This window comes from Leptosomus discolor, chromosome 8, assembly GCF_034619465.1.
Source record: "Leptosomus discolor isolate bLepDis1 chromosome 8, bLepDis1.hap2, whole genome shotgun sequence".
NCBI lineage: Eukaryota > Metazoa > Chordata > Aves > Leptosomiformes > Leptosomidae > Leptosomus > Leptosomus discolor.
In genome coordinates, this window is record NC_141398.1 from 14222196 (window position 1) to 14366374 (window position 144179).

A 144179-nucleotide genomic window follows, 5' to 3' on the forward strand; every position below is an offset into this window, starting at 1 on the left:
GTGTTCATCCAGCACTGAAAGGTCATGCATCTTGCAATGTAGCCTGAAATGCAAAAACATCCTAAAAACTTTATTTCAAGATGAATTACAACAGCATTACTGACTGGTTGGTAACTTCTTCCCAAAGAACGTAAAATTCCACTTGGGTCCGTCATCTGTTCCACCTCTGAAAATACTGCGTTGAGCACAGCACTTTTGCTCTTACCTGAAGAAAACAGTAACAGGAACTACCACAGTACTTTTTGTGACACTCATCATCTTTACTTTTGTAAGACTGTTGAGAATTACCAAGTGGTTGGCTCAATGCATTCCCTGTCATTGCCATTCATTAAAAGCCTTATTTAAGTTGGTATTCAGTAACAGAATCCTGTTTAAAATCCTATTTATTTTGTATTTGCAGATGATACCCTGTGCAAATTGCAAAGTTTTTAATAAATATTATGGAGTTTATACTCTTTCCCTCCTTAGCAATTTTTCCTATCTAGTTCATATATAAAACCAAGCTAGATGGGAAGGCCATTTTTAGCTCGTTGTCATATCTAGAAAATGGGGTTTCCAGGTGTTTCTTTTTCAAGCACAAACATGGACCACAGGTTTAAATATGTTTGTCTTCAGGAACTGTACTCTGAAAAAGGGAATAAAAGGAAATACTGTGCTACATCTAAGATGCTATACTAGAAGCATCCTACTAATACATATTTACATGACAGAACCTGAAGCTCCAAATATATATTGAATGAACTAAAGTAACCTTTATATAAAACATATGCAACTAAGGCATTTGAAAAAAATGGAAACCAAGCATTATTAGGGTTCTACAGAGTGACATTGTTTATTGCTCAAACACTAGTATAAACAGCATGACTAGCAGAATATATAAAACATCTCTTTTTATCAAATGCTCTTTCCCAGCTATTTATTTTCAAATGGCATGTAAAAAAATGTTTAGCAGTTAAGACATTAAACTCTCTTTAACTGTAATCCATAGAATGGCTGAAGGTTACCTTATTCCTTATTTTTGTGTGGCAATTGGAAATGAACAGACCACTGGGTCATTACATTACGCTGAAGCACTGCACGTCCATATGCCATCTCTGTAATTTCCCACTCACAACAGCACTACATTAGTGTTAGTTTGAATTACTAATGGCCAAAGAGAGAGCATAGTATGCAGTATTGCCTTTGTGAAAATACAGACTTTTTTGTTAAAAAAAAACCCACCATATCAAGTACTGTCAACACATGGAACTTCCTACAGTAGGGAGAGCAAACTAACTTGAGAATTACCCGCTGAAATGAATGCAGCTTTTTAAGGCAATAGCGACATAGGTTAAGCAGCACTTTGCCATGTCTATATATTTACCTTCCTGTTGCACATCAGAAACAGAAGGCTCTGGCTGGCAGACCATTTCATCAGAGCATCTATAGGATTGTATCTATAGATTTCATCATAGCATCTATAGGATTGTATCTATAGTTTGAGGGAGAATAATAAAGCTGATGTGGTTTTCACTGAGGTGTTATACACAGTAGAATATTGACTTTCTTCTCCATGCACACATTGATGGATTTTAGCAGATTCTAGAAATGATGCTTTTTGGTCCTCCTGATAGGCATAATTCACTTTAATTCACAAAGTTTGCACACCCTTTAAGGCTTACCGGAGAAAGTAAAGTAAGTGGTTATGAAGGTTTGTCTTTAATTCTGCCTACTATGAACAAAAGCACTTCACTTGGGTGTGTGTGAATGTTCTCTCTCATTCATTGGTCACAGTGAAGTACAGATGCTTTACTACAGGTGCAATCTGTGGAAGAAATCCTGGATTCTGTTAACAGCATTAACCCAGGCTTCCAAATTACTCTTGGTTTATGCTATCTTAACCACGAAAAGAATTCTCATTTGTCAGTGCATACATACTGTATATATACAAATACACATCTCTTGCTAAAATGTTTTAGGTTTACTCTTGTGTATGGTTGGAGCCATAAGAAAGAAATTTCTTTGCGTGTAAAACCATGGAAATCAGTTTTCCTTGTTTATCTATTCCCCCAAATAATTGTATGTTAAATGTGCTTTCATTTCCTCATGTGACATCTGCCATGTGTTTGCTCTTTTTCCGCACTGTGTGTGACCTGATACTTGCATTCCTATTTTCACCATTTTTCATAAATTCACCTGTGCTTCAAGGTAAAATCCACATGCACAGAAGCACTCGGCACACTCCACTTCTGCAGATGGTCCTGCAGTTTGTTCAAAACCCGCAGCCGTGCTCTGTATCCTGCTGCAACAGGAGTGCTCCTTGGTTTAAGTGATGTTTTTCCCTTTTTGCCAAAGAAACACAAAGCAGGCAAACTTCCTGAGTTCTACTAAATTGACAAGATTACTGGCGAATCCAAGTGCCAAATTCAACATTTACAATCGACAGACTATACGTATTCAGCAAGACTAACTGGCTATTCCATTACTAGAGTCTGCGTGTTCTTTTCAACAACAGCTTATGCTGTATATTTCTTAAAAGCAGTGATCTTTCTAAAAGCAGCAGATGGTGCAGTGTTGCAGAAATAGCATTGCTATTAGCTGGTAGCCCCAAATGAATCAACGTGAACAATGTAACAAACATTTCAGTATGTTGATTGTTTTTAAACAACAGCTTTTGTGCTGCTAATTATGTCAGTGTTTTCCTGTTACTGATTAATTAATATTCCAGATCAGTATTTCCACATAGCCTCAACAGGTGAACAACAAAAACTTTTGACTTCTCTGTAACTGGTAACTGATGTACAAGTTTGGAGTTTTCCTTTATTTGTTTTAAAAGGGTATAAAATGAATGAGGTACATATATATAAGCAATAGGAAAAACATACCAGGTTGAGTTTATTTTTTCTCTGCTATGGGAGTTGTTTAAGGTGCCATTTCAAAAGACTGAACATTTACATTTTCAGTGTGGTTGGGCGTAAGTATTTTTTAAGAGGAAAGAGGGTTCCAGGAAGGAGTGGCCATTTTCTCAAAACTGCACAAGTTATAAACTTTCTGAAGTAGCACTTACTTTTATCAAAAAAATGGTGAAAAATTCGAATTCTTGGATAGCCATGAAAATAGTCTGTGATATTTAGTTCAATGCTGTCTCCCCAGTTTGTGTTTTGTTTTTAATGCAGCAGGAATGCAGGGCAGAAGGTGTATTTTCACAGACAGAAAACCCATGGTAACACATGCTGTGAAGAAAATTCATTGCCTTATACAGGGAATAAATGGAGCGTTTAGTTGGATTGCATTAGATTCTTAAATAATGTGTGCCTTTCAAAGCCTCCTACATATTATGGAGCTATCATAGCTTAGGTATTAGAGCTACCATCAAAAGTATCATCAAATTCTTTACAGTCATGACGGTAGAGTTTATATTACACCGTATGAGAACAGAAGAGATTGTTTTCCAAAGTGAGGGAACCTTCATCGTATCTTTTTCTTTCTTATTTGTATTGAAGACTTTAATTCAATGTCATTTAAACCTGGCTTTCAATTTTACACCTCTGTAGATTACCTAGTCCAGTGCCTTGCTGGATGCAGGTTCAGCTACCGCAGGCTGCTCAGGGCTGTGCCCAGTCGGGTTTTCACCATCCTCAAGGACATGCCATGACACCTCTGGGCAACAGCCTCCAGTATTCAGTCACCTTCACTGTGTGATTTTTTTTTTTTCCTTTTTCATCTCCAACTAGAATTTCCTGTATTTCATTTCTCATTTACTTTTCTCATGATATTCTTTGAAAAAATCTCCCTATGAAACAATTGTATGTAGCTACCCATTGTAGCTATGGTTTTATTTTTTTGAACATTTCTATCGTAACGCTCAGCTTCTCTGTCTCATATCTCATATCTTTCCTCTTTTTCCCCTTTTCCCTTTTAAATCTTGCATAAGTATTTAAGCAAATACCAGCACTTCCATTTTTGTGGTTTAAATGAGTAGTATAAAGAATCCTAGTGCACACTAACTGTTTAATTTTGTAATTACATGAAACCATCTAGAATATCATTTCTTCAGGCACCTACTTACTTACACAGGTTTGATGCATGTACAGTGCACTCCTACAAAAATGGATGAGGCAAAACCAAGAATTAATTTGTCTTGATTTCAACCAGGAAACAAGCAGAATCAAGTGAAGTAGAAGCAGAAATCTCATATTCATGCCAATGCAGCTACATCTGAGAAGAATATTCATTATCCAAGCAACAGACCTTCAAATACAAAATTATTCATGAGCTATTAGTCTGTCTGGAAATACAGCTTTTATAGACACAACCCACCTGCAAAGCCGACGAACTCCTCATACGCAGGATGCATAATACTGTTTGCACTGAAGCAAAAACCAGCTGAGTACCTAGGCTTCGGTAGGGAAGCCAATATTCTCTGGAGTCTGGTTCACTGGAGAGGATGCAGATGGCTCTTCTCTTTTTTTTTTTTAAGGTTAAATGTGAACAGGTATATTACGTGACCAATCAGAACATTTAGATAAGTATGTGTGGCCACCACAGCAGTTCTGGTTTTTTTGCTTAGAGGTTATATTAGTTTAAAGGTGAGTGGTTTCCAACTGCATTCCATAATGGCTAATATTTAAATCTTTTGATTTCCACGTTTCCATTTTCCACTCCTATAAAGAGAAAGGAAAGCTTCTGTTTTAAGCCTCTGTCTCTGTGAAGTGACATTATGCAGCAGGCTGCAAATCTCAGCTCCCCAACTCCACTGCCGAAGGCCCGCACGCTGCTCGGTGCAGTCACCCGGCGGAGTTCGGCTCTCGGGGTTTTTGGTGTGTTTGCTTCTGTGCTGCGGCTCCTGATGGCATCACCGTGTGCTGGGTCTGGCTGGGATGGAGTTATGCTTCTTAGCTGATTCATGTATGGTTTACATTTGTGACCAAAGCAGTGCTGGTAAGGCACCAGGATTTTGGCTATTGCCAAATAGTGTGTGAACAGCGTCAAGGTCTTCTGTATCTCACTGGCTCCCAACGAGTAGAGTGGGGACGCACAAGAGCTTGGGAGAGGACACAACGAGGCAGGTGACCTGAACTAACCAAAGAGATATTCCATGCCATATAATGCCCTGCTCAGCAGCAAAATGGAGAGGAATGAGGTTTAGGTAAGGTCAGCTGCTTTTTGCTTGGGAACTGGCCATCCACTGCTCTGCCTGTGGGAGGTGGTGAGTGACTGCCATTGCATCACTTTTGTTTTGTTTTTTTCCTTTTTCTTCCACTTCTCCATTTCTTAAATTACTTTCATCTTGACCCATGCGTTTTCTTTCTTTTTTACTCTCTTTTCCCCTGTCCCACTGGGGGTGGGGGAGTAAGTGAGTGGCTGTGTGGTGCTTAGCCACCTACCAGGGTTAACCCACAACACACTGCAAGTCAACTGTGGTCCCACAACTGGGCGAGGCCGGTGAGATCTGCCCAAGAAGAGTCACTCAGCCCATTTCCCCATCTTGGGGATAACCAGAGAGCTCTCAGGTGGTAACACTACAGGCCAAAGCTGGATGTGGCCAGTGATCTCAGCGTAAAGAAGGTCCTACTTAGTCCTGTAGTGAGGACTTCTATCTCACTATGTTAAAAAAATGAAATTCTCAAAAGACTTGAAGTTTATTTCTCAAAAAGAAAGATAATTATATCTCAAAATACAATTTTAAGAAACCACCCACTGAGCTGGGTGTCAAGATGAATTTCCCCGGAAATTCCATATGAAAAGGAAAGGACCAACCTAATACTACAGTAAAGATGACATAAATATATTGGTACCAGGACTGAAAGATGGAAAAGTATTTTGGAAAAAATGTGCAATAGAAAATATTTATAAAAACTGCACTAGAAACAGACAGTAAAATACCCTTTAACTTTGCACAGACAACTTCAATAAAGACAGAATTTCCCCAAAGAACAGAAATTCAAGCCCTGGGGAACAGTGTAAGGCTTAATCAGAACCTCCAGCGAAGGAGAAGCAAAGGATGGCTAGTCTGAGCTGAGATTTCCAAAAACTTAAACGTCATGGCCACACATTGAAAGACACAAATTCCGAGTCTCATAATTTCACTGAAAACATGTGTGTCTCTTAAAGAGAGGCTAAGCAGCCTATTTGGAAAGGCAATCCCACACCGAGTGCAAGTCCTACTCTGTTCTCACTCGCGTCGCATGCCGCTTCCTACGTGGGTACTTCCACTTGACTCTAGGAGACCTGCATGGAAGACCACTGGCACTCCTGGCACTTTCTCAGAGCTGTACAGATACTTGATTTCAGTAAGCAGAAGCCTATGTAGCCACGACGCATGGGTCCTACTGATTTAGGAGCTAGCTTTCCGTCATATGACTACTGAACCTTATGAAATGGGTAAGTATACTTACCACAGTTTTTAGCCAAATCATACCTCCTTTACTCCCAAATAAGCAGCGTCTCCATGAGAGGTATGCAATGCATGAGGTACCCTTTTCCTAAAATGGCAAAGTCAAGTATTTATGTTTGTATCTGGAAGTGTACTGACGGTCTAGGTACAAATGAGACAGGAAACACTTCTTCCCCTCTTCCAAGAAAAAAGTAATCTGTACTCTGTGTCACCTTCCACTGCCACCAGCAGACTAAGTGACAACCCAAGTACACTATTTCTTGTAGCCCTGCTAGGAATTTCAGCAACTGGAGAACAGCATTTCCAGTGCAATGTTTACATATGTGCATATCCACTTCAGGGAAAGTTATTATTTACTTGATTTTTGTGTGATTTAAGACTATTTAAATGCAATAATCTGTCTTCCTCTTTCTTGTGACTAGACTAATATAACGCATGGCTTTGCCACAGGACTGTCTGTGCAAGAGACAGTTCTTTGATTCCTGATTCTGCCATTCCGCTTCCTCTCCCGTACCATCTCTGGGGAAAATAATGCCCAGTGATAGACAGACACATGCTCAAAACACAGACATGAGGCGATAACTGGGATTCACTGAAGTCACTGGCAAAAGTCCCACGGGCTTCAGAAGTACCCGAAAATTACACTTCATATGTATGCAAACCTGATAACCAGGTTACACCACGGGAGTAAGTAGCAAAGGGTGGGTGGGAATTTAAGCAATAGTCTTCTGGTTTTAGACACTGATTCATTAAGTCTTCCCTCTAGCAAAAGCTTAAAGGTAAGCCCATGTAAGTGTTTCCTTGAGCTGTTGCCTTAACAGATATTCAAAGCAGACATAATGCAGGAGTTGGTGATAAACTAAACTAAAACCAAAATGAATCTACGCAAATGCCGTTGGTAGCTGAAGCAGGGAGATGTGATTCACCTCAGCTGGGGTCAACTTCTGTCCTAGAAATACCTTGATGGATTCAAAAAGGAGCTAGTTCAAAACCTTTCTGCTCAACACAGAGTGTCACAAACCCCGTACAGACTGCCAGAAAGAACCAAAAAGTCGAACCAGCACCAGCAAGGTAACAAAAGCAGGGTGTAGGGAATGGTGCAGCTACTAACCAGCTCTCCTACCTATGGATTAACAATGTGGAGCCACATCAGTGGAGGCTTGTTTGGCTGCTCTAGCCTTTCCAAGCTGCACTTCTCCACATTCTAACAGTTGCTCTTGATGATCTTAGAGGTCTTTTCCAACCTAATGAGTCTATGATTCTATGACACCCGTTATGTGTTACATTAACGATGCCATGTGGTTACTTACCATCATTTCCACCAGCTGGGCGATGCCATAATTGTTTACGTCACAGAGGAATTTGTCCTGCTGAAATGTATTACGTCTGATTACGAATTGATTTTGTCTGATCAAATTTTTTTTACAACAGCTATGAGAAACCAGTTTCGTATTACCCAGTGCTCCAAGTTATCTTGGCTGTGAACTGGTAGATATGCACCAGCGGAACTAAGAGAAGGAGCTGACCCACCTCTACACTACATTTACATTCATAAATAAGTGCATGTTCTCTGAAACCACATTCTACTCCATTTTTTTCAAAAGTGAGAACATCAAAGTTTTGTCATATGCTGGCTCTTTCCTGGCCCAATAAACTAAAAATAAGCAAAAAACCAAACCAGCAAAAAAACCCCCAAGAAAACCCTCATATAATGAAACTGGAAAAGAAATGTAATGTTTTAGCCGTGGTACGTGTATACAATAGGACAGGCAACGATACAGTACTTTAATCTGTATTGTCTATATAAAACATTTATTTTTAAGCTCTATAATGGTATTATAGAAATACATAGAATATTTAATAGAGTGTATTTTAGTGTACTCACTGTGAAAATAACACATTTATTAAGACAGGTATTCTTATGTCCAAACGTTTTAAATATATGCACTTCTTTGCCTTGCAGTATTATGTTACTTTGAAAAACAAAATATCAGTACTTTATTCTTTGCTCCTCATCAGAATCTTCTCATTCAGATTTCCTTGGGTCATCTAGGGTGCTCACTGCTGTGAGATATTTTATAAAAACCACGAAAAGTACTTAGATTTGCAGGTTTCCTATATCTGTTTGCATTCATGTCTAGTGCACATAGCTTGCCGCTCGATTCTCCAAGTGCCTTCTTCGTAAGTACAGTGACATATAGTGCATTCATCAGTTTTCACCTCCCGGCCTGCTGGAATGACAGTGGTTTCTGCAAAGCAGTTCGGGCCTACAAAAAGAAAGAGTTTATTATGCGATACCCACAGCACACTGCAGTCCAGCACAGTTAAGTTTTAGTCTTGAGCACAGAAGAGCCAACACCAAGCGAGTAACGCTGGGCACGCTAAACAAACGTGAGCATCGCGCACAAGGCATAAAAGCAGCAAAGAGAGTAAGGACCCTGCCCTCCCTCCCCTGTGGCTGGATGTTTTCAGTACGGACTGTCCTGCCCTCCGCTGGGGATGGGGCGGTAAAGCTTTTCTGTGAAACATGCAACTGTGACAGAGACCTGGGCACAAACTGACCGCACAGATGAATCCAGATTTAAGCTAGAGAAAAAGCCAGCTATTGAGAATGCAACAGTGCTACTGTGGGCTACTAGAGAGCTGATTGTAAACGTTATCACTTTTTTTTTTTTTTTCTGTTGGAAACAAGCATTGTATTTTGTGTAATAATCAAAGTATCAGTTTATTTTCCATTTCATGAGAAAATAGTCCTTTTCCAGTAAAATGGAATAGCTCCAGCCTCTTCTGAATGAAGACACTTTTTGTGTATAAAATGACATATTCCATTTTATGTAAGTCAGCAAGTCTACAAACACCCCTTTTCACAGTACACCGAAATAACTTAACTTCCAAGGACATGGCAGGAGAACAACCCACCAGCCCAATGTTCACTAGACAAATCCGATTCTTTCAAAAGGTGACATCCTCGCATCTCTCTGCTGCTGAAGGCTGCAGGTGCTGTTCTGCTAAAATAAGAGGTGTATTTCTGTGCTGAAAATCCACACGCACTTGTAAAGCAGCACTAAACCCACCACTCATCCCCTGTCTATACATGTCCTGTCCTCAGGGGAACTCGGCCCCTCTGTTCACTAAGCACACGCAACACCTGCTCAGGCAGAGCCTGGGCACTCACCAGCCCTTTGGTGCCACTGTCCATCAGGGCGCGATGTGCAGTAGGGGCTGGCATCTCCTCATCTGATACAGCTGAAACTCTTGAAAGAATAGGGGTGTGCAAAACGCTTACTGACTGCCAAGTGGTTTTCCACATCAGTAAATAAATCACAGATGAGGCTCGGTCTTCCATTGCCAGGGGTCTGCTCTAAGACCTAAGCCGATCAGTATGGCTGCTTCTTCTAGAGAAATGTATTTACTTTTTAAAGTGCTTCCTCTGAAAACCAAAGGTAGGGGCACGCTGCACATTTTAAAGCACAAACCAAATAGTTCACAAATCCATTTTAACAGCTATCTCTTTGGATCAGGTTGTGTGCTTACACAGCAGCCTGAGAATTAGACGCCAAATGGACAATAACGTAGGCCTTTTCTCACTGAAGAGTTACCCTCTAGAGAGAGACCTGCCAGACTTGCAGAAATTTGCTTCACCAAGTTGTACCATTAATCCTCTGAATATTTAAGCCAGTATTTTATTTTACGACTGACTGTTGACAAGTATCTCTAACATGTGGCTTCTTCCACAGTTTTAGGTGGCTTCTTGCCCCTTCAAGGCTTTGGATGCAGAATGGATAACAAAATACAGCAGATCTCATGTAAAATCACCTGCTGTACTAACCTACTGTCACTGCGATACTTTGGTGTTTGCAGCCCCCTCAGGCTGTCCATGCAAAGTATCACTGGGCTGGAGAACACAGGAAGGAGGACTTTGGTGTGGAAGACATGGTCCTGGGTCCCACCGCATGCTGGAAGATGCCCCAGCTTTCAACTGGGATAAAGCAGCATTATTAACTCCGCTGTCCTTGGTGGAACTTTAAAAGATTTCAACTCTATATCATTCTGTTTCAGTTAAACACAGTATTCTCCTTGCACCTAATAAACTTTCATCCCAAGATGGGTTCACCTGCATATTACACAGAGTTACCTGAATGTTTTGCATGCTGGCCTGTAACAGCCCCATGATTTACAAAGCTATATGATACGAAGAGTTAAGATATTAAAAGCGGAATGTACTGTCCATGGAGAATTTATATGAAATGTGCAAGACCACTTGAAATTTAAACACTATGTAAAAGGCACGAGAGGAAAAAAAGTGATGTCAATCCCCTGTGCAGGATTTATTTCATTTTGGGAAAGTAAATGTTACAGGCTACACTTGGTTATAAAAACCAACCAGAGAATGAAGTGAAAATGGTGCAACGCACGTAACATAATTCACCAGAATTCAGAATGTAAATGCCTCCATTCACAGTTAGCAGCACCTTAATGCCACGTGTGACGAGTCCGTCTTACAGCAGAAAGTTATTAAATGTAAAGATACAGCAATATCCTTAAGTTGTTAAACTATTTAATATGGGGGAAAGTCATTGCTTTGGTAAATCTACAGAAGAGCAGTAACCATCTACTTGAGAAAGCGACCCTACAAAAATAAATGACAGCAACAAGTTTTTTTTTAATATCATGCAACATTTCAATAGAAAATTGCCTATTTTCTGGTTCTGCATTTGCACCCATCATTAGTGTAACTGCAAATCCTATACAGTACTTAGACTGGCAATAGTCAACTGGCAGCCCTGTCTCATCTTTTTCCTTGCAATATTGCGTGCACACAATACTATGGTTAATGTTACAGAAAAGGTCATCGACGAAAAGGCTGAACTGACTGTGTTACTGCAACACCATGCACATAAATGTCAGTACAATACAGTGTCCACACATGGGAAAATAGTTCCATAGCTCTCCTTTTATCATTTCTCCAAACACTCAAGTCTTCTACGGAAAAAACCCCCCTGAGCTTCATCCCAAACTTCATTCAATTTTGAAGCTCTCTCAGCTAGTCCTGGCCCTTGGTGTTCCGTAGCTCCCTTCCCACCAAGCAGGCGACAATCATCCCTTTTCTTTTCCTCTGAGGAGTAGCCACAGAAACCAGACGTACACGGCTGGGCTGGCCAGAACCGACCAGCCTGCAGTGATGGGGGATATGTGGGGTGGCAGCAGTGGAACCCTTGGTGCGGGGCTGCCCCGGGTGCACCGGTGCCTCCAGCAGCCCTTCCCTGGCCCCTGGCATTCGGGTGGACGGTGCTGACGAAGCAGCTCATGATCCGATTCTACAGCTGCCTAGAAGAACATTGGGGAAACTGAGGAATCAAAGATTTTAAGCAGACAGTGGCGCAAGGAGGCCGAGTGGGCACACAAGGGCTCATGTTAGACTCACGAGTGCCATTTCCTCACTCCCTTAGCATAGGGAGGCAGAAGCACCTGTCTCCTCCACGGTCAGAGTGGATAAGCTGCCCTGAAGGCATGGCATTTGCTGAAACTACTGCTTTACTTAAAACTGGGCAGTTTATATTGGCTTAGCAAGATCTTCAGCTTCCCATCACACAGGGTGAGCCATTTTTGAGTTCTTAAAAAGTCTGCAAAATTGCCTGACTTAGCACATGAAAAGCATTTCTAAGTAAACCGACTCCAAAGCAGAGGTGGGCCTTCTGACTAAGTGTTGCTGTTGCAGGAGCAGTCAATCTCTTGTCCTTGGTCTACAAAGCAGGCTGCCTGCTTTCTGAGCTCCCCCTTGGTAACATCACTACTCTGCCCGACTTTAGTGCTCATAGTGGCTTGTTGGAGCCTGACTGATCTATAGTATAAACCTACTGGGCCCCATCCCCAACTGTATACACCTATACAGCTCCAAGGAAGTCAGCGGTGCTGCACACCTTCACAGCAGATCTTGCTGGATCACTCTTAAATCTGGCAGAAAATTCAATATGACATATTGTATCAATTCCAAGAGCAGCCTGAAATCTACCATGACATCATTTGTTTTCCTAAAGTATATACTGGCACTGTCAGACTCCTCTTGAGCCATGCCATGCTAGTGTCAGCAGAGATTTCTTTCCTAGGGCTAAGGCACAGTTGCTGCCATCTCAGTGATGTCTTGAAGCAGCAAGTTCAGTGCAAATCCTCAATTCTCACACTGAGCACCAGACTGGCACGCAGCTCTCAGCTTCCCCACATCGGAACCAGTGAATCCTAGCTTCCAAAAGCAACATTCATACTGGGATCCAAGGAACTAGGAAGGCATATTTGGTGGTTAATTCATTAGGAGTTTATAATGGGATCCTTGCCTCTTAAATACTTAAAAACTAAAAAAGTTTAAAAATATTATTGAGGTAAATGCTGCTATTGTAATTTTTTTCAAAGTCCTTACACGGCCCTGTGAAAAGTTTCCAGTGACTTATGTGTTAAGCTTCAGTGTTGACAAATCCCACAATCTAATTAAAATGCAAATTTTGTTATCTCAGAAGAAAACAGCCGATACCAATTACCAGCAGAGAATGCCCAAGCCACTCACCTACTGAAGCAATAGCACCTGTAACCTGACAGCCTCGCAAGAGGCTCTCTGAAGCTTCTCCTCCTCCTCCTCTCCTTCCACAAAACCACAGGTGTATGCTACAGAGCTGTGCCTGTTTCCTCTGCAGCCTGCCCCTGCTTTTGTAGGGGCACATGTTCCGATCAGTTCACAAATATAAGATACAGCAATTTGGTAAATCATGCTTTAATCAACTGTTTTCATCAGGTGTTAAACCAAATTATGGACAAAGAAATCTGTTCAACTACAAATTAATGTGTTTGCCTGGAGAATAAGTCACGGCAAATTTTTGCCAATTAGAACCACAGTGACAACCTCGGTAAGAGAACGCTCTGATGTAAGACTGCTTTGGGCTCTGGTTTACACTAAACTCCCTAAGAGCTGCCCTTTGAATAGCTCCTTGCAGCAGTCAAACAGGTCACTTGCAAGGTACCTGACAACAGGCCCATTGACCCTGACAGTTTTATGGCATTCATCATTGTAGTATTCGAGCACTTTGTAAATGACATAATCTCAACATTTACCTTACTCCTCTTTTTATTTACTTTTTTTTTCCTTCAGATTTCATGGAGAGATTTCGAATAGTTACAACATGAAAAGACAGACCCTACACTTCATCCTGGAGGTCTTGAGAACCATGACATAACACAAGAAATAGCTGCGCTATATGAGATCGAAGGTCCACCCGCACCCGCAGCAGCCAAAAGGGGATGCATGGGGAAGTGTATGGGGACAGAGCAAGCACACGTACCCAGCTTCCAGCATGTTCTGAATCAGAGACTTTGTAAATGGCTCCTGTGTGCTGAGTTAACGGAGTTAATGAATGGAGTGAATAGATTTCTTTATGATTAACCTCTCCAACATCCTGCTGAACCCATATAAACAGCACTTGGTGGCGAAGAGGTCCATAGCTCTTGTGCACAGGGTAGAACAGTTTTGTGTTCTTGTCTGATGCTTTCCACCCACTACCTAAATTTGGTATCCCCAGATCCTCACAGTGGAAGAGGCAGCGACAACCACTCTCCCTTTGCTGTGCCGTTCATGAGCTTATAGAGCTGTATCGTGCTTCCCTTCCTTCCCATCACCTCACCTGCACCCTGAGAGGCCAGTTCTGCATCCTCACTGTCCCTGCTGACCTCCCTACCTCCTTTTTGGGCTCTGAGGACCAGACTTGCGCACCACACACATGCTGTAGAAACACCATGGACTTGTACAGTAGCACAGTGATATTCCCTGTTTTGTTTCCCATTTCCCTCCTACCTCCTGAGATTTGCCTTTCTGTTGTGACCACTGATGAAAACACTGAGCTGACATTTTCATGACATCATGAATTTTATACCAGATAGAAATCCTATAGAAACAAATGTTTCATTACACTCAAGTCAAATCTGCTACTGCCTTTCTGCATTACAGGAAAGTTTCACCTTCCAGCAATGCTACTTGACAGTCTTCCTTGTACAGCAAGTGTGTTCCTGTTGTTCAGTAATTTCAGCAACATGCCAGGGAAAGTGAAGCCTTCCCTCCCACCTTTCAGATCCTTCTTCCTTCTGACGTTTCGAGACTTCCTCCAGGTTCTACTGCAGATGCCAGAGAGACTAATGAAACGCCGAGCTGGAAGAGGAGATGTAGACAAGCTCCCCACCTGCATTTCAAGCTCCCTGCCTCTGCAGATGTCCTGGGATGCCACAGCACACAACCAAGGACCCTTCTGCACCCAGTTAGTAGTTACACCAGGGAGCTAGGACAGCCAAGGACCAAACCATGGACAAAGGGTGGCTGTACCTGCCTCCCAGCGCACTGGGACACAAAGTCCCTTATGCACCTGCGGAGATATTTGAGACGGGTTTTGAAACGTGCTAATGCAGCACGGCAAGACAGAATAAGGCTGCTCTGCCACGTAGCACCACGGCAGCAAGGTTTTTGAGATGCAGGCACGACCTCCCTCATCCCTCTCAAATCTAATCACTTCCTCCAGAGATGGTATCGGTACCTACTTTGTGCCCTTCCGATCGCTAATCTCTTCTACAGGGTCTGTATCTCCCTGACTTGATTTTGTTTCCCTCTCAGGTGGATATATATATAATACGACTATCTCCTTTGAAACATCAGCTCAGAAGATAAAGCACAAAAAGCATCTAGCAAAAGTAGTCTGTGACTAGGATTACAGCAGACTCTTATTCTCTCACAAAAATAAGTTCATCACCCCTGCTGCTGTCATGATGCTGACTGGTCCCAATCCAGTGCAACCTTTTACTCGCCTCAGTACCTTTGAACGCCACTGAACCAAGTCCAAAAGAGTTTTCAATTACAGAAAAAGGATTCAGGTAGACCCAATTTTAAGAGCAATTTGGGACCCTGAAGAACCATGTACTATTTCCGTGGTTTATAGATGTCCTTAAGATACTGGCAGCCAGAGAACCATGGCAAATACCTAACAGACTTCCAGTAAATGTGTATATATATGACAGGGAGAAGAAAAATAAAGGTATTCATCCATTTTGCGATTTTACCTAGCTGCTATGGGAAGTAACAAAAAGGCAGTGGGTGCAATGTGCTACCTTTCATGAAAGCAGCAATTTGTTCATGCTATAAACAGCCTTGGTGCTTTTAGGAATAATAATCTCCCTCCCTCTGTTAGGGTCACGTTTTGTTAGATGCACAGGGAACTGACAGATTGGAAGAAAATCTGCCAAGGGCAAAACAATTAAAAATAACATTTTGCCACCTAATTTAGAAGGATGGATATAGCAGCATCTGCTGTGAGTGGACAGACAGAAGAAAGCTCAGTGATGTTCTCCTGTAACCAAATGGGGTGATCATGTCCTCAGTGGCACTGCTGTGACAAAGAGGGTACCAAAGCTCTGGCACTTGCTGTAGTCTAAACATGCCTGTTTGTGTGTGTGCACGCATGCGTGCACACGCTTTAATCCGGAAGATAAAACAAGCTATAATCTGACTTAGAGATGGGTTTTAATATCCTGCTTATGAGACTCACAAGCCCTGTTTATGATTTTGTTTCACTTTTCCATTTATCATGTGTGACAGCACTATTGATTAATGTTTTGTTCTGGCCCCAGTCCTAGAAATTGGAGAAGTGCCCAAAAGTCCCACAGAACACAAAACAAAGCCACCACAGCCACTGGACTGACCTTTTCTACCACTGCTTCTTCCCAACTCTGATTCACCATCGCCTTGCACTCTGCAGTGACATTAGCACCCCTGGAATGACAATGCCAAATGCTACCGAAACCAGGGCTGCACAGTTGCTTCTGCACAGATAGAAACTGCTTGTGGAAAGGGAACAGTCCATAATCCTGCCGCTGCTGTCCCCTTGGATTTTCATGTGTATTCAGAGAGTAGAATTTCAGATATCTGCTTTTTGTGTACTGAACAAAAAGAAGCAAAGGAACATCGAACACTAAACAATCCAATACCGCATGAGCCAAACAGAAAGCCTCAGAGCATGAAAGGGCCCAATTAAATAGGAGGCTTGAGTACCATAAAAATAAACTACATCAAACAATTTCCTTTATCAGATAAAATATAGAAAGACTTGAATACTCTACTTCAAATTATTTTCAAAAGTCCTATGACTTGTAAAGGGATATTGTGTTCTACCCAGAAATGGCACCAATTAGACATGAGCTGAACATTTTGTATGTCTTACAGAAAATTACATAAACACTTAGAAGACAGCAAGCCGTGCATCAATTTTGTGCTCAGCTTTCTCACAGCTCAGTCTCCACCCAGATGATTAGGAAATTAGAGACACCAGGCTTGAACGCTCGGGAAAACTCACGTCAGATGACTCAGACAACAGAAACACCTGGGGGCTGGCACTGCTCACCTGCAGCCCAGCTCGCCGCCAGCTCTGCCCGCTGGGACCAGGTTTTCACCCACGTTTCACCCGCAGAAAGCCACCTGCCTGTGCTCTCCCCAAGCTCTCTGCTCCCCCCTGCACCGGCCAGGCCTGACGGTGAACCAGCCTCGGCTAAAGCTGGCCTGAGGAGTGGAGGGTGGTTTTGGTCCAGGACATGTCCTGCAGCGCAGCATCCCGCAGAGATGCTCGTGGTGGAGTGGAGCCCAGCAGTTGCATGGGAGCGCGGGCACGCAGCAAAAGCACCAGCTACTTGCCTGGAAAGAAGCCCAAAGAGGGCGGTCACGTCTAAGAAAACAAACCGATGTATCTCTAAATTTTCCCTCGGTTACAGAAACTGCAGGAGCATTGCCAGGCACGGCAGGGACAGACGGACTGGCAACAGTGGTGGGACGTTGTGTGGGCTGCAGCGGGGTGAGCTGCTGCCTGCCACAGCACTTGTAGCACAGGGGCTTAAAAGCTCTGCTGCTGAGGTTAACGGGGCTAATCCTTCCCTTTCTTAAGCTGTTCATTCATCCTGGGCTCAGCAGGGTTACTGGGGGCCTGGTGAAAGACCTGCTCAGCCCTAAGTCGTCTACTTCGCACTGGGAAACATCAGCTTACTCTTCAGCCTAAGCAAGCCGTGTGAAAAGCCTTTGTTGAAAGAGCCTCAACAATCTATCCCAAAAACTATTATGCAAATGTAAGAAGACTCTGCACTTCCAAAAGCATGCACGACAGGCTGGTAATTTAATGCATCAGAGACCTGCTGCAAACACTGGAACTAAAAGCACATTTTAATTAGCCAAAACACCGCAGCGCTAGTGGGCTCTAGTATCTATCAGGCAGGTTAGTTAGGTCGCTGAGAAGTGTACAGGAACTTGGGCAGTAATGCACAGGATTGTATGTGTCCTGAAACACATACTAAACGCAGGATGCTAATGAAGGAAGAGATTTTGAGAATTATTATGGAAAAATCCTTAAAAGACTTCAACTAAAATGAAAGCTAAAGTAGTACCAAAGTACAGTATAATGCTGCTTTGTCAATAAAAGGGAATCTAAATTGTTTTATTTTTCCAGTCGCTATAAAACACTGGATAGCAAGAATATGGTAGGCAAGGATGGTCAGTGGCTACTTACCACTAAAAGGAATTATTGAATCAAACCAACAAACATTATCAGTGAAGCATCAGCCGTTTTTTCACCCCGTTGTGGTTTAACCCAGCCAGCAACTAAGCAGCAGGCAGCTCCTCCCTCACTCCTTCTGCCTCCCCCGGTGGGATGGGGAGGAGAACTGAAAACAAGTAGGACTTATGTGTTGAGATAAGAACAGTTTAATAATTGAAATAAAAATAAAATATAACCATAATAGTAATAATAGTAATGAAAAGGAAGAAAAGAAAAAGAAGGAAAAATAAAGCCCAAGAAGAGACAAGTGACGCACAATGCAATTGGTCACCACCTGCTGACCAATGCCCGAGCCATGATCCACCCCTCCCGGCCATCTCCCCCAGTTTATATAGTGGGCATGGTGTCATATGGGATGGAATATTCCCTGGGTCAGCTGTCCCAGCTGTGTCCCCTCCCAAATTCTTGTGCCCCTCCAGCCTTCTTGCTGGCAGGGCAAAAGAAGCTGAAAAATCTTTGGCTTAGTGTAAACTCAACTTAGCAACAACTAAAAACATCAGTGTGTTATCAACATTATTCTCATACTAAATCAAAACCACAACACTACACTAGCTACTAGGAAGAAAATTAACTCTCTGCCAGCCAAAACCAGGATAACCCATTTTAGAACAAATACACTGAATACCACTAATTCAGGGGTTACCTTTCTTACTGAGAACAATTCATATCAAAATATTGAATGTAGCATCATTCAATTCCAGAAAGACTGTCACAGCAAATAGTGACAACTCTCCCAATTAAATAGTCCCCTTGCAAAATTAGGTGTTTTATAAGGGCTTGGTTTGGCTTTTTTGTTGTTATTTTGGGTTCTGTCATCATAACCAATACTTTGGGTTTTTTTGTTTTAGTTATGACCTTAGGGCCTTGCCTACACAGACAGACTTCTAGCCCCTTCACCCAAATTCACTAGGGTTGGTTTGCTCTGGTTGCAGCCGCACCTAACGTCTCTCTCTAGGTAATCTGCTGCTAAAGTGACAGGTACTAACCTGGAAAAAGGCATCTCCACTGAAGGAGCAGCAGTTTGGGATCTTCTGGTCCTGTGTCAGTTTCTGGACTGCATCTGCGATGCTGTGCTCATTTTATCCATTTCCTTCGAGTTATATAACAAAAGGTAAGAACCCAGCTGAGACTGGCCCCAGTGCAACCGTTATTTATATGAAAAACAGTTCCACAAAGGACTTTCTTCAATATATACTGAAGACTGAGCACTTCCTCTCCACCTGCTCCCTTTCTTATTTAGAATGTTTCTGAAAATCTGCCTCCTAAAAATAGACAAATAGTACCCTTTATTACAGGGATAGAAGTGACACGGATCTATGCTGACAAATGAATTATAATTGTCGGCATGTCATACATCACCTTAAAATATAATGAATTCCAGCAACATCCTTTGCCATGGATTGTTAGCTTCATAGACTGAAATAAAAAGCTGTACTTCTAAAAAGCAGGTGTAGTGCATGGGAATCAGAATGGAAACCAAAGAACCCGTTTCCTCACCAGTCTTAATGAATTACTACTATCTTTAGGTGTGAAATTTACAAAATAGTGCAGTTGTAACTGCTGGTTGTTTTAACGTGATACTAGTATTATGTGAATATACCTGTAAAGAACAGAGGTGTTAAGTTTTCCTAAGAAAAAAAATCTTTATCAACTTTAAGATGCACCTAAGTTACTCTGAAACTGAGAAAAATCACAGTATTTTTATGAGCAAAAGAGAGGCTATGCTTTGTCCTCCGTGCTGGTCAATCAGTAATTCTACCTTTTTTTCCCCTTTAATGATTTTCCCCTGGTGGTTATGATACGCAGCACTGAAACAGCTTGCTTTGGAAAGACTGTATTTTGTACCTGTTCAGGAAGCCAAAGAGAAAATATCAGAAAAATGTCGCTGTGAGAGCACACCCTTCCCGCCTCCGTACCCTGAGCAGCTCTGCTCCCACAGCCGGCCAGGATGCCACCCGGGGAAAGTCTGGCATTGGTCCCTACCCCAGCGTGCTTCTGCCGCACAGCCACAGCCCTGGGGATAAGTCACTCAGCTCCCAACTTTACCACCCAAACCCGAGGGATCTGGTCCAAGCCAGCCACCTGCAGACCCCAGGTATGGATGGAATGGAAGAAGCACCTCCTTCAGACAGTGGCTGCCATAGCGGGTCACAAGCTTGGTCTACAGGTTGTCCCTTCACCAGCACGCAGACGCCCTCCTCGCATTTCAGCCCCATTTCTGACATGGGCTCGTACCACTTTCTTACCTTATTGAGATCTTGCACAGAAGAAAGACTGAGATGCTAAAACAGCATAGCAATTTGGACCATAGAAATACTGAGGATAGGACAGGGTGCATCAAATAATAGTTTTTATTCTGTTGATCAGAAACTGCGAACAAGTCAGAGCTGCATATTTAAGACCCCATTCCTGAGAAGACCTCACATACTCAACTTAGGACCGTTGTCTAAAATTAGCTGTTTAGAAATGCAACCAGGTACTAAGTAAATCTAAATATATAAAGTTGCAACATGGAAACCCATCACTGGCTATCAGAAGTTAATTTCTTCTCATTTCTGTTTGCATCACCCTTACACAACCCATGAATCAATAACTGTCTAACAGGGATGCACTGGGGTAGGAAGAGTGGGAAACCAGAAGATGGAATTGTGATTCATTGCTGTCCTGGTGTGGCTGGGACAGAATCCCAGCCCAGCCATGCCAGGCAGGCCGTTAGCAGTTTCCAGTCAGTCAGGGCAGCTGACCTGAGTGAGCTACAGGGGTAGCCCATCCCATCATGGCATGGTCATTATGAAGGGGGAAGGTTGGCTGAAGGGGAGAGAGCTCCTGTTTTTTCCTGGTTTTTCTTTTTCCTGCTCCTCTGGTTTCTCCCTGCTCCTAAGGACTGCTCTCCTGTTGACTGTGACCGCTGCATTTTTCATTTGGCTGAGTATAACTGTGTACACCTTTGTTGGTGTTGGTGCTGTTTCATTAAATCTGTTTTCACTTCAACCCACAGGTCTGCTCTCCTTTTCCCAATTCCCCTTCCTGGCTGATGACGGGTTGTTGGGTGATAGAGCAACTGTTACAGTTTAGCCCTGGGTACAGGCTAAACGCAGACAATTGCAAAGGTAAAAGAGGAGGAAGCCACTCATGTTAGAAGAAACCAAATTAGTGGGATTGCAAGCAGGAAGGAAAAAAGACAGGAAAGCAGGCAGGGTGACTGGCAAAATGATTTTAAGGGAACATCTCTTTGTGGAGATGAAAAGACAGGTGATGTGAAGTGAGAGACATGAATTATGAAATATGCGGGAACCGGTTTTGTTAAATGTGAAGATTGTCTCTGCGAGTTATACAAATACTTTCATCTCGGAGAAGTGCAGCAGCACAGAAATTGCATGTCACTCACAGGGGCAGACATAAAAGGATATGCACTACCCAAAAGAAATCTTCCACACAATATCACTCAACTTCTTTATTTCTGGTGTTTGAATCCAGCACTTATTTTCCCATGTGCTTCAAAGTTAAGACCACCATTTGATACTGCAGCACTTTTCTCCTATGATGTTATTAGCACACACCTTTTTTTCCATTACACTGGTGTATGAAACTGGGAAGAGCACAGCAAAGCAGTCAATCCTCTTAGAGCAGTCAGATTCGTATGTACATGGATGTATGGCAGCTGGGTCAGGGTCTAGTGAAACAAATGTGAGGTGATTTTGATAAGCTGAATGTTTCCTTCAGCATTCCCTCTGTAACTTTTTAAGAGGTACAAATGGATCTGGCTTGCATATTTAGCCATCAACCATAATGTCAGAGAGCAGGCTGTTTTGGCTAGGAAGACGCAACAGCTCATCCCAGTCAGACAGCAGGCTACAGAGACACCTTCAAAAGGAATCGGGGCTCGTTTAGAGCCTGCTGGTTTTAGCCAACACAAGTTCACAATCTAAGCAGCTAAAATTCACATAATGGAGGTTGCAAAGATGTCTGCTCCTCTAAGAAGGAAGTGACAAGACATGCCCAGTCAGTGGCTGAACCACTTACAAGTCCTACCACTAAGCCAAAAGCACGTGAGGATGCACACTACCAACATTACTGTTCACAGGAGTAGCCATCAAGCTCCAGCAAAGAAGCTCTGGGAAAATTAATTTAATGTCATTAAATTAACAGTCCAGAAAACTCTGTCCTGACGAAAAAACCCAAATTGGCTTCCAGTCAGTGGCCCCCAAGATGGCCGAGCTGGCACTGGGAGGCTGTGCTGCTTCCTAGGTCTCTTCCCCCGTTCTCCCCAGCCCCCAACACATCAGACCTCTGGAGCACATATAGAGGCATGAAAGCTAGGCTTTGTATTTACAGCAATAGAATTATTGTAAACCTATTCTTAAATATTTCCATATATTATATGCTGCTTCTTGTAAAATTATCTCCAAAGGCAAGTATTATGGAAATAAAAATTCTGGGGGAAAAACAGCTGGTGCTTTTATGTTTATCTGAAAGCTATGTTTGTTTTCTCCTAGGCAAAACCAGAGCCTTAGGAAATTGTAAATGATTCCCGAGACACTTTGAACTGATTTTCATAAAACTCAGATGAGTGCACTAGAAAAAGAATAGTAAATAAAATGAAACCGGCAAAACTAAAAATTATATTTTACTTTTCTAATGAAGTTATTACGCCAACATGTCCTACAAACAAGAATTAAGCGCTTGATTTATGATTACAATGTTAGCTACTTCATTTGTCTTTGGGGTATTCTCTACTCTATGGTGATAAAAATGATCACTGCTCACCTGCCACATACACAGCATAAGCATAAGAAAGACCTGGGAAGCTGGTGTGGAATATAAGTTATTAGCTTACAGAAACCCCTTAGAAGATAAAACTAAATTAAAAGGAGAAGCTCTTAATTATAGAGTGGATCTAAGTGTTCTCAAATATGGGGGATTCGGAGACATGGAAACGGTATGTTTCCTGGAGAAGAATCGATGTCCTAATGAAGGGGGAACATCAGTCTAAGAAGAAGAAACCATGAGCTCCTCTGACTTGTTCCCTTTTGCAAGGTGTGCTTTTTTCCTGTCTTGCTAAGGGGCTTAATTTGCAAATATTCCCTTTGGACTGGATACCAGAAGCTTTAGTAGCACAACATGTAGTTGTAAAGTCTACAACCATTAATGGATCAGCAATTTCTTTCCTTGTTCTTAATTTCAAGTATGTGCCTAATTTATGCATGTGCCAGTGAAATACATGTATTAACATGCATAAAAAATGAGTTTTGTAAGGAATCTTTGCAGAACGAAAGCTTTGGATGGGTTTTCAAGAGAAGATGGAGAAATGGTCAGGCAAGGAGTTTTAAGGGGTCTCATTTCCACTAGAGAATGCAAGAAGACTGGAGGACCGAAGATCCAGTCCACAAACATGAAAAAGCTTAAGAGTCATGCAATATCTACACTGATTTCCTTCCCTTTTTATTTGTACCTTTTCTTGCTTATTGTGTGGTAAACTCTTCAGGGCTGAGGCTGCTTCTTGCAAATTTTTTTTTACATAGGACCTTGCCAGTTAGAGCCCCGATCCTAATTTGGAAATTAATTACAACACTTACGATCAACATTTTTCCTTCTATAGGGCCATTTAGGGCTTTGCCTGACAGTCCAAATACTAAGTATTAATTGTTTGACATTGCTACTAAATTATGAAATAACAAATCTTACTGAACAGTGAGGAAAACTTAAAACATAAATGAATTCTCTCACAGGAGTGTTAAGAGATGAAGGAAACAAAGAATGACCACAGTCAGAAGAGCTTTCAGGGCTCCAATGTTAGTAACACAAACATACCCACGCATGGTAACACTCAAAAATTAATAAGGTGGTTCTGCAGTGACTGACTTGCATTATGTATCTGTATTCACTTAACGCTGAAAAGCCACTTGTTCTAGTGCTGTGACAGCTGGCAAATATTTCAGCTTCTCCACGGACTCTGTGACTCTATCAACCTTGCTCATGTGTCCTGTCCTCTGTTTTCTTTCCAAAAGGAAGAGTGGCAACCTTTTCAGTCTCTGCTCATCAGCCAGCCCCATCCTGGTCAGCGTGCTAGCGGCTCATCTCCGCACCTTCTCTGCATCCACTACAGCCTTCCTCAGGTGCAGAGACCAGCACTGCACACGGGGCTCACACCTGGCTGCATCGGTGGGGAAAAAATGGCACCCTCTATCTTATTCTCATTATCCTGCTTGATTATGGACATTATTTCTGATTACGGGCAATATTTTGTTGGATTTGTTGCCTGCCACTGTAATTGAGCCGGTGATTTCAGAAACTTCTCAATGTCTGCTCCTGAGCTGCAACCACTGCTTCCCAGTCCAGCACAAGGGCACTGTCTACATTATTTATCCTACAGGCATCACTGTACACTGAACCTTGTCTGACATCTTTTTACCCGCTCCACTGATGAAGACATTGATTCCCCCAGGAATCAACACAAGAACGCCTTGACCCCCATGCTCCTTGCATTTTGCTTTATTGGACTTTCTTTCCATAAATGTATCTAACCATTTTTAAAATCCATGCAAACTCTTGACAGCTGGTGAAACTGTGGCAATGACTTCCAGAGTCACTCTGCTGTGTATGAAAAAGCACCTACGTCCCTCTGCTTGCTTTGAGCCTTCCTTCACCTAGTAATTTCATTGAGCTAGACTAGTTCTTTTAATGTGAGAGACAGCAGAGGTGTTATTCAGCGGATGAACAGCTGAAGTTCTCGATAATAGGGATTTTCTCCTTTACAATGCCTTCCAGACAAGGATTTCAAACCATATCTTGGGACTTACATACTATAAGATTAGCCAGAGGTCTATAAATTTGTATTCTGAGGATCTGTTCACTTTCTTAAGCACAAGAATAGCAATGATTTTTAATACATTTTTCCCCTTATATCTTGAAAAAGGGAAAATCACCTAAATTCTTTAGATGAAAATGACAATTTTTCTTAAAATTGCAGTACAGAGACGCTAAGCAATTTCTAACAGCCATTAAATATACTCTTGCTATCTAAACTGCATGTAGAAATAAAGTTTCCAGTATTATTATTTACAGGCTAACAAGGGATCATTTTATTTCTAAATTGCAATCACAAAAAAATCCAGAATAATTTTTAAGGGAAGTCTTGACCATAATGCTGTGAATAAGACCACTTAAATGCTTTAAAATAGACTAAAGCAGTTTGGAATGGAAACTTTTATACAGAATTTGTATCATTCTGGGCAAATTACATCAAGGACTAAAACATATCAATGAGTCTCTCCCCTCAAGCACGACTGTCAGTTGATTTCTACTGTATCAGGAACACTGCTCCAGGTAAAAACATCCCAGCAGCAGTGCAAAATAATCCAGTTGCAAAGATAAGATTCTCTGAGGGAATCATATGCAAACAGAAGCAACAGCTCTTCAAAACGCCAACAATAAAAAAACCCAGTTAAACGCATCTTCATTTTTGGCTAGTGCTGCAAACGCCAGAATTGTCAGAGGATACTGGGACTAAGCAAAATATCCTCTCATCATGGTTAAATAATCAGATTGATAAATTTAGATTTCAGATTTTAAGCCTTCTTGGCATGTTGTGTCATTTTCCCTGGGCACAAAGTCTTAGCAAATAAAACTACTCTACACCTGTAATTACAAGACTCGTATTTTAGCTAATTATGGCATATTTGTTCACATTAAATAAAACTGTGTTGACAAGTAATGATTGAATGCAGATATTGGAGAGTCAGAAAGGGGCAAACTCTTAAAATAGGATAAAATGTCAGATATAATGGAAGGCAGCAAGAAAAACTTTGCTTTTCATCTCTCTGGCATTTCCTCTGCTTAGCCTTCACTTATTTTCAAAGTAGAGCTTTCAAAAGCTGTTTTCAGTCACTTACTTTTCCCAATAACTAATCCATTGCAAGTTCTTCCTGTACATGACATTGCTTTTAAAAGACCATTTCTAATGCAGGTTTCTGGTTAAAAGCCAGGTTCCACTTCCAGGCTGTTAAAAAGTAAGAAAACAATGTCTAAAGGAGAGGGCTAGCCTGCCTAGCCATATTTGACCATATTCGACTCCCATTATGGATAGATGTCCTACGGCTTCATTTCTTATTTGTTTGCTTTCTATGAAAGAAAGATTTTAAGAAAAGCTTCCACCCCTGCCACATTTATTTTTTCGCCTTAAGATGCTCCCCTGTCCTGTGTTCAGACTTCAAATGTGAACTCTGTGAAAAGGCTGCAGGAAGACTGCGCAGGGCAGTCGCCCATACAGACTTAGGAGAACAGAGCACCTTGGCCACACAGCAATAGAGGAGGAATGGGGATGGTAAAAGAAATTGTGGAAAAATAAGAGAGTGAGGAAGTTAAACAAACAAGCAAGCAAGGTTCCCACACAGAAACGTGCATGTCTGCACATTCAGGAAACCAGGCCCAAGGCGTTAGAAAGATTTCAGAACAGCTCAGGTAGTTTAAATCAAACATAAGAACATCCTTTCCTCCTCCAGCTATCAGGGCATGAGCACCTCACGTCTAAACGAGTTATCTCAAATCTACCCCAGTGCCAAGTCCATGTGCATTGTGGTCCCCAGCATCGCCCTCGGCACGTTATTTTTCTTACTACCCAAGTCCCCCACCTTCCACCTACACACAAGAAGTAACACCTCATATGCAATTTTCCTACCTTTTTAATACCTGCGTTCTGTAAAACAAAATCACTGTAATCAAAGAGCTCCAAGTTCTCATTCCATTTATCTTTCTGCCTTCACCTCTAGTCTTTCCATCTCTTCCTACTCCAGTCAGATTTACCTTATTCTCTTTCCCTCCTTTAACCCCTCCTGATTTCTGAGACAGCTGCAGGACCCCATCTGTTGTGCAAAACCACAACTTCATGCTGCCTCTTCAAGCCCAGACAGTAGACCTGACCAGAAAGGTGCACCATATCACATTCTCGCAGACAGGCACCGCAAGTATACTGAGCTGCACATCGATTTCAGGAATGCCACGTCCTGGTGAGGGATTCGCTTTCTCATCGTGGATGCTGCAGTTTTCATTACAGGAGTGCATGTTGCATGAATTCACCTGCACATCTCCCGAACTCCTGCACAACACTGATAAAAAAGCTAGTCCTGACATCTTGGCTGTCCCTAACATACTCAGGTATGTTCAAGGCAGACTGAAAAATACTGCTACTATATAAAATATTTGGTGCTTCCGAACTGCAACATGTAAGTATGCATCTCACAGAGGTGGGTTTTTTTGGTCTTTTTTCCCCCAGCACAAACCAAAGAATCACATTAAGATTCTGATGGAAAACTAGAAAAATGCACAGTATATATTGTCTATTGTTTTTTCAGGAAAGCTTTGGGTTCTTGAAATTTCCGTGTTTCTCATTTGGGCTAGACATTGGCTTCATTTGGTAGCACTGGGGTAATACAGATTTTCTTCATACCATTTATCATTAACATTTTCTTTTAAAGGCTTACCCGATGTGTAGCATATTTAATACCTAAAAAAAGTTTACATTATTTTTCTTCTCTATCCAATATGCTGTGTCACTTCACAGCTGCAGGTGTCCCTCGCTCTTTGACTTTTTGCCCTACGGTTATTACAGTTTTTGAGAGTGCGCTGCTGATTTAGGCACTAAATGTCTGGTGAACATCCACACTTCTGCTCATGTTTTTCCTATCTTTTGACAGACTTTTCTAAACCATCCAAAGCCTAAAGATTCCCCATAGGTTTTAATGAAAGCAGTTGCACATGCAACTTCCAAACAAAACACTGATACCATGTTACTCAAAACGACTACATTCATGTACCTGTTCACACACTTATATACACTAAAATATTAACACCAAAGAAGTTCAGCCAACTGAGGAGGATTCAAGTCTCCTCTCCCAGAAAGAATGACACTGAGGAAACAGAGTGAACAATTATGGGCATTTAGGCATTCCTAATCTATAATTTTCCTATATTATAAATATATTTATTTGGATGTTCCCTAATTCATGCTTCTAGAGTTAATGGTATGTGCAGAAATCATAAACCAAGCAGATTGTAAAGCATCTTTCAGAGCAGTTCTGCATTAATTGCATCTGTGAACTTTCAAGGAGGAGACAAAGATACCTGTAATCTTTTAATAGAAACGTCTCAATCTTCTTTTGGCATAGATTTAATGCATGTAAGAAAGCAAAATGTACGATCAGTCAGAGCACTAAAACCACTGGAGGATGAACTTGAGTAAGGACCAAGTTTACCCATCTAAATTTGGATGAGGAACCATCCTTCTGTCTGAAGGATCTTTCCTAAACGGAGCTGCAGGAAACAGCTGGGCTTGCTCTTTCCTTCCAGTATAACCAGGGGATGGGAAGGTTAATTCTTCTGATAATGGTATTAACTCCCTTTGCCTGTGTCCCAAGCTGCCACGTACCGCAAAGGTATTACAGAACTGTTGCAGAACTATCTAAATGTGTGATAAGGGCTGCTCCCCAGTGCAGGAATACATCACAACATACTTAAGTAGCAAGTTCTTAGGGCTATGGAGAACCTGATTCTTCAAATACATCAGCAGCAAAAGGAAGACTATGGAAAACATGGGCCTGCCGCTCAATGAGGTGAGTGCCCTGGTGACGGAGGATATGGAGAAGGCAGAGTTAGTGAATACCTTCTTTGCCTCTCTGCTTCAATTTTTACTGCAAAGGCTGGTCCTCAGGAATCCAAACCCTGAGGGTAGGGGAGGAAGTCTCGAGAAAGGAAGACTGCCCCTTGGCCAAGGAGGATTGTGTTAGGGATCTTTTAAGCAAACTAGACATCCACAAATCCATGGGCCGCAATGGGATGCACCCACAAGTGCGGAGGGAACTGGCAGATGTTACTGCTAAGCTGCTTTCCACCATCTTTGAAAGGTCATGGAGGACAGGAAAGGTGCCTGAGGACTGGAGGAATGCCAATGTCACTCCAGTCTTCCAAAAGGACAAGAAGGATAACCCAGGAAACTACGTGCCAGTCAGCTTCACCTCCAGCCCTGGAAAGGTGACGGAACAGCTCATTATGGATGTCATTTCTAATCATGTGGAGGAAAAGAAGATTATCTGGAGTAGTCAACACGGATTCACCAAGGGGAAATCATGCTTGACCAATCTGATAGCTGCCTATGACTGAGTCCAGCTGGAGGCCTGTAGCTAGTGGTGTTCCCCAGGGGTCTGTACTGGATCCAGTCTTGTTCAAATGTTCATCAATGACCTGGATGAAGGGACAGAGTGCACCCTCAGCCAGTTTGCTGGTAACAAAACTGGGAGGAGTGGCTGACACACCAGAAGGCTGTGCTGCCATTCAGCGAGACCTGGACAGGCTGGAGAGCTGGGCAGAGAGGAACCTAATGAAGTTCAACAAGGGCAAGTCTAGGGTCATGCACTTGGGGAGGAATAACCCCATGCACCAGTACAGGCTGGGGGTCGACCTGCTGGAGAGCAGCTCTGTGGAGAAGGACCTGGGAATCGTGGTAGACAACAAGTGAACCATGAGCCAGCAATGTGCCTTTGTGGCCAAGAAGGCCAGTGGTGTCCTGGGGTGCATGAAAAAGAGTGTGGCCAGCAGGTCGAGAGAGGTTCTCCTCCCCCTCTGCTCTGTCCTGGCAAGGCCACATCTGGAGTGCTGTGTCCAGTTCTGGGCCCCCCAGTTCAAGAGACAGGGAATTACTGGAGAGAGTCCAGTGGAGGGCTACAAAGATGATTAGGGGGCTGGAGCATCTCTCCTATGAGGAAAGGCTGAGAGACCTGGGGCTCTTTAGCCTGGAGAAGAGAAGATTGAGAGGGGACCTTATCAACACTTACAAGTATCTAAAGGGGAGGTGTCAAGAGGATGGGCCCAGGCTCTTTTCAGTGGTGCCCAGTGACAGGACAAGGGGCAACGGGGACAAACTGGAGCACAGGAAGTTCTGCCTCAACGTAAGGAAAATCTTCTTTACTCTGACGGTGTCAGAGCTCTGGAACAGGCTGCCCAGGGAGGTTGTGGAGCCTCCTTCCCTGCAGATATTCAAAACCTGCCTGGATGCAGTCCTGTGCAACCTGCTCTGGGTGAGCCTGCTTTAGCAGGGGGGTTGGACCAGATCATGTGCAGAGGTCCCTTCCAACCCCTGCCATTCTGTGATTCTGTGTTTTCTTTTTGAAGGGAAGCTTAAGCTTTCAGCATATAACTAGCACCTTTGCAAATGGAAAAGAAGTGAAAGCTAACTGTGTCCAGCCTGAGGGAGAGAAACCTGCTAGGTGCAATGATGCCTAACTGGTACAGCGGTCTGTATTTCTGAACTGTCACAGACACACAGCCTGACGCAGCGGGAAATGCCCAGTGCAGAGATACTTGTTTTGTGTTATGACATAATTTGAGGAAAACAATTGGAGCAGGTTTTGAAATGCGTCAGGGTGAGACACATGGTGGCCAGGTCTGTGGTTAAAAACACTTCTGGAACATCTTCCAAAATCGACTCAAACATGAGTCTGCACCAGACCCAGCTGCAAGGTCTTCAGGGACCCACATGCACCAAGGACATCCTCCAGTCCTTCCCAGTGACCAGTGCCTCTGAAACAGAAGAGCCAGAGAGGGGCTTACGGTAGGCACCTTTCAAGGCACAGTTGGAGGAATATGAACTAGAAAATGAAAATGTGCAGAGACCCCAGAGAGCTCTCCCAGGGCAAAGGGGTAGCTGATGACACAAAGGCCACACACAGACCAGTTTCTGCATGTCTCTCATCTTTCTGTACAGCCCGGAACAGCACAGGACCAACATTGAGTACCAGAAGCCTGCAAAGCCATCCTAGTCTCAGGGTGAAGCTTTCAGACACTTTGCACCATCTGCAGAAACAAGAGCAGCTTGCAGGCTGACTAACCTCAGCTCTGCCCATACCAGCTGCAAACAGGATTTGCAAAGAATTCTTATAGCATCTGCAGCTGACAACTTTTATCATGTATGTATCTGGGATGTTTGCCTATATATTTCAAGACAGTAAACCTCGGAGGCCCTGATTTTATTATTAGAACGATTTTCTGCAAAAACATATACTTTTTTTTCTTTTAAAGAAACTCCCTAAAAAAAAAAAGTCTCTCCCCATCACCCTATGAGAGCTTCACACTGCCTACAGAAATTGCATTAATTAGCACTAGCTTCTAAGAAGACGGACGGGACTTTAGGGGAAAAGTAGTAATCACTCAGGATCTCATCTCTGGACATGTTGGACTAGACCTGCATTTGTTTCTCAGTTACTGCTCTCTCAGTAGGTGATGCAAATAGGCACAGATGCCAAATTGTTCTAGCAGCTGACTATAAACAATATGAGAATATGTTTTTTGAAGGATTAAAAGAGAAAGACTCTTTGAAGGATTAGAAGAGAAACAAGAGCAAGTCTGAAATAGTGTCACATCCTTTAAGCTGCCTAAGTCCAGGTACGAGCCAGGGACTTTTAAAACTTGAGTAAAGCTTTTCCCAGCTAGAGATGTAATTAAACATGGCTGGAGAGTGCACTTAAAAAGCACAAGGACTTCCTTGGCCATACGCGTTTTGTCCGTCTTGCTCAAAAGATGGAACTTGTCCAAGCATTCAGGAAAACACAACCGGTGATCAGACTGCTCCTCACGCCCAGCTGGGACTCGCGGGGCTCCTCCTTAACATGCCAACTTGTAACTTCCCGAATCACCGTTCTGTGCTGGATCATGCTCTCACAACAGAATTACACACAGTGGAGTTCCCTGCAGTGGAAAAAAAACTTGCACTGAAAGCCCACGTCCCTCGGCCTCATGCTCTTCTACTGATACCCGGTACTTGGTCCTGCTACCGCTGCACAGGCTGATGAGAAACCACAGAAAGGAAGAACGTGCTTCTGTCTAGGGCAGGAGACTTTTATTTAAGAGATTTTCAGAGCGCAACAGATTCTTGTAACAAAAGCACACAAAAGATATCTGATGTGAGAATGGAGTCCACCAGTGAGACACCCCGTTCTCTCTTTTACTGGAGAACAGGTCACTCTACGTGGATACTTTACCTTTGCAAAATCAGATATTACTGGTTCACCCATTATGGGGCAATTCTGAATTCAATACTAGGAGCAAATTCCAAACAAGTTAAAAAATGACAGCAATAGAAGACAGATTTTGGTTCTGAACCACCGAAATCATTGAGATCTATGACCAACCCACAGTCACAGTGGCGACAGTATTTAAAAAATAGTAACAGGAGTATGGAAATCAACCACAAACCTTTCGTGCAATATGATGACAACCCCACTTTTTCTCCCACTTAGTAGCACTAACTCTGTGGGATAGCCACACGCTTGTTCCATGTCCCCATCTCTCAGTCATGGTGGAGAGAGGAACTGGTGTGATCTAAGCTGGAAAATCTAAATTAGGCAAGTTTCAGTTGTACAGCAGAATTTTCTTTCTATACAGCATTGACTTGCCACAAGGGTACCTTTTCAAGATGAAAGCTGCATGCTGTAGTGTCAATTTTCTTTGTCAATTTTGTTTGTACTTCAGTTAGTACCAGCCCACAGGGTGTCAGAAAGTTTTTGTGCCATTTAAAAAACCCCACAGACCTGCTTGAAGTGCATCACATATTTGTTCTGCAGCTACATTCTCACCAAATTTTTCCAAATGCGCAGGACAGTACAAGGCACACTACTGAAGATGCAAGTTTCAGCTTGTGTCACCACAGGACATATCTTCATGGAATATTCTTCTGTAACTAGCCCAGATCTGCATGCAAAGTGCAATTCCAGATCCTGTCAAAACCTTGCATTAAGGCGAAATACTAGTGAATAAGGGTGCTGGTATCGTCTTGGGAATTTACACAGATATATCACAGTTTTTTGGCTATCAAAACAGTTGTCAAAGACTGCTGAGGGACATGTTGTAACTGAACAATCCCAAAGGACAGATGCAAGTTGGGCAGATATTTAGTATCTGAAAATAGCAGATACTGAGGCCTTTTTCTTGAAGTTCTTAAGCACTTTGGAAAAAATCCAACAAAGGCTGCTAGAGCAGGTCCTCTTCGTCTATTGACACATCAGTTAACTCTACCAGATGTTGCTCGTGATAAACTGACTACATAAAGTAGAAAAGCAAACATTCAATAACTTCACTAAGAATCTCCTTAAAAGCCATTTTCCTTCACTTCAATGTTCTGACCAGGTGTTCCAATAGAAAATACATTTTCAGACCCAACAGAAAGAGATCTGCAAAGATCTCAAGAAATTCAGTCCTGTTTATAATACTCAAAACAGAAAAAGTTGGACATAAAGTCTCTGACACACTTGCCTTGGACCCTTTCCTACTGTGCTGCTAACAGTAGATGGGACTCTATGAAAAACCAAATTGGTAATTTTATTTAGAAGAAAAGTACACCACAAGAACTACTGAAAACCTTCCAAGGCCATCTATCTAAATTATTGATAAATTGATCGTGATCCAAAGAATTGATGGTGTTAACAAAACATCTATAAAGTTTCTGCAACGTGTCCAATATCAGCTCTACACGAAGGTACAAAAAAAAATATTTGAACTTAGATCATGCTTTATTGTAAAAGGAGATTTCCTAGAATGTTCTAACATAAAACACAGGATGGAGCAAAACCACTCATTTGGAGCAAAAGGCTGCAGGTTACAATAACTTGTGAGTCAATGAAAGCAAGCCCAAGCTATCTAACAGACAGCAGCTGCAGAACAAGTTTCTCCATGTCTGTGATGAGTTCTTCTTCCAGCTAATCAAAGACCTCCACAAGAAAATTCTTCTTCTCAAATCACCTCGATACCACAAGTGTCTTCACTTGTGCTTCATTCTACACACAACAGACCCAAGTAAGCCCTAATACTAGAGCTACATACGTACACACATAGAGACTCCTGTATACCAGCAATTTAGAACTTGCAACACAATTTAACCAAATATTAATCACGTTGCTAACATACGGGCTCAAAATCTGCAAAGATCTGACAGATCAAAATACCTTTTTGCTGTGATAATCGATTAGCGCACGTGCAGGCAAAGAAAACTGGGAAAGCTACATATTTGGACAAATGTTTGTTAGGGAATATACTCCTTTTCATGTGTGTGAATGCACACAGCACTTTCACTGTTCTCTTGCAGAAACTTCAGGAATTCATATGCCGCCTCCACATCCCTAAAAGCACAATGACTGTTATCAGTTAACACTGCTACAAACTCACCCTTGCCAAAACAAAACCTGATTCACTCTCTACTCATCCAGCATACAGGAGAAGGGAAGTATTAGTTGGAGACAGCTCCTGCAATGCAAACACCTCCCACCCGGACCAACAAGTTACGGATGGATAGCCAATATTAAAAGGAAGACTGGAAATTCAGTGGATCCCAAAGTAGTCCAGAGCTTTCAAAATTAAGTTTGTCCTTTCATGCCAAATCAGTCATAGAATTATTTAGTTCCCCTCTGGTATTTCAAAGTTGTCATTCATGGATACTTATATTAAACATTTTTTTTTGTTATATTAAGAATGCATTCATCACTCCTAGGCTACCATCAAGGCCAAACCAGAACCTTCAAAGAGGCACAACCCAAGAAACAGAGGAGAAACAAGAGACAGAGCAATTAAAGCAATTATAGAGTATGTACCAGGGAACATTTCTAAGAGGACTAAGCTGTGATCCTGCCATTAGCTTGTTGTAAGTAGATCATTTTATACACAACTTAGACCTTGTCCTTGTCAATGAGGTATTGGGTTTTTTGCCAAATTATGCCAGAACTCACTGCAGAAGCAGGCTTTTCAAAATTAAGAATATGTGTACGCACACATATACTTTTGTGTGTGCGTATATACACACACACAAACATATATATAACTGTATGCTGTGTGTATTATATAGTCCATTATTATAGAACCTATTGTACATATAATTATTATATATCACACTGTATGTCTCCATTGCATAAAGTATAAAAAGAAAGATCATATTCTACTTCATATTCTAAATCAGAGAAAAAATTACGTGTATGGTTAAAATATTAAAATACAGTAGCAAACAGACAACTGTCAATGACAGTAATTTCTTCTTTTACATACTTGCCAAGTTCTGACAAGTTTGCTGTACTATGCTCCTTTAGAAACAACTGAAACTAAAGCAGTGTAGAAGTTGCAGGGACATACACATGCTCCAGCTTCCACTAACCAGCCTGAGAAGAGGAACAGCAAACTCCGTGGGAAGGGTGTGCAGGCCACCAGCTCTGCATGGCTCACTTTAAAGCTGTTACAGCAAGAGAGCTCAGCTCTGTCAGCGTTCACCTGTCCATGGTGCAAGCTGAATACTTCAACCTGAAAGTAAACAGCTTTGGTTCATCTGGCCTGAAAACTCAGCGCAAACCAAAGCAGAAAGAGACTGACAAAGTCTTGTTCTCCAAGACGAAATTTAAAGTTATAGGCTTAACGATGACTTGTTGGGGTTTTTTGTTTGTTCGTTTTGTTTTTTAGAAAACACCAAACGAGCTTAACCTCCCTTACAAAATAAAGAAAATGAGCGTGCAAGAGCAGACTTCTTTTTCCACGTAGCTGGCACAGCCCTCTCTCTCGCACACCGTGTCGGGGACCTTGTTTTTGACAGCGTTGTACTGGAGCAAAAGCAACTGCGCAGAAGAGAACAGGAGGACAGTTTAGATTAACTTGTTCTTAGCTCTTTAGCCACTTCTCTTGAACAATTTTCCTAAGAGAGAAACTGCAGCTGGAGCCTTCATCAACCTGGTCTAGTGGGCGGTGTCCCTGCCATGGCCGATCTTTGAGGTCCCTTCCAACGCAAACCATTCTGTGATTCTATGATTCTGTAAGTCCAAGTGGGTCAAAAGAATATTGTAGGGGTGGAGTCTGATCTCTGCAATGTATAGAGCTGCTTGCTCCTCAAAACTCAAAAAAAGGGATAAACTACTTCAGAGCATTATTATTACTGGGCACATGCTTATGGGCAATTATTACAGAGGAGATGATATCTATAGTGTCACCTGTCCAGAATCACTATCATCCCCAAAAGACTATTAGCAGAGTCTGTGGTCATCTCATACTAATTTTAAGATACCCATTTTAATTCCCTCCTCCCCTTTTAAGGAAGTAATCAGAAACTCTAATATCAAATTAAAGAAAATAAAGAATAGTGACAGCATCCTGTATAGGAAAACACCAGTTTGTGGTTCCTCACCTCTGAAAGACTGAAAACTATTCAGTGATGTTTAAACCATCTTAACCACGACCTTCATGCAGGATTTGAACATAAAAATGCCATTTAAAGAAAACTGCAAGGAAAGAAACAATTACTCATGGGCTTCCAATTTTAATTAAAGCTTCCTGTTGTAACAAGAATAGAGTATGATTAAAGGGTGCCTGGCCAATGGAATTTCATATGGCATGTTTATTTCTTACAGCAGCTTTTACCACACTGTAAAACTGAAATAATTAATTTAAACCCTTAAAATATCGACATGATATGTTTACTACCAAGTCTTAAAAATAATTGGGTCATTATCATTAAAAGCTCCTTAACTTACTGGAACTTGAAAGTGCTTGCAATGATGGAGATATGATGTATAAAATGAACATGTTTTTAATCCCATTTTAATGCTATGTGATCTAAACAACCAAGACATCAAAGACTACTGCACACTTTCTAACAGAGGGTTTTTCAGTTTAATGACATCCAGTCTTCCATTGCACTTTCCTCTTTGTCCCATGCCCTTCTACCTTCCTCTTTATTTTAAATTACATTAAACCTGCAGCAAAGACAGACATGTAATCCCTAAACTTATGGCTGGGTGCATGACTGCCGCAGTGAAGACCCCCTGTTCAGAGCAGCCAGCGCTGCCTCACTCAGAGGTCACTTTATTTCTTTTTCAAATAATCATCTTCAAAGCACAGCCAAACAGTCAAAATATCCTCTAATAATCAGTAATCCAAAGATGACTTCCAGAGAAAAGAAATGACAACTCTCTGCTGCAAGTTTTGTCCTGATTTCCACTTCAGCTTAACAAAGTTGTCACCGACCGGTCTGAGGGCACATCTGACCACAACACTGCCGCACACTAACACAGATATCCTTTAAACCACAAGGCGATTGGTAAGTGATTCGCTTCTAGCCCGCACTGCGTGACAGCCGCTCACTGGTGCCGCGGCTGCTCCTCAGCAAGCGCTGCCGGCTGGCTCAGCTCCCCCCAGCACTGCAGCGGCTCACGCCTTCAGCTCCAGCCCTAAGTGCAAACACCCTCAGTCCCATTAGATGTCTCTTGGGCATTGGTTTCTCCATTGCCAGTTGTTTCACGCTACACAAGCTCTGGGACTAAGTTTAACCCTGTTTTGCTAACCGGGACACCTGGAAGCCAGAAGAGGGGGTAGCAGCAATCCACGTGTGAAGAGCTGAAGGGAAAGGGGTTCCTGCCTCAAAACCCTCTGCATCTTTGTGGGTGAGCAGGAGCTTGAAAAGTGCAGAAAACTGCAGGCCAAAGATAGGAAGCGGAGAGGCCTGAATGCCTTGGAGAAGACTGGGCTGCACTGCAGGGAACCTGAAGCTTTGCTTGAAGGAAAGGTGCAGCGACCTCTCCCCCCACTTAAACCTTTCCAAGCCACCCATGCCTCAGCTTGGGAGACACAGAAAGACACTGCTCTCTCCTATGGTGGGACATACTCCATGCCAGCTGTTGACATGTAGGAGAACAGCTCAATAGAGTTCAACTCACAGCTTGCAGAGGTAAAAAAGAGATCTTCCGTGTAGTTCAATACCTTGAACACCTTCAGCACTCAGAAGTACTGAGTTACAGAGCACCTGTACAAGACGGTGTGTGCGCAAACTCAGTGTCACCTCTTCCTTCTCCCATTCTCCTTATGCTTGTACAATTATTTATTTAAGATGCGAGTTGTTCAGAGCAGGGACTGTCTGCTTTCTCACCTCACAACTGCCTTTCCGTTATCAATAAACACAAAACAATACAACTCTGTCTTTACTGGAAAGGAGATGTAATATAGCTATGCGGGTAATTTCTTTTTTTTTTTTTTTTTTTTTTTCTGTGGCAAAATGCAACTGTTGATGTTTATTATGGGTAGCAACAGAAGACTTAGTCCTAGATCAGGATCCTGCTGCAGTGCTGTTGTCCTGTCTTGGTGTCTTCTTCTTTGGTTTTGGTGTTTTGGTTGGTTTTTTCCTTTTTCTCCAAAGATAAGTTTAGAAAATAGTCTATTCTAACTTCAATCTGTTAGGACTGCATGACCGCAAGCGGTGTAACACAGCCAAATCAGACTTGGTAACTCAAAGATCTATCATTGCATCTCCATGTCTATATACAGGACAAGGAACTCCTTCCTTGAAGTTGTGGTAAATAAAATCTGTCAAATTCTTACAATGGCAATCTGAATTCTCCCATTCTGCACATCTGCACATAGCAGAAGCCCACAGGAAACATTTATAAGCGTACACACAACTCAACACCTGCACTGTCTATTTTGAAAACACTATAAATAGGCAATGACCCAAATGTAACCTGGCTACAGTCCAAACCAGTCAGTCAGAAGCCTGGCAATTAAAATTATACTAAACAAGAAAACAATCCGACAGACACTTCACCTTCATTTGGATGTAAATCCTTACCTAAGAATACCTCTTACTCTTTTTTTTTTTTTTTTCCACAAATAAACTGGGCAGCAAGGCAATATTGATGGCACTAACAAATGCCTGAGTATGCACATTCTCAATTCTTGGACAAACAAGTGGTAAGTTCCTCATTTACTTAAACATTTACACCTTTTTGGTGGCTTAATGAAAGCAATTGAAGAAATGGAAGTCAGGGTCAAACAAGCAAGATTATTAAACTAGAATAAGTATGTTAATGAGTAATAATTACTTTTAAAGGTGTCCTGAAGGTTCCATGCTTCATTCACTGGCCAAGCTTCCAGAATAACGATTGAAGCCATTCTCTAGTTTTTCAATACCTTCAAACTTCACGTTAGCACAGGATTACCAATATGCTGTTCTGAATTGTCCCATTCATGAATAACAATAATGGTCAGATTTTTTCCCTCCATACATGATACACACCCTTCAGCACTAGCTAAATCCCCTACGTTTGGTGGCTATAAAAGGTGATGTGTCAGGGTGAGAAAACCACTGTGTGTACAGGATAGGCAACTGATAGTTTAGGAATTGATAGTTTGGGAACTGTGGTATCAGGAATTGTATTTATGAAAATAACAACATACTCCTCATGACAAATATGCATTTATACTGTAAACTTGTTAAAGTAGGGATTTACTTCTTATTCTTCACTTACATAATACTAATAAATCTAGTCCTGGATTCAGAGTCTTTAGCACTATTGCCAACATAAACAAGTCCATCACAAACATAGTGAAAGCTGCCATGAGATTGGAAGTCTCTCTAAGCAAGAGACTTTTTTGACCATGTGGTTTGAAGAAGGAGGCATTGAGATGCCATGATATGTTGCTTGATCTGGTCAAGAAACCTATGCTACAAATCCTTTTTGAGTTACTTATGCAAGAAAACATAAACCCACGCAAAGGCAGCTGGGAGGGAGTAATTTTATCCAAGCAATTAATCCATTATCACTGCCAAAAACTTCACATGAGCTACAGGTGTCACCAGACACATCAGAAATGCTCGTTTCAGCACTTCCCACTTGAAATGGATATCATCTCCTTAAAATGAAAGAAGAAGAAAAAGCAAATCATTCCATAAACTTTTTTTTTTCTAGCTGACACCATCTTTGATGGTGACAAACAGAACTAGTTGGGCATCACGATCTTCCCTCAAACAACAGCACATAGGGAAGTCATGGATTCATACTGGGTAAGACACCGTTGGGTCCCTGTTCCCCGAGTTTCTCACGCTCAGGGTCCTTGCTCTAGACATTGAAATTCTGGGGGTCCATAAAGTATATCACACAGAATTTGCGATACTTTACATGTAGGGCTGCATCTTACAGCTTCTCCTCTTTCCTCCACGCTCCTAAAAAACCCAAACCAATTTCCCTGTAATTTTTGTGCTTGCGAAAGACAAAATGGTATCTTGACAACCTCGAATACTGAAACTTTTTGCCAACAACAAAAACCATCATGTCTGTTTACCCAGGAAAAACAACTCTGAAGTGAAATCATTCAATCTTTCCTTAAGTTCCTCTGCTGCTCACAATGAGTTCCAAGGTCATCAAAAATCTATTAGGACTAAAGGCAATAATTAATTAAAAAAACAACCAAACAAAAAACCCCTATGAACGTTCAGTTAACAGCTTTATTTCTTGAATCCCCCAGTGCCCCTACTGACTACAGATCTCTACCACCAACTTCCCTTTTTTTTTAATAAACATTTAACTGTGCCAAGCCCCCTCTTTGTTTCACACCTTTTAGATAAAATTCTCCTGCCAAAGCAAGAGAACCGCGCTGTGATGAAAGCCACTGTGAGACGCATATAAAATCTCAATAAGCTCATCAATAAAATGGCTGCTTAGCTCCTATCCTAGGAGGAAAGTTTTAAGACGCTGATGGATGACTTTGCTGAGGATGATTAAAACAATGAAATAAATCTGGTGCTCGCAGGAGTGCAGGACGGATTCAGGGGAGACAGAGACACATGCCCCATGCAGTTTCCTCCTGTCTGCCTTGCAGGGTTACAGCCAGCCAAGCAATGCAGGGTCTGTGCAGAATATACAGCTACCACAGCTTTGCCTTCCATGCCTCACACTCCCTAATTCTTCACTTGCAAACATTTGGACCTGATCCTGTGGCCTGGTGTATTCTTCTTCCCCAAACACAAATAACAAGGACATACATCAGATGGCAAGTAAGAGCACCTCTTGCCTACCTTATTATGGGTACACAACCCTTTTCTTCAGCATGCCATAGCCTATTTCTCCCTCTCCCATCTTCCTTGACTCCACCATCCTTTCTTCCCCTTCATTCTTCTCTCATTTTTTCCTCATTCTCATACTTTCCATCTCCTTTCCTTAAATCACTTAAGCACTATTCAAACTAAGATTTTGGTAGAATTGAAGATCAGCGTAGATGATTGAGAAACATGTGCAATTATAATTGCTTCGAGCAATTATAATTGCTTACTGGACCAGTGTACCAAATCAATTTTACTAGGAAAGGAAACAGTATTACTTTGTTCCATATAGCCAAGGTATCCCAGACTTTTTCTGAGTTATCTTCCAAACAAAGGAATGCTAATCTTTTTGTTGAAACATTTCACATTTCAATGATTGTTCTGGAAAAAGCACCCTCATTTTTATTGCAGCATCAGAAGAGATGGGCGTACTCTATAAGTCTGCACGTTTACAAACACAGACATAACAGTGGCTAGCACACTCTGTGGTACTCATTTATGAAATTATTCTAGACAGAGGTGTGGAAAAGACGAAAAAGCAAGCTTCTCCTTTGAGCTTTCCTTCCTTTATTACAGTTTTTCAAAACCTCTATATATCAGCATGTTCCTGGGATACAATAATATTTTGTTTTATTTTATCGTTCTAGTGCATATAATCTTTACCACAGATTGGTACAGCTTTGCTCTGTGCCTCCGCTAATAGGTATAGTTCATACTAGTGGGAAAACAGCCAGTGACAGAATTCAGGCTGCAAACCTGATAGCTACAGACCTATCTCAATCCCGTTAGCAGTCTCAAAGCTTATAGAGAAAATACAGACTGCACACCTGTTTCTAGTTAAACAAAGAAAATTGGATTTTTATCAGTTTGACTGTCAGCTTTTACATAGCACTGTTTTGTCAAGAGCCACTAATGAAAGAGCTTAGCAGCAGATAAATGACATACAGGTTCGACTGAATTCATAGATTTATCTAAAACATTTTCCAGCAAGAATTACATTACATTCTTTTCAGAGCTGAAATAGGATTACAAAGCATGGAAATGAATGTCTTAAAATATATATCTATATTATTGCGTATGACTGAGCAGCTTCATTAATAATGATGTCTCTGAAGATTTCAGTTTTGCACATAGTCTTGGTGAAAGTTTAAATATACTGACTGTCTGTAATCCAAATTAATTTTGGCTGGAATTTTGAATGGATGCCCTAGGAAAGAACAGAGGGTTTCAGCAGTTTGTATGCTAATATATAACCCAAGAGTTAACATGTTCATTTCCTTTTTCAGTCTTGTGCATGCATGACTTTGGACATGGTACTTGCTCCACCAGTGTTCTTCTCCAACTCTACTTCTATGTGTTACAGAGGCACCATGTGGTTAAACTGTGTTGGAGATGATTTGGCTGACTACATACTATGCTCATGGAGGTCTGTATAAAGACTTAAAATACACAATGCTAGCTGTATGATGCTGCTGCTTGAAGACCTGGACGACTTTCTCAAAAGTCCACCCAGCATTTCAGCAGTACCAGAAGAATGAAAGAAACTTCTGAAAAATTGAAAAGAAGTTCTGAATCAACACAGCTTTTAACTGTCCTCTGAGACTATTAAAAAGAATGAGTTAAAAAAAAAACAGGATGAAAATGAGAGTCCCAATAGCAGAGCAGTAGAGGAAGCTCTCCCCCTAAAGCTGGAGATGCAAACTCAAGTCCTTTCCCAGAGCCACATCTAAGGCTACCCTGGGCAATGCAGCTGCCAGCAGACACCCTTCCGTTCAGCTGAGGAGTCAGAGCTGAATAAATAACATGCTAACCACATAATTTCTTTGTGCACATGTACTGCAGTAAACTTGTGTGCCTCAAGCACACTTGCCAGATGGGATAATTATGCTCAGACAGATCACTGACCTTCCTAATAAAAATACCCCAGAAATGGAGGCTGACTAAATAAATCCGTGTCATGTTATCAAACTCCCAAACAATCCATGGAAACCCATCTGTACTGACTAATCCAGCAGTCCTGGTATTCACAGAATCACAGGGGTTAGGGGTTGGAAGGGACCTCGAAAGATCATCTAGTCCAACCCCCCCTGCAAGAGCAGGACCACCTAGAGCAGGTCACACAGGAACATCTCATGAGGGCTGAAATCACTGGGGTTTGGGTACTCGTAAGTATTTCTTGATATTTTTTTTTATAGAGAACAAGCACTGAGAGTTCACTGCTGGGAACTACTCAGCTGTCTTTCTATGAAAATGATGAAAACACATATATATGCATTTATGCTAAGCTATTCTCTCTTTAATTATCATTGAGGTTGGTTTGTCACACTAAAACACTTGGGGAAGTCAAGGCTTTGAGACAGAACAAAATGCAAATTTCATTTCACCTTCCATAAATGGAAGGCATGATACCCATCTAAATAACACTATTTTATCTGGGATTATAAAGGTAAATATAATAAAATAATATTATATTTTAAAATAAGCTCATTATTTTAGAGTTACAAAGGCCACATGAGACACCACACTCTTCCTGAAATCAGGGAGGTTTCTTTCCTTTCCCCATCAAGTCTATTTTTCCTTCCTTGATGTGACCACAATATCCAAGCCCATATTGATGAATAATCACATTCACACAAGGCTACTCAGTTATTTCCCAGGCACTGTCGTGTCATATAATTATTTTCCATGCCAATATGCCCTAAACCAGAAAGGATTAGACACAGCGCCAATTATTGCTCAGCATAATCTGCTATGAGCAAAGCACATACCGCAACCCCAAAGACAAGCAACTCTGGAAGTTCACAGGCAGAAGATAACAGCAACTTGTCAAGTGTCCCACCACTCCCATGGAGCTTAGGGCTGGTTCAGCAAGCCGCAGCAACTGGCAGCATCTTTTCCTCTACCACCATGGCCTGTCATTCTCAGGAAGCCAAAAATTTAGGTTATCCAGAAGCTTTCTATGAGCATAGCCTAAAACACATTACATACCCCAACACAGGCATGCAGTTCCATTTGGCCATGCACTGGACGTTCTTCCATGAACAGATCCATCATGCTATTTGAGACTTACATCTATATACATTACTTCCACAAGGAAAAATTTGGCATCAAAAGCTAGTCCTTATTTTAACAAAACAAACATATTCCAAAAAACCAAAATAACTAAATACTCAAATTCAACTTGCAGCAAGATCTGCCTTTTATATAGTTCTTCTTTAGCTGGGATATTCAGGGGTGATTGAAGGGACCTACACCAAAGTTACAGGCAGGGCTTTGCTGACGATGTTTTATGTCTGACTCCACACAAGATGCACTCATACACATGGACATCAACTCCTATATATCCAGATGCCAATGTGCAAAACCCAGCAAATCACAACAGAATCATAACAGTATCAGTGTATCTAACTTCTACTCCCAATCCCTGGCTGAAAATGATTTTAACAGCTATTCAATTGGAACTCTGCTAATGAACTAACCCACAGCTTTAAAAAGGAACACAGATTTTTAATTATAAAGCAGGCAAGTAAGCAGTGAGGGAAAACAAAAGATAATAGATCAAATCATCTTGTCATTGATCTGGAGGTAAATCAGCAGTCACTCCATCACAACAAGAAGGATTACAAGAATGTATGAAATTACCCAACCCAACTATTTAAGGTCAGTATTTTACTCATTTCATGCAAGTCCCACCTGTGCCACAACCATCCACAGCCTGAATTTATGGACAATCCACTACACGACAAGTAGAGATGTGACCTTAAAACTACTTCAACGCTGACCTCTAGTGATAATAGGTGGGAATTTACCAGTTGGGAAGGCATCTTTGGGCCACTCTAATTACAGAGCTTGCTCTTGCATCTCCATTCCATAGCTACCGCCACCGCAAGGAGCATGCAGCCAAGGAGGGACCTCCAACTCATGTCTACTACCTACAGTCACACGTGACATATCAGTGATGCACCATGGTCTGTAGAAATTTTACAATTAAATCCAACCCTCTGTTTTCACTTACTAAAACCAGGAAAAGACAACAAAAAGGAAATATAAACAGTAGACTTTAAGACTCATAACTGTAACAAATGTATCACAGCATAAGCTAGGCACAACTAATGACATGACAACTGCCCACATCTTCAGGCAGCCAGCCAAAATGTCATCTTTCATCTCAGGGATTATAATACCAAGGCAACCTCTTCTCCTCTAATGCTCTGTAGCAAAAGTAGCCTTGCAGGTCTTTGTACACTGCTCTTGCAGCTTTCTCTGCAAAACAAGGGTGTGATGGTCTGTGTGCCCATGGGAGCAGGTATTTCGCCCACGCATCCCTTTCAATATAGTCCAGATGGAAGGATGAGCACATTACAGCAAGTTGTCAACCACCTTGTCTCAAGAAAGCAGTGAGGAAGCTACAGCTGCCACTCCAGTACACAGCCCACATTAATGTATTTGCATGTAGAATCATAGAATGGTTTGGATTAAAAGGGATCTTAAAGGCCATCTAGTCCAACCCCTCTGCAGTGAGCACAGACAACTAAATCAGGTTGCTCAGAGCCCCGTCCAACCTGACCTTGAACACTTCCAGTGATGTGGCATCCACAACTTCTATAGGAAACCTGTTCCAGTGTTTCAACACCCTCACTGTAAAGAGTTTTTCCTTATATCTAGCCTTAATCTACCCTCTTTTCGTTTAAAATCATTACCCCTTGTCCTATCGCGACAGGCTCTACTAAAAAGTTCGTCCCCAATGTCTAGGAGGTGAAGTAAGAGAGGGATGGTCATGGCTCACTGCAGTGAAGCATTTTGAGAGGGAGTTTCAAAAGTGGGAAGTGCTTTCACTAAGCACAGTGTCTGATGATCCCTGTAGCATATGTGTATGCACACACATGTACAAAAAACATACTTTGTCAGGAAGCTAGAAATCTCCCAGCTGGACCTCAAAGGGTGAGAACCACCTTTGGAGATGATCCCAGCTTGAGGTAAATATGAGCGGGTCTTATGTCACCTGAATCTATAAAGTTCCCTTTTGCATTGTCCAGATGTTGTAATCCATGTATTTCATTTACAGAAATAAGTGTATGTCGTGTCAGGGGAGATCCTCACTTTCTGTCAACCATCCACCCCAAATATTTGTCTCTGGTAGCAGTCCTCAAAACCAGAGTCCAGAAGACTTCTCCTGCTCTCCTCAAAACTTGCTTCATGGACTGTAAAGTTTTCCAGACTACTCCTCCACTTAGCTGATACCACAGAGATTTTCATGGAAGCATCTTCTGGTGCACACAGCCACAGCAAGGTGACTGCACAGCCAGGGGGAGAGCACCAGGGCCCTGAGGGAGCGTGCAACTCAACAGACCTCACAGCCAAAGCCAAATCAGTCACACCTAGGCACAAACAGAAACCCATGTATATCAAGATAATTAACTTGACTCTCCAGTAATTTTGACTGGAAAGAATCAGCTGTCAGAACAAACTTAACTAAGGAGACTGAAGACTAAACATGCAACTGATGTGAAATTAAGAAGTCCTCTCATATTGACAAATAAATCACCTGCTCATAATGAAAACTGCGCAACGGATGAAACGTCTCCACTGAATGAGTTGCCAGCAAGAAAAATCAAGGAAGTGGTTATTTTTCTGCACCATGGCTATACAGAGCACTTGACAAACGCCTGCTTGCTAGCAAGCCAGGCAGCCTTTGGCAACACACCTGGACCTCGCTTCCCCCAACATTTGGACTTGATGATTCTGCCATGTTTTAGCAGCTTACCCAATCACAGAAAAACACAACAGCCACAGGAGAAGGAAAACATACCTTATTTAAACACACTGACATCAAAACCCAACCTGCAGATTTGATGTTTCAGCTACAACTAGGTATTCCTTCCTCACGTATTCCAGCTGTATGTACGAGTGCTTAGGGATGTACATGTACAATCACATTTAAGTACCTATGGAAAAAGAGAGTGGGAGATATACACTAAATAATGAATGCAGAATTGCCTCTAGGTTGTCATAATCATTACCTGGCTTGGACCTCAGCATCAGCATGAACTGGTCTTAAAAACAATCATTCACTCATGTCAGTGGCTGCCAAACCTCCATCTAACCCATTCATTAGCAATGTATCAGGTTAGCAAGCTGCCACGGCAGGAAAATAATTAGCTTTCCGTTGTGGGGTGGCACATTCTCTATCACATTGACATAACAAATAACTCCATAAACTGCTATAATTTATTTGCTTCTGAGCCTTTTTTTTTCTTAATTACCCCTTCAGTTGGCTGTATTAAACACACACGAACTGTAACTACAGAGAGTCCTTTGACCAATCTCAGAAGTCAGACAGTATGAATAGCTATTATTATAAGCAATTTATGGCTGATCTACCTTTGGGTCATTTAAATAAAGCTTGATAGAATAGCTGAAAGCAGACCATGCTACAAGGCATCCTCATTACGTCTCTTCTCCATCATCTGCATGTACTGAGGAACATACTATTGTGCCCCAGCACACACCACAATGATTGTGCAATGGCAGTGTGGGAAAAGGACTGCTGCTGTTTTAAAGATCTCTTAATTAGGTCTGTCTTCTTGCCTCAACAAGAAAGTACACGTACTTCCACAATGGGTTTGCCAGGGCTAAAGTCAAGAAAGCCTAACCAGTTTTCTGCAAAGTGTTTTAGAAAGAGGCAGTTCAAAAAAGGAAATTCTAAGACATGGACAGTAGGAAGCAATAATATCACATTTCTGCTCATGTGAAAATGAATTCCTATAAGCATGTTTCTACTAGGCTCTACAGTGTGGCACCCCAAGCAGTTTCACCATGGCTAGGTTGAGGTACTTTATTCCTTCTATCAAAGACACGATCTTTATTTTAATCCTAGGAAACTGTGTATCAGCACTATCTTCTGCAGTGTGTTCATGGGTTAATTACATGGTGCATTAAAGACCTTACGTACAATGCCTTTTGATTTTCTCGCTTCTCCCTTGACCTTATATTGCGAGCACAGTGAAGACTTTCATTGGTACTTTCCCTCTCACCCAGTGCCACACTTTATCACGTGATTTTTAATTCTTGTGTTATCACTACTAGAGACCTCACCTGTTTTCACAGGGGAATATTCAGCTTTCTTGCTGCTCTTCTCTGTACTTCTGCAAATTCTTCTTGCTGAGTGCTCAGCAAACACAGAAGATCACACAAATCAGGTGGGAGGAACCAGTCTTTATATAATAGCACACTTTAACAAACACAAGACTTTCTTAATGAAGCCTGACAGACGTTTACATACAGCATTTCACATTGATATTTAACTAAAAACACTTAGCAGAAATCTTAATAAAAGGTCATCAAAATATTCAAGCAATTTCTTTCACTACATGATGAATGGTTTTGCTAAATTTCATTTACCATTGTGCTGCCTTGTTACTTGGCTTCATAGGATATCATTAACAGCCACTACTCCTTCCTTCTCTTCTGTCTTTAACAGGACTCATGAACTGCCTATCTCCCTCAAAATTCCCCAGCTTAACCAGTGATCTCCCTTTTGAACTCAAAATGTTTGAGAGGGTTTGAGATCATACTATCAAGAAAGGAATAGGAACTATTTTGGAGCACAAGAAGCAATACTTTTACTTTTTCTGGGAAAAGCAATTAACACCACACTCTTTGAAACTACCTTTGAGAAAGGAGATAACATTGCGAGCAAGTATTTCAAACACAAGAGGCTCAAAAGCAATTGCTTGGATATAGATCTTCTTTATTCAATGCTATTCACAAATAGTATTTTGAGACCTGTTACAATGCACTTTGTTCTTTTCTTGTCATTGCTCGATCTGATCAACTCCATTGGAAAAGAAAAAAAAAAAAAAAGAATCACATGTTGGATAAGCATGGAGTGAATATAGAGTCATCTCTTCTGCGGGTGATAAACAGTATGTGACTTGCTGCTTGCAAGTACTTCAAAGAACGATGGTCAGTAACCAGCACACAACAGCAATGTGTTGCAATGTGAGAAGAACTGATGCAGGAGAAAAACACTCATCTTCTACAGGACTGTAAGGCAAGATGGATTTATGTGTGCAATTTTTTAATAAGCCCCCCATCCAAAGGCTACTGTCCCAGAAACAAGCAAACAGAACCGAAGACTCAGCAAAACGGGCATTTAGAAGAAAGCAATGTTTTCCAGTAGGAAGTCATTCCTCTAATGAAAATTTCACTAGCACCAGTGTAAGCAGGAAAAAAAACCCAACAAACAACAAAAACATTACAGGGTTTTCCTACAGGAAAATAGCTATCAAAGTTTTTGGCCATCTATCAGCTTTGGAATGCTAATCATTAAGGTAACTGTGCTGGTGAAAGTGAGGAATTACTTAAAAACTGTTATTTTCTTTTTTTTTTTTTTTTTTTTTTAATCACTGCTGTACAGTTGAACATGCTCAAAGAATCAAAACTGCATGGATAATTACCCCCATGGAAGCAATCCAAAGGTTCACAAAGTAAAAGCTGCTTCCAACTTAAAAGATCAAGGTTTTAAATTAGGAAAGCACTTGAGTCTCCAGCAGATAAAGATGTTTGACCTGCTGGGCAAAGGTAATCGTCAGGGACTTAATTCAGGACTCTCACAGCACACAGCGTAGGGGAGCTTCCCAGGGCAGTAGTTTGAAACAGTAAGATGCTATTCAGAGCAACAAGAAAAACAAGCACTGCAATTTTACAAATATTAATAAAAAATATGAGAGGCTTTTAGCCTCTCCCCTAAGAACCCGTCGCTCCTCTTCCTTCAGAACCCTTTTCCAAACACAGGCAGAGGTGTACAAGTCAGCCCCTGGTCAAACTGATGTCAGGGGAGGAAACAGGTTTTCCTGATCTGTACTTCATTTACAAATACAGTTCAAACAGGACTGGAAGAAAAGTTCCGAGATTGCTGTCATGCTCATTCAAGACCTAAGACATATTCCAGAGAACGAGGAGTTACGATGCGTTCAGGTAGCCCTTGCATTAGCAACCTGCACTGAGTGGGACAGCCATCGTGGTTGCAAAGCACAAGCCACAGAAGAGCAAAGTGTTATGAAATGAAGTTTAACAAAATCAGCCAATTCCCTGCTTCCACCAATCAGTACGTCACCTGGATCAATTCACATCTTCCTTAATGCCTAAACCCTAACTTCCTGTGAAAAATAAGCAGATAATTACACTGCACTTAGAAGTAAAAGGAGATTTTTAATATATCATTTATCATCAGAGGGATGCACTGCTAATATACCAACACGCCACAACACTTCAATATAAGCCTCCACCTGCCCTCAAAGCCAAGCAAACTCTTGGATGCCTCATTGAACATAATGAAATAGTAATGAAAAAACCCAAAAGAATATAAAGCAAAACACACTACGTATACATCTTTCTTCATCGCTCCTTTTAATCACACTGCAAAATACTAATCAGCCATGTAGTCCTATTACCGTATTGCTGTAGCACCTAGCTAGTAAACAGTTTCCATTTATAAACAGGATTATCTGCAAAGAATAAAACACAGAGCTCACGAGGACAGTGACAGTGGCCTAGGTAACATCAGGTAATATATTAAGCTATGGGAACTCAATCTGGAGCAAGACAGGGTTTCAGAATCTAAGAGCTCATAATTTAATCAAATAATATAGTGTTCTACTGATGGGGAATATTATTCCAAGGATACAGCACATAGCGAGATGCACACAAGTATTTCAGACTCTGGAATCGTACACGCCCCTCAAATCTTTGCCACAGTTTTAATTAGTGACGCATACGAAATAAAAATAGACATCAAATAGCAGAATGGGGGGAGCAAAATTAACACTGGGAATACTCTCTCTAATGAACAGCATAAAGAACAAGACTAGCCGTAGGAAAAAGTTCAACTCCCTTAATGTTAGTTTTCTGAACTTTCTTGGAACAGCAAAGAACAAATGCTGGGGGGCAGTGTGTGGAGGAGGAAGGGGACACAATGTGAGCTCCAGGACTTCTTTTTTGTTGGTGTTACCTCTTATCTATCTCCATGTATGTGTGCAAATAAAACTGCAATACAAACTCAGAACATTCTTATATGAAACTTAAAAAACCAAACCAACCAACCAAAAACCCAAAGCAACTGATTGCTTCATTTTGAGGAGCACAGATTAACTGTTTCACTAGAAAACAAGCAAATCCCCAAATGCATCTGTATGTAAAATAAAAGCTGTCAGGGAAGACAAATCGCACTAGCACACTGTTTAGTCCAATACCCTGGTGGATATTAGCATGAAGGCACTTTCCTGTCTGAACCAGAATCAGCACCCAGGACTACACAGGACAGCAGATACATGAAACTGCCATGGTGAGCAGTGCAAGGTACTTTAGAGCTCTCTCTCATCTGTTTTTTGTTTTGTTTTTTTCTTTTCTTTTTTAAAATACATGAAAGTTGCCAGAAAAGTTATTCTTCCTCCATCTAAGGATTTCAGTGTTTCTTTTTTTTTTTTATCAGCACAGAGAGCATTTTCATCTTTCTGCTCCTGGAGCTGAAGCAAAACATCTTTTAAGAACCCAGGAGCCACGACATACTGAAGTTCTGACTCCACCACAAGGAGCTGGCAGCTTGTTTCCCACGCTCACCTGGGACCGTCACTGCTAAACAACTGTTTGGGGCACATCATCATGAACTTTTGCTTCAACCCACAGTGAAGTGACACTCCCTGCAAGCAGTTGCCATGGAAGTAACTGATACAGCAGAATTCAACTGTGATATACAAGTTATACCTATAGCAAGAGAAGAAAAACTGACTGCCTAAGAAATGCTTCTCAGGCTCACTGTAGCAGCCTGTAATGCAAAAATACTGCAAAGCACGTTCTGGAAAGCTTAGAGGATACACTGCTTTTATATTCTAACAGGCTTTCTACATTCTCCTACTTAGGTATAAATATTGAACACTAGTATAACTTCTGATTGTCTCCATGCGTCTGAGTAAAATGACAGGATGGACGCTTACTGCTGCCTTTTGGCAGCGCAGAACTCCCAACTGAAAGCATTTTGGCTTCTTGATGAAAAAAGAAATAAATGCACACAATATGTATATGCAATAAAAACAATACACTATATAAATAAATTTGTCAGGTAACTGATCTAGGCTCCGTATAAATGGATACTTTAGCCATGTCTTTGGACAGATCCTTCTCAACCTCTGACAGCGTTCTATCACCAGAAAAAAAAATCATATACCCTGGCAGTCAATGTAATTTGTACACTAAATAAATACCCTTAGAGGAAGTAACACCACCTACCACTACTTAGCCAGCTCAACACGTAAATACCAAGTCAACACTGGATCCCACACACGTGTGCTCAGGTATGTGAGCTGGAAATGACAAGGCCTATGTGGTTTTGGCGCAAGTTTTTGCTCAGCCCAGTTTGCAATTGTAATCCATGAACATTTAAACAGGTTCTGATTTAAGTGGAAAAAACGGTACAAGAAGAAAATTCTGTGATTTCTGCACAGGAAGCACACGTAGCTTGTGTAGCCACCAACTTTCCCAGAGTAGAGAGAGAAAATGGGACATGTGAGCAGAGAGATGAAACGGGGTTAAAGGAATTCCTTGAATTCAGACAACACAGACTGAACTTCCTCTCAACTTCACCAACAGCAGAAACCAACAACAAAACCTACTGCAGCTAGTTTACCAACTTCACCTACCAGATTTAGAAGCCAGTTCAAATGCCCAATGCAACCAAAAAGAAGCAAGTGTGGTACTTGTTTTCAATAAATAGCTGCCAAAGTATCTGCTACAGTTTTTCAACCTACCTGCGTATTCACTAGGCAATTTTAATCACATACAGCTCTTCATGCAACTTTAATGGTGTTTTTCCCCCCAAACACTAATTCCCCCTGAAACATTACTATTTCCTGGTTAACAGTCCCTTATTATAACTCTTTTTTGTGAAATACAGACTATCAAAGCGGGAAGTTTATGCAGATGTTTTTGCTAAGCAACATGCACAGAGGAACACAGAACAAACACTACACTGCATACACAGGCATTCAAATGCCTGAACTAAACACATCAGAAGGGAACAAATCACTTTGGCGCATACAGTACGGGTGGAACTCAGATTAGTTTGAAATTATTTCTGTTCATTAGGTTATTATTTTTAATGTAATTTCCTTTTTCAATAAATCAAATACTGTTTCAATCTTACAGACTAGACTTTACAATTTTATGGTTCCTGTATTTTCGATCTAGAAGAGACCATCATGACCACCTGATTCAATCCCTTACTCAATGTAGACTGAAGAACCACTCTCAGACCTTAAAGCTTCTGGGTCTTCTTTGCTATATATAAATTAGCTGCCAAAGCATGACTGAAAGAGGTATTTAAAATGAATATAGAAAGAGGAAAAGAGGACAATCAGAGGCACTATTTAAATTTCACAGCAACAAAATTCCTGATGTTTGCAATAGTCCTGCCTTGACCCCTACCTAAACAGCATTATGATACTTTCTTCATTGCTGAGATCAAGCCATATACGGTTGAGGGCATATCATATTTTATTTAAACACACTGCAGAAGGACATTAAATTTTACAGGTCAGATTCTCCATGGTGCTTGAGCAAAGCTGGAGCTGCAGGGAAGAGCAGCCAGCTCACGTGAGAGCTGCCAGGGTGCAGCTTCCCTTTATCCACCCAGAATAAAGACTCTCAGCCTTGTTACGGCCAGACAGTTCCCTCAGCCCCACATACCCTCTCTCCACCTGGATTTTAGAGGGAATACAGCTCACAGGGGCTACAGTACTGCCTCAACCAGCACCATTTTTTAACAGATTTGAGTCGCATGGTGAGACAAAGCCCTGTTGTACAGTCACAAAAGGGGACGGCAGCTCTGCCAGCTTTTACCAGGTTTTTGCCCCCCTTGAGAGCTCCTTCACACGGACGGAGGTCCCCACTTCCCATTCAGAGACACTCTCTAGTCACCTCATGCCTAAACATTGTAATTGTACATAACTGTACTACAGCAAGTTTCAGCGAGTCAGCCTGACAATACAGGTACACAAAACCGTGACCATTTACTCTCTTTGGCCACATCACATTAGACCTGCACCTTACTAGCTGCAACCATTTCAACCACATGACGCATATATTTCAACTATAACTATGAACCCAAATATGAAATGAGGTCCTGACTCATCCCACCTAAGGAACCCAAGATGACTGCATCCAATCTCCCTATTGCACAGCCAGGGAGAACAGACAAGGCATCTCCTGCGGATGTTACGGCCCTGAGAACACACGTGATCCCCTGGGCACCAAGCACTCGTATTTTCGACTGCGCAGCTACGAGCCTTCGCTGATAGAAGCTTAGCTCTCCCTGGTGCAGACAGAGAAACAACACTGACGCACAAATAGATAAATGCCAGGAAGGCACCGGGATCAGCTTCATCTTATCTGGGGCAATCTTTCAGCCATATAATGAAAAAAAAGAAAATTCTCTTGGGGAACTTAGAACAAAATGGATTTTGGTTTAGCAACCACACCTCCCCCTCCAGGCTCCATATGGGCTGAGGGTTTAATCTCATCGTCCTGCAAAGACACCGGCAGCAGCAGGGCCACCCTTAACTCCATCGACTGCTCCGTGGCTGCACGCTTCAGGCAAAGCAGCATTCAGCTGTGTACGCCTATTAGGGCTCTAATACTGGAAGTGGAAGTGGAACAGACAACCAAGGTAATTTAATCCAACAAGATAATTCACTTGCAGTATTACCCCCCATCCCCTCCCACTGCCCCAAACGAATCGGTGACAAGTGCCCAGCCTTTTCCTAATGGAAGAGGAATTGTATGCCTATTATCTTTACCCTTCACTCCGTACAAGCTGTAGAAATGTCTGTACCAGATTCTGAGCTTATTGAGTGAACTAGGATGTCTTCCGAAGCAACTACGTTGCCAGTATTTTAAAGCAGGACGGAGATCTGAATTGGGCACCTGTTACTCAACACAACTCTCTGAAGTCAGATTTAACTCTCTGGATGTTTTTTTCTTGTTGCTGCTGCTGTTGGTTACTGCAAGCATGAAGCTCAACATGCCAGCCCACACAAGAAGAAAGACTCTCCTCCATTCCTCTGTCCCTACCCTGCTTCCTTGCAGGGCATGTACACAAGATAAACACAAACCAGCTCCCTTAGCTGTAGTGACTTGAGACATAAAAAGCAGGAAAATTCCCCTCACCCCAAGATTTTCTCAGCTAGGTGACACCTTTTATCCCTTCTATAGAGTACTCTTCAGAGCAGACACTTCTTTGAGGTTCTGCCCTGTCTTTGCCCACAATGAAGAAATTAACATCTTCAGCTATGGAAGTACCTAGGCTCCTTCTTGAAAGTTGGGATGTGACATAGAAGATTATTAAATCCTACACATAAGACTGTTCTTCGCTCCGCAAGTTTTCCACTCTCTACTTACTTTCAAAGTGAATCTGTACCTACACATGCACGCAGTTGTGTAAGCCCCATGTGCAGTTACTCACCCGTCCCTCATCTGAAGGGCTGCCAGCACTTGTGGAATCAGGTTGGAGGAGTCAACTACACCCCCTCCTTCCCATGAGGGGTAACACACAGTGCCTCACGCCTGCCAAGCGACCGATTTCATTCATTTCTAATAACAGCAGGCTTTCACTAGATCTCCTCCATAACTCTTAACCAGGCATTTGTATGTGGTCTTACCACTGACAGACATAGCCGCTTCACTCTCACTCTGCTGGTTCGCTGCCAGCAATCCACAGGTCAAACAAATTGGGAAAGTATTATACGTTAGGAAGAGCCAGGAAAGGGAGGGAAATCAGAGTTGGATTGTGTCCATTGTTAAAACACAAATGTTAGTAAATGTAGAGAACTCAAATCTCACCTCTCACCCCTTCTGGCTCTACCAAGGGCGGGATGCAGATCACGACAGCAGTCACCCCACTCTTTTCCATGGCTCCACCTTTCCGACCACTCCATTTATGCAGCAGAGCATCCTGTACATCTACTCAAGCTCTTTTGGGTCACTAACACGATGTTGTTGATGTCATCGCTGCAACGATCAACCCTGAAGCACAACGAGATGATTGTTTCCCTGACTCACATTCACAGCGCATTTGTTCCAGCAGGCTTGAAAATGAGGGGATGAGGCAGGCTAGGTTTTCCTGCTCAGTAGGTTTTTCCTTCGATCTAATTAAAAACATATAGCAATTCACTGAAGTTCCTTGCAAACTGTACGTGCCCCATGCTTTAAAATAAACTCTGAAAGCAAAGGTCTTGGTATTTTTTTCTTTAAATGCACTCCCCAGGTGGACAGGATTCCTCAGGAATGTCTTTTCTATAAGGAAGCTGCTGAACCAGAAAAGTTAAGCTGCTTCTGTACTATCTTGGTTTTGTTGTTATTGTTAATGGCTTTTTTCCTTGTCTAAAAGCTAACAAGGAAAGCCACTCTTGGTTCTCTGACATGCAGAGAAGTGACAGTACAGCCCACTGGAAACAGGCAGCTCTGGTCACCTTGGTCTGAAACTGGGTCAGGGATGCCAGCTTGTGGTTATAGCCAAGGAATATGCAAGTAATGCTGGGGATTCAGATGCTGAGGATAAGACAACCCTTTTCTTGCAGGCGGAACTCAGGTAATTCAGCTTTAGCACTCTGAGAGAAGGCAGAGTCCTCACAACTAAGGCATGGTTTCATTACAATTTTTTAAAAAGGCCCCATTTCTGGGAGATGTGTCCAGGGATCTATGCAAACAGCCAAGCCAAGAGCCACCCTGCCATACCACCTTAATCCAAAGGCAAGCCACCACTGGGAGATGCATTATGTTGGTGCTTGTGGAGAAGATGAACCAATAGAAAGTCAATCCAGCTCCAAACGGTGTTAAGAGCGCTGGAGAAATTCAGTGGGAAAGACTACATAGACTTGACACGTTATGCTTGTAACTCCATCCCCAACACTGAAAACAGACCTTTTCCCTGCCAAGAGTCACTCCGACCTGGGAGCTGCAGCAGAGCGCAGTGCACACAAAAAGCCTGTGAGCACATCAGGAAGGCTCTTGTCATCAAACAAGTGCTAGAAGAAACTCTGGACCGGCTAGCTACCACACCACCAGCTCCCAAATTCAGCCTTTCTCAGGAACTGTCCCTAAATGCCTCAAAAAATGCCTGTCCTCATCTCCAAATGCAGAGTGCCCTTAAGCTGTACAGAGAACAAATTCCTTCAGGGCTGTAACAACCAATTAAGGGATGTGAAGCAATTACTTTTATACCCATACAAATGAAACTCCTCCAATGCAATTAACTATCCCTTATCATCTACTGTTGAATTTGCAGAAAGCATATGCTGTACACTGTCTCCTCCCCTAGCTTTTCCACAACTTTAATCAGTTTGTTTTAGCTAATGTAATGGAACCTACCTATTCTAGAGAAATAACATATGGCTGCAAATTATCTGAATATTTTTAAATGTCTTTTTTCATTTTAAATATAATTTCATTTGAGATTTTGCAGCTTTCATTTCTATTAATAAATTATCATTTCTTCTTTATAAGTGATGAGCTAGTGTGTCATGTAATTTTTTCCTCTAAATAGACCAAGACTTTGATCTAATGCAAGCCCTTGCTGGGAGTAGAGAGACTTTCTGTCTAATTTAGTTATGAAAAATATTCAATTAAACTTGGGAGTTTAATTCATTTAGTTATGAAAATTAAATGAGCTCAATAAGGTACATTTGATTTGCCTCAGGAAAAAAAAAAAAAAAAAAGAGAGAAGAATCTCTGAAAGTGGAACAAATAAGAAGGCAGAACAAAAGTAACTTTTCCTGGCTATGTTGAAAGGTGGGTAACATGAAGAGCCTGAGTTCCGTTTTGTGTGCCTGTATAAAACATATCCACAATATGAGTTCATGCAAAATTTACATCCAGAAGGCACACGAATATCTGATGTTAACACCCTAATTGTCTCCTGGGGAACAAAAATCCCTGTAGGTCATAATCAAGGCCACCCCAGTCAAGGGAAGATCAGGCTCCTCACACCAGGAAGACACCATCCACACACAACTCTTCTCCATTTAGCGAAAAAGGAAAATATTTGAATTGTTTTTCAAAACCAGAACAGAGCAACACAGGTCTCTCCAACAGAAGCCTCCTCCTAGTTTTGCAGCTGCCACTTACCATTTTTGCAGATAGGACAGCACTGATCAGGCTCATACACCGGATCCACGCACTCGGTCTGAGGACAAGCTGAGACAGTGCACAGCACTTCACCATTGGCTTCACAGCGACACTTCTCACATGGAGAAACCTGAAACACAAATCCAGTCACCTTTTAACTCTTTCACTTAATGTCCTCCTGAAGTGTGCAACGCCTGCCTTCCCATCTACATTGTTCTTTCCTTCACCTCTTCCCCCTGCCGCCCTCCCGCCCCCCCTCCTTTGAAACAAATGCTTTTTGTGGTCTGAATAATGCCGAGAGCAAGGCTGGGCTCCTGTGAAGTGACAGAACCACAGCAGAAAGAAACCACACATTCTGCTCTGAACATGTGCACCAAATGGGAAAGTCAAAGGGATCCTGGGAACAAATAAAGCAAAAATTTCCCTGCCACATTTCTAATGAACTTTCAACAAATTAAGTTCATAATTTAGATGAAATCTGGCTTAATTCCATTAGAGGTTCAAAAAGTAATTTAGCAAAAAATACTGTATTTGAAAAATAAAAATTTTGCTAAATAAAATACAAAACTTCTTTTAACGGAAAATCTTATTGCAATTTTTCCAGGTTTTTGGTAGTAAGAAGTCGCATTTTATTGAAAATCATAACTTTCAAAGACAAGTAAGGAAAAAACCCCATCCTTTGAATTCAGGTATTTCCCATAGCTTGAATGTATTTGGACCACTCTTGTAATACTCGTAACTTTCTGAAAAGTAATTGCAATTCAAACAAAAAGGTGAAGCAAAATACAGGTTATCTTTTACCTACTGAAATGTCACTGGTTTTGAAGAACTCTACAGAATAGAAGCACCCTAAGTTCTTGCATGAGCTTCTTCAATGAAATTACTTTCAAACAAAATAGCATCAAGGCCCTATTTAGGAAAAAATGGACTTTCAACTGTCTGCCTTTGCCACATGTACAATTCCAGCTGTCCTCTTCAGTGCTCCCGACCAGGCACTGCACATTGCATCGCTGACATCCTTGTACCACACAAGGAGCTGGAGGTAGAGGAAAGCAAGGGTGCTAAAGAGCAATAAATGGTATACTGTAAACCTCCTTGCTGCACTCCAAAAAACCACACTGGCATCCATGCTCAGAGTGCAGGATGAAAATGCACCTGAATGTTATTATTAGTGATTCTCTAAACCTATAATCTGTGCATATTCTTGGTTTGCTTAAGGATGAGGCCATTTTTTAACAGACCCTTTTTCATTCCAGATTCCAGTTGATGTGAACAACCACCCATCACGTTTCTTCAATAAAAGCAGAGTAATCTCAAATCTAATAAATAAATAAATAAATAATTCTTCCCTGTGAATAATCATCCAGATGTGTAACTTGCAGATGATCTGTTTCTTCTCCCTATTTCTTTGGCAGACCATCACATTTTTTCGTCAAATCCAGTCTCCACTTGTTTGCCTCTTTCTTATTCTTCTCACTTCCAAAGTTCAAACACGTTGATGCTTGTGCAGCACCATCTCAAACTAAATGCTCATCCATGCTTCGCCACTTCTCTTCCCACCTGCCAGGGCTGTTATTCGCTTATGCACTCACATATCTTTCACACTGTCCCCTCTGCTTAGAGAGCCTAAACAGAGTCTCTCGCTGTGTTGCTTTCTGCTTTTATTACTATTATTTATTTCAGGCTTTCTTTGCTTTACACTCTACCAAGGATAGCACCACACCTTACATTTATAAAATGCTACAAGGAGGCTGACAGCCCAGTACTGCAGATTTTTATTGCAGGCTTTAGGACAAGAACTTTGTTCTGTAACTGTCTATGAACTGCCATATTCATTTGCAGAGCTGGAGTGTCAGTGGATGACCCAGTGTTCAGAATCAAGAGACTCAAGTATTCCAGGTAAGCACTTGAACCGCACATGAAGTTTTGAGTGTCAGCAAACCTGAGCTCCTAAGTATCGGCAAGTCAATAGTAAGAACTCTTCCCTCTAGAGTTATATCCAGGAATAATACTAAATTACAACAACGTGCTTTTTGAGGACGGCTGATATATTTATATTATTTGTAAGGAATCCTGCTTGATCAAAGCTACCAGAACTCAAGTCCAAGGATCAGGCTTAACAAGGCAAACCTATAGCTTTCAATTGGTTTTAACGTTTTTTACCATGACTTGAAAGAGATGCAAATTTGCCAGTCATCACAGTTCAACCAGACCAGTAACTACAATAGATATTCCCTCCCCCAGGACACCACTTAGCAGCTATGCCATTCAATATTAGAAGTGATGTAAAAACTAGAGTATCTGATGATAATCAGGAAACAAGACAGCACACAGATGTTATTCCTAAAATCTCTCATCTGTAAAATTTAAACGTATTCTAATTATGTAGGTTGTTTACTAGAATTCCAAATTTGACAGAAGCCTAAAATTCTTAGAAGAAGCCACCATTTAATGAAGCACTGAAAATACTATTGAATTAGGAATAAAATTGATCTAATCTTTATCCAATAATGATGATTCGGAATAATGCACTTCCATCCTATACAGCACATACACTCAAAGGCTAAATCTTCTGTGAACAGAGTAAACTGTTAACGTGATACTGCAGTCATGAATACCCTTCCTGTTTAACAGATCATGGGATTTCAGGGGAATACACATAGGATACCTTTAATAAGTACTGTCATCCGTACAACCCACCAATGTGAGTAATGGCAGCAGAATTAAGGAAGGTCTTATTTCTACAAAGCTCTTTTCAGGCATGTAAGTGAACTACAGTGGCTGCTAAAACGGTATTAGTGTCAACATTTATCTGTTCCATCTTTGGACTAAACAGCAGTGCATTGCTTTCTACATATCATCAGGATGCAGCAAGAACTACAGAAAACCCCCACTTGTTTTCACATCTTAATGGCAGCTTAATATTAGGAGACATAATCATCACTAGAGAGAGAGAGACAATAAGAAAGTATGTATATGTAACAACAGCTAAATAAATCAGAATGAAAAACTACATTTGGTCCTTCATTTCGTCTCTTCTACTCTTACATTCCCTGCAGTGCAGTTCCTAGTGGCAGCCAATGCAACCAACATCCCATTTGTTCATTTGGGAAACAACCAGCCCGGCAGCACTCGCGCTTAGCACATCTGACATAACCAGGCTGAACTGGAAATAACACCACCTATCAACCTCTCTCTGAAGACTAAGGATACCACATCTCTGTGGTCTACAGATGAAGCTATTAACTCCACAGCAGCAGTAGTTCTGCCTATGCAAAAACTGTGGGAAGACGAGAGGCACAGAAGTCTTACGTATTCACCAGGCAGCCATAAAACCTGTAGAAAATCAAGTACAGATGGCAAAAAAAATTCTTCAGAATTGTTTAAAGGGAAGTTTGTAAGCAGATGTATACATGGAGCTGCAGATGTACAAAAGCAAACATGCCATTGTGTAAATATAGATTTTCCACTAGTGGGATGTGAAGGAAACTGTAAGGGTAAGTAAGGGTAGTAGGTTTATCCAGCAACTTAGTGTAAATTGACACAAGTGACAAATCATTTGCACTCATTTAAGTTCCGGTCCAAAGTAATTTCAGCTTTCTCCTCCCTCTTTCCACATGTCAAACTTTAATTAAAACAACAAAACAAACCAAAACCGAACCAAAAACAAACCCATAAAAAGTCTGAATTAAAAAACACATATAATCTACATTTGGTTCCTTCAGCCCAAGGTCTAAGTTAAAAAAAAATAATAAATCAGTCATAATCTCAAACTTATTTGCTATTGTGCTGGAATTTTTCTTACTATTTCCTTGCCACTTACACAACTCAGGAGAATGTGAATGGGTTTAGGCTGACAAGAATAAATATACAAGCCTTATTTTTACTTCTCTGTGTCTTCAAAATACACAAATGTTTCAAAATGCATTTGGGTTTGTTGACTTCCAGATTTCCAAGTAACTTATTGCCCTGGTTTGAGCTAAACCAGAATTTATTCTGTTCAGTGATTTTCATTTTCATTTAAATCTCTTCTAAGTAACTGCACTTTCTGAAATCAACAGCATGTTTTTCCAGACAGTGACTGCTTCTCGTAGTGGTAACGCCTGATGTTTATAGTTAATACCAAGGAATGGTATATAGAAAGGCCCTTGCTTATACTTGCTCCTTTAGCAACCAAGGTCACTGCTAAATCTTGTACCCCACGTTGAAGTGCCCTAAGTGCAAAGGTTCGCACATACATAATAAGGTCTCACCTGCAGGGAGGAGCGAGCCAGGCAGGTGACCCAAAACTGACCAACGAAGTATTCCATCCCATAGACATCATATTCAGTACAAAGCTGAGGGATCACGAGGGCCAAGCTCTCTTCTTTGATGGCCAACATCCGAGGAGGACTCTGTCTATTATTCTGTCTGTGATCCTGATCAGTGCATTACTGAATCCAGCTCCTGCACCCAGTTCCCATCTGCTGCTGAGTCCACTGGGACTGCCCCAGCGCCAGCCCTGCAGTGTCAGTGGTGACCTATTGTCATCGAGGGAGGGGGTGGGGAGCGGGCAGCTTGGGATTGGTTTGAGGTTGTGGAGTCTCCTTCTCTGGAGACATTCAAAACCCGCCTGGATGTGTTCCTGTGTGACCTACTCTAGGTGGTCCTGCTCTGGCAGGGGTGTTGGACTAGATGATCTTTTGAGGTCCCTTCCAACCCCTGTCATTCTGTGATATATTTGTATATATTTCATTATTTCCTTATTTTTATTATTATCTTTTCTTTTATTGTTATTGTTTGATTAAAGCTGTCTTAGCTTTATCTTCCAACCCAAGTCTCTCTCTCTCATTCTCTGTCCCTTTCCCTGCAGAGAGGGGAGAGGGGTTAATAGAGAGCATCTGGCACTCATCAGCGGCCAGCCCAGCCTCAATCCTTGACACTTACATACAAATAAATACAATTTTTGGTAGCAGAGAAATTTTGAAAAAAAAAAAACCACAAAGCAACAACTTTCAAAAACGTAGACCTCTGCCAAACATTAAACTTCTGAATATAATTTATCGTCCTTGTAAGACTATGACTTTATAAGTCAGCCTGCATTTTCAAACCTTACTGTAAGACTGAAAAACATGTAGTGGAGCATGTGCTCAGCAATTTCCAGCTCCAGCGCAGAATTTTATCCTCACTGCATTTCACCAACTAAGGCTTTTCCCCAGTTCCACTCGTATGGATGCTGTGATCCCTCTGCCATCCTGCCTCATGGCACCCACACGGGAGTGGAGTGGTGCTGATGGAGACAGCTTTGTAAGACCTCATCCTTCCCCCACACCTGTGCTATGTTTTGTGTCGACATCCATGTCCTTTTTGAAAACAGAAAAACACGTGCATACACACACACAAGCAAAGCCTGCAGGAAGGACTGTCAATCATAGAACTGCATCAACCCTCTCATTCCCTGGCACACTCAGCTTCTGACTTAGCACTGGCTCTGGTCAGGGCAATTTTTTGCCATGCCAAGCCATATATGAATTTTATATCAGCAAACTCCCAAACCCACATGCATATTTACACATCTATACATAACTGCTTGTGCAGGTAATGTTACTTTAAAGTTAGGAAGTCACCTTTTTCTTCCTTCAGTGATGTCTGGTACTCTTTGTGACAAATAGTAGGTGCAGACACAGAGAAAAATCAGATAGCTATCCATTTATAACTCCTTCCCTGACCTTAATCAAGAGATAGTGTATTAGTAATCTCTAAGAGCATCAATTTTAAACCTGTAAAATGACCTTTGAAACCGTGTGCAATTACTTGCATTTGCAGTTGCTTCCAACGAGCAGCAGCAATCTGACTACATCCGTACCTCACCTTGCCAGACATTGCCACTGATTGCTGTGGCATGGGCAAACAGCTGCATCTACAGTTTTGTGCTCACAATATTGGAATCAACGTTGAAGCTCAACTAAAAACCAAGGTCCTCACAGGTCAAAATAGACAGGCTGCAGTTCCACTGCCTAACTGCGTCGGCAGCTTTCCTTGCACACCTCGAGCGGGCATTTCTTCTCACCTGTGTTTCCAAAGCTGGCTAACACAAAGTGATAAGGGAACCTATGTTTCATTACAGGGAGGTATCAACACAAGGGCTGAAGGCTGAATGGCGTTAAAAAGAAAACTGAAAGCCAAAGTCTATTCAGAACATTTCTGTAAATGTCACTGTTCAGCACCCCCTTTTTACCAAGGCTGCCAGCCATGTTCAAATGTAATATGGACCCTAAGGTTTTCTTCTCTCACTACACACTTAACACAGTAAGGTACTTCAAGGCTTGCTTTACAGCCATTAATACAATACCGCTATATAAAAAGACAAAGAAATGCAACTCACTAGAAGAGCATAAATGAAGCGGGGGGGAGGAGCCTTTAAAACTTCGACCTACAGGGAACATGTGCAGAAGCATCACTGTTTTGGTCACCCCTCAGAATCAACTTCGGTGGAAAAGGAAGGATCTCACAATCCATCTCTGAAAAGGTCACACCAACTAGCCACTGTCAAAAGTACCTTCTCCCTCTTAAAGCAGAAAACTGCCACCCCGAAGCTGAATCCATTCCTTGAGGATGACATGGGAAAAGGCAGGATGAAACAATGCTTTCTGCCAGGCTTTGAAATGCATCAGTGCTCTACACATTACTGCCTAAAGAGAGCAAGGGGAAACATTGCTATTTAGTCCAAAGAGAGTAATTCTGCTCCTTTATTTATTTATTTTTCAGTAAGTTGAAGAACATGGAAAGACATTATGAATCGAAGTTAAGCTTCCAAGAACACGTAAATACCACAGAGAGAAGATGTGGCAACTTATTTATGTGCAGCCTTCACAAACACATTTTTTTCCTCTCCATCCTGAGAGGGGCTCAAGTTCCCAGAACCCTGAACTGGATTTTGTATTCCCCTCAACATGTTCAGCTCAAAATTCTCTGCTGTGTTCAGAAACGGGTTTTGGACCAGCCCTGTATATAACAGCTGTTCGCAAGCAAATACTTAGAGCCTGCTCGCAGATCTTGGCCACAATAAAATACCAAAGTGAAGAGGGCAAGGGGAGCAACCAGAAAATTGTCCCCAACTCCAAAACTTTTCAGCGTACTATAATAAGTCGCATTTATAAGTCGCATTTTCAAGGACAATGGCCTTGCACAATAATGCTAAAAAGGCCCTAGTCTAAAAGGATTTCCCTAAACTTAAAGCTTTTCAAGTCCTTTGTTTAGGTACCACCGTTATCCAGATTGCAAACCACGCTCATATTAAAAAGGCGGCCCACAGTAATTCTCAGAAAACAAACATTATGCATCCTTGGCAGCACTGTTTAAATGGCTGAAAAGGAAAAGGGACATAACTGTTACAAAAAAGGTATCATCACAGACTGACTACTAGGAATACAAGTCAGCCCACAAAACCCTGCTCAATCCCTGCAAGGCAGAAGTTTCATAGGTATCAGTTAAAGAAGGACACAAATGCATTGCTGAAAATTTTCATAAAATCCACATCACCACTGAGTAGCATCCTTCCAAGTAGCATTTTTTACTGTAAATACCAAAGATCAGCCCCCTCATTTAAAAATGTTATAGTATCACAGAGCAATAAAGGTCATGTTTAAGGAGAGTATTTTATAGCACCACAGAAGCAGTATTAACACAGAAATGAAAAGGGGAGGGGGAGACCCAGAACGCCCTCTGAGAAAGCACTTGAAGGACACAACGCCACTTTAAGGACCCACAAAATGACTTCTGGCTTTAGCCCTTACTTACCATGAACTCCTCCAGCGTCTGGTAGGTTTTCCCTCGAAACTCGCAGTAGTTCTTCCTCTCCTTGCACTGCGGGCAGCACTGCGTGGTGTCCACATGGACGCACCGAGGGTGGAGCCTGGGGCACTCGGGCTGGATGCACAGCGGGCCCTCTTCTGTGCAGAGGCAGGGGCAGGCAGAGGGGCCTGGCGCAAACTTCTCCCCGATGGCATAGACGAAGCCGCTCTCGTCCACGCAGCCTTTCCCACGGTAGTCCGGATAGGCATACTCCTCCGGAGGCTCGGGAGTGACACTCGCAACAGCTTCTGGGAGAGATGAATCTTCAGCCACCTGAAGTTCCTCAGGAGCAGCGTCCCTTTGCTCTTGCACTTGAATGCTCCCGGATTTACTGCTCGTCCCCTGGCTGTTCCAAGCCTGCTTTTGCTTAGTCCAAGACTCCTTGTTCGAGTAGTTCCTGTTTCCTTTGCTCTTCCAGTCCCTGCTACCTTCCTCCCTCCCACTCCTGCCAATCTCATTCATTTTCCCCGGGCCTGTCTGGCTGTCCCTTGTAGATGTATGATCCCTCTTTTCCTGGCTCGCCTTTATCTCCTGTTTGTCTTGAGCCTTGGCCAGTTTTTGTACAGGTATGGTGGAGCTACAGAGGGCAACCATGAGGCAGCAGGTTACGAGAAGAGAACTAGAGAGAGCTCCAATTGCCATTGCAGTAGAGCTGGGCATCACCTACTGCATCCCACAGGGGACACTGCATTCACATCGGAGGGAAGCGCTTCACAGATCCACAGTCCCTAGGAAGAGAAGGATTAGGAACACTTCAGCTTCTGCACTTCTTCCCCCACCCCCCACCGCCTCCACCGATGCAACATTTCAAAAAATATGCAACCTGTCTCGGTAGTTTATGCAAAACGCAAACAACAGCCTGGTGCTGCATCCCTCCTCCTCCTCCCCCGCTCTGCCAAGTCTTATAAATAGCAGGGCTCTGGACACGGACCGGGCATCTTCGGCTCCGTGACAGCCCCACACAGAACTCCGGGGAGTTAGCGTTTGCAGAGGCAGGTGCGTGCAAAAACCAGAACATTTGGGGGCTGTTTTTCCCTTCGAATGACAACACGTGAAAGAGGACGGACGCATGCAGAATTAAATGGAGCTCCCTAAAACACAGCGGAGTCCAGAACACAAATCACCCAATTGAGTCCTATCTGCTGACTGCATGCACGATGATTTTCATCAGCCTCTTATTCAGTCTGAGGTAGGCTGATGTTTTGGGTTTTCGTTTTTGTTTGTTTTTTTTTTTTTTTAAATACCTGCCAGCGGGCACATTTCTGTTAAAGACAACTACACCCAAGCACATTAAACCGAGCAGAGCCGAACTACGTCTCCTCCGAACTACCTAAACAAGCACACACCACCCCTCTCTCCCCGTGTTTTAGAGGCAAAGCACAGCCGCGAAGAGTTTCCGCAGCAGAGGCTCATTTAACCCACATCCTCCGGGAGTTCAGCAACGCTCCCGGCTCCTGTCCTTAGCACACCACAGCGGGAAACACCAAACCGACATACGTACACTGCTCCGGCCGCGGTAAGCAAAGGCGCTCCAGCCTCCCGGCACGGCCCCACCTCCGCGGTACCGCTCCTCGAAGCCATTTAAAAGCCTCCCCCCCTGCCCGCCCGCCCGCCCGCCTCCCCCGGCCCTCACCGGCGGGGCACCGCGCTCCGCCCGCCAGGCGCTGCCCGGCCGCCGCAGGGGAGCCGGGGCGCCCCGCCGCCTGCCCAAACTTTCCGGCGGGCCGGGCAGCGCCGCCCGCCCCCCTCCCGGTGCTGTGGTGTGGGGGAGCCGCGGCCAGCGCCTTCCCCAGCCGGGCAGCCTGCCCCTTTGCCCGGCCCGGCGCCTCCCTACCTGCGCTGGAGCCAGGCTCAGCCCCGCCAGCGGCTCGGGGCGGCGAGCCTCGCCCCCCGCCCGGCTCCCATGGCTGTGCCGCGGGCGGGCGGCCAGCGTCGGCTTGTTGCTGCCCGCCCGCCGCCTCCGCCGACCTGCAAAGCCTGCAGCGCAGCGCGGCGCGGCGGCCAGCCGATCCGGCCCCGCCGCCCCGGGGGCGGGCTCCGCCGCGGCCCCCGTTGCTCTCACATGGCGGCCGTGCGCCTCCGTCCCCGGGGGTGGCAGCAGCGGGGTAGGACGGGGCGCCCCCTCGCTCCCTCCCTCCGCCACCGGGCACGGCACAGGGCGCGGCGCGGGGAGGGGACTCGCCGGGGGGCGGCAGCGCCTGGCGCGGCCGCGGAGCGCCCCTGCCCGCCCGTCCCCGCCCCGCCGGCCGTGAGGGTGGGGGGCGAACCCGCTCGTCCCGCAGGGCCCCTCGGCGGGCACGCTCCTGTACCGGGCTGGGGGGCGGGGGCTGTCGGGAGGGACACGGAGGGCAAGGCGGGCTCCTTTGGGGTCAGCCCCGGTGTGAAACTTGTGCCGGGGTGAGAGCGTCGCGCCCCGCTCCGCGCCCCGCCCGCGCAAAGCCCGCGGCTCGGTGCGGCGGGGACGGGCGCGCTCCCCGTTGTGCCAGGCGCCCGGCCGCTGCCCCGCCGCCGAGGCTGGCTCCTGCGGGGGGAGGGCGGGAGCCCGGCGGACACAGCCGCACCGGCCTGCGGGGCGACCCGCGCTATAGCCGGGCCGCGGGCGGTTCAGCAGCGCTTCTTCGGGGCAGCGCCGGCTGTGCGCGTCTCTGGCTGCCCACACTGCAGCAGCGGACGGCGCTGCCTTAACTCGCTCCTGCTAGGCTGTTCTAGCAAGGAAGTGGCAGATGATTTACTAGTTGAAATGTTTGCTTACGCTTTTGAATGGCCGATGGACACCTTTGTGCTTGAATATAATTGCATTTTGCTGCTTTATACTTTTTGATACAGCAAAAGGGACAGAACGGCCCGTTATAAAGATGATGGCTGAAACACAGACAGTCAGACTGTTGGGCCAGAAACTCAAAAGGTAGAGGTGCTTTTGTTCTGGAGCTGAGAAGGGTTTGGAACGCCAAAGGTTATCTATTTATGTATTTATTTATCTTTAAGCCGCATTAGATTACATACCAGCGTAATCTTCTTGTATGAGTTTAGCTTTACAGATGTTGCAGAGCAGTCCCAGCTGCACTAACCCTTCTGCTGCAGTAGCTCTTTAGCAGCCCGCTGTTCCCTCCTCATGGCTGGGGCTGGATTTCCCAAAGCACTTGGCACTATAACTGAAATTTTTAGGCTAGGCAAAATTTTTGGACTTTTTTTTCATTAAAATGGTAGCACTGAAATACCAGTACTCAGGAGAGCAATGAAAATATGCTGGATACTAATGTTTCCCTGTTAAGTACCTTCATGAGCGCCTGTTATTTGTGAAAACCCAGACACTTAAACTCCTCCGCAGGAGGATGCAGGTGCTAAACTCCTTTGGCTGCTGGGTTCTCGCTGTAAACACCCGTGAGTCCTGTCTAGTTTACAAAATTGCTTCTGTTGACACCATCTCCTATCTCTCGGTCAGATATTCAGCAGCTAAATAATGGTTTAATCGTGTGCAACTTTAAGACTAAAGTTTTGAAGGATATGAAGAAGTCAAATGTTTCCATAGGTTGCACTAGTGAAATGGAAATCCACATTGCTATGGGGTTTCTACACAAAGTCTTACAGAGTGAAGCTAGATCTTTCTCATTACCTGACTAATAATCATTAAGAAGTATATGCCTTCAAATTATCAGCTCATTACCTCTGAATAAAGAATTGAATCTTTGCCTTTTCTAAACCCAGTAATTTTATGCCTTACATAGCTTAAACCCTGCCATCGGGTGAGCAACCAGGACACCGCGTCACTAAGTCTGGAAGAATGACTTGAATGACCGTCCTTGCCTTGCATTCACGAGCCTGTAAGCTTCGCTGTCAAGCAGCAGCTAGTTGCGGCTAGCGCACGACAGAAGGAAATATGGGACTGGGGAAGGCGATGCTACATCTGTGATAAAGAGGAGAGAGAAGCCAATTTATGGTTCTGACATTTTCTGGGATGTTCAGCACCCAGGACTGTCTTTGTAGGAGCTCAGCCTCTGCCAGACCTAGTTATACAGCACACAGGTGAGCTGGGGCTGAAGGTTCAAGATAGCGCTGTGTAACAAGAAGGGCAAAGCCTCAGAGCACTTTCCTAGCAACAAACGGCAGCTCATCCTAGCCTTCTTGGCAAAGTGAGAGGTAAATACCCTCATTTCTTTTTCTAAAAGGTTTCTCATTGGACTTCAGCCTCTGTTTATTCAGATTCATAGTGTATTAGGTGATGGATTGTAGCTGACATTAGGGCCCTTGCAGAACTGACACCTGACTGCTTCATTAGTGTCGTAGTATCAAATTGCAATATATTATAGTCCAAATGGTCAAACAGCAGATATGTGAGAAATGTTTGCTGTTTTCTTCAGTGTGAATTCTGAACTAGAAGAAGAGAGAAACATGAAAATCTGTTATTTGAAGGCTGCTTTTAACAATGTCTTTAACGTAAGTTTTATGCTTCTGATGTAACATATAAGACCCTGGAGACTGAAGTTCTTCTGTTTATTCACAGGGTAAATGCAGCATAAAAACACAGGTCCAAGTGTCCCCACCCTACTCTCCCTCTAGGCAACAGTAGGAAGGACAACTCTGTCTCTGGACGAAAATCAAATTCTGCATCCCATTCAAGATACGTTCCCTTCTGCTGGGTCTTGTCTGCATGACGAGAACTTTGCGTTAGCTAAATCAGAGCTGTCGTGCACAAAATGATCTGTGCTGGTTTTAGCTTAATTTTAGTAGGAATTAGCTTAATTTTACTAGGAAGCAGTTGAATGGGAAACAAAAAGGAACTCAGCAGCTAAATAAATAAATAAATCAAAATGGTGCTGGTGAGGAATGACTTTAGTTAAACTGGTGTGATGACCATCCATTAGACCAGGCTCAAGACAGTGAGAGTGGACATCCATGCTGAAGATTGCTGGCTATTAGTCAGAAAAACTTGATTAAAAATCTACTCCACGAGACTAGGGGGACTGAAATTTTTAAAAATGTCTTTTAAGAGTGGCCCTGGTGTGAATGAGAAGAACCCAAATGCAGGATGTATCTTTACCAAGTTAAAAATGCTTGTCTGCCTGGTTAATAACAATTTACAAACAAAACCTCACAGCTATGCAGACAAGTCATCTGGGCATCTAAAAGCACTGAATACAACCACTTTTAGCCTAATACATGGATACAGTGAGGCCCAGGATATGCACGAACTCACCCCAGCGCAGGCATGCAGCCCCCGTGCACCAGGGGGTCCCCTAACGCGTGCATCCCTTCACATGATCTTATGCAGGGTGTGTGCCCCATCTTTCCTATTTTAATAAAAGAAGCATCCCTTAGTGTCCCATGTCTTCAGTGAGAAGACAGATGGAGGAAGAAGAGGAGGAAGCTCCATGAGAGCCTGCAGAGCTGGGCAGGGCAGGGCAGAAGAGGAGCCCCAGTGCAATTGGGGAGCAGAGGATGGGGGGATGTAGTTAGAAAACCCCACAGAACAGCGAGATTGGCTTCAGTGGCAGGGTGTCATCTGGGCCCTTGGAGGGGCCAGGGCATGCTAGGGGGAGCAGTGCAGCAGGAGGTGTGTGCTGCCTGTGCCCGTCTCAGCTCAGCAGCTCTGAAACTCCACAAGTGGAGAGGGGAGAAAACATCCCCAAAGCGTGACTCCTCTGGCGAAACGAATGGTCATGCCTTTTTATTTTGCTTTGTTTCATTATTCCTCCTGAAAGGAAGAGAGTTGTTATATGAAAGGTATTTTTTATTGTGGTGCTAAAGTGGCAGTTATTCAGGCAGGTTCCCATCACAGTCTTCGAAAGGTAGCAATTTGTGCAATGGTATTAGTCCAGCCATATAAAATAAGGGCTCCAAATAGCAGGCAGTCTGGAGACAGGAGAGAGGCAAAGCCAAGGTACATATTACTCTAACAAATCATGTGTATTTGAAAGGCTCAATTATAAATAAGCAGTTTAAACAACTCTTTAAAAAAAGAAAAGGAAAGCTTCCATAACTATTTTTAAACTAGGTTAGCTTTCATCTTTTCACTTTTGTTTCTTCTATTTTCTTTATACCACTTGTCAAAGGACCCTGAAAATATACTGCTTCAGTTCTCTTTTTTCACTAGACTGATAAGTAGTTGACTGATAAGTAGTTATTGAAGAAGTATTGCGCAAGCTGTAGTTACAATCATGTTGTCATTAATTGTTTCTAAATTATTCAGTTTTTCACAGCTAATGTTATGTTACAACATTTTTTCTGCTTTGTATGAGTGAAAACAAAACTTAAAAAAAGCCTCTGTCATTTAGAGTTTAGGATCTTCAGTACAAGGACTCTTACACTTCTGTAAATCGCAATTTGCATGCTGGGAAATAAATAATGATTTTTTTATTTTAAATTTTGTTTATTACTTGTAATACAAAAAAACAGTCTCTAGACCAGTGGGAGATTTAAATTTTAGAAGTCATAAGTTTATGAAGCATCTTTTAAAGGAGATTTTTGCTGCTACTGGTTGATGTTCTAATAACTCCCCCTTTAGCTTATGATTTCTCTTTGTTATTAAGCAAAATGTAAATACAATAGTGTGCTTGTTTTGTCTGGAGGAGAGTTAATTTTCTTCACAGTAGCTGGTATGGGGCTATGTTTTGGATTTGTGCTGGGAACAGTGTTGGTACTTCAGGGATGTTTTGGTTATTGCTGAGCAGGGCTCACACAGAGCCAGGGCCTTTTCTGCTCCTCACACCACCCACCAGTGAGCAGGCTGGGGGTGCACAAGGAGCTGGGAGGGGACACAGCTGGGACAGCTGACCCCAGCTGGCCAAAGGGATAGTCCATACCACATGGCGTCATGCTCAGCATATAAAGCTGGGGAAGAAGGAAGGGGGAAACATTCGGAGTGATGGCGTTTGTCTTCCCAAGTCCCTGTTACGCGTGACGGAGCCCTGCTTTGCTGGAGATGGCTGAGCACCTGCCTGCCGATGGGAAGCGCTGAATGAATTCCTTCTTTTGCGCTGCTTGTGTGTGCGGCTTTTGCTTTCCCTGTTAAACTGCCTTTATCTCAACCCACAAGTTTTCTCACTTTTGCCTTTCCAATTCTCTCCCCCGTCCCACCAGGGAGGAGTGAGTGAGCTGCTGGGTGGTGCTTAGCTGCCATCTGGGTTTAAACCATGACAAAGGGAAATAAACCACTTTTTTTTTTTTTGTTTTATCCTAACTAAAAGTGCTCATAGCAAGGCTTGTTCCAAAACGTGGGAAAGACTGGTTTTGTTTAAAAGGACTCAGAAAAGCCCTCTTTTTGTGACAAGATCAATTTCTCTGCCCTATAAGCTCTGAGGAGACCTTAATGCACATATTCCACCTCAGCAACAGTCCCCTTCTAGGTCCATGAAACAGAGGGAAATACATGCTGCCTTTTTGTATACAAGATGTCTACAAGTTCTACCGCTTTAAATCACTTTTCTTTTCTTACATGCCTGTTGCACCTCTAATGGAGGTTTTGGCAATATAAACTTCAGAAAAGCATTAATAGCATCTCAACCACAAGAGTTGAATAATATTAAAAATTGCATAGTGAAATCTTTGGAGAGCGAGGAGGATTCAATTCAGGACCTGTGCTTAAGGGCTTGTTCTGAGGAAAAAATAATTGTCTATTCAAAGCGCAGTATTTTGTGCTTGTAATTACAGGACACAAGAGTGATTATAAATGGATTTTGATGCACCTTTATTCACAATCTCTGTAGCCTGGGGGAAACTGGATGTTAATCATGGCCCACAATGTTATTTGGTATTTGTGCCTTTTTGCTTAAAAAAAGGAAACAAAACGTTTTTGCATGTACATACACAAGAATATGCACAAAATAACACGAACATTTAAATACACAATCTTTTGTATAAACAAGTCTTAGTACTACACCTTGTTCTTACCTGTTGCAAAGCTGAAGGCTGCACTACCAATGTTTTTAGTTTTTATGTTGTCATTATGTTGGAAAACTGAATAAAATATTTCTTAAACTTGTGTTTAGCTCTCTTCAGACAGAATGTGAAAATCAGTTCAAAGTGCAGATCAGTATTACTTTTCCTTTTTTTATAATTACATCCTTGTTTTATTTATTTATAATATTTACGTTTCTCTAGATACATTTACAGTAAATTTCTCCAATAAAGATGACATAAACTATCACAAAGGGAAAAAAAAAATCTGTTCCTGTGTTGTTCTATATTTTAAGTTGATAGATCTCATCCTTTCACTGCTCTTTAGTATCACTGGAGAAAAAACACCCTCCCCTAAAACAAAACCCCAGCTTTGCTCTCTAGTTCTCACTGCAGTTCTTGACTTTTATTGTATTAAACATTGAACTGAACTTAATGAATAAATGGAATCGAAGAAAATTTCTTACGTATCTTACAGGAAGACAGGGAAAAATAAAAGCTTGAGTTACCACTATAACTCACACCAATATTTACTTCTATTCTCCAGATTTCTTTAAAACTTCCATAACAGGAATGGTACTGTTTTTCTTTATTTGAAAAACAGCATAGGTTGTTTTCTGAATAATATATGTGTATTAAGTAAAAATGTTTTAAAAGACATTGTTCTTATTCAAATACTCTGTTAATATTATTAATGTAGAGTAAAAACATTTATTGTATGGTTGGTAATTATAAACTCTTATCTCCCACAAAGACAAGCCCTTAAAAATAATTTTAAAATATCTTCTACGTTTTTTCCTTCATCAAACATGTAAAATGCTTTATATCACAACTGAACCTTTTTTTTTTTTTTAATTTTTGTTGGAGAAGCTGATGAAATATCTGTTGAAATTAATTTTGCCAAGTCAAAAATTCAAAAGTTAAGGAATTCACAGTATATGTGCAAAAGCCTGAGTTGTTTCCATGGTTTATAGAATCAAAGTATAACCACCAGACATCTGATCCTGTAACGTAACTGTTTACAGACTCAGAGAACTGTCATGCCTCTTAGGGGATATTCTCCAAAACTTACTTGGCACAAAGCCCTAGACATGAAGGCTTCAGGGATACACTTTCCAGAACACAACTTCAAAATTTTCCTATTCTTTGCCCTCCTTTTCTCTCATTGTTACTATTCAGTTTGTAAAAATTGAAGCTTTTGCAATGATACTTCATGCATAATGCATACACATCTTATCCTGCTGCCCTCCTTATTCTTTGAACCTGCTGGCTATGTTCAACAAAACTTGACGAAGGAACTGAATTCTTAAAGCTTCTCGAAAAGAAGAGGTGGATTGGTAGCGAAGAGCAACCTTATACTGGTTGTCACCAAAGATGTGCTGTGACCTCATGTCTTGTTACACACCGGTGACTCCACATGAGACAGCACCCATACAAATGCCCAGGCTATGCTACACATGTAGAACTTAGACCCTCTTGGATGCTGGAGTTAACTGATTTAAAGACGTCAATCTGTTATAAAATTCTGCTAATTCTGGTGTTCAAATCCTTCTGCTTTCGTGTCATTACCCTTCCCTACATTACTGTAGAAGTCCCTGTGTCCCTTAGCAAGTGCCTCTGATACAGTACCAGGTAAGCAGTGGATGATTTTGTTGCTCTTTTAAAATTAAAGCCCCAGTGGGGCATTTCAATTAATTCATATATATTTGATAATGTCATCATTTTAAAAATGGGCAAATTATGATTTGTAACATATTGAAAGTTTCATGAATTGCAGATTCCCAAGTGTTCTGTCTTTAGATCTAATTACTGGAGATGATTACGTTCAAGACCTTCTGCAATCACAGAGGCTGGTGATACAGTTTTCTCTTTAATCCAAAAAGTTACATGGCTCAGAAATCATGATTTAGGCTATGAACTGTCAGAGCAGAGCAAAAAATGTCAGGTTAAACAATCATTGGGCTAGAACTTGAGTTCGGAAACAGACAAACGGATGAATTATTTTTGCACACAGGAGCTAGGCACCTCAGATGCAGCTGGGTCCCCCATGCGTAGGCACTGCACAAACACTTTACAAACTGGCTGGTGTCCCTAGAATTGTACGTCCCCCAGTGACCAGGGAAGAAGGGAAAGGGGAAGGAGAGCAGAAACGACTGGCCTGAAGTCATACAGCAGGTTGGTAACCGAGCTGAGAAGTTGATGTAAAGCTCCTCGTTCTCTCTTGTCTTCCCTTTTCAGTGCAGCATTTACTAGTCCATGTTGACTTTATTCCCTAGTAAGGTATTGAGTGCATAGCTGAATAGGTGGTATACTGTGTTCCTCATATGTGTACCAAAATTCAGGTGCTCATTTGGTGCCTTGTTTGGTTGTTACCACCAGGCCTTGATGTACTGATGTCATGAGGACCACTGTAGCATGCAGGGTGCTCAAGCACCATGGTACAAAGCGTAATATGCAAGAAGTAGAGGTGTTTGTTGTGTAATTGTGATAATGGATGCAAGTTGGTCATGTTGGTTTACTGTCTGTTGGAAGAAGATAACAGGGAACAACACAATGTTCCTGGCTACCCAGAGTACTGCTTGAGAGTTATTACAGGCAGGGCCTGGTAAATAATTAACTTTTTGGATTAGGTGCTTGCGAGATCAGTGAAGAAGGTGACAGCTCAGATGCTCACGAAAGTTCCCCTGTGACACTAGTGACCAGTAACCAGGGACCAAACAGCATGCAGAGCTACAAGTTTCCTCTCTCCCCTGCCTGAGGACGTTTAACCCCACAGTCCTACTGGCAATTATTTCTCACTTAACACTGTTCTGCTCTATCCATGTAAAACATTTTGTTGGAGAAGAGACCGGGACTTAGTCATCACCACTGTCAAGGGAGGACAACTCCAGCAGGAAAATGTAAGCAAACTTCATCCAGTGCTGGTTTACAGCTCCGCTCAGAACTTAGAAACAGATTCGGTTTGACAGGTGTTTTCTTCTAATAGTTCCATGAAGTTTAACCCTAACCAGAAAATATTCCATAAACATGACCCACATAAATTTTCATGTGAACAGGGCCTTGTGCTCCGAGGTGTCAGTCCCTACTTCTGCAAAGCCTGTTCAACTTGTTTTTAGAACAGAAGTCATAGACCAAGAACTGCCAAAAATTCTGGCTGAAAAAAATAGAGTTGCATCTTGCTCTAGGGCTAAAATGGTTGTTGGAGGCATATAGAGATATTAAACCTAATCAGCCGTAAATCCATTTGCCTGAACCCACCAGCCCTAACTTGGTAATCCTCACAGACTGTTAAACTCTTGCCTTCAAAGGTTTTCAAAATTCATCCTTCCTTCTGACATTATTAAAACTAACATGGCTTTAACATGGTTACTGACAGCACTTACTACTAAGATACCACTACTGACTACTTACTAAAGCAGATTCAGGCTGCTGAACCAGTGTGGTAATTTTGTAGAGAGCTATACCTCAGCCTCTGCCTAAAAGAACAGCAGCATGAGTAGAGAAGAAAAGGAAGACCAATGCATCTGATACATTCAAAACTCAGGAGGTCTTTCCACAGTCCTGGCTAGCCAAGCAAGGAACTACAAAAACAAGGAGCCGGTTTGTCAAACGACTCCAGCCTGCTGGGCTCTCAAAAATGTGGCAATTATTGTCACAGTGGAAACAAATGGATGTCCAGGACGTCTGAAAAATTAGCACTTAGCATGCCCTAAAAACACTGCCCAGTTCTTTTATTTGGTTCCTAACCACAGTTCAGCCCCCAACACTGTTTTCTGCAAAATAGTTATCAGCTGAGAAAGTAATCTAGGTGTCAACACTGAAATGAGCTTTATTTCACTAGCTGCTTGATTTCTGAAACTTAGGCAATTATAATTATTTTTTTCCTCATGTTATCTTTTGCCTTCATTTTATTACAAGGCTCCTCTTAAATTTCTCTTACCTGACAGATTCAAGAACAGGTGTTTATTTGCACATTTACAATTTTCTTGGACTATTGGGTTGAATTCTAGAACTTTTATTTAAGAAACAAGTTTTCATTTTACACCAGTAACTTCTACATAAAGATTATTCAAAGAATTGGGACACTTAGTTATTCCCCAGCACTAAAGCTCTAATACTATTCACTTTTTCATGCCTGATATTGTGTTGGAGTTTCATCTTCCTGCTGTACCTCTTTAAAATCAATCACTTTCAATTGCGAGTTTCCTTTTTGTTTTGGTTTTGTTAGGCTTTTTTTAATTAAGGAGAATAACAATTGATATGAGTTGTAGCCACAATAGTAGATGTCCTTGCTACTACTCCATCAAACACTGTCTAGTGCCTTTGGAGAGATCCTTACATAGCAGCTTGCAACCACCCTAAGCAGTTGCATTTCTCTCTGTAAATTAAATTTCTTTAAAAAGTCTCATTTTATCCCGAGGATGAGTTTCTGTTTCAGTAAATTGTGATCTGCAGAGACATCTACTTCCCATTGAAGTTGATCAGAGCTGCAGGTGACCGGTGCCTCTACAGCTCAGACCCTTAGGCTGGATTTCTCCCAGAGTACGAATATGTTATTAAGATGAGCTAGTTATCTTTGTCTAGAAGCCTAGTGAAAAACACTTCTGTGCTTTTCACAGAAGTGAGATGGCTGATTATGGCACAGATTCCTAACTCTCCTTCTGAAAGGTTTTTGCCTGGAGTTTATTTTAAAATGCTTTTTTTTTTTTTTTCTAGTGATGCCTTAAGTAAGGAGTCAACTTTTAAGAAGAAGCTCTCAGAACTTTTTCTACTTTTTCATTTAAATGGAATTGAATGAGATAAAGGGAAAAAAAATAATGCTCCTTCCTTCTCCAATGCTTTTTTCTCAGTTGAGATTAATTTTTCTTTAGAAAAATAGGGGTTATAACTGCTTTTGGAAAAAAGAAAATATCAAGCACACCTGAGGTTTTAAACAAACAGTTCCTGCTGTTAAACAAATCCTTGGTGAATTGCGGGTGGAAGGAAAATCCCTGAAGCAGAAGCAAAAATCCAGTAGTAGTTCACTAGGTCTGTATCTAGGCTCTTGCTTCGGTACTAATGGGATTTCTTTGATAGGTTGACTCAGGCTTTTGATAGAAGCAAGATTTAATGAGAATATGTTTACAGCTTTCTTTTCTGCCTTAGTTCATATGTTTGGTTTCCAGGTTTTGTGTTATACGTTGCTTTGCATTGCACAGATCACAACTGTAATTTAATTTCTGTGCTCTTTTGTGCTGCAGTGCTCAGGTGCTACCTGACAGAGAATAATTTGCCACAAAGTTGTGTCCAAGTTAAAGAATAATATTTTGCCCTTATTCTTAGCAACTCAAGATTGCCAAACACACCATAGGTTAAAAGAATCTGCATGGATAGGTATGTTGCTCTTTTTACTTGCCAGTTGGCAGCTGACCCATCAAGGGCTCTTGAATTATTAGAAATGTTTTATTATTTGGTTGTTGAGTTATGACAAATGGGTCTCACAATTCTTCTTCATCTTAAACAGAGGTTTCAGTAGGTGATTCAGGAAGATACCTGCTTTAGATGATACATTAAGTTCTTGTCTAGAGGAGAGAAATTTAGTGTTGAGCTGGTGTGAGGAGCCCTCAGTCCCCAGGGTTAATTGATAGAATTGCTGAAAAGGGCTGTCAAAGCCAAACAGTCAATTATATCAAGGCTGTAGGAGCTTAATGACAAGCCTCAGGTCAAATCTCTGAACACAGATAAATGCAATATTTTGTCAGCTACACTGATGCTGCATCAGGGAGAGAAAGAAGTAGTAACACAGGCAAAGCTGGAGCACTTTGTCCAACTTACTGGGGCATCACAACGTGGATTTTTCATACTCGTGATAGAACTAGCATAAAGAAATACTGGATTATTTTAGCTCTAGTCATCTCAGAAGAATTTGGAAAATAGACCTGAAAATGTCGTCCCAGAATTGAATGCTTTAAGCATCAAAACAAAACAAGACCTCACAAACACCACAAAAAAAAAAAAAAAAAACAACCAAAAACAACAAACCAAAAAATCCTTTTCCTTCCTCCAGTCTTTTCCCTCCCTGACACAATAAACCCTCACTGGAATGAACAATAAAAGATGTCTCAACTCTGCCTGTAGAATTTCTCTGGCAATGCAACAAGCGGCCTGCCTGGGAGAAAGGCAGGGAAGCGAGAAGGTGGCAGAGGGCCAGCAGGCAAGTTTCATGGGATGGGTTGGGCTGAAACTTCAGCAGCATCACAATGTGCTTGCAAAAGCCTTTGATTTTTGTCAGGTATGTAAGTTCATAGAAAAAATATGGTTAGAAAGTTTACTGACCAATCCTCTGGTTTACTGTCTCTATTTACAGCTTTGTTTGGAATCATGACACCATGAAAGGCAGAATATGAAAAGATGTGTTAGGAGGGAGAATACATCTGAGAGAGACTTCTGCAGTGTTTCTGCATCACTAATATATAATAAGTAAAGTGATTTCCCATTATTTTTAAGAATTAGAAAGTTGGATTGTGATCAAATTAAATAATTCATTTTAAGTTGTATTTGATGGTGAAGGGCTGAATGACATCCCAGAATATCTAATTTTCATTCTCAAAAGCCAGAGTTACTTCATATTGTTCAGCCCTGCATCTATGATTTATAGACGTCAACATCTCTCTCCAAATCAAGGATTATTTATGTAAGTATGGAGAAAGAAATACATGCATCAAAGATCACCCAATGGCACTGACTCACTAGCAGCTTGTAAGGGCAGGAAAGCATAAACATGAAGATTTCCTGCATCCTGTGCTATTGCCCCAGCCTCCAAGTAACAGTTATTCTGCTGCCACCCAAATAGCTCCTGATGAAAATCCCAGTGAAGCAGCTACACTTGCATGGCTGCATTCAGTCTGTCTCAATCAATCAGGACTGTTTGACAGAAACTTCTCATTAAAAAGTTTCCTTCCAGCAGACTGCAGAACTCTATATTAAGGCTTTCATTTGCAGGAGAAAATAATCGCTTCTAGCTCAAGACAGACCTATTAGACCTTTTCTCCTCCACTGTTCTTCCTTGAACGTCTGGGCTTAGTTACAATATTGGTTTTATTCAGCTGCTTCAACACGTGTGCATGTAAAGCAAAGTAAGAATAGAATGAATGTTCCCATCTTCCCCCTTTTATGCCATACACCCTTTTCCTCCACAGTATCCAAAATGTATGTAGAATGCAAGAGTTCATGTATGTGTCAGTGCATGTATGGTCTTGGTACTGACCATAACAGGATGATCCAGCATATTCTATTCATCGATTCCTCTCGCTTGAGAATAAAATATTTTAGTTTTGCAAAGGAAATAGAAACATCTCTTTGAAACAAACTAAATTAGGAGCTTTTGGAGGAAACAAGGCCATAACAGAAGCTGAATGAATTTTATCTGTTCCCTGTGGGAGAAATTTTCTTTACAGGGCTGCATCAAAAGTTGTACCTCAAACTGAAGGTTTCAGAACAAAGTTGATATAAAGTACAGCAACCATTTCTCAGGATTCAGCCAGGAGTTCTAGCCTAATACTGAACTATAACAGCAACATACAATTTCTTACACCAACCTTAGTATCAGAAGAATGTAATGTGAGCTTCTTTAAGGTTTTCATGGTGTTCCAGAGATAGCACTTACCAGAAAAGCCTGACATAATGTGAAAATCTGTAGAAGAAATCACTTATGCACTGGGTAAAACAAGACTGAAGAATAAAAATAGTAGGCATATAAGCAAGGTAATATAGTATGGGACAGTTAAGCAGGATATTTATGCCTCACAAATCTGTTGGCATTCTTTGAGGAAACTGAGAAGGGTGTAAATGAACACGATCCAACTGATAAAATTAATATAGAGGGGAGAAAGTTTTTAAAAGTCTTTCCCTAAAGGTTTTAACTAGGATGGGTAAAAGGGAAGGCATTCTCATAAACTAATAATGGACTGAAGCATGGGAAAAAAGGGCAGGAATAAAGCATTAGTTTTCACAATGGAAGGAAATAGGCATCAGTGCTGGGACCCATTCAATCTACTGTATTCATAAAAGATCTAGAAAAGGGATTGGATAAAAAAAAGTCTGAGGGATAAAAACAGAAGCTGACTGAGCGCCATTGTGCAGGATGTCTTATGCCAAAAAAAAAAAAATCAACAATAAAATGGCAGATGAAATTCTGCATCAGTAAAGCAAAGTAAAGCACGAGGGGAAAAAAAAAAAAAGAATTCCAGCTAGTCCATAATGATGAGCTGTAAAGTAGCTACTACCACTCAGGAAAGAGATTTTTGGGTTATAATAGATAGCTCTAAGAAAATATCAGCTTGATGCTAATCAAAAAGGGACTAGGAAGATAGGCATTATTTTGAAAAGTATGGAGAACTGCCATACATGCAGGTTTTGATTCCCACCATCTCCTAATGAATACAGTTGGCTGAGGAAGGGAACAGAAAAATGTGACAAAGAACTCAACTAACAAGGAAAGACTGCATATACCAACCTATAAAAGAGATGAGTATGAAAATATGGTAGCCAGGAGTGACATGAAGAAGTTAAATAGAGAATGATGATTCACTCTTCTTCATAATACCAGAATTAGAAGAAAGCAAATGAAGATGTATTTTGACCATACTTTCCATATTGAACTGTGAAATTCTGGAAGGAAATGGGTTCAGGCAACAAACTCACTTAGATACAGGTATACAACTATACAGTGTGCTAGCTCTACCCTCCCCTTGTCATTTACTTCTGTCCCCTTTCAGGGGGAAGATGCCCAGCTTGGGAGTTTTAATCTAGCACACAACTGTGTTTGTGTCCTTTACTGCACTGCCAAGGAGTCGTGTATCCTCCATCTCCTCTAGGATGCCAGCGAAGCGGTATTTCAGGAACTATTCTGCATGTTCTGAACTTCTTTCCCTACAGTGCTTAGTTCCTCTGAAGTTAATTTTGTGTTCAGAGCAGTGGGAGGCTTCCAGTTTCAATGCAACTTCTGGCACAATGCAGTACTTCACCTTCAATTTTCTACAAGATACTGTCTTGTCATATTTCGCATGTTTTATGATTTTAGGATTGCCTTGGAAGTGCTTACAGTGGGGGGCCACATAGTGATGTTTATTATTGCAATTTTTCTAACGATTTTTGAAAATTAGTTTAGTGCTTATGACCAGCATTGCCTATTTGGACACAAATTATGATAGATTGCCAAGAAGAAGAAAGATATGTCTCTTAGGATGGTTTTTCCTAAATATAGGAAAAGAAAAAAAAAACACGATGGAATGGAGGAAAAGGATGCAGACAAAACATGAAAGAATTGGGAAACTGACCATACAGAATCATTGCGTATTAAAAATTCCAGACCTAAATGCAATCAGCATATATATTAAATGTGTTACATAAGGCGTAATTGACCACCCAACCAACCAGGATGGTAGTAAAACTATATACTGTAATTACAGAAAATTCAATAATAGAATAACTCACTTATCCCCAGTGGTAAGCAATTGGATGCATTTCACAAGAAGTGATGCAGAGACTAATTTTTTAGACATTACAATGCATTTGCATATTATATTAGACTATTTCTTGGAACAATAAGAATTTACAAAAGCAAAATTTAGTCCCAAGCAACATAGAACCTGGTAAAAGTGTGTCTGACAATGATCCACTCTGTCACAGTAGTTAAAAAGCCGAAACATCCACTATATAACATTTATGTCCAAAAAAGGAAATTGCACAAGAAGCTGTGAAAAAGGACTGAAAGAAGCACTGGAAAGGGTAAAATGCTTTCAGATATTGGGAAGACTGTTTAGAGACACCTTGTTGGTGGCCCAGACTAAACCAAGACTCCCCATCAAGAAGAAATTATTAGAACAACAAGAAAAAGATGGCATAGTTTTAATAGGAAAGTAGAGGAGGTTAACAGAATTAGTAGGCTACTTTAAAGTTTGAAATTGTGTTCAAATGGAGGAGATATGAAACTGGTAGTATAAATGTAGAACTTCAATGAAATATGAAATATATTGTATACAATAAATAATGTATTATAGGGATATATATTAACATATTATATTAATATTACATTCATATACAGAGATGTAATAAAATATAAAAATACGAAACCGGCAAGTTAAATGTAAACCGAGAACGTGATAGACCAAAAAAAGGATTTTTGAGGAACACTTGGTAGAAAAATTCAAATCTGTTAAGAACATTTCCCAAAACATTAGAAATGAGAAACCATAGAATGCTAAATAGAAAATCAGATACAATAGGAGTAGTCAGGGGGCATAAGACTATAGCGAAAACAGTCAGAGTAATCTTATTTTTTTTGCCATGAAGCAGACAACCTTAGGTAGATTTCTGTGCCAGAGTTGTTCTTTATAGGATGCTAGTTTATGAAACTATGGCCAAAAATGAGATTACAGCAAAAGAGCCTTTACAACAAATAAATAAAATTCTTAATAAATCATCAGAACAGAGTTTTAAATTTCTATTGGAATTCCAGAAATTCTAAAGGAATTTATGTATGAAATTGGTAACAGTGAAGTACTGTGTGCAGTATATACCATTTATATCAGCCCTGCTGTCAGAGAAATAGAAGATACTTTTATAACGTAAGTTACATATTTTTTAAAAGGCGTCCAAAAGTACTTATTGATCAGCAATTTTGATTTGTCTGACATGCAAATTATGTGAGGCCATAATACATACGTGAATGTATAAATGGATGGCAAATGTGTTATAATGAGGAATAAATCATGCCTCACAAATTTCTTAAAATTCTCCAAAAATAGTCCATGGAAATATAGCAAAGAATGATCCAACTAGCGAAGTGGACTAAATTGCAGTTTTCCAGAAAACTGTAGATAGAGTCCTTCACCAAAAGATGCTAAAAAAACTAAATTGGTGTGGTACAGGAGAAAGATCTGCTCGTGTACAGAAAACTAGCTAAAAGGCAGGAAACAACATGGTCAGACAGGAGTGACAGTATTCCCTGGGGTCAGCTCTTTTTTCTTCAACCATAATAAGAGAGATCTGGAGAAGGGGTGAAAAAAGAAGTGACAAAGTTTCATACAATGTGACAATCAACATTAAAACAAAGGGCAAACAGCTGATGGACTCAACATCGGGTATAGTACCACTTAGGAAAGACTCCTGAGGCATTGTTGGTAGGTAATCGAAATCTACTGTACACAACTCACTGGCAGTCAAAAAGAAGAAAAGAAATATTAGAAAGTGTTAGGAAGAAACAGAAAACAAATAGGAAACCATCATTATGACGCTGTATAAATTCATATCCCAAATGTATGGTACCAAAGGTACCTATGGCGATAAATAGAGGAGCAAAATTATCTTTAAACGTGCTGAATGATACATATTTCAGACAAAATAAATAACAAAGGCCACAACAGTTTAACAAAGAAGTGACTTCTGGGCACAGGGAGCAAGGGGAAACAGAAATCTGTTAGATAACTGAAACTATATGAGTAAGATGTTAAGGGAACAATATTTCAGCATTACAGATGCTATAGGAAGTAGGGGTGACAAGTAAAAAAGTTTAAAGCAAACCAAACCCACTGATTTTTAATATAATACATACTTAAACGGTGGGATTTGTTTTGACAGAATATTATCTTTAAAGAGCAGTGAAAAAATTATGAAAGTAGTGTCAAAGAGTATGAAATAGGATGGTCCAGATGCAACCTCTGGTTCAGGATGTCTCTAAGCTGCAGACTGCCAAGAGCAAGAGTCAATGCCATGAAAACTTTATTCCATTTTTAGCCTATTTTTAGATTTTTTCTGTAGCCATCTGCTATAGGCTACTGTAAGACACAGAAAAACAAGACTAGAAATGAACCTCTGGCAGTTTTCTTATGTAAACCTGCCTTGTGGGGTTTTGGGATTACATGTAGCCCCTCATTTGCTTTACGTGTTTATGTTTAAATTGTATTTGTTAGCATCTTTTTTTTTTTTTGCAATTTTCACAGATTCACTGCAACCAGCTGCCAGTTTAATTTGAAGAAAAAACCATCCACCAGCTTCTACTTGATATTTTTTCCTTCTCACAACTTTGTACTTTTGGATTTTACTCAGGTTTTTATTACAGAATGATAGCTCTAGACAATCGTTCTCTAAAAGGACACCAGCAACTTATATTAAATAGTTTTAATTCCCTCTAACTATTCCCCATTGTCCAACACATTTTCTGAGATCCTAGAAAATACCATTTCTTTCCTTATTGATTTTTTCTTTACTATAAAACAAAGCATTGATTTTCTTCCTTCTGTCTTGTGTTTCTAATGGTACTTAAATTAACATGGTTCATTTGTATGCCACCTTACTAAGACTAATGCATCCTTCTTGTCAGACCAGCATCACCAATAATAGAATGTAGGACCCTCCACTTAATCAGCAACCTGATAAATGCTGTGCCAGTTGACAAGAGCAATGGTTGGATTCAGTCTTCCTCTATGCCCTTGGGCAAGTCTCTTAATCTAGCCTACCCTTCAGTTCTGCATGCACAGAATATGGAAACTGTTTATCTATGCCATACATGTTTGAGGATGATAAAGACCCATTAGCGAATGCTACATGTGCTCAAATACCTCTTGCAGAGGCACAACACGCGATCCCATTACTTGGATTCAGAAGAATGAACATATCACAGTTTCACTGGCACAACTTCTCTCGCTGCTGCAGTAATCAATGCATTCTTGAAGCTGTAATATTCATCCTCTCTTGCTGAAGTCTTCTACTTTACAGGTGCTATTCAGCATCACTGAATAAATTTGTTGTTACAGAATAGGCAGGGTTCTTAAAGTCTCTTGGAAAGAATTTTCTACCACTTATTTTGCTTCCTATGAGTTTTTATCAGCTTCCTTGCTCTATAATAGCTGCTAAACAGACCATCATTACCATTATGACTTGCAGAATTATTAGATGTACTCATGTTGTGCCTATTTGCCTAACATTTCTATGGCTCCCTGTCATACTTCAACCCCAGCCGGCGACTAAGCACCACCCAGCCGCTCGCTCAATCTCCCCCACAGTGGGATGGGGGAGAAAATTGGAAGAGCAAAACTGAGAAAACTCATGGGTTGAGATAAAAACAGTTTAATAGGGAAAGCAAAAGCCGCACACACCAGCAGAGCAAAAGAAGGAATTAATTCAGCGCTTCCCATCGGCAGGCAGGTGCTCAGCCATCTCCAGCAAAGCAGGGCTCCGTCACGCGTAACGGGGACTTGGGAAGACAAACACCATCACTCCGAACGTTTCCCCCTTCCTTCTTCCCCAGCTTTATACGCTGAGCATGACGCCATGTGGTATGGACTATCCCTTTGGCCAGCTGGGGTCAGCTGTCCCAGCTGTGTCCCCTCCCAACTCTTTGTGCACCCCCAGCCTGCTCACTGGTGGGTGGTGTGAGGAGCAGAAAAGGCCCTGGCTCTGTGTAAGCCCTGCTCAGCAACAACAAAACATCCCTGAATTACCAACACTGTTCCCAGCACAAACCCAAAACATAGTCCCTTCCCAGCCAAAACTGGTACACTCCCCTGTACAAAGTAAAGCTTAACTAGCATTTATTGTTTTGATTTGTTTTCTTTACCTGTTGGAGTATCTCCGGATTTTGAAGGGTTTTTTTGTTTTGTTGTTTTGGTTTTTTTTTAGTTTCCATTTTGGCTTGTAATTTTTTTCTTCCTTAATGTAAGGTGGTGCAGATTCATCTAGATGCATAGAAGGCCAAAGTAACATAAATGTCAAGGGTTTTTGAAACAGTTATGAAGACTACACATTGCTCAGGGATTTGGCAATAAGGTAAGGACCTTTTATCTCTCAGGACAGGGTTCCACAAAATAACAGCTCAGAACTGAGTGCTGTAAGAAGCGTTCCCAATAATCAAAGTGCTGTTTCTGGATTTACCTCCAGCCAGTGCTTAGATCCTGAAAGACCTAGTGCTATAGCATTCGTTCATTCAGCACAACTAAAAATCACATGGTGAATGCATGAAGAAATGGAAATCATTGACCATGGCATTAGAGGTTGCTCCTTTAAAAAGACTAGTTTCCTCACTGGAGGAAGACAGGTGTAGAACTACATGGTCTAGTAATAACAACACTTGGAAATACATCAGTGAACAGGGCCTCTATCAAGCACCACTGGCCCGAAACAGCTCCTAAGCAAAATGCCAGGACCAGATTTTACAGACCAGACTCCAATAAGTAACTCACTTGAAATGGTTTGTTCTTGAAGTTAAATGTTTCTAGAGCTGCATTTTCCTTATGCTTATGTTGTACAATACTGCTATGGCTGATGTTTATAAGCTTAGGGATGAGAAAAGAATGCTATTCCTATGGACAAGACACAAAGAGAATAAAATGCTCTAAGTGATAGAAGAAAGCTTGTTAATGTTTTTCTTTCATTAAATTCTATATCAATTCAGGAAGGAAAAATTTTACGTGAGATTTAATATAGTGAAGAGAAACAGATTTAAAAGAAATCCGTGTTAGGAGTAGACTAATCCATTCATGCAAAGTTACGATACAAAGCATGTTGTACATCCAGGTAGTAGCTCATTTGTACTCTTCAAAGACAATTTTGCTAGTAAAATTGAGCATCAGAAGAAATGAGCACCACCCAATAGAAAAATACAGTGCAAGTGAATCATTCTTACTTGTCAGAATTTGCTGATTCTGTGGAATGTCTCCTGAGCCTGAAATGTGTTCTTAAAAAACTGAAAAGAAGTGTTAAATACTGCACTCAAATTGACAGTCAGCACATTATCTTTTTTTTTCTCCTGAGCAATAAAAAAGAAGTTTAGAGCTCACTAGTTACAAGTACTCATTAAATGCCTAATGAAAAAAGGCAGGCCTAAAAGTGAAAGAATCTCCATATACACAGGCTACAGCTTAAAAAAAGGAGTTGCCTTTCTTTGCTGTGCACTACAGCATTGACCATCTAAGTCATGTGAGACCCTTTAACAGCTATGGCAATTGCACACAAAGACAATTAGCTTACAGGCAAGTGTTCCAGAGGGACGTGGGATCTTCAGGGGTACCTGCCGTGTGCAAGGATGTGGACAGCAAGTAACGAAATTCTTCTCAGGATGAGAACCATTCAACTGGAAAACTATTTATTGAATTGCATAAGGCTGATAGTGAACTGTGAAGATTTTACAGACCTCTTAATGTTTCAAGAGTAGATTCAAACCCAGGAAAAAACCCTATTTGCTAAACTATTGTGAAACAGTTGTTGGTGATTCCCCTTGTGGGAATTAAGATCCCACAGTGTATAAACCACCATTCACGTAAACCATCGCTGACATTAAGTGGCATCCTTAATTGTAGTGCTAGTAAAGACAGTGGGGCACCAAAAGCTGAACAAACTTCTCAGTTTGTGTGTCAGCTTCATCCAGCCGGAAGTAGAGGGGTGAGCAATGTAGTGGCATGTTGATCTGTTATGCAGATTAAAAGGATTTTTCCATATTAGCCTGAAATGTTGCACCAAGACTAAATGCCTATCAATATTTAATTAAAGGCAAGCCATATACGACAGCTTTGTTAAAGGGCCATGAACCACCTCTTACAAGTGGCTCTGGCTGCTATGCGTAAGGCTTAGGTATTCAAATGTTTGTAGCTGCATAGAAAGTGGCTGTGTTCATGGAAATCTCTCAGCTAAAACCCGGTGAAACTGAAAATATACCACCTCATGTCTGCAATGAATAAAGAAATAACATACGATGCTACAGAATCTTTAACTGTTTGCAGCAGCAAATAAACCACATCTCAGGACAGTAGTTTATAACCTTGATAGATAGTTGCGGGGGGTATAATATTAAAACGACAGCAGAAAAAAAAATGCAGATGAGTAAAGAAAGTGATGTTCCACATGTCATCAAGCTTACCTAAAGAAGTCCCAGTCCTGGGAGTGGAGATGGTTCAGGCTAAATGATCACCTCTGATTTCTCCCAAGCAAAAAGAGTTTTTCCCCTTCATACTATAGGCAAACAGCACACAATCACAACTTCAATCTGGTTAAAGTTGAAAGCAGTCAATTCGTTTAAAATGAATGAGGTCCACTTGGAACAAACTTCACAAGCTAAAGTGAGAGATTGATGTAGCACAGAGAAAGGATCAGATTAAAGTGGTAGTGCTTTGTAATAAAAGTGAGGAAGCCAGCAGCTGGGAAGCCAGCCTGTGAAAAAGGAGAGGATTGACACTTTTTCATCTGGAGAAAAAAAAAAAGAAGTTACATAACACACTGCAGCAAGTTTGATTTTTTCTTCTTCCTGGCCAGAAAATCTCGATGGGGAAAAAAAAAATCATAGTGAGCTTCATCCTGCTGTCCACAGGTAAGCAGAACAACAGGTCTCTGAAACTGAGCTCAGGTAATTAAGATAGGGCATAAATGCTTGTGTGTTTCAGTCTGTCCTGGAGGCCATGTACTTCAGCCCTGGGAATGTTTGAACTCCCGTCATCTCCCTGGGGTTGTCCCGTGTAACACAGATTCACCCTGAAACTCCATATAATCTTTGATACCTATCTGTCTGGTACTACACGTACCATTTCCATGTTTAAAGTTGTGTGAAGTACTCAAAGGGCAATTTCATGGCTGCTTTCTGCTGTGCATGGTCAGAGGAGTTCCCCTGTTGCTATTGCCAGGTACTTTGGAACATCTTCATACCTTTTCTTCACTTTGATTTTGCGTAAAGGGGCCAGAGCAAAGCTGCAGATTAGCATGGGAGCGCCACCAGAATAGTGTCCCCTTGAATTAGGTAGAGTGCATGTATTTGCATTAATGTTCAGTATAAAAGGCACACATCTTGCTATGTGAATGTGTTTATGAAATCAAATAACTTCCATCTGACTGACAAACTCTATCCCAAAGAAAGTGCTCTGAATAATCCATTACATAAAAGGAAACAAATGTGCAGCACATAAAAAGCAATGTATTTAAAGCTTGTTAGTTTAAGAGATGTTAGAACAAGAGCAGACGTCTAATACTCCAGTTTCACATCCAGTCAAAAGCATTTGTGCTTTAATGGCAGCAAACAATTTCAGGGTAGTTTAGAAATGTCATTGATCTTGGTTTGCAGTCCTCAGAACAACAGCTGTCTTCTACTGCCTAACTGGTGCTGGGAACTTGACTTTGTTCATTTACATTTGCATTTCAAGTGTCCACCCATTCAGTTCACTGGGTAGAAACTGTGAAGATACCGTGCATGGAACAAGTTATGGCTGTTCATTTAACTGGCAAGGCTCGAAGCAGACTAGCAAAGTACTAACTATTTTCCTGCAATACTGGGATCAGAAATTTGCATAATAGTGGGATCAGTTATTGAGCTTTGGTTTAATGACAATGGATTTTACAATACAGCGCTTCCCATTTCTGATAGCCTTAGAAATTCCTGGGGAAATGCTTATCTTCTTGACATTTGTGATACGAGTAGGGAGCTCAGAAGAAAAGCAGAAATGAAATAATTACTGAAGTTAACATAAGTAGACAAGAATTTTCTGCTCTCTTGTTATTTGCAGACTTTCTCTCTCTTAATACAGCATGCAACAGCAGGGCCAGCGATATTTAGTGGATGGCCTGATCTGTACCTATTGCAGCAAACAGCAGAGCTCCCCTTCACTTTTGCAGTGTACAGAGACACTAAGTAATGTTCTTTCCTTTTCTTGCTAAAGTTTCCAGCTATCAAGTTGAAGATCCCTAGAATTTCAATTGTGTATCTACACTTGTTGCATTCTCCAGTCTGAAAATATCACTGTTTCAGACACTGGTGGGCAAGAGGTTGAAGAGAAAGTATTTCCCTATTTTAAAAAAATTGTGGCCTTTTTTTGAGCAGCATCACAGACAACTTGTGTCTTGAAGCCCAGCCCTCACAAAGATGAACATTTGTTTTTCTGCTGAAGACCATTTATTTGGTGTGAGAATTAAGAGATTGTGAGAATTGCTCGCTAAAGATGCACAACAGATCAATCAGCCCCTTCTGCAGCACATTTTGAAAGCATACGGCTATGACTTCCAAAAAGATGATGACAGTGTTTAGTACTCAAATCCAAGTGCTGTCTTCCCGAATGAATATCCAACTCCTTCAGCTTTCTTTGATGGTATTCTTCCTGTGCTAGACACATATGTGTGAGTGACTTGCCTGTGTTTTCTGCTGCTCCTCTCCTCATTACAGCTGACACAGCCCAAGACGAAGAGCTGGATTTTTCCGAAGCCATATGTTCATTTCCTGAAAACTCAGTGAAATGGGAGGACTCAGGGATTGTGAGTGTGAACCAAAACAATGTTGTTCTCCTCCCCATGCCCAAACAAAACCCCGAACAGCCCAGCACTTCAGGCCATATGCGGCATATGAGTTGGCACCAGAGTCTTGCTTGGCAAGGTTTCTATGGATGCTACTTAAAATAAAACTGAAAAAAAGAAGCACAGCCTTAGCAGGCAAAGTCTAACACACAGCCTGGCTACACAATCTGCCATAGAGGAATATATACCCTGAAGAAATTCTTATACATGTATTCACTTTCAGCATTTTTCAGTTCGTCTTCCTCTCTGAAATAGAAATTAACCCTATGTAATCGCGTTCTCTACTGAAAAGTTAATCTAGGTTTACTTTCACACCAAACCCCCCCAAATTTGCCACACAAACCTGCAGAAAGAGGGCAAAGGAGGCCTAGCTTTGTGGGAAACATTGTTCTCCTGATGTCTAGCCGAAGGTTTGTTAAGCTGAAGCACTGACCACTTATTTTCCTTGTCAGCCGGGCTCTGAAGTCACTGAGGGAGAAGCTGTTTGTACTTCTCTCGTTGGGACTGCTCCATGGTGTAGTTCACCCAGGTTTTGGTACAGAGCGCATCGCCTTCTTTCCACACTTGCAGGGCAGCCTGGCTGCGACGTGTGGCAGAGGCATGAATCTCTCCTCTGCTACTGTCACAGCCTGGTTGTCAGATTTGCTCTTTGTCATTATATTTTTTATTTTATCTGTGGTAGGCTACAAAACCAAGCAGGCTGGCCAGTGTCTCTGCAGCAGCCCCCAAGGAGGTGAAGGGTGCCAAGAATTTCCCTGTGCGTCTTGGGGACCAGTGCTACAGGAGCAGAGAAAAACACTGCTTAGCTCCTGACTCCCAGCAGAGCAAAGAGCATGCATAATGAAATCAGAAGACATCCTTTTCTGCACATGGGAAAATCCCTGTGTTCAGTAAACAAGGAGCACCATGAGAAGCACTTTTTTGCCTTTTTTATAAAAGGAAAGAAAAAAAAGGTTTTTGTAAACAAATTTAGCTTTTCCTTCTCATAAATGTAAACTTGATCTAATCTATGTTGTTTTTAGTCTAGAGAGAAGTCCTGCCCTCTTGGAATTGCAGCTGATTTGCCCAGGGTGGATTAGCTACATGATAATTTGCATTCTCCAAGTGCTGAAATCTTTGGCCCGCTTTTCCTGTTAACTGGAATATTCTCTCAGGTTTGGAAGACCAAGTGCTGTATTTTGCTCTTGTTTGTGCTTTCAAATTTAATATGCCTGTGCTATTTGAACTAAAAACACTGTGTCATTCTTGAATTTCCATATTAAAAGTCTGCACATATAATATAGTTATATACATGTACTTACATAAATATTATGCGTACATGGATTAGATACATATATATCCCATTTTTAAGATGAATTGTTAAAGATGCTTTTATTTTTTCAGCCATACAGAATGTTCTTTCTCTAATGAGTGCACTTGTATAAAAAAAATTTTAGATACTACAAATGAATAAATATGTTCCAATTCTAAACACAAGACTGTGAACATTATTTTATTCAATACTAGCCATGCTGTAGCACTATTTATGTGTTTAGATTGGCATCTGTGAAATCTGTCTCAGAAAACACTGACTGTGATTGTACCTGTACCCCAACAATTACTACCAGAACAGTGAGAGATGTGACATTTTAGGTGGTGAGAGTAAGCGCGCTACAGTTACATTTGTCCCCTACTACAGTATACTGAAGCAATTCTCTTTCAGGATTTCCTGGTTGTGATTTCACCAAAATCCCAAGGTGTTTTTGAATTTCCTGGAGGCAACAGAGCCCCTCTGGTTCTTCAGTATGTGCTCTCAGACTTTGCTAGAATAGACGAATAAAACATTTCTGTCTCAGCAGAGCTGAGCTCAGATTACACAGATATTTCCCCACTCTCTGTTCAGAAGCGTTCGACGCATGAGACGTCATGTCTTGTACCCCAAGCATAGGGTTCATGTAGCTGTCCCTGCCTTACAGCTCTCCTTCCCAGCCACAGATCCTCACAGCCACTCATGTGGTCCCCAAGCAACAAAGAAGGTACAGCTCTGCATCCAGGGGAGGGAGTTTCTCCTCAGGGGGCTTCCTGCCCAGGAAGCACAGCTAGCCAGTGGTTTTAGCAATGGCTTCACATCAGACATGCCACTCTGTAGCATGCCTCACTGTAAAGGTGTGTACCATGGGGCTGAGGGCTTAGGAAGGCCTAAGTTGAGACTTAAAAAGGCGGATCATTTAGCCAGTCCTGCCTGGTGACATCAGGGCATCAATTGCTGCTGGATCGAGCGTTGCGAGCGTTCAAAAAATGGAGATGAAAATGAAATTTATAGAAGTTTGGTACCTAGCTGTCTGGGGTGATCTGGGACAAGGAACGTAGAGCTATCGGTTATATTTTTCTTATTTTTTTCGTTTTGACTTTGCAATCTTACGAACAAATGGTTGAGTCTCGTAGCAATCGTGTAATAGAAAAATGGCATTAGTTGAAGTCACCAATCTGCTAGCTCACCTTTAGGAAGCTGCTGAAAGTTCATCATATGTTATATGTCATTACCTCTGTCAGTAGTCAATAGTCATTAGAAAGGAATACGAAGAGGAGACAAATATAGGGTAGTTCAAACACAATAAACTATTAATTTTCAAGGGCTGTGGTATTATCAAGACCTTTAAGTGAAGGAGGAAAATTAGATCTAATTAGTGACTCCAACATACCATGCTTTATTTATATCAGTAATCAATTTAGAGTCTGAGGAGCTTTATATGTACACACCCAAAGAGAAACACTACACTATGGACCAAAACAAAGAGGTGATGAGTTGCTGCAGGGTACGCTGGCATAGAGCCGGCAGGGCTGGATAACTCTGATCTTTGTGCACAAGCCTCTGCTGTTGGAATATCTGACTTGGATGCTCTGAGCTGCACAAGCTCTTGCTCCATCATCCCATGGCTGTGTGTCCTTCTTCACTGCCCCCCACCTTTTCCCGTCCCCTCTCTTGTCATTCCTCCTGACCTGGAAGTGAGCTGCATTGCACCGTATCGACACCATAGCACAGAGTGACTCCTTCACTTGAGCCTAGCCTACAAGGTATGAGGGAAGGAAAGAGATTTATTCAGCCCATCCTGATGATGCTGCAGACCAGGGAAGCAAGCCAAGGTTTAAAGAAACAGCTGTCATGGCTGACCTGCCAGGCCAGAGCATCCATCTGTGACTGACCAGCTGCCAGTACCCTGAGAATATGAACACAAAAACATGCTTCTCTACTGTTTGCTACACTGTCTCTTTGTCATTTGTGTCTGTTTTGTCAAGTGCAAGAAAATTAACTTCGTTGTCACAGCAATCAACCTGAAAAGTCAACAACACAACTTTCTTTATGGCTTTATTTGACAGCCTAGGAGACTATCTGTTAGACTCTTTGGGCCAAAGGGGCTTGCTTAGGCTTTGGTAGTTTGTTTTGCCTAACTCCTCATCTGCAGTATCATATTTCATTGTGATCTGATTTTGTCTTTGTCTTTCTTGTATGTTGTGCTTCAAATATTTCCAAAACAGGATGCGTGTTTTCTAGCATCTTCTGATGGAAAAAGTAAATTGAAAAATTTATACTCAACGGCAGAGCCATGTTGATTAATATTGCAGAAAAACAGGATTTCACAATGTTGATAGGCTTTAGCTCTCCACATCTTGTTGTTTCATGGAAATTAATTCCTGATTAGTTTCTAGAGTATCCAGGAGTAATCTGTTACAGAAGGTGCAGCCTCAACTTGCAGAAACAGAGTAACAAGTTATATGAAAAATGAACCACACCACTTACCAGAAGCAACTGTAGCAGCAACTACCTCCTTCTTACCCCTTTGCAGTCTGGCTTTCTGGAACTAAGTCTCTCCTTGCCATACCATTTCTCTCCTGCCTTGTCTGATGATGTCTGCTGACATGTCTCCATCAACAGGCAATTACTGCACAGCTACTGAGAAAAGGAGAGTTGTTCTGCAACATTTACTGCATTAGTATAAAGGAGTTGCAAAAACATAGTATGACCTATCTGTGGGTAGGAAAGGTATGAACTCAAGCACAGAAAGAGAGATCCACAGCAGGTTACTGATAAAAGGCAGAGCAGAGACTTTCTGACTGGTTTCTTACCTCTAAGCAACTAAGCAGTGCATCCCACTGGTCTCTATCATTTCCCCAGGACCACAGTAATCCATTCTCCAAATCTCAGGTGCCTCCAGGCAAAACTGTCTCAGCCCCTCAGGAAAAGGCTAGTCCAGCTTTCATGATTTCAACATTCTTTAGCAGTTCAGTAGGGAAGACTGTCCCTGAATGTTGGGACACAAAGAAGTCGTATTGCATGTTAGCACGCAGAGACGCCAGCTTCATGTAATTTCTCCCTCACTGTAGAAGATAGAGGCTGGAGTGCAGGAGGTGCTGCTGGCAGTACCGTTCCTGCCAAGAATGGGATCCCTGTTTTGCACATCTTGTATATTCATTTGCTCCATCCAACTGTCATGGGAGGAATTCTGGGTAGAAACTTCAGGCAAATGAAGATTTTTGTTATTTTTTTTTAAGCTCAGCATTTCCCTTTCCAATAGCAGAGAAAGCAGTGTTTTCCTTCTCTTTAGAGAATCAGTTTATCTGGACTTTTAGGTGAATAGTTCAAGTAATTAAAGCAGCTCTGTGGTTGTTTTTCCCTTGTCGACTAACATCACACAGCAACAAGCCCCACTCAGAGGGATTGGCTCAAGTTTGATAGCACATCACCTTATTTCATGGCTTTTCTTTCTTTGGTTTTTTTTTTTTTTTTGGTTTTTTGTTTTGTTTTTTTTTTTTTGTTTTTTTTTTTTTTTTTTGTGCAAGCAAAGGTAGTCTATAAAGTGTGAGAAGGACTGATACCAGTCTAAGCTACAGGGATTCATACATCTCCATTACTGAAACAGTTCATGAAAGCTTTTTTTTTTTCCTTTTTTGCTAACAGCTGAATATTTGGTGCTTGTATGCTCCTCTGGAGAATGCTTTCTTCTGGAAAACATGCTCTGCCATTGAAAGGCGATGGAAGGTATTTGCCAGATGCCCTGCTCCTCTCTGAACAATGTCAGCCCCTCCCCTGCTGTCAGTCCTGGGGGGCCCGTGCCCACAGGGCAGTGCCATGGCACACAGGGAAGGTGGCAGCTGCACAAAGCCAGGTGCTGGTGGACACGAGCATCATCCCCCACCTGCAGAGGTGCTGCCCTATACAGTCCCATCCTCATTTGTCCTCCACTGAGCTCCTTCTCAATCAAATGGCACCGTGTGTTTAAGAAGTTAGAGGCCTGCAGTGTTACTAATATGGAAAAACCCCAGGGCACATTCAAAAGAATTCTTCTCGCCTATGGGAATGTTTTATGTCTAGCAGAGACCAGAGACTCGATTCCTAGAAATGTAGCCTTCTTGTAGTCTTTATTCCTTGCAATCATGGTTAGATGGAAACTGAGATCCAGACACTCGGGACCTGCTTCTGAAACTCTTATTTGGCTCTGATATCATTGCAGACTATGCTTTTTCCAATATTTTCATACTGTTTGAAGCAAACTGATAAAATAGCCATAAAAGGACAACATGTAAGTATATGTCTATACATATGCCTATATATATGCCTACATTTGCCAGATAGGAGACCAAACCCACCCTAGCCTTGTTTTAAGGCCAAGGGCTTTATTAGAGTAGAGGTTGGTTGGTGCCCAAGTGGGGCATCTCCAATATTGACATCTACAACAGCTCTACTGACAGGACCTCACCTGTTAGGAGTTAGGCCACCTAGATTTTGGTCCAGGTAGATTTGGCTAATCCTGACTATTATTCATCATAGAAGGATTAAATAATTATTTGATGGTAATTTTTAGAATCAGGACAAATATTACAGTATATTAATCACATAATTAATGAAGTTATTGACACAAGATTTAGGTGAATTTGGTATTAATTACTTATGTTACATCTCTTTTCCTGTTTATTACAAACAAGCTATTTCTAAAGGAGCATAATGACTCAGAAAGGCCCTGCTTCTGGTATATCTTAATTTTTATTCTTTCATAATACTGTACTTTCTCCTCTGGTAAGCCTTACCCAAGACAGTTTGCATTCTGTACTACAGATATATTTCCTTCCCAGCCAGGCTACTTTTCAAACTCTAATGTTTATGCATTTAGAGAGAGAGTGAATTAAAATAAAAAATAACAATAAAAATAGCAATTTTGATAAAGCTTTAATAGAAAGCTGAAAGAATGCAAAACAAATGAGAGTTGTTAGAAATGAGTTAATAGCCTAGCAGCTGAAAAGCCAGTCAGCTAGGATGTGGGGGACATGATTTCAAATACCTTATTACATTGTTTTCCCAGTGACTGTTCATGTTAAAGCAGTAACAGAAATGGCACTAGGGCTTGATTAATAAGACAGAGGGGGTGAGAACTCATATTCAGCTCCCTGTTTTTAAAGTATAAATTGCTTTTTCTTTTTGTTCCACACCTTGAATTAAATAAAATTCTTTAACAATAACATTTCCTATAAATTGGAATTGTTATTCTTAATGAAATGGTAATATTGAAATCAGTAGCCTACAGCTCTGTCTTTTCTGAAGCCTGTGTGTGAACATTTGCATATTTTATTGTACAAGTTTTTAACATTTATGACAATATTTTGGCCCAAAATCAGTGCTAGTTCTACCTATGTAGAAGTGCCATAATAAATTTGTTCACTTTGGTAGTTTTCATAGAAACTTAATAATTTTAAAGGTCTGTGAAATTTTGGAATAAAAGACGCTACATTATATTTAAAGTAATTGCATTGTAAGCGTTTGTTGAAAATCTGAGGATTTAGCATATCATCAAGGTAGAATATGTGAGGAAAAAATACAGCCATAGTCATCTAGATAATAAAATAAATGTGTTCTGACAAGAGGAATGCCCCATGGCACTATATTTGTTAGAAATATCAGCTAAAGGATGACCTAGCTAAAGCCATTTTCATACCTTCTGAATAAAAGTGAACCAAACGTTGTAAAGTGGTAACAGAAATACGCCTAGAAATATACTTAGTAATTTTATGGGATTTAATCAAGGTATAAGCATTTAACAGAGAAGGTTTCTTCATAAATATACTGCATAATACTCACGTGCAAGTATTATGATATTTACTCAAATATTATGTCCTACATACATTATCTTCAAGGCCTCCAGTAGCTACTGTTATTTGAAAACATACTGGTTTTCTCTGTGGGAATGCACTAATAGGATTTTCTTCTTCTTGCCTGAGAGTCATGATCATAGCATTGGTAATTTCAGGAAACTGCAAATACACTTGGTGCACTAAAATTAGATGTGAGTTTCTGTAAGTGTTTGGCATGTACAAATAACCACATACAAAACATACTACTTCATCACAGACTTCACTGGAGATTACTGTCTGAGGACACTGTCAAACTGAACATCTATGCATTTTCTATCAATGCTTTTGATAGAAATCCAGGCCTGTACTCTTCTGCCAACAATTTATAAAAGCATATGACTTGTAGAAGTAGTTCATAGCTGTAGAAGCACACATGAACCTTAATGAAGACATGGATGTGTGTCAAAATGAGATTAATATCTTCCAGCACATATAGTATTTATTGGGCATCTGTATGGCAAACACTTTAATTAATTCGTTCACAAAAACATTTATAGAGTTTGTGAGAGTGAGCTGGGACACGCTGCTGTCTGGCTCAGGTGCAAGCCTTAATTTAAATTTTCTTTAATGCAGAGGCATTCTTCTGTAGCTTCATGAATAGCCTCTATTAAACATATTCTTTCCCTCTTTTGTTAATTATGACATAGTTTCGAGGCTGTCTTCTGTGCCTGAAGTTTTTGCTTTACAGTTCACGGCTCACATATTCCCTCGTGCTAGAATTATGCTGTTTGACTGTGTAGCCATGATGAGCAGAACTATTAATAGCTCACTCCCTCGTGCTGCACTTACTGGGCAACTTGTGAACAGCCGGAAGAATCACAGCGATGTAGCACTACCAACGTCCTTCTGCTATGGCCTTTAACAACTTCTCTGCTACTCAACATATTTGATTACACAGTGCAAAGCACATTTGCTCTGCTCTTCCACACACCTAGTGGGGCCTTGTAAGAAGCAGCACTCTAAAGAGCACCTGTGAGAGTTCAAAGCTGTGGTCCCACCTTTAGTCTCTGTATCCAGCTGTATCCCACTGCTTCATTTACAAAAGAATGATTTACTTTGTCTTGCCTGCAACCAGGGCTGTTTCCAGGCACAATCGGAACTGGCAGCAAGTCCTTGACCTTGTTCTCCCCATTGCTCATGCACCCTACAAAGCCAGAGCCACTGCTGCTTTGCTCAGATAAGGGACAGAAGCAGAGCTAGGGAATAAGATGGCAGCCTTCCTCCAGTGCTCACAAGCAGCAGTCACAACCTATCTCCTACCCTCATGCTGACAGGAAAGGCAGCAGACTCAGCTGCTCAGTTCCTCCAAACCTGACTGTCCAAGAGCAGTTTCAGCCTGCTGCCATAGCACCTCCCCGCCTTGGTCATCCCGCCCAGCCCATCCTCCTCCTCAGGTGATGGCTGAGTCCGTCCTGCAACCAGAAATCCAATGTTGCCTACCCACCTGAAAATGCCCGAGCCTGATCTGCAGCAGACTCAGGTCTCTCTGTGTCTTCCAATTCTTGTCTGCCAGCACTGGCTTTGCAGACCAACATTCACATACAGGGAAACTTGCTGAAATCCCCTTTTTTCAGCTGGCTTGTTCAAGGAATTAGAATGTAATTAACCTTTTGTTAATGATCTACAGAGAGTACCAGAGTCCAGTTAACTATCCCTAACAGGCATTCCTCTCAAGATAATTTTGTTTCAAAGCTGAAATTCAACACTAGGTCACTTGATAGGAGAACAGATGATTTTTGAAGACGGGTACTGAGGGGTGCCCTTTTGCTCACTCTCACTAGACAGATACCTCCCAGCTGCAATCTCCTTGTAGCACATGCAGCTGGATAACAGACAAATGGATTTACCAGCCTATTTCATAAAGTTGGGAAACGATATGTGAAAAGGTGCTAAAGGATGTATAATCCTGGAAGTTGGAAAGTAGGAGTAGAATGTGCAGATTGCCCTCCCGTGATGGGATATAACTGGCCTAAATTTGAGATCAAGAAAACCTTAGGTTTTCTCATTATTGTGAGCTGATGCAATTGAAAAATTACAAGGAATATCTTTGGGGGACTATTTCTACAAGCATCTGAAGAACAAAGCCACCATTAAAAAAAAAAGAAAAAAATAGATCCATGGTGGCATAAAGGCTGAAGAAACAGGGATGTAGACAGAAGAATTTCACTTCAGCCCTTTTAAGTCCTTCCCATGCTCATCTGTCCTCTCATTCCCTCCTTTTTCACACATCCTCCCCATCCATTTTACCAGTTAGTTAGTTCGTGTGCAGAGGGGTAGGGAGCTTTCTGAAACTCAGAAAACAGCAGAGAAATCCCAGGGAAAAATACAGCTGAGCCTCCCTTTTCTAGGAGAGTCTGCCTTGCTTTGAAGAAGTCAGGTGTGCACAACAGCCTCACTGACATTTCTTTTTTTTTTTTTTCACAAACAAGCCAGGCAGGCTCTACTCTGCATAGCTGGCTTTGAAGCTGCAGCTTTTTGCGTGTATTCTGCTGAGGGATGCTGTGAGGGCACCTGAGCAACAGCTTCTGATGAGCAAGGAGGAAACATAAGCATTTGCAGTAGCCATCATGGTCAGGGTAAGAACTTGGCGGCTAAAGTCCTCCTTCTGTCTCAATCCAAGGCTCTAGCTCTCACACACAAAAGCTGTAACACAAGTTTTCAGTCCTTTCTTAGCTGAACCACAGCATTCACCTTGCTGGTGCTTTAGTAGGAATAATAGTGCCAGAAAAGAGAGCTTACAATTAATTCTTCGATGAATTCAAAGTCCTGCACCATCCACCAAGACACAGGCAGAAATTGTTAATGCCAGGTCTCAACGCAGGTAATAAATGATTCCTAGCTTTTGACTCACAAATGTGAGAAATAAGGCACTGGTGATTCTAACCAAACCAGACACCTTTTATAAGTTATTCTGGATGAATACCTTTCTCTCCTTCCCCTCCTCCTCTTGTTAGGCTCTTACTGCAGTTCATTTACAATGTTCAGCATATAATAAATATGATTAGCTTCAGAAAAATAGCTGAGGCTGCTCAATGAAAGAAGAATATTCTGCACTTTGGGGAGAGAAAAGGAGCTTGTGTGCAGGACTGGGGTGGAAGATTCAGGGATGTTTCAAGACTGTTAATAATTTTTTTTTCCTGCTCTTATTCAAAGCTTTTCTATTCACAGGGGAAATATTCAATTAGGAAACCCCTATGGAGCAGAGGGGGAACCCAGCAGGCAAGGAGTCAAAATCTCTGCAATCAGCACTGATAAAGGGCTGTTATTTTGACAAATGGGATAAAAATAAAAAGTGTAAAAGGCTGCACCAGGAGGCCTGAAATGGACACTGAGCACTTTCCTTACTCAGCGAGGATGTGTTTGCCATGGTAAGTCATGCGTGATTGTTGGAGGCGATATTCTCTGATTTGTCACTGCTTTTTATCTTATTAACAGTTACTGTAGTTTGAAATGTGTTAAGCAGAGCAATGCTCTGTGCGTGAAATGATTTCAAGAGTTTGAGTGCAGCATTTTGATTCATTTCACAGGCCTTCTGCACTGAAAGAATGCTTTGGATTGTGGTAACAAACAGCTCTGTCATTTGGGATTTGATGTCTGCTCAACTCTTAGAAGAGCATCCAAATGAGATTCAGAAGTTGTAGGCTCAGTTCAGCACACGTTGACCAGTGTTTCAAGGGTTTCATTTTTACTTGTCAGATGCATCAGGGGGCTACAGGACATCATATCTGACGTTTGACTCTGTACCTGCTACCATATTTCAGAGTGTTTAGGTTGGCCAACAAGTTGTCCTAAGCTATTTTTATGGCCCATTGAAGCATGGTGACTGGAGAAGCAAACCACTGGCATGTTAGAAGGCCACACTCGGCAAGATCATCACTTTGCAGCATCAGCCCTGCAACATGCAAACTGAGCACCATTTGCCACAGAAGAGATACTTTACTTGCCCTAGGAGTTTTTATAAGCCAACCCAAACTAACACTGTATGAGCACAAAGAGCAATGGAGAAAAGCCAGGAGGGTGGATGTAGTGAGTTACATCTGAGACACTTGCAGCTGTTAGCATGCTGAAATAAATCGGATTAATTTCTCAGCCAGTTCTCAAAAGCTGAGTCTGGATAATTAAATAAAATGCAGATCCATCTTCATCCAACATTTCTAGGAAGGTCACATACTTCTAATGGTTAGGATATCAGCGTAACCTATAACTACATTTCTTGCTTCACTTGGCCTGCTTTGTGATGTCTGATGTTCAGGTCTCATTGCTGAGTTTTTTATCTGTAAAGCAGGATTGAAATACTTGCTACCATCCCCTGAAGCACACAACAGTTGTATACACCTCAGGATGGAGACAATGATGGATTGTCTTTATGAGCCAGTTTAGAACAGAAATAGCTTCACGTGGACTTGCTATGCCCCGTAACATCAGAGTAATATTGCATACAATCAAAGACTCTCCTAATCTGCAGAATCTAATTGTTTGGAAAACACTGGATTTTTCCAGTCAATGTGAATACCTTTTGAAACTACCCACACACATTTTAATCTTAAAGAAATTAGTAACATGTTGATACTAGTCTACTTAGCACACTGTGATACAATATTCATTACAAAGTGATCAAAACCAATCATACAGATATAATCTACTAAGGGGACAAAAGCCCTGAAAAAGAGTAAGAGATTAGCAGCTCTGCTATATATGGAGGATGATGCTGAGAAAAGCCAGCTAATTATTGCAGTTATGCCTCAATAATTTATAAAACTAGTCATTTCCCCAAAAGATCTATGGATGTCTTTTGACTGCTCAAGAGGAAGAATAAACGTATCAGAAATAAAGTGCCTAGATGCTCCACAAAGGTGTTCAAATGCATGGTGAATGCAGATCTGCAGTCCTTTGAGATAGATTAACTGAAAATTTACATGGCTGTTTTAACAAGCATCCTGAATTTTGGGTTGTATCTCTGAGCTCTGAAAGACTGACTGGAAAACAGACAATCTTGTGTGTCCCAAAATAGCTTTCTCCAACCCATTTACAAGCCATAGACAAAAATAATAATAATACCCTATCATACAAATATGGCCCGAAATTTTCAAAACTGTTTAGTGTTTAAATATCTAGATATCAAATTTTAACCTTTTGGAAGGTCATAGCCACTTTTCCCTGAAAGCTTCTGTCCTTTTCTGCTATCTCCAGTTGTTCAAACAGAATTACTAGCTGCCTTTTTTTTTTTTTTTTCCCCACAGTCTGTGGGGTTTTTTGCCTTAAAATAAAAATCCATTTCTTATATACTTATATAAACTTAGCAATGAAGTCTGTTTTTAATTTATCTTTCCTTCCTGTTTTAGATTCTTACTGTTTTCTGCATCCTCCTTCCACATTAGTTCATTGGTTGCCTGTTTTCTTAGTCCTGTAAATTTTTAAATTTTGCAGTGTTTGTTTGTACTATGTATTCTGTTGGAGCAGGGACAAGAACAGTTGTAAAAATAAACAGAAAGGGTGAACACAAACCCATTGATGGTGCAGGAAAGAACTAAAGGAAATCACAAGCTAATTTGAAAGGTAATACAAAGATAAGGCAGTCTACAAAATCTCTAAGTTTTAATATGGTGCGCAATTTCATTTCATATTAATCAGTAGTCTTTGCTATCTTAGAAAGCAGGCAAGAGAGTTCACTGAGCAGTTACCAGTTCCTCTCTCTGCCTCAGCTTTTAGGAGAATATTGAAACAATTAAAATCCTGCACCAGTGAAATGTGTGTGCAGACATTTAGGTGAATGCAGCTGGGGACATTAAAGTGTTATAAAACCCCAAGAGACAAAGGCATTAAGTTTCAACAGAGTTTTTAGCAGAGTTGCTTCCAGGCTCTACCTGGTGCCAGGTTAGGTTTTGTGTCTCTCATGCCACTTGAGCGCAGCTGGCTGATAACTGTACGTGCATACGATACTCCAAAGAGGCAGCAGGGATGCCAAGAACGAGCATTCGCAGCATTTTCTGTGAGCAGTTAAGAGCCCCTTGCAGCAATGTAGTTTGTCATGGTGCTTGCCCCCTCCTCCCCATCACTGCATTCCTGTGTGATAAGGACAGGCCTCTCCGAGGCAGCATTATGGCCTGTTCACCACTGGAAAGGGATGACTTAGCTTTGGAGGAAGGGACTTTCTTCAAAGCCAAGGCTGAAGTTCTCACGAGTTTATTGGCAAAATTCCACCACTTTGGGCCCAAATAATTGTGGAGCATCATTTAAAGACTAGTTTCAAATCTCCTTTTTCCAGATAAAAGCTCCCTTAGGAGATGGGCATCTTTGCATTCTCTAATGGAAACCTATTCCTTTCCCACAGAAGGGAGTAAGAAATAAATTTCCTCTTCCAGTTGTCACAGTTAAGGAGTTACAAGAAAGAATAACTTTTTATTGTCTTTCCTAAGAATATTGACATAGAAAATAAGAATTTAATTGTGAGTCTTTTTTCACACAAAGTATAAGAGTATGTATGTGATTGGTTGCCCAAAGAATTCAAGTGGAAAAAATTGTGATGATTGCTATGAGGAAGAGTATAAACTAATAAAAGATGTGTGGTGAGTGCCAGATTGATGGTAGCAAACACAATACAGACATGGAGCCAAACAGTCTGAAAATTCGAAATTGTTAGCAAATGCAGCAATACATCCTATTAGTAATAGAACTCACTTGGAGAAGGATTTTAGGTTATGGAAAGGACCCTCAGGTGAAATGAACCTTCACAGATCTTCCTTTTTTCAGATCTGCTACAGCTCTCCTTTGATAATTTATTCCCACCCAGTCTTCTGCCCAGTCATCCATACAAACATAAAGCAAACAAAAACCTATAATAAATTAATCAAGCCATTTCTCCTGTCTCCAGGGAAGAAGAAAGGGGAGTAGTTGTTATCTCTGTTTCAAACACTTGGGTGACAGCCACGTAAGTATTTTAAGGCAAGTAAGTGCAGTGCAGCTTCATTAAAGGAATGAAACTCTCCTGAAATGCATAGGTGCAGGTCAGGACTTTGACTGTACACTAAGCAGAGTTTTGTTCAAAGTTTGCTGTAAGAAACTTTTGCTGCAGCTAGCACAGGCGTGCTAATATATTGCTTCTCTTTCGTTCTGTCACATTTAACTGTCTCCTTGCTACGAAGCAGCGTTAGTAACACTGACGTTGTCAGATTGAAAGAGGGTAAGATGCTGGTCCTAAGGTCGCCATACCATCCCATAGCCTGACAACCAGCCTAGCAAAACAGAAAATGCAATCAGCATGAGCACAAATTAAACTAAGTTATATTTTTGCCGTTATCACACTGCAAAATCAGTGAGAAAAGCAGTTATAAAAGACCCAAATAATATTTGCCCCAAACATTCAACTAGGCAAATTTTTCAATGCTGAACTAAGGGAGCACAATTATGGTCGGGGTTGTGCCTTCACCTGGCTCTCAGGCATGCAAAAGCTGGCTGTTTTATGACTGCAGCCTGCTTAGCCCCTGCAGAGGGAGCAGGAACACCTCATTATCAGAGATGGGAGATTTGCAAGAGGGAATCTTGGATGAGATGTACCTAATTAGACAAGCCTCTTCTCTCCCTCCATCATCAGAAAGTGAGAACAAACCCAAGGATTTCTACCGCAGGCAATATCTTCTGAATAAGAAGCACCTAAACATGTATTTTATTGTAGTATTTTCTACCTGAAAACCACTGCTGGCAGCCAGTCCTGCCTGTGCAGCAATTGCATAATCAAGGCCAGAAGCCCTAGGGGCCTGACAGTCAGTGACTTTCACAAAATCCCGCTGTTTCAATGCAATTTAGAGAGGGTTTTTGCAACTTTTGCTTTGATTATTTTCCTAAGGAAAATCCCCTATCGTTTTTCCATTGTTCCTGATCTTGCTGTTTATTTTTTTTTTCAGCTGAACATGGTTTAGAAAGTAGACATTCATTTTAAATAATTCAATTACTCCTACTGCTGTGCAGTTTGCCTTAAACTCCCTGTTTCTATGCCCAGAGCTATGCTCAGGGCAAGAGAAAACTTCTAATTAGTTGGACAGTTTTGCTCTTTAATTATAGAAGATCTTTGGCTAGAATGACATTTTCAAGCAACGAGGAGAGGCTTATTAAAGAAAGATAACAAAAAACCCCACAAAAGCCAAAAGCCTGAAATCTTCATGTATTCCTTGCTCTGATATAAAGCAACCTGTTATGATAGTGTTGAAGCAGGTTTAAAGCCTGGGGGCTGGGAGGAAGAACAGATAACACGGCATATTGGAGAGTGTGAGAAGCACAGCTACTGTCAATACTGATTATTCTAATCTCTGAGCTCAATGTTTACCCTAAGAACTGTTTGCAGTTTGCTTAATGTCCTTGCAGGTTTGGCCAAATCCTTGAAAAACAGAATGATTGAGATCTGTGGAAACGGGATGGTGACTAACATATTTTACATGTCAGCCCTGCTCTCTTGTTTCTCATGCAAGGGTGCTTGCATTTCCCAGGAAGCTTCCCTGCTGACTTACACTCTCCATCTGTCTAACTAGCTTTTGGGCATCCTTCCATTCTTCTCTCTCCCCTCTCTCTTTAATTTAACTCCCAGCGGCCTGCTGTTGTCCATTCTGCTCCATCTGTCTTTGCAGTGCCCTGCTACTGTCAATTCTTTCGTATCGGGTCCATTCCAGGTTCTTTGTTGTTCTCAGTTTGTTTTGCAGGACAACAGCGCTGTGCTCAAAAAAACGGTTCGTTCCTACTTGAACACAGATGTAGCCAGTGCTCCCAACCACAGCTCGGCACTTACAGCATCACAGTCAGCTTCCTACTTCTTAAACTGAAGATAGCACTGGAGAGGGAATCTCGTCCTATGAATTATCTCATCGTCATCAGAATGAGTCAGCTCTACTGGATTGCAAGCTTGCAGCACTAACTCCCCATGGGCTAATTGTCTGCTGCTGGGAATGTGGCAGCAGCTCCTGGTTCTCGGGGAGGTTTTTCAGGCAGAAGCAGCATCACGCACACACACAGACAGAGGTGTGATATAGAAGCTTCCAAGCCACAGCAGCTTTGGCACCAACCCTGACACCACTTTTCATGCCACTGTAAGCACTGGTTATTAGAACAGGAGCAAGGTGTATGCAGTACATATCTCTGAAAAGATGATACGAGTGGGAAAATATAACTGACCTGAAAGAATCATCAGGCTCAGTCACCACAGAAATATGAGCATATTCTGCCACAAAACATGTTCATATGAGGAAAAAATATTCTACTCCCTGAATTAATGCAATTGAATACTGTTAAATTCTATCAGTTTTGGTGAACTACTAAGACTGAAGCTTCTAATAATCAAGAGGAGTTATTTAGTGACTTGGACTAAGTATCTGGAATGATACTGGAATGAAAATAAATTGATAAAACAGAAAATACTTCAGGTTCACCCATTGCATATGTTTTGCACAATGAAGCAGGGTCTTAATTTTAACTTCATAGACTAAGTTTCAGAGTCATATTAAAATATCTTTCGGTGTTCAAATATGCAGTCAGAAAAATATTAGCAAATCAAATGCAAAAGGGTAGACCTTTTGGTCTAAGAGGGCCAAGTTCTGATAGATAATGAGCATATTTTTTTTCCTAGTGAATTAAATGAGGGCTTTGAGTGCCCACACCACACAGAACCTGACTTACAAGAGTAACAATTTCTGTTTAGGTTGTGAGGATAGAGCAAGTCAGATTGCTCAATCACTACCATGCCATGCCAGCAAAATTGATGTAAATGAAAAAGTACAACACAGGACAAACAGTGCTACAAATCTAAAGCGTTTAACGTTCCTCAAGTACTATGCACACAGAACAGAAGGCTGCATTGCAATATGCAGTCACAGCTCTGAAGACAGTGTTAAAACAGCTGCACAGACCTAGAGGTCCTACCTCCAGGAGTTCAATCATTTCTTACTATGTGGCATTTTGTACAGATTCATGAGAACTAGATCTGTAAGTGGGTCCAGAGGCTCATTGCATTCAGTCTAGCTGTGATGAGCATCATGCTGCTGCACCCACTGCTGACACTGTCCTGAGAAGCATGTGCCTACCTGCAGGCTCTGGCCAGGATGATGCTGCTAGTTACAACTGTTGCCTAGGAGATGCAATTGTCCCCATGCAGTCCCTTGGGGTTTTGCTTACAATCTCTTTTTGGCTGATATTTCTTAAATTATAATCCCCATCACTAAATCAAAGACTGTTATCAGCTTAGAGAGTTTCTGTAACTCCCCTTCCCCCCAGATGTATCCTTTTCTCATCTAGAAACTTTTCCTCCCAGACCTTGTATACTTATCCTCCTAATCAGTTGTTGACTTTGTGGGCTATACCCAGGGACTGTGCTGATCTGCAAATACATCACTTTGCTGACATTAAACATGGCTGGAATTTTGCCCAACTACATGTCATGAATTCCTGTACTGCTGTTTTTGCCACAGTGTATGCTACAAGCTGATTATATTAAACACAGGAACCACCAAGTGAGTAGAGGCAGCAGTTCTCCAGAGGCTGCCTTCAGAGCCTTCAGCTAAGCATTAAATTCCAAGAGTAAATAATAATTGACTCAAAATAATTAATGTAATAAAACTGTGCTGCAAATGGTATGGCTTCGTATCTGCACAAGCTTTCTGTAATGGACTGGGCATTCTTCTCCTGGCACAGTGATGGATATACAGTCCCCAGATGAAAACACCTATGTTTTCTTCTAGTTTAAAACTTCAGTTTTCAAGGAAGAGTCTTTAGAAGTTTCTTCTGCATTATTAATAAATTAAGAAGAAAATAATTAAATTTAATTGGAACGAAGCAAGGCTGCCATCATACATAAAATTATAAATTTAGCCAAACAGGTTGTCTTCTCACCCCCAAGTTAGCTCAGGAAGACTGGGTATTCTTATCCTTAACAGTAGGTCACGTCTTTGAGACTTTGTTGGTTTTAAATCTAAGAGATTCTTCTTAGCAGAGACTAAGAAAAAGAACAGGGAATGGGATAAAATAAGGTGAGGCAATTCCCCTGAGATTCAGCATTAAGGAGTCTTGATAAGTATTGCTCTCCTCTCTCCTCCTCCTCCTCATCAGTTGGAGAAAAGATAATAAGAGACATGTGCAAGAGAAGAAGAGAAGAAAGAGGAGAGTTTCTTTGCTCCTAGGGCCAAATCAGTACTTGCTGGTACAGCTCCTTGGGGATTACAACTTCTCCTCTGCTTATTTTAGAATCAGCTTTTGCCAAACTGCCATGCTGTTTTCCCATGTTGCTTTTCTCCATAAAGTCCTCGCATTTCCCTTCCTTGGAGAGCAGATTTTGGAAAATCATGACTCAGCCAAAATGCTTCAGAAAATTAAAAACTAAGGACCTTGGAGTATTTTGGCTAAGCAAAGTAAGTCCTTATGGAGGACCCTTTAAATAGCAGTCCCACTCACAGCATATCAGACCCCCTCATCCTCCTCCCCCTCCCCCCCATTTTAGTGTCATTTACAGACTTGCAAAATTACGCAGGTCATTAATAAAGACATTAAACATGGTTGGCCTCATTATTTATCCCTGAGGGATGCCACTTGTAACAGGGCACCAGCTGAATTTGCGACACTGATGAACGCCCTTTGAGCCTGATGGTTCACCAATTTTCCATCCATCTTATTGTCCACTTACCCAGGCAAAAATTCGTCAGTTTGGCTACAGGGATACTATGGAAGACCATGGCCTTGCTAAGATCAAGGTATACAATATCTATTGTTTTCATAGAACTATTTATCTCGTTGCAGAAAGCAAGAAGGTTAGCAAGGCATGATATGCCCTCACTAAATCCATGCTATCCATTCACAATAATCTTGTCCTTCATGTAGCTAAAAATGGCTTTGAGAAGGGTTTATTCCATGGTGAGGCTGACCTGGATCTTCTTTTTTGTTGATGGTTGTAGCAGTTGTTTTCTTTCAGTCATTGGGAACTTCCCTGATTGGCATGACTTCTGAAAGGGGATATAGCAGCCTTGTGATGACATTGTCCACCTCCCACAGGTGCATGCCACCTCCCCTCTATGCTCAGGCAATGTTCCTGTAACGCTCCTGTGCAGCCTGCCCCTGTTTCCACCTTCTGTGTAGTTTCATTTTGCATATGAGTTCAGCAAGGATGTCCCTATTTCAAACACAATAGCTTCTTGTGGGGAAAGGATGAATTAACCCTATACAAAAGAGGTTAAATTAGTCTCATAAAGCATGACAGAAGCACTCATACATTTTTCATGGAGTTAAAGGTACTACAGTTTCATTTATAGGACTGAAGACAAGTCTTGAACTACTGGAAGAGTAAGTAGTCTGGGAGATTTGAGTTTCAACTCTTGTCGTGGATGTCTTGTTGCAGAAAGACTGTATACTGATTTTATGTATGATATGAGTTTATGTATCATATGTAGGCCTGGATTCACAGTGTTAAGCTACTTTTAGGGAGTATGGCTTCCTTTAAAATATGCTTTCAGCTTTCTCTGCTTTAGTTCAGGCTCCGTGAACCAGCCTTACTTGGTCAGTGCATGACAGATCTGCTAATGACCCTCATCTATCTTATGGAGACTCAGAGCAAGAAGGGGCAGAGATAGTGCACTAGAAGCCACACGGTAGCGAAGCACAAGGCAACAGGTGGACAAGTGAGTCTCCTGTTTAAAACCTGAACACAACATTTTGTGCTCTGGAGTTCAAGACTACATCTGTAACACTGAACTTAGACTTTTAGCTCATACACAGTCCTAGCAAAGAGAATGCTCAAGAATTGCAGCCACTGCCATAGCAGTAGGTTGCCAGTCTTTGGAAAGAGTTGATCTCCAAATGGAAGGGATGGTGAAAGGTTTAAAAAAAAAAAGTTCTGAAAGCAGACTTTGAGAGATGGAGGCCAAAATCTAGGTGTTTATTAAGAAAATTCATGTAAAATCAGGAATTAGTCATGTGGAAGAGTTGAGCAGACCACAGAACACAAAACCAGGAGCACTTTGTTGGGAGCTTAAGATGTGCCCAAAATATAGGGGGAAATTTGTCATCTGTTTGACTCCATTGCAGTTTTGAGAGAATTTATAATAGGGGAGATTTCTATTGGAAGCTAATGAACTAGGACTGTGAAGCACCACAGAAGGAAAGAAAGGCAAAATGAAAAGTGGAAAAGAACAACTCATATCATAGAGCTTTTACGTAGCATTGTTCCTTGTTGACAGCCATGAAGGGTATGAACCTGCAACTGCATGTCAAGGTGAGTCACAAGAATGCCAACTCAGTTTTCCTACTGCCTTTTGCAAGGAGGCAGTGTATGGAGGTAGAGCTTCCTTACAGAAATGTCACTCGTTTTTGCAGAGTAAGAGGAAGTCTGACAAACTCATGAAGGACCCGTGAGTTTACAGAGGCTAGTGAGATTAAATCAGTGTTCCCATTCAGATCCTGTTTTGATTTCCTTTTGGCTGACCAGGACTGGTCTCTTTATTGCTTTTCCAGTGGTTCTGTACAGGCCATGGAAGTCCAGTCTCTCCAGGATATAAACCTATAAACAAGGTCAAGTGCAAGGAAGTACAATGTATTTATTTCATTATTCCCCGAAATACAGATGGGGTTGACTTCTGTTTCACCTCAAACATTTTAGCAGTGCTAATGTAGAACACAAAATCATTCAATCATATCCAGAGAGACTTAAGAAAGATCATGACTTGCAGTAAGGAGTTAATCAAGTGTAATAATAACTACAGGACCAGAATTACATGCATCAATTTAAGACTTCACATTTGCTATTAACAAGAAGTAAGATTACATATTGAAACATTCATCTGTTCATTTCATTTATTAAGGAGCCAGTGGTCCTTACATCTTCTTCTGACTCAGTGTTAATTTTCACCCATTAGTATGATTGCTTTACATATGTAAATGGGTAGTCCTGTAATACAGTATTGCCAGTACTTTGTAAAGAATTTGCAAGGCCTCAAGACTGATGCTTGTCAGGTCTGCCTTGGAAGATTTCTTGACTGGCCTGCAGCTTTGTTCTACTTGTTTTAGCCCTGACAACAGTTATTCTCATTGACCAGGTGTCTATGGCTAATTTGTTTTACTTTTGTTTTTCTTTCTGTGTTACAGCCATAGTTTTATACAGATAACAGTAACAAGCAGTTACTCTATGCAGAATGAGATATTTACGACTCTGCAGTGAAATTCCCTTGTTCAGTTTACATCCTTTCCAGGTGATTGTTTCATAATGCATGTATCCCTGGGATACTTTGTTAACTGCAACATCTGCTATAGAGGCATTTAAAAAGCCTTGCTTTTCTGAAAATGAAATCTCTATCACAAATATGTCGAGGGGGAAGGGATTTTTTTTATTGTTGAAATAAGCAAATTCTAATTATAATCATATATTCTGGCTATAATCCTGAAGCAAGGGACACAATTCAGAATCCTGGACATTCACATGGAGGCTCTATTAAATTCCTTAGCCCTGAGAACATTTACAAGTTTTCCTGTTGAATTAATGTATATCATGTCCACAGGCTGGAATTAAGTGGGTAATTCTTTCCCATGCTTGTACCACTCTCATATATAGAGCAATTTGATAGTTGTATTTGAAACATGAAAGCGCATGATACATGTAGTCAGCATTGTAGGGACCAAATCAAGGTTCAGCCATAGGCACTTCAATCTATTTCCCAGTCAGTAGTGTTTCAAATGAAGGGTGTGTGTGGAAGTGCATTCTGTTCTGAGCTCTTATCTCAATAGCATCATCAACAAAATACCAATTACCGTCCTGTAATTGCCACACTTCTAAAGGTTCAGTTCATATGATTGACACTGGAACTCGCCGTCACTCCAGCTTCATTCATGCTCTAAGGCATTTCATAGGACTGATGTCAGCAGATCGCTTCTACTGGACTCAAGGCGTCTGCACACAGATATGGTTAGAAACAAACTGTAAGCACGGATTGCTTACACCAGTGATAGGATCACAAAACTATCAACATGAAAAGGTACATCAAAGATATAACACCTAAGATCATACACTGCTTTTGCATGGCACCTCCTGTTTGAGGACTGAAAAGTGCTCACTGATATTAGCCTTGCAGCACCACAGAATATCTTTGCTGTAGTCTAGGAGAACAGAGTAATATATACAGCAGCCACGTGTCATTTGTTATTTCTTAAGCTACTATACAAACTTTTGTATGAACAAACATTGTTTAAAACTGATTGACAAATTAAGATTTGCTTGTTTGTTTTGATCCAGCCTCATACCTTTCAAGTATCAACAGTTTTGCATGCATTTACTGTGCTACTTGCCCTTCCTTTCAGTGAGGCTGTTAAAAAGAGGAAGAATGTGCAGTGTGATAGAGACAATATGGCATACTGTTTTTTGACACTAAAATCATAGATACAGCCTTAACCATCCATTCTTCCAGATAAGTGGAAAAAGCATTTGCTTTCATTGGTTTCATGCTATAATTGCATCGACTATGACACAAGTAACTATGAGAGAGGGAAGTACATATGTACATATGTGTGCAGAGACAATGAGAAACATTTAACCATTCATAGTGCTGAAAATAAAGAAGGAAAATGATGAAAATGCCCTTAAGATCTTACCGGTTTGTGAAGAAACAACACTGAAAGATTGTCCCATGGCTAACAAGAGCAACACACAGTACGCTGGAACAGAACTGCAGTTCTGTGTTAGAGCCATCACAATGCCAGTAAGAGTGAGCTGGAAGAGACTGGGACAGAGAAGTATGTGCATTTCACCCTTCCTCACCATACACATAATTTAGCTTAAACAAGTTCATGCTGAAACCACCTCTGCTGTGAGGACAGCCAGAAGTTGTGTTCTTCCTATCAGACTTATAAGAAACCTCTGGTTGGAATACCGGGCACAGAAACACGCAAATTTCTGCGAGTCAGAATATGTTGTGTTGATTTCAGCTACTGTCATAAGGTAACGGCTGTTGTTATACATAAGATTAAATACTGACCACAATGCGAAGCATGTGCAATCCATATTGGGTCTTTCTTATGTTGCTTGGGTTTGGGAACAAGCTTATTAAATGTTGTTTGTGTTTTTCCACCCATGCATCATAGATCATAAATGATTCAAAAACAGCACTATTACTGGAAAAATTTAACTCACCAGGGATTTTTACATGTAGTGAACAGACGTTTTTCTTTTTTCCTATAAATCACTATGGTAGAAGATAAAGGGATTGCTTTTTAATGTATGAAACAGTACATTTTTATACTACTTCTGCAGGGAAATACTCTTTGAAATGATGTTTTTCTAAAGTCAGGGACCCTAATCGACCCAAAAATTGGAGAGAGGAATGGGATTATATTTAGATTTAGAAAATTATCACACATTCATTCATTCTAAATGCAAAAAAAAAAAGCCAAGCAAACAAAAGCTCAAAATATTTGTCAAAAGAAGATGCCCATGATTTGTAAAGGATTTAGAACTAAAATTCAGTTATGCCCATTTTGAGAAGAATAAACACAGTGGGCAGAGACAATGTTATCTCAACTAGACTCTCGAACACATTAGGACACATAATCTTCACTGTTTTATAAAGATTCACAGTAATGTTACCTGCGCTTCTGCAGACCCTCCCTTTATTTGGACTGTTAAATTTTATGTTTAGTTTTCCATGAAACAAACTGATGTGTCAGAAATCACTTAAATTAATGAAAATTACATAGAGTGCTGTCTGCTAGGTCACAAGCAGCACCAGCTTATGCGTTTGGGGAATACAGTGTGGTACATCAAGATTTCCATTTTATTTTTCCACAAGAAAAAATTCTTCTTGGCTGGGTGCTGTTTGTTTTCATGTTGAAGTGGGTCAGTACAAAGATGCTTAGTCACACCTCTGAGGCAGAGGAATAGATGTGTAACACAGCAGAGGCTGTGGAAACAGAGGGTTAAATGCTGTCTTTCAGTAGTTCAGATTTAAATCTGGCAGAGGCTACTGCCCAAAGCACTCACAGCCGTAGTGTCCTGCAGCTCCTTCTCAGTGTTCCCATGTGCCAGGACTGGCATTCGTGTAGCCACACAGCAAACTTCTTCAGAAAACCGCTGCTCATCCTGAACAAGCTTCCCCTCACCTCTGCTCCACCCCTTAGTTTTCACCTTACACCATTTTAATAAGTTCATGCTGAGGCGACATGAACATTAACTCCAGCATAAAGACAAGAGTAGAAATGACCTTTTCAGCAGCAGCACAAACATATGCCAGATTAAACTGACTGTGGAATTTATGTCAGTTCTTCAGACAGTTTCCAATTATTTGTAATGGCTTGATAAATATATAATCCTTAATGAAAAAAGACTATAGCTGGGCCTGTCATAGGGTAGTAAGTAGAACTTTGCCATCTAATGTTTTGAAAATCAAGATTTGTATTAATTTAAAAAAGAAAATAACATTGAATTTCAGAAACACCCGCTGCCCCCACCCAGTTATAGATTCTGCTACCAGAGGATTTACAAAGCAGCCTTTTTCTGTGTGTTATCCACAGGAAAAACATAGGGCATATGCATATTCTGTTACTGTCCATGTTTCTGGCTTTCTTTTTCTACATCCTTCTGACTGTTTTTATTGTTTATATTACAGGGTATTTGTAAAGTAACAAAACCAAACACTATCAATAGTATATTAGGACCTGCCAAATAAAGACAAAACTCAGCAATTAGATCCAAGCCAACCTGGTAAACCACACTAAACTGAAAGAGAAAATACAAAGGAGATGCAGTCAATAGAAGGAAAGAATCATACCAAACACATCTCATTTAATCCTACTATTACTTTTGTACAGCACCAACAGAATTCAGTCATAAATATTCAGCCATCAGACTATGAACGCTTCTACAGAGTTTGCTAAGTAGTAACTTCCCTAGACCAGATACAGTTTGCGTCCTTATTTTTACTTTGTAGAAAGTCCTGCAGATGCCTGTGGGCAGTGAAATACTTCCCACTCCACAGGCAGGATCATGAGCTAACCTGGAGTTTACTTTAACCCAAGGTAAATTATATACACAATAAAATAAAGAGCAAATATCCAACCTCTCTAAGAGCAGCAACGCACATACAGGTCAGGAGCACATTCCCTGCTACCTCCAGCACCAGCTTCAGGGTGTCAGGGTCAAAGTGAACACTTGGGGAAAAGCTCCTCACCATACTCACCCTAAACATGTCAAAAGTACCAAAGACTACAAATCACCCCAGGGAAAAAAATCATCCTTTTTCAAAACATCCAATCAGCTACAACAAGACACAAATAGTTACCAGCAGTAGGAGACAAGAACCAAGAAAAAAACACCACCAAAAGTCCCAACATTTAGTGGATAAAGAGAAAAGAAATCACAGGCTCAGCCACTAAATTTCGAGAATACATAACGGCTCCCTGGGGGCTGCAGCTAGGAGGCTCTTCCAGGTTTAAAGACCTAGCAAATGCGACTGAAAGGAGAGGTGGAAGAGTCAGTGGTAATCTGTCAAAGCAAAATGAGTCCTTTTTTATAAGCCCTGAAATACCTGGTTGTGAAGAGAGTTTGGTATACTACAACTGCAAAAAACTACCAAACCTGTTTGTTTTAACTTGGCTTGTGCTTGTCAGCTGTCTTATAGGAGACATAGTTCGAGTTGCAGAAAATTCATCAGAGAAGCTTCAAAAATTTATTTCAGATTTCTTCATGTAATTGAAAATAATATTGCACACGTTCTTATGTATTTTGGATCCAGATTTCTATATTGCACACGTGTAGCTCATATAAATATACCTAGACTAACTTTAAACTTGGTCAGTTGTGTTTTTGCGGAAAACAGATCCGAGTGTGGATTACTCACCCGAGAATCTACTCATTTTTCAAATGGTTTTCATAGATGGTCTGAAGTCGTACAACGATTTGCTGAACTGTGCTGTCCTGAGAAAAAGTGATCTGTCACTGACACTTTAAAGGATTACCTATATTGGCCTTTCTTGCTAGACTGCTCAAGGGAAACATGTGACCAGGACTTTGCTTTTAGCCACAGTTATGAAAAAGTATATTTGTAACAAACTAAATCAGAGTTTTGTTTTGTTTTGTTTTGTTTTCCTGCAAGCATTTATAGTTACTGTTCTCAGTAATCTAGTTCAATTGATCTCAATTAGTGCCTTCACAGTTTTAAAGGCTGTCTTTTTGTAGAATCTGGTCTTATATAATATAAACCCAGTTAAATTAGATTATGTAATGTAAGCAGCCATGTTTAGACCTTGATATTCATGGACTATACTAAAAAATTCCTGAAACTTTCAAGGAACTTTAGCCTTCTTTCCTGCAACAGATTTGCTTGCAAATCTATATCTCTCTATAGAGATCATACACAAAATGTACTCGTCATGTGCATGTTTTTTCCTCAAGTTTTATGCTCAAGAACTGCATCCTGGCTGCTGGGTGAATCTGTTCTAAAGACACTAGAAATTACTTCTTGCTACAGACAATAGTGTGAGGCTGTTAAATGAGTAAGTATGATAGTATGTTTACCGCTAAACAAAAGGAAAGCAGGACTGGTTTGTATTCATGGAACATACATAGTTCTAGACTGCAAAACCCAGAGAGCAGGCCAAATTTTCATCTCATTTACATGTGTACAGCCTCGGTGACACAAGGCCACTGAGTGACCCACTCCAGCAACTGTGGAAGAGTAAAACTGTCCTTTATTTAAATTAGAAATAAGCAAACCTCAGTAGGTTACTAGTAGCCTTATATTTCATATATTGCAAAGCTACAATTCTGGGTCATAATAATTAACCTTAAATGGAGCAACTGGTGGCTGTGAAAATACAGCTATTTTTAAAAATGTTAGCCAGGTGGTAGTGAAAAGTTGCATGGGTGGCCTAATAGAATTCAAGGCATTATTTCCCAACATAGCCCTAAAAACCAATAAAAGAGTTCCTCTTCAAGTCTGATTCTTGGTACTATATGAAAAGACAATGTAAACAGTTGCTGGCAGGAATGCGTATGAGCTACAATAGTACGAGTATTAGCATGTACACAAGCCATCCATTTCTCTCCTTTTGAGTACTATCCATCCTGATCACATTCAGATAATGTAGATCTTTATTAAAAATGTTCAAGGGTTTTGTTTTGTTTTTCTAAACTGCTAACCTCATAAGCACCAAACCATTTACATTTTAAAGAGAAAGCTCTGCTAGGTGAAGGTTCTGTTTGAATATTTGCATGCAATTTAACGGGTCTGTTCTAAGGGTTTTTTCAGTTGTTAGAAAAACCACCATGTATGGAAATAGTTTGAAGCTTTGGCAAGCTACAAGGCCTATCAGGTTTTAAAAACTCTCTAGGGGGTGGAGGTGCTCCATCCTTTACATCACTTAGTCAATGTAACAAAATTATTTTTCTTTTTCTTCCTATTCTTTCGTGGTTTAAAACAGTGATGCTTTTTATAGAGAGGCTGGGAATATTATTATCTGTTCTGTAGCTTAGGAAAGCATTCCTCACTATTTGCATGTCACACTATGTGTGTGTCTCATTACTTCAGTGGCACACAAATGACCAAAGAAGCACCAGACATCGTAAATGTTACACTCTGTAAAACTGCACAATGACTGCGACCGCATTGAAAATCGTTTTTGATCTGAAGAATGGCAGTGAGAATGTGCTGTTACAACAGTACAGGCTGCATTTTGATCTCACTAGAGAGAAACATATTTTAAAATGGACTGTTAGAAAGCTTGTAAAAGAGGAAAAGCACCTATCTAGTGGAGCATATGAAAACACTCCTATTGATTTAATAAAAATTTAAGTGGACCCTATTTACTCATTATCAATTGGTAGTAGGCACTCTTGTTTGCATCAAATACTATTGCAAACCACAAATACTTTCATTGGGATCTCTATAGGACTACTTACCTTGTGCAATAAACTATTCCACATGACTAAAGGCATCAGAGCTGTTCTGATAATTTGATCAAAGGCTGTATATACTTGGGGAGATTTACAGAAGTTCTGGAACAGAGAATTTTTCATATTATTTTGATCCCAGTAACTGAAATTTAGGACTTCTACTCCTTAGAACTTTGCAAACACTAATTACTAAAACGCCTTTTCATCCTCCCTCAAAGCAGCAGACAAGAACAATTTGTTTCATAGGATGGAAGTGAAAACAGAGCAAAAGGGGGCCATAATTTTTATTTATATACTTACTCATATAAGGTGATCAACAGTACACCATTCTTAACAACTTAGACAAAAAGCAAACTGAACTGTTGCAAACTGGGAATTTCCATTGTAATCTGTGGGAGTTACAGAAAATTGGCACCTACATGCTTGAAATATATAGTCATGTTACTGTAGCAGAGCTGCCTGTGGTAAGCCACCATCCTTGTGGTTGTTCTCCTTATGTCACCAGAGGTTTCATGGACTGCTCAATGAAGATCTTACAATAATGGTGTTAATCCAGCAATAATGAAACCAGTAGTTGTGAAAGATTTGGAATTTTTCCTAAAATGAAGGCTAATGGTTATCCTGAATCCCAGAGAGAAGTCCTGAACAATCACGAGTGAAGCATAAAATGCTCGAGATCTTCAGAAAGAGTCTGTGGCACATTATCAATAACCCTTTTGCATTACACTCTACAGTTTCTGAGCATGTTTTTAGGTCTAGCTTGACATGGCAAGATCATGCTATTTTCTTTTGCACAAGACGACACACTATTCAAGACAGTTTAAATGAGTCTGATAGGTTTATACTGGAAACTGCAAATTGTACAAATCACCTTGCAAACAGGGCTACTATGCTATCAAAGAATGTGAATATCTTAGTGGTTGCTGTAATGGGCAACGCTTTAAAGGGATAACCTTCCCTAGTTAACCTGGTGATTACATTAGGGAAGAATAGTTGATTCAACATTTTACTAGCAATTTCTGAGTGGTGGAGCTAAACCTTTCTCATGTCTAGCTATGTCACATCATCCATAACTCGCAGGTGCCAACTGATAACTTGGTGGATTTTGCATGCCCTCCTTAAGTACCGTGAAACACTGGGGCAAGAAGCTCTTCTTTTATCAGCCTGTGCTTGATGCTCAGTAAAGGTCTACTTCCCATCTACCTCTAGGATTCTGCAGCTTTTGTTTTCTCCAGCTATGGATAAGAATATTCAGATTTTTTTGAAATCAGACTCAAACAGCACACTGAAATCTGAGACATGTTAAAACTGGAAGCTGCTCTGGAAAAATTTTGGTATGTAACCAAGCCACATGTCACAGTTCTGGACCAGAGGATGAGTTAGTACACAATATGTTGTGTTACCTTTGCAAACGATGTTTGACAAGGTAATAAGCAACACCCAGAGAACAAAACAAGTGGAAGAATATGTTTGTGTGTGCATGTGTGTATGAGTGTTTGTGTGTGTCTATGTATACATGTTTTATATCTATATATCTCCTGCTATGTCACTAAAGATGTCTCAAGTGTTTGGCTTGCTTATTTCCTTCTTTTTTCTTCATGATTATTATGTCTAAATCCGTGCATCCACTATTTTTTTTTCTGTTTGAAAGTAATCCATCTGATTTTTTTTTAATAAGCATTATTTTCAATACAAATTCTTTCGTCAGTGTCGCTTTCCATGGACAGGTTTCTAAACCAGTTGTTCCTGGAAAGCAACCAGAGCTATAATTAATATACAAGAATTGCCCCAGAATACTTTCCTATTTTTCTGCACTGCAAACAAGAAGTCATTTTTTTTTGGGGAAATGTTCATGCTTCTGGGATCAGAATAGAATGCAGAAATAATAGGAGAGGCTGTAGAGCTTAATTTGGGACAGATAAATTTGGATACATAAGAAACCTAAACCAAAAAGGGAAAAGGATTTGTAAAATTTGCTTTTTGAATATTCTAAAAATAAGTACACTTTATTTTTATTATTATTTTGTTAACTGTTCTATGCCATTTACTGAGAAAACATGCTGGTAGGTGGCCATGGGATATTTCTCACATTATGTAAAATTTACAATTGTGTTTTTAAAATTACTATTTACAGACAGAACTATAGAGAAATATTAAAATATCGCAAATAATTTTTCTGGAAAAATCTGGTGATGTTTATACTTACCCAGGAATGACTACAGCAGAGCAGCCACAGTATTTTCCCAATCCAGTGATGAATCTCTGGTGTCAAAGTGTAGCTGATATTTTAGTGGAAGATTCTGAAATCCTTCAGTAATCAGTTAGAGAGAAAACTGCTTTAAGGTTAAAATATTTTTATCTTTGGAAGTATTTCTCCAAAATATCGTCAAACTTAAAAGGAAAACATTCTAAATCTGATTCTGCAAGACATATTCTTTTATCAATTTTAATATCCATTTAAAACGAATATAGCATCAGCAATGACTTTGCTTAACATCCTACTAGTCTTCTGACCTCAGCTATCTTTTGAGAATGAGTTAAAGAAGCAATCATATTTTCATATAGCTATTACACACCTCAGACAATTCATATCTCTTTACAGATACTGAAACTTGAAAACAAATTCTTAACACACCCAGAGCTTCTGATAACCTCTTTGCCTGATATCGCACATAAAATGACAGGAAGAAACAAAGATTCAGTAAGTAGGAATTCTTATACAAATTTCTTTTCATCTTTGCTGCACACACGGGATTGCAGGATGAAGATAAACACGTGTGTATGTATCTATAGAGCTGTATCTATATCTGTATCTATCTACCTATGTCTATCTCTCTGCATATATACATCTCCACCCCACCCCGCTTTTTTACAATGAGAGTTCTCAAACACTAGAACAGGTTACCTGGAGAGGTTGTGGAGTCTCCATCTGTAGAGATATTTAAAACTTGACTAGACATGGTCCTGGGAAACCTGCTCTAGCTGACCCTGCTTGAGAAGGGGACTTGACTATTTCCAAAGGTCCCTTCAACCTAAGCTATTTTGTGATTCTCTGTGATATATTTTTAAGTGGGCAGCTTGTATGAATCAGCTTCCCAAATTACTCAATCTTGATCTCATAATGACTCTTTGTAAAACAGTTTTCTGTACGCCATACACCTAATAATTCTCATTGTTTGTTTCTGAACACTCTCTGTTTCTTCATCCTTTTCAGGATCGAATCTGAAGAGAGTGTTCCATTGATTTCCAATGTGATACTTGTGTGCTTTATATCCTGTTCATTATCCGTCTTGCCAAGTTTACTTTCTATAATTGCTGCTGTGAAGTTCAGAGTTCTCTTCAGCTTGAGCTGTCTACAATGATAATCACTATTTATTCTTTCCGTGAATCTCTACATGTAGCTACCTTAAAGCAATTTACATGGAAAAATGTCTTAAGCAGCAGCTTTGCCAATTTGTAGGTTTCAAACTAGAAGGAAAAAGAAGAGAAATTATTTGCCATCATGTTGGTAGCACATCTCTAGAGCATGTCAGGATCTTTTATTTTAAACTAAATGGTTGTTGTTTTTTGTTACCACGTCCACCAAAAATCAGGACAAATCTTAGAAACATATCGTTAAAGCATGACTTCTTTTATATTGTACTTTATCCTGATGTTCTTGTCCTCAAATAGGCAGAAATCCATGGATCTCAGTTAGTTTCAGAAAGTCTACAACTGTCTGATTTGATTTTCTACTTACGAGGCAAGGACAGGAGAGATTCTGATTAAAAAAACTTTGATGTCAAGCAAAGTTGTCATCACAGAACTGAAAAATGCCTCTTGATACCTCAAACATGACATTCTTGACACTACTGAAAGTGCCAATAAAAGTTTCACATACTAATTGAGGGCAACATGACCCTATTATTGGAAAATTTTGTTGCAGTGAAATTGTACAGGCGGTTATTACAGTCTAAGGTTCCACACTTCATCCATTTTTAGAAGGGTTGCTTTGTGAATGTGACAGAGGCCTCTGCCTTATTTGCTAAAATTGCTACTCAGGGCCTGTACTGAAGACTAATCACCTCTGGAACTATAGCAGGCAGGAGGAATATATGCAAATTGATGTTAAAAAGACTGTAAGTACCTCTGTGTATGCATTGGCTCTAATGGCGAAATCATGGAATCTTACAATATAATTTATTCTGCAGAAGTCTTGTTGCCTAATGGACTGATCCTGCTTTGGTGTCAAGTGCAAAATATTCATTAACAGCAGCAGAAGCAACCTCTCCTACAAGACCGTATTCCACTGGAAATCATAAGGTCTTTTCTGTAAAAAAGATACATTTCTTTTACTAAATAATTTATAAAATCAGTGAAGTGGTTTGAACATCTTCTACAAAACAATAGAACTCAATTCACTTTTATTGAGATTCACTGAAAGGTTGAACTAAAGAGCATAGAACTGGTCATCTTACTCAGCACCTAATCTCCAGCCAATAAGGATGATGTGGCTGAAAGTCTACAGAAGTTTAGAGTGAATGAACAATAACATAGAAAATTCCATAGAGGGTTATTAAACAGTTATAGTAACTAGCTGAAGAAATCCCCAAGTACAAATTTCTGAAGGCTGCAGAGCATTTTCAAGAAATATCACTGCTTACTTGTCCTGTTCTTACACTTTATCTTAGATATCTTCTATTGACCATGGTCATAGCTGTTCAGCTCAATAGACCCTTGGTGTGATCAATTCTCATATTAAGAGAAAGGTATTGACAGTTCTCAAGAAAATTATTTGCTTGTCCTTGTTTTCTTCTTCAAACAAAAAGATAAGAGCATTTTAATAGTGGAAATCTCAGAGTACTACTCTTCCAAGCCATGACAGACAGAATAAGACCTGTTAGAGAACTTACTAGCACAGTGCCCTCTCTAGGCTAATAGGTCTTCTGTTGTGAATTAAAGCCGTAACATCAGCACTACTCTTTAGGAATACCTAAATTTTGTTCTACTGGTAGAGCTATTTTCATCAGAATTCTTAGATTAGCCACCTGGTCCAGTTCATAGTAAAAGTTTTACTCTTTAGAAAGGTCTTAAAAATATTTAGAGAATTAAGGACTAAGCCTGTACCTAGAAAATTAGTTGAAATGCTGCTTACCAAGGAGGAAAAACAAAGTGTCTGGGATATCATGAAGTAGAATAAAACCGACATGGTCTCTGCAAAGGAAAATCTTGTTTAATAATTTTTTTTTTTTAGTTCTTTGAACATACCTATAAAGGGATAGATGAAGGAAAACTGGTTCACATAATTTTATAAAACTACTGAAGAGCCTTTGACATGGTTCTGAATAAGATTCTATAGAAGAAACAAGCTAAAAGGGTGTCACAGATGAAATATTTTAACATGGTTATGATTTCACAGCAATTCAAAATTTATTAATGGTGTAAGATAGATCAAAAGGTTGAATTTTAGCAGCACTTAATCATTAACCAATTTAAAGATTAACAAGGTGATTTGCTAGAATGTGTTATAATTAAAATAGTGAGTTAATTACAGATTTGAGAATGACAAGATTTACACTAACTTACTACAAGGTATCCTAACTTAAAGTGCATATATATATGTATAAATACAAACACAAAAAGACAAACAAAAATATTTGGATCCAATGAGATATAATCACACCCACACTCTGAATCTGTATGAATGTGTACAAACACATAGACAGGCAAAGAGGTGGGTGGAAGAGACTAGCCTATAGTTAGAATTTCCTGTTTCGAGTTTGGAGTAAATACTCACAATGCATTGGCATTACTCAATGGGCGATAACCGAGTCTGGAGAAGGGCGACTTCTCGCCCCTGGCCGGTCGTCGGCTTTGTCAGCAGACGGTCTTTGAATCCCGAGGAGTCAGTGCCTGAGAGGCGTCCCAACTCAGCGGAGATTCTGGTCACAGCCCACTGCAATCCAGGAGAGCTCAAGGGGTCTGGCTTGGGGTCTCTATTTGTAGGGTCTGGGATAACTGACTTTTGTCAGGTACTTTTTCATTTCGGCCCAACTCGGTTGGTGTAATATTCTGGTGTTTTCCACCAGTTGTGCAGGCCCAGAACTTGCTAGATTTTAGAGTTCTGGTATCACCCCCTTTGGGCCACAACCCAGGTACAGATGTACTAGGCTGTTTGTCACTATTATTCTTCAAACAATAGGGGAAGCAGGAGGCAGGTACGTTAAGGGGGAGATTTAACTCTCTGGTCTGCTGTCTTTGCAGCCCATACCTGACTTGCTCTAGGTTGGTATGTGGCACGGGTTGGGGGAAGGGAATAATACCACTGCTAAGGGCCAACCATATGCTGGGGTACATCAAGCAGGGCATATCTAGCTGGTCAAAGGAGGTGATTGCCTCACTCCAGACTGCACTTGTGCAGCCCCACCTTGAGTACTGTGTGCAGTTTTTGGCGCCTCAATATAAGAAAGACACCAAACTATTAGGGTATGTCCAGAGGAGAGCAACCAAGATGGTGAAAGGCTTCGAGGGCAAGACTTACGAGGAGTGGCTGAGGTCACTTGGTTTGTTCAGCTTGGAGAAGAGAAGGCTGAGGCGTGGCCTCATCGTAGTCTACACCTTCCTCAAGAGGGGCAGTGGAAGGGGAGGTGCTGATCTCCTCTCTCTGGTGACCAGCGACAGGACACGAGGCAATGGAATGAAACTGTGTCAGGGGAAGTTCAGACTGGATTTAGGAGAAGGTTCTTCATTGAGAGGGTGGTGGGGCACTGGAAGAGCCTCCCCAGGGAAGTGGTCATGGCACCAAGTGCGTCAGAGTTCAGGGGGTATCTGGACGGTGGTCTTAGTCATATGGTTTAGTTTGAAGTAGTCCCGCAGGGAATAGGGAGTTGGACTCGATTCTTATGGGTCCTCTCCAACTTGAGATATCCTATGATTTTATGAAACAAAATAATCTTGAGAGGAGTGGCAACATTGTCATGAAGAAAAGGCCAAAGAACACAATTTAAAAATTTAATTTAAAAACCAGTTAAAAAACAAACCAAACCAACCAACTGAACACAGCAAGCACTTTACTGCACTCAGATTTTTATTGTTTAATGTCTATCAACAGTTCCAAAAGAACTGTAGGACAGTAGTGATTCTACTTATTAAAGTTTGCAGATATCACTAAGTCATTTAAGTCAGGAAAGGTCACAGAGGTTGAAAGAAACTTCAGAGAGGCCTAATTTGAGTGGTTTACCGATCAACATAATAAATGTTTCCTTTCACATTGGAAAGGAAATTTCACACTTCTCCGACATCTCAGAGGGCTCTAAATTTATGGAAGCAACTCCTACAGCAGACCTGGAAATTGCAATAGATGACTTGATATGCAGCTGTAGCTGGGAGTCTAACAAGAAGTTATGTTACATGAAGACTAATAGGGTAATTAACATTGGCATGTAATGACTTCTTATAATTAATGATATGACCTCATTTGGAGTGTGCAGTGCTGATCGTCTATCCCAAAAGGGACATTGCAAAACTTAGGTTAGTTCTTAGGATATTGAAAAGTATGACCAGTGGACTGGAAGTGCTTCCATATGAAAGAAACTGAGCAATTAGGACTGATCACTGAAGAAAGAGAAGAAAGAGGCATGATAAAAATACTTTATATAAGGAGAGTATTAGAAATTAGAAAATTCTCTGCCTTTGTCTCATAATACAAACGCAAAGAAACATGTGATGACATTAAAAAGCTGTCAATCAAAAGCTGATTCAGGGAGACTTCCACTCATTAACTGTAAACTGTGAAACTTATTGCCACAGGAAATTACCAAAACCAAAACTATAGCAAGAATTAAAGAAAAAGATCAACTCATTTAATGGTTATCAACAACAAATTAGGCAAATTATCACCATGGTTGCAGAAATAGCAGGATGCTGGATTCATTAATCTTGGAAGTCTTTTTTGCCTTATTTTCCTAACTCATCAACAGGCTGGAGTACAAGGCCCTAGTACTTAAGAGCACAGATCACCTTCAAATACATAGCAGGTGTAGTGTTACTTTTAACCAGTACTAACCAGTTGAGGAGGACATGTCCCACTTTCCTAATCGTGTGTAAATTACTGGCTAAAGAGCAGAGAAACACTGGGAATATTTTCTTTGCGGTAGGAATAAAATAGATTACTCCAGAGAACAGTCAGGTTCCAAACTGTGCCCCATTCATCTCAAAAGGCACTGAGGCTACGTAAGACCTACATTTTCTATGCTGGAAAGTACAATTTTACATAAACTACTGATTGTCTTACTTTTCTATTAATTTTCAACCTTCTTTCTAACATATAAATTATATTCTTATTTCTTTTATAAGGTAGCAATGTGAAATCTTGCTCAAAAAAAAAAAGACAATTAGGTACACAAAGTAAAGGATAGTTACAGGTTGAGACTAACAGGTCTCCTCAAGGCTTGCAAATAAGTACAACTGCAGAACAAAGTGGTTTTTGCTGTTATATGCCCTGAACCAGAGTTTTCGTAAAGAAAAGTTACTAAGGATGGGAGATCCCCTGCTATGTTTACACTAGTAAATAAAACATGTCCCAAACCATTCTTTGCTCTTGAGGATAGTGGGCACAGCACAGCTGATAGCTCACACCTGGGCTCCTAAACTCATTACTCCCTGGAGTAATTGGTTGTTGTAGCTCTGTTAATTGTCATTGGCCTTGGCACCTACTTTCTATATATCTTAAGGGTATATATTCCATTCTTGTTTGTCCCATTCATGACACATTAAACCACCTGTAAGGTTTAGGAGGCTGCCCTTTGAGAACCCTGCTCACTGTTGCTGCCAACACACCTCAGGACACATCTGAATTTCTGCTGTTCCCAGTCATCCACTGGGGTGGTTGAGAGGGCTGTTCTATAGATAACCTCAAACACCACGATTCACTAGAAAGAGAGGGTGCAGAGAGGAGTCCAGGTGGTGGTTAATGGAAGAGTTCACACCCAGATTTACCTCTCCTGCTCTTTATTTTTGGATCCTGAACATTCCCTACCTGAGGGTCTGAGGACCTGGCCCCTAAATGACAGATGACACACGGGCCTGCTGCTTAATGTGCAAATATAGACTCTACAAAGACCTGATAGAGAGTGGTAACTGGGGCAGGTGCCAGAAAAAAAAAGGAACTGGGGGTAGGAGAAGGCATGCATCAGGCAATGAAAGGTGCTTTTTTTTGTGGTAGGCTCTGCAAAAAGTTTGGGCTCCAGACTATTGAAAACACATGAATGAAAGAGATGGGTAGGTTGCTATAGCAATTTCTTTGTATAAATTATGTCCTGTAAACCAAGAAAAATCTGGATCTAGCAGCTGTACTTCTTGCTTCTGGGGTTATGTGGAAAAGTTAGGGCTTTTTTGAGTGGCTGAAAGCAACAGCATGTCCTTTTACTGGGCATGGGCAGGTCAGTGGAGATTTTCAGGCATAACCATTTATAGATGTCTGCAAGGATAATTCCTGTTAGATAGGCCTGTGTATCTGACTATGTTTACTCCAATTGTGGCATAGATGCTCCTAGGTGGGTACCCTGAGATGTGTCATAGCTGGTTGATATGCAGAGGTACACCTCTGTGGCTATGTTTTGTCTGAGACATGGTCAATGGGACACTTGCATAAGAAGAAGGCACATTCCTTCACTGTCCTTCCAAGCCCAAGCCCACTGGATATGCTGCCCACTGTCACCCAGTGGCCAACCCTGACCCTGACACTTCTGCTAAATGGACACTCACTGGAGTGTTGCCCTGGCCTTGCTTTTGCCATGGGGATGGGTGATCAAGTGGTGGTAATGAACAGAGGTGACCAAGACTACAATCTTCCCGGGCACTCTCACTTCCTCCCATGGTCCTAGGCCCAATGAGGCCCAGTTACCACGCAGGTCAGGGGACCCACTAAAATGAAACCCCAGGGCGTGGATCACTAGAAGATATCCCTTTTGCCATCTGCCCAGTAGAGTTAAGTAGCTCAAAAGGGTATCTATACCAACATGTACAGGAGCAATGGTTCCCGATATGGATCCAAGCAACAAAATACAAACTGGCAGCTTGCTGCCTAGAAAGCAATTTTGCAGAATAAGACCTGGTGCTCCTGGTGGACAGCGAGCTGGGCAGGAATCAGCAGTGGTCCTTCACATGGAAGAGGATAGCCAGCAGGTTAAGAGAGGAGATTCTCCCCCTCTGCTTGGCACTTGTGAGACTCTCTTGATGGGCAAGAGAAAAGCTAAGGTAAGCAAGGTAAACAATGTTGTTTACTTTGACTTTAGCAGGAGAAATGGCTGAGACATGGACTTGAGAAATGGACTACAAGTGGCTTGACCACTAGCTGGATCACAAGGCACCAACAGCTGTGATTAGCAGTACAAAACTAACAGGTGGCTACTGGTGGTGACACCAGGAGACAACACTGGGACCAATACTGGGTAATGTCATCATTAACAACCCTCTAGCAAATTTGTGGGTGACACCAAACTGAGCATAGGTGAATACTTGGTAGAGCAGGGCTGCCATTCAAAAGAACCACTGCAAACTGGAGAATGGGGCTAACAGAAACTTCATAAAATTTAACAAAGGCAAGAGCAGGATCCTGGATCTGGGATGGAACGACACCATGCAGCAGTGTGGGCTGGGGACAGACTGGGCAGGGGTCAGTCTTGCAGAAAAACGCCTTTGTGTCATGGTGAAGAAGCAGCTGACCACAAGTCAACAGTGCACCTCTGTGATGCTGGAGGATACTCACACAGTGGGTGGCTGTAGCGTGTAGCCAGCAACTTGAGGGAGTGGATTCCTTCCCTCTCTTTGGTCCATGTAAGACCTTGCTGGGAGGACTGTATCCAGTTTGGGCTCCCCAGCCAGTGCATGCGAGACAGTGACTTCCTGGAGAAAGCCCACTGGAGAGCCTCCATGATGAGGCGAAGCTCTCTTTTGGTCATCTCCTCCTTGTCTGCTTGGCTGTGGAAATTAATGAGGGCATCTCCACTGCACCTGCAGGTGGGTTGGAATTGAATGTGAACAGGCAAGGCCTGCTAAGATATGGCTGGGGAATCAGGCCAGAGAAGCATGCCAGAGTAGCACCAACTTTTCTGTATATCTATCTGGGACTCATTCCTGACCTGTGCTAAACTATGATCCATTCCTAGGAATTGCTTGGAAGAGTGTGTTATCAGAGGACACAGCTGATTGCATGCTGGTGCTCAGGTGTAGTCTGATACTGTTTTAATTTTTAATACAGGTGAGGTCATTCAGATTGTCTGACTCCGGGTAAACCTGAAGAAAACCTTAGTGAGGATATGTAGTTAAGTACTGAACTTGTGCAAATGGATGTTTTTCCTAGAAGTGCAGCCTGACCACATTCGCTAGTATTATGCTTGTGCTGGCTTCAAAGGCACATCTTCCAAAGCATGGAGTCACTTCTCTTCTTCAAAGAAACAGCTAAGGAAATCTTAAATTTTGACAGAATTGTATTGTATACTTCACAATGGACAAACTGCTTTCAATAAAATAATTTAAAAAAAACCCACAAAACAACTTGATGCAATCATGACAAGTTTTCATTGTTATTACACACATTATAAGCAATTCAGAAAGAGGTTATATGATGAAAAGTGTTTGATGTTACTGGGTTTTTTCAATGGTAAGAGTAACTGCCTGATTTATTCTGTGGACAGAATATTATTCCTAAGAGCGGAAAAACTTCTATATAAAATTCATCAGATATAATTTTTGAAAGCTTAGTTTGAGCTGCACATTATCTACAGAATGCTGTTGGAAACTTAACTTACTAAATGAGCAGAATTTGAATGAATGCTTTTTTTTTAATATCATAAGACAAAACACAAACAAACTGAAAATGGACTTATACTGCACATCAGATATTTGACCAAAGAATGAGAAGGAAGAGCTGAAGTATTTGTGCTAATCAGGGAGGAATTGGACTTAACTAGTTCATGTAGAGCATTTGCAATTTTCAGTGAGTGACTTTCAAGTCTGTGATACACTTGACTGAATCTTACTGGATTTTGTGCTTGAAATGTTTTACTAACAGTCCACTGAGGCGTGAAAGTACAATGAGTTCTTACTGTGGGAGGAAAGGTGCATTTCTTAGGAGTACAGCCGAACTAAAAATAGACTACTATTTCTCCTGCATGAAATATGCTATTCCACACAACAGGGACGAATTTGTTTCCAGGTACTAAGGTCCTTTTCCTTCTTATCAGCTGTGGCAAGCCTTTATCACAAATATAGTTTATAAAAGAAACCACAAAAACTTTGACCTCCTACTGTAAGATACACTTTAAGGAAAAATTTTGTGTAAGACTAAATACACAATCTAAAATAAATAAATAATCAACAAATATACCTTTTGTACACTTGCTTTTTCCAGTTTGCAACTCACTTTGAGGACTGATCATCTTCTAAGGCATGGCTTCATAATTATGATTATAAATTCTTTTCTTTTTATGTTTCTATGGAATTGGTTTTCAGGCTTTATGCAATTTGAGGCAAATATTACTGTGCCTAAAGAATACCCATACCAAATAATCTGCCTTTGTTTAAGTCAATGAAAGATTCGATGGCTTGTTGACACATCCATGATGCCGTAATGCATGTAATTTCAGTATTTTCTATTTTTAGTAAGGAAAGCAATACAGGGATTTACATCAAATTATGAAAACTGGCAAAAACCTTATGTGTTCAGTTCCACATTTCAAATGTTATTGTGAACGGGAAATATTTGGATCTGTTTAAGCAACAGAAATAAATGAGCTTATATGTGTTTTTGGAAAACTAGATACTGTACACATCAAATCATTTTCTATCTAGTCTTGCCAGCAGCAGGTTCTCTGTTTCAATGAACTGATTTTCAAAAGCAAAGTACATTTTTCTGAGTAAAGATAATGTTTCTGTGACTTCAGATAAGTGACACATTGGAAAATAACACAATTCTTTGTTGTCTCAATTAGAGCTCAGAGAACTCGGAGGAAGCCCAGATGGAAACCAAAGCTGTCTGAGTGCCTTTATCTGTTTATCTGGGGTGTTTTTTTTAGAGTATGTCTGAAGCTGGTAGCAACAGGTGTTTTAAGAGGCCAACATTTTCCATTACTCTTCTTTCAGTTGCTTGTAACTTTATCACAGTGTACCTGCTTAATTTTAGTTTCAGATTTGGTCTTTCTCTGTTGTTCTCAGCCCCAGGAAAGTTTGATCAAAAAATGTTCTCTTTTTCCTGGAGCTAAGTTACTTAGAGGTGAGAAAATGTGGTTCTGGCAATTTCAGGAATATCAGTCTTTTTCCTGAATAAATCCTCAATCTTACAATATTGGTGTGCTTGAGTTCCTCCCTGACTTGCAGACAGCGTCTGTGCAACACCAAGCCATTTAAATATCTGGGCTGCATTCATCTTAATGTTCCAGTACCAATATATAGCGGATCGATCAGGTAGAAAGTCCAAAATTGGAAAACAGGAAGTCCTGTTGTCAGTCAGGGTCTGCGAACAACCCTACAGAAGCTCCTTTCTGTTTGATGAAAAGAGAGACGAAAGAATATTCTTTTTGGTGAAAACACAGGAGAATCTGAACAGCACCATGGATTTACTGGAAATACCTAAAATCATGCCAGGATGCACACAGAAGATCTAAAGGCTGCAACTACATTTGTTCCTTGACCATGTAATATCCAAACAATACAAAATTTCAAGTAGCAGGATTCATCCTCTTTGAGATTTCTGCAGCAATATCCCAATGAAACTGGAAAATGAAGAGTGTGAGAGTTCTCTTTTTTACTTTTTGAAGGGCCTCAAAAAGCCTTTTTAAAGCATTTTATGACCCCCATTCCTCAGCAAAGCCTCAGGGTCTTGCCACAGCACACAGGCAAGTACTGTGCACTCATGCCTGTGTATTCTGGTTAGATGCACAGCGGCGCAGGAGCACCCAGGCAGCTGTACTGAGTCTGCTTGCTCCGGCTACCTCCAGATTGAGCTGCTCCTCTGTCCTGGCTGCAATGCACTTTGAAACCTCTAGACATTAACCATAAATGGATAGTCATCAGGAGTCCATATTCATAACTCACAACTCAGATATTACCAGTGGTACTGTTCTCTGTGAATAAGAAATAAAATCCAGGAAACCCCTTTCGAGCTGTGCAGTCTGCTTTTCCAGACAGCCTGCCTCAAAAATATGGTGATCACATGCCCAGAAAAAATTTCTAGAAGCTGCCAGTTAGGATATTAGAGAGAAGTGAGTAGGGACAGCATAGCAATAGCAAGGACTGGATGAGCAGAGAAGCATCCATTTTCTGTTGCCAAGACACAGTTTTTACTCTGGATATTCTTTGTTCTGTCAACAGTCTTGGTCCAATTCTTTCCTTCAAGGTCTCTTGTCCTCAGCCGAAGTCATTTACTGTTTATTGCCCTTTTTCCTCCTGTCTCAGCTGAAAGTTAAAACCCCCAAACTATCAAGTATAATGACATTTGAGTTAGACTTGCAGAACACCATATTTTTCACTCTTTTCATGTCTTAAATACCTTTTCCAAAAGCCAATACAGTTCTTGTCTGATCAACTCTTATGAATGAAAACAGTCAGTTCAGCTCTATGAAACCTGAACAGCCTGAAACCAGTGATGTCCCAACCCAGCTGGAGCTTGCTGGTGGTACATAACATAAACACGACATAAATAACAATAAAAAAATAGTAGCATATCCATATTTAAAAATATTTATTTTGCAGAATACAGAAGAATACAAAGCGATAGAGAAATTCCAAAGAATAATCTTGCATAGAAAGAACTTGTATAGCAAACCCTGTATGTCATCATGTCATTACCTTCCTCATTGCTCTCCTTTGGTATAGGTCTACTGGAAAGCAGCTTCATTAATTTACCCCCATCAAAAATCAGACCTGCGCATCTCTTCTTTCTGCTTGGTTTCATCTCACAGCCCCAAGTTTCAGATGACACGTTAAATTTTTTCACTGAATTTAAAGTTAATTTTTCACCTGTTGTGAGTCTCTTCCAGAAGATGCATTTCACATATTATTTTAGTTGGCATAAAAGAAGATAGACATTGATTTTTTTGAGCATTCACATTTTTTCCCTAGCTGACACTTTGTAAGGTTTGTATGTATAAATGCCAGACCCAATGAAAATAAAAAGGGATTCACAAAGTTTTGGTTTTTGCTTATTTTCACTTTAATTGAAAAAGCACTGATAAATTGTGTAATTTCATTTTAGCAGAGGGCGTGGCTCTCTTGTTTGGGTGGTGCTCTGAGGCCTATGGGTATGTACTGGTTTAGAACAAAAAGTTCTACAGAACACAGACATAAAAAACCCCTAAATCATCTCAATATTGCAAAATGACCACCAGCTAAGGAAAGGTAAACACATAAATCATATTCAAATTTGCAAACTACCAACAATAACAAGAACAAAAACATTTATGCAACCAAGTCAGTTAATAGATTTGCATAAAGCAAGTGACTAAATATCTTCTACACAGGTTTGTGGTGATGGTGATTTAACTGAGTCACAGCCATATCATGATGTGGTGGCCTTTCAGTGGTCTATTTCAGACTAAACTGGAGCTACAATGATGTGTGTTTGTCGCTATTTATACAAAAGTGCTATAGGATATACATGCAGAAGCTATGCTGTGCAAGCCACAAGCCATCATCCGTGGTGGTATATTCACTATGACTATTTTTCTACTACTTTTTTATTTAGACCAATGAGAACATATTTGCGTCCTTATAATCAAAACTTCACTCATCAGCAACACTTCTGTTGTTCTAACATTTTTTATAACTCAGTAACTACTGGAATGTAGAAATTATTGCCATTTTTAGTCATCAGATAGTCTGACAGATAGCAGCCATTAGGGCCTAAATCTATATTCCGGTATGCTGCTGGTGCTGAGAGCAGAATTTGACCTTTAAAAAATATGTGTGCACAGTTTTCTTTCTTTCTTTCTGGTCTTCTTCTGTCTGGTCTTATTTTAGAACTGTGGGAAGGGGACAGGACCATACTGAACACTTTGCCAAGAGGCTGGTATGATTTTGGATATGCAGAGAAGGTATACAGATTTGAGAATAATAATACAATGTCCTGGTTTGGCTGGGACAGAATCTCAGCCCAGCCATGCCAGGCAGGCTGTTGGCAGTTTTGAGTCAGCCAGGGCAGCTGACCTGAGTGAGCTACAGGGGTAGACCATCCCATCATGGCATGGGCGTTATAAAGGGGGAAGGTTGGCTGAGGAAGGGGAGCTCCTGTGGGGCTCCTGCTTGGATTCCTCCTGCTCCTGAGGACTGCTCTCATGTTGCTTGTAATCCCTACGTATTCATTTGGCTGAGTATAACTCTGTATACCTTTGTTGGTATACAGTTGGTATAGTGGTGGTGTTCCATTAAATCTGTTTTCGGTTCAGCCCCTGGGTCTGTTCTCCTTTTACCCGATTCCCCTTCCTGGCTGATGAGGGGCTGGCAGGTGATAGAGCAACTGTTATATATTAGCCACAGTTATGGGCTAAATGTAGACATAAAACTAAGATGATGTTTGGATTATAAAATAGGTTACCTAGACTTGATTCAGTAATTCTACATCAATGACTTAATATGACAGTATGGTAGCATTAGGACAGTTTTGAGCAAATGTTTCTACAAAGCATAATCATGTAGCCATGCCTGTAGCTAGTGCATGCATTAAAAATAAAAAGTAAAATCTTAGGTTTATTGCACAATGACTCCAAGAGATCTATAGATCATAGTTAGATTCTTGCAAAATGGAGACATATTGAACAGAACAAGCAACTGATTATTTCACCTACTTATTTTCAGGTGAGCTGTAAACTAATAACCAGACAACATCCTTGTTTGTTGCTTTTGGGTTTTTTGCTGGTTTTCACTTTAATTACCTTGGAGCTTTTGACCACTTCCTTAGAATATGAGAGCTTTCGTTAGGTTAATCAGTTTTGATGAGGACCAGATATTAAGAGGGATAGTTTCCTTCTCGTAACCTGAAGAAAATGTCGTTCAACAGTCATGTTTCTAAATTGAGATGAATCCAGATTATTCCTTTAGTTTCCCAGTTTGCTTTTACTGTGACAGTAGCTCAGAGAATCTTTCTGTGCACTTTTGGATCTATAGTCCTGTAAGTACTTTAATTTATAAGGAAGTATTTTAGACATTAGCAGCAGAATTTACGTTTATTGAAAGATTGGAGGAACCTTAGAGCCATGTTTGTGCTTTGGATATATCTGGAAGGGAAAAATCCTGTTGCTGAGTGGGTATCAATGTGCTTTACTGAAAGCCTTCATTGGTACTTGGGCCACAAATACTCATACTTTCTGCCTCTCACTCTGAGACCATTATTGTTTCATATTGTCTATTTACATTTGGACTAGACTTTGTATGTGCTACTCTGAACCTATTTAATAACTTTATCAAAGTTATTCTAGCTAACTAATTGTGTAAGTGACAGCAAACTCCACATCAGACTGGGGTTTTGATGTGGCAGACATGCTGTCTGTAAAAGTACTTGTGGCCCTTGGGTACAAAGCAGCTGTGTTATACCTCATATCTATGGAAGGCATTAATGAAGGTGGGACATGTATAATCATCGTATGATTTTTTACAGGCCTGCTTTGTGTCATAAGAAATTCTCTGGAAGAGCACACCTGATAAACCTTAAATGAAATTCTGACCATGGGGTGTAAAGTGGAATCACTTTTAAATTCCTATCACTTCCCTTCTCCATTATTTTGCAGTTGCTGTAACCACACAATCTTGTTTGTGCTCTGTTTCTTCTGCCTCTGTGGGGCAAGTGTGGCAGTGGGACTGTTTCACTGGAGTTGAGAGAGTTTAAAAATACATTAACATCTTTAGTCTTGAGATATATTGGATCCAGAATTTTTCAGTTAACCTGTGGGTCTCACAAAAAGCCTACAACTTGGATCCCCTGAGAAATTCATCATTCAAGCTGCATATGCCTTCCAGAAATGCTGCAAGGCTTAATTAATTAGTGATTATAAACTGCTCAGGGTCTTGAGATGAAGAGTACTGTATAATTCCTTGGATTTACTATTGTGTTTATTGATGATAAATACATTTTCTCTCTCTTATGGGAGAGAAAACACAAAATAATGATTCCAAATTTGAATTTCTGACCATGAAGATAGGGGATTTCTTTGCTCCTTTTTTATTTCCTCCTAGCTAACTTTGAATTTAAAAATCTATTTTTCTTCACTGAGGGCATATGAAGGATTTGATTACTGATAGCTCACACACAGTAGCTTTTCTTTAATCATCTGAGCTGTCTACCTACAGTGGAAGTGAATACCCTGAAGTAGGATGTCAAGAGTGCAGCTGGTATGATGCTTGATAAGAGCAACGTTCATGTTTGAAAATGCAAAGACATGTCTCCATCACAAGTCTGTAAATTATGACTGCACTCCAGCATTTCAAGTGAACTGAGTTCAGGGGTGCATCCCATGAGAAACAAATGAGTTGGAAGTTGTTTTTTATAACCTGGAGATCATAGTTCACTTACATCTAAGAAAAGTTAAATTTTGTTCATCACTGTGGTTGGTGGACCCTAGCTGGATGCTGGGTACCCACCAAAGCTGTTGTATCACTCCCACTCTTCAGTTACACAGGCGAGAGAAAATGTGATGAAAGGCTCGTGGGTCAAGATAAAGACAGGGAGATCACTCAGCAATTACTATCATGGGCAAAACAGACTTGACTTGGGGAAACTGGTTTAATTTATTACAAATCAAATCAGAGTATAGGATAATAAGAAATAAAATCAAATCTTAAAATACCTTCCCCCCATCCCTCCCTTCTTCCTAGGCTTAACTTCACTCCTGATTTTCTCTACCTCCTCCCCCTGACGAGCACAGGTGGATGGGGAATGAGAGTTGCAGTCAGTTCATCACACATCCCTGCTGCTCCTTCCTCCTCAGGGGCAGGACTACTGACACTCTTCCCTGCTCCTGTGCGGGGTTCATCCTGCAGGATACAGTCCTGCATGAACTTCTCCAATGTGAGTCCTTCCCATGAGCTGCAGTTCTTCATGAACTGCTCCAGCATGGGTCCCTTCCACAGGGTGCAGTCCTTCAGGAACAGACTTCTCCAGTGTGGGTCCTCCACAGGGTCACATACTGCCAGCAGACCTGCTCCAGTATGGGCTCTTCTCCCTTGGAGCCCACTGGCATTGGCTCTATCGGACACAGAGGAGGCTTCTGGCATCTTCTTACAGAAGTCACCCTTGTAGCCCAACCACTACCAAAACCTTACCACATAAACCCAGTACAACCACAAAAAGAACAAAAGACATAGACTGATTTCTTTGAAAAGAACCCCAAACAACACTTTAAAGGAAAAGGAGTTTCACAGTTAAAGCCATCAACTTAATTACAATGAATATGAAAATTTTTTTATAGCTATTGTCCATCTAAAGTTTAACATTGTATTCCTTGATTGTAAGCTAATCCCCACAGTAAAAGAAAAAAAAAAAATCATTTTGTTGATTTACAGCAAAGGGATTCCTTACCTGAAAGCAAGTGTCCTTGTTAGTTAGTTTGTGCTGAACAATATGTGACATAGCTGCTTTGTGGTGTGTGCACAGTTTACCAGCCTCTTTCTATGGTCCAAACTGATTTGAGAAAACCAAATGAATGGGATCATGTTTTGAAGTATCTTTTCTGCCTATAAATGGAACTTAACCTTCTTTATAAGATGTTTAATTTTATTTGTATGAAATAAAAATTCACATTAAAAATGCCTTTTTTTTTCCAAAGGTTTAGTGCATGAAGTAGCTACCTAACCTGCTTATCGCAGGATACTGTGGGTAGTAGTATTTATATGGTTTTGAAGTGACTGGTCAAATGCATGAAAAAATCCACTGAGGACTATTAAATATAAAGATACCAACTTTGTCTAAAATATGAGCTGCAAATTGTTGGAGACTGGGAGAATACCAGCATATAGTTTACCTAATCTTACACTCTTCCCTCAGTGTCTGATCTTGGGTGCTGTCAGAGACAGGCTGCTGGGTGACAGGGATCTTCAGATGGGCTGGATATAGCTGTTCTTCTGGTCTTACAGTTAATCCAGGCAGGGTCCATATAGATACTTCCCTTGCTACAGGAGAGAAAAGCTGAAGTCTAGCGCTCAGCATTATTTTGTAGCTCTGTTCCAACGAATTTTTCAACACAACATTTAAGCTACCTAAACTGCTCGTCTCTAGCTTAACCTGAGCACAATTATTCCTAAAATGGCATCTCACCCCTCACTACTTTATTTGCTTAAGGGAAATGTGAGGTCAGCTTAATTTGCTGGGCTCCACCTTGCATAACTCCGTGCAAGCATGGTTGTGAAGTACTGTGCCATAGCTAGAGGTGGATGTAAAATAACAATATTTCATTGTTAGTTCCCAGAGAAGATACACTTGAAGTGTGGAAGAAGGAAATTTAAAATCAATGCACCATTTAATTGCTTTTATTTCCTCAAATGACTGGCCAATGAAAAAGCCATTTTGTTTTAAATGTGGGTTTTGGTGAACCATATCATCAAACAGAAAGAAAGAAAAATCATCGGCCTTTAATTTTCTCTCCCTCTGGCTTTGTATTGCTCTGGGACTACTGAGTCTTGTAGCATCCAAATTGTCAAAGTGGCTGTATGAAATGTAACATTTAAAACCCCTTAAGTAGTTGTAAATCAAAGCTGTCCCATAATTTACAGTACATTTATTTTTAAAAATCGTATTTATATAGCATCTTTTGGCCCAAATGATCTCACAGAATTTTACAAACTGGATTATCTTCCATCAGCACTGAGATTCAGCCATCTCTGAGAGGTTAAGAAGCTGGCAAAACAGCAACTTCAGCTATCATGGGGACAAACTAACATACTGGCTAAGACTGTTGAGGCAAATTCCCTCATGAGAGCAACTGTCACAGCATTCCAATCTGCTGAGAATGTTGGTTTTTCAGCATCTTGGCTCCATGAGTCTCTTCTTCTTTCCTTATATCATAAGATTATATCATATAGCCTGTGTTATTTGTCTACAGCAGATAGTGAGAAACAGAATCTCCTTCCAAGGAAGTAAATTTGCCAAACCATGTTGTGACCTAGTGGCAAAGAGTAGTGTTGGAGAGATGTTGCTCTATCAAAACACGTTCCTTCCAATGCCTTACTCTTTGGCACTTGTGACACGCACAAAATAAACAAATTTCCTCAACTTTGAATCTCTGAACTCAGAGAGAATGAGTCCTCCTAGAAATACATGCCAGTAGGACTACACCCCAGTCATGTGCATCTCCTACTGCTTCCTCCCGCTGGATTTTTCTGAGCTTCCCTCTTCGAGGATCTGCTCTGTGCATATGCAGAAACTGAAATCCATGTCTCATCCCTGTTGTTTCTCTCCTCTTTGGGGTAAACAGAGTCAAATGGGACAACACACAGACCCAAACTGCCCTTTTTTATAATATCAATTAAATGACATAATTATAGATAGAGACCAAGCAATTACAGTACTTATACTAAAGAACAGTGATAGACATGTCAAGCAGTTCATTCATTTTACCCTTTGATGTGAAAAAATGGAGTAGTTTTAAAGAATGAAATGTGATTAAAACTAAATGAAACTTGAGTTTGCCAGGTTCTGAATAGTCATGTAAGTGCTTTCACTTATTTAGATACCCTCAGTCAGTAACATTGATTTATATAAGCTTTACAACAGAAGACATTAAATTTGAAATTAGAGCTTTTCAATTTTCTTAAAAAAATTCTTCCAAAACCAGTTGCAAACAAAAGGCGGTGAATTTGACTTGCTAAATTCAGCATGTTGCAAGGATAATAGAACAAATAACCGTTCCTCTATTAAAGTTGGTGTTGAAGAAGGATATTTCATTGTCTGATATTTGTCATTCAATAGTTCTTCTGCTCCTGTTTAAGACATTTCAGTCTTCCTAATAGGAGCGGAATCAAACTGTCAAATTTACAGGATCACACCATGCACAGCAATTAGTGGAAATGCCAATTAGTGGAAATGCAATGTCTAAGTAACTCATAGGCATAACTTGCATGAAATGTGTAACAAATGCAGTAACAGAAATCAGTGCATTTTCTCCTTGTTTTAACAATTCATCAGACGTTGAAGATGCCAAAATTATTCACGTACAATGAATGCTAGAAAGCTGGTTGGCCCAAAACCTATGGCCAGGTACAATACTTCAAATGTTGTCTATAATCAATGATTGTAGGAAAGTTTCTGAGAAAGTGTAAGATAGTGCAACCCCATTCCTTAAATGGAGATAATTATATGCTCCCTAGGGTTTCGATCTAGCTTCCATACATACACAACTGCACACCAATAAAGTAAAATTTACTTCTGTGTCGTGGTACTGATAGGGATTGTGTCAATTTAAGAAAGAGTTTATAGTATGCAGAACTGTTGCAAAGTTGCTTTATGGAGAAGCCATTAACATATTAGGAGATATTCAACACTAAGGCTGAGAGATGACTTTCAAAATTTTTCTTAGACTGGAACACCAGCTAATGGAGACTTTCAAATTAAACCTTGTTTTGCTTGGTGTTCAGCAGTATAAACTTGCTCGGCATTCCTCAGCTGAGATTGGAGGTCTCTGGATGTGACTCTTGCCCTGGAGGTGTTTGGGTGACAGATGTTTGTGTGTTCTACTGAACCCTCAGGGACTTCTCCAAGTAGGCTCCTGTGACTTCTTCCTCTTCCATATCATCTTGACAGCTTCAGTAATTAGCCTCCTGCATGCAGCCTTTGGGCGCTGGTGATGAGCACTGCCTGCGGTGGCTGCAGAGGCCGTGGCAGCTTGCCTTCTCCAAAGTTATTTATCTTACTATCAGAGGGCTTATCCAAAGTGCTCTGTCTCAGCACTGCAGCTTCTCTGGTTAAAGTAGCATTTTAACAAGGGAACAACTGTGTTGCTCCTCACCCTGCGCAGTGAGTGGTGCCTTGCTGATTCAAACTTTTTGACCACTGTCTGCAAACAACTAAGACTGCTTACTATTACAATGTCTGTTTACTGTTTTAAACAACCTACACACTTACACACCTTATAGCATCTCTCTTGACTTGTACTGTAGGGTTCATTTTGTCTTTCAGAGCAACTGGAAAATAAAATAGCTATGTTCAGATACTTTCCCATTTCAAACCAGCATGAATTCATGCAATCTTTTAGTTTATATTTGCTGTTGATGAAACAACTCACATTTCACTTTTTCTCAGCACTTATACTCTCTCCCAGGTTATTTTTTTCTAGTACTCTTAGCACGTAACTGTGCTTCCTTCTTGAGACAGTTCAATTTTATAATAACACATATTTCTTAAAAAGTATTAATCCAGAGATTAACTCTTTGTGGTTAAGATTTCTGTATCAACTGTAGTTGTGTACTTGCTCAGATTACTTAAGGTTTGTTTTTTTTTCCAAGGTTTCGTCAATATTTTCAATTGGTTTATCATTTTGTAATTCTATGTGTCTTTTACCTGTTTTTTTTTCTATTGATTTTCAAAATCACAGCTCTCTTGAGTTGTAGTCTTGCTTTCTGTCAGATGCTTGTTTGAACAAATTCTGTACACTCTGTGAAGAATATTTCTTTCAACATAGAAATATTTTTCATACCCTTGAGGCCATTTTTAAATGCGGATCTTGTGACTGAACGTATGAGCACAGGAAGCCAACATTTTCAAACTATGCATAATGTGAATATTTTAGGTGAAATATTTAAAATATTTTCCAGTGCTTACAATATTATAAATGAATGCATTTATAATTCAGAGAAAAAAAATCTATAGAGAAAATGTGCACAAAGAGGATTAAATTCATGAACGAAGTTAGCAAGTCAGTGCAAGTATCACTATATAATTTTCATTTGCCACAAGGGCGATTTTCAGGCTCATCTTTTTAAAAAGCACTTTTCTTCATAAGACTTACCATTTTTATATCAAAGATCTGATATTTTGGAACAGTAGTTCACAGCATCTTTATTTACATTTCAGAGTGGCTTAAA

The 144179-nt window shown here is 40.9% G+C and overlaps 1 protein-coding gene across 1 annotated transcript; it reads right to left on the minus strand.

The window, feature by feature from the left end:
* Window positions 1–8491: 8491 nt before the first annotated feature.
* Window positions 8492–66544, minus strand: VWC2 (von Willebrand factor C domain containing 2). Its single transcript, XM_009956252.2, has 3 exons — window positions 65831–66544; window positions 58052–58181; window positions 8492–8643 (listed from the first exon to the last, which is right to left on the minus strand). Exons 1-3 carry the CDS (start codon window positions 66542–66544, stop codon window positions 8492–8494), a joined length of 996 nt encoding a protein of 331 aa, XP_009954554.1.
* Window positions 66545–144179: the final 77635 nt, after the last annotated feature.

Bases quoted from the DNA above. Each gene is read 5' to 3' on its own strand.
- VWC2 (XM_009956252.2), bottom strand. From the start codon at position 66,544: ATGCCCAGCTCTACTGCAATGGCAATTGGAGCTCTCTCTAGTTCTCTT. The intron at 58,182-65,830 runs GTAAGTAAGGGC...TTTGTGTTTCAG, and splicing joins AGACGCTGGAGGAGTTCATG to GTTTCTCCATGTGAGAAGTG. The intron at 8,644-58,051 runs GTAAGTGGCAGC...TTCTTTTTGTAG, and splicing joins CTGTCCTATCTGCAAAAATG to GCCCGAACTGCTTTGCAGAA.